Source organism: Oncorhynchus mykiss, chromosome 13 (assembly GCF_013265735.2).
Source record: "Oncorhynchus mykiss isolate Arlee chromosome 13, USDA_OmykA_1.1, whole genome shotgun sequence".
Taxonomy (NCBI): Eukaryota; Metazoa; Chordata; class Actinopteri; order Salmoniformes; family Salmonidae; genus Oncorhynchus; species Oncorhynchus mykiss.
The window spans coordinates 62,261,963-62,392,668 of NC_048577.1; the positions used below are offsets into that span (position 1 = coordinate 62,261,963).

Genomic DNA, 130,706 nt, shown 5'->3' on the forward strand with positions numbered 1-130,706 from the left:
CATCAACTAGTCTCTATCTCTCCACCTCCCACCATCCACAAACGCCACTTAACCCATCAACCAGTCTCTACCTCTCCACCTCCCACCATCCACCACCTCACTTAACCCATCAACTAGTCTCTACCTCTCCACCTCCCACCATCCACCACCCCACATTACCCATCAACTAGTCTCTACCTCTCCACCTCCCACCATCCACCACCCCACATTACCCATCAACTAGTCTCAACCTCTCTACCTCCCACCATCCACCACCCCACTTAACCCATCAACTAGTCTCTACCTCTCCTCCTCCCACCATCCACCACCCCACTTAACCCATCAACTAGTCTCTACCTCTCCACCTCCCACCATCCACAAACCACACATTACCCATCAACTAGTCTCTACCTCTCCACCTCCCACCATCCACCACCCCACTTAACCCATCAACTAGTCTCTACCTCTCCACCTACCACCATCCACCACCCCACTTAACAAATCAACTAGTCTCTACCTCTCCTCCTCCCACCATCCACAAACCACACATTACCCATCAACTAGTCTCTACCTCTCCACCTCCCACCATCCACCACCCCACTTAACAAATCAACTAGTCTCTACCTCTCCTCCTCCCACCATCCACAAACCACACATTACCCATCAACTAGTCTCTACCTCTCCACCTCCCACCATCCACCACCCCACATTACCCATCAACTAGTCTCTACCTCTCCTCCTCCCACCATCCACCACCCCACATTACCCATCAACTAGTCTCTACCTCTCCACCTCCCACCATCCACCACCCCACATTACCCATCAACTAGTCTCAACCTCTCTACCTCCCACCATCCACCACCCCACTTAACCCATCAACTAGTCTCTACCTCTCCTCCTCCCACCATCCACCACCCCACTTAACCCATCAACTAGTCTCTACCTCTCCACCTCCCACCATCCACAAACCACACATTACCCATCAACTAGTCTCTACCTCTCCACCTCCCACCATCCACCACCCCACTTAACCCATCAACTAGTCTCTACCTCTCCACCTACCACCATCCACCACCCCACTTAACAAATCAACTAGTCTCTACCTCTCCTCCTCCCACCATCCACAAACCACACATTACCCATCAACTAGTCTCTACCTCTCCACCTCCCACCATCCACCACCCCACTTAACAAATCAACTAGTCTCTACCTCTCCTCCTCCCACCATCCACAAACCACACATTACCCATCAACTAGTCTCTACCTCTCCACCTCCCACCATCCACCACCCCACATTACCCATCAACTAGTCTCTACCTCTCCTCCTCCCACCATCCACCACCCCACTTAACCCATCAACTAGTCTCTACCTCTCCTCCTCCCACCATCCACAAACCACACATTACCCACCAACTAGTCTCTACCTCTCCTCCTCCCACCATCCACCACCCCACTTAACAAATCAACTAGTCTCTACCTCTCCTCCTCCCACCATCCACAAACCACACATTACCCACCAACTAGGCTCTACCTCTCTTCCTCCCACCATCCACAAACCACTTTACCCACCAACTAGTCTCTACCTCTCCACCTCCCACCATCCACCACCCCACTTAACCCATCAACTAGTCTCTACCTCTCCTCCTCCCACCATCCACAAACCACACATTACCCATCAACTAGTCTCTACCTCTCCACCTCCCACCATCCACCACCCCACTTAACCCATCAACTAGTCTCTACCTGTCCACCTCCCACCATCCACAAACCCCACTTAACAAATCAACTAGTCTCTACCTCTCCACCTCCCACCATCCACCACTCCACTTAACAAATCAACTAGTCTCTACCTCTCCACCTCCCATCATCCACCACCCACATTACCCATCAACTAGTCTCTACCTCTCCACCTCCCACCATCCACCACCCCACATTACCCACCAACTAGTCTCTACCTCTCCACCTCCCACCATCCACAAACCACACTTAACCCATCAACTAGTCTCTACCTCTCCATCATCCACAAACCACACTTAAGCCATCAACTAGTCTCTACCTCTCCACCTCCCACCATCCACCACCCCACTTAACCCATCAACTAGTCTCTACCTCTCCACCTCCCACCATCCACCACCCCACATTACCCATCAACTAGTCTCAACCTCTCTACCTCCCACCATCCACCACCCCACTTAACCCATCAACTAGTCTCTACCTCTCCTCCTCCCACCATCCACAAACCACACATTACCCACCAACTAGTCTCTACCTCTCCACCTCCCACCATCCACCACCCCACTTAACAAATCAACTAGTCTCTACCTCTCCTCCTCCCACCATCCACAAACCACACATTACCCACCAACTAGTCTCTACCTCTCCACCTCCCACCATCCACCACCCCACATTACCCATCAACTAGTCTCTACCTCTCCACCTCCCACCATCCACCACCCCACATTACCCATCAACTAGTCTCTACCTCTCCACCTCCCACCATCCACCACCCCACTTAACCCATCAACTAGTCTCTACCTCTCCACCTCCACCACCCACAAACCACACATTACCCATCAACTAGTCTCTACCTCTCCTCCTCCCACCATCCACCACCCCACATTACCCATCAACTAGTCTCTACCTCTCCACCTCCCACCATCCACCACCCCACATTACCCATCAACTAGTCTCTACCTCTCCTCCTCCCACCATCCACCACCCCACATTACCCATCAACTAGTCTCTACCTCTCCACCTCCCACCATCCACCACCCCACATTACCCATCAACTAGTCTCTACCTCTCCACCTCCCACCATCCACCACCCCACTTAACCCATCAACTAGTCTCTACCTCTCCACCTCCACCACCCACAAACCACACATTACTCATCAACTAGTCTCTACCTCTCCTCCTCCCACCATCCACCACCCCACTTAACCCATCAACTAGTCTCTACCTCTCCTCCTCCCACCATCCACAAACCACACATTACCCACCAACTAGTCTCTACCTCTCCACCTCCCACCATCCACCACCCCACTTAACAAATCAACTAGTCTCTACCTCTCCTCCTCCCACCATCCACAAACCACACATTACCCACCAACTAGTCTCTACCTCTCCTCCTCCCACCATCCACCATCCCACTTTACCCATAGACTAGTCAATACACCTCCATCACCCACCATCCCACTTTACCCATACACTAGTCTATACACCTCCATCACCCACCACCCTATTTTACCCATAGACTAGTCAATACACCTCCATCACCCACCACCCTACTTTACCCATACACTAGTCTATACACCTCCATCACCCACCACCCTACTTTACCCATACACTAGTCTATACACCTCCATCACCCACCACCCTACTTTACCCATACACTAGTCTATACACCTCCATCACCCACCACCCTACTTTACCCATACACTAGTCTATACACTACCATCACCCACCACCCCACTTTACCCATACACTAGTCTATACACCTCCATCACCCACCACCCTACTTTACCCATACACTAGTCTATACACCTCCATCACCCACCACCCTACTTTACCCATACACTAGTCTATACACCTCCATCACCCACCACCCCACTTTACCCATACACTAGTCTATACACCTCATCACCCACCACCCCACTTTACCCATACACTAGTCTATACACCTCCATCACCCACCACCCTACTTTACCCATACACTAGTCTATACACCTCCATCACCCACCACCCTACTTTACCCATACACTAGTCTATACACCTCCATCACCCACCACCCTACTTTACCCATACACTATTCTATACACTAGTCTATACACCTCAATCACCCACCACCCCACTTTACCCATACACTAGTCTATACACCTCCATCACCCACCACCCTACTTTACCCATACACTATTCTATACACTAGTCTATACACCTCCATCACCCACCACCCCACTTTACCCATACACTAGTCTATACACCTCCATCACCCACCACCCTACTTTACCCATAGACTAGTCAATACACCTCCATCACCCACCACCCTACTTTACCCATACACTAGTCTATACACCTCCATCACCCACCACCCTACTTTACCCATACACTAGTCTATACACCTCCATCACCCACCACCCTACTTTACCCATACACTAGTCTATACACCTCCATCACCCACCACCCTACTTTACCCATACACTAGTCTATACACCTCCATCACCCACCACCCCACTTTACCCATACACTAGTCTATACACCTCCATCACCCACCACCCCACTTTACCCATACACTAGTCTATACACCTCCATCACCCACCACCCTACTTTACCCATACACTAGTCTATACACCTCCATCACCCACCACCCTACTTTACCCATACACTAGTCTATACACCTAGTCTGTCCTGTATGGGCTGTATGTCCTGTCTGTCCTGTATGGGCTGTATGTCCTGTATGGGCTGTATGGGCTGTCTGTCCTGTATGGGCTGTATGTCCTGTCTGTCCTGTATGGGCTGTATGTCCTGTATGGGCTGTATGTCCTGTCTGTCCTGTATGTCCTGTATGTCCTGTCTGTCCTGTATGTCCTGTATGTCCTGTATGGGCTGTATGTCCTGTCTGTCCTGTATGGGCTGTATGTCCTGTCTGTCCTGTATGGGCTGTATGTCCTGTCTGTCCTGTATGTCCTGTATGTCCTGTCTGTCCTGTATGGGCTGTATGTCCTGTATGGGCTGTATGTCCTGTCTGTCCTGTATGGGCTGTATGTCCTGTCTGTCCTGTATGGGCTGTATGGGCTGTATGTCCTGTCTGTCCTGTCTGTCCTGTATGTCCTGTCTGTCCTGTATGGGCTGTATGTCCTGTCTGTCCTGTATGGGCTGTCTGTCCTGTCTGTCCTGTATGTCCTGTATGTCCTGTCTGTCCTGTATGGGCTGTATGTCCTGTATGGGCTGTATGGGCTGTCTGTCCTGTATGGGCTGTATGTCCTGTCTGTCCTGCATGGGCTGTCTGTCCTGTATGGGCTGTATGTCCTGTTTGTCCTGTATGGGTTGTATGGGCTGTCTGTCCTGTATGTCCTGTCTGTCCTGTATGGGCTGTCTGTCCTGTTTGTCCTGTATGGGCTGTATGTCCTGTTTGTCCTGTATGGGCTGTATGGGCTGTCTGTCCTGTATGTCCTGTCTGTCCTGTCTGTCCTGTATGGGCTGTCTGTCCTGTCTGTCCTGTATGGGCTGTCTGTCCTGTTTGTCCTGTATGGGCTGTATGGGCTGTCTGTCCTGTATGTCCTGTCTGTCCTGTTTGTCCTGTATGGGCTGTCTGTCCTGTATGTCCTGTCTGTCCTGTATGGGCTGTCTGTCCTGTCTGTCCTGTATGGGCTGTCTGTCCTGTTTGTCCTGTATGGGCTGTATGTCCTGTTTGTCCTGTATGGGCTGTATGGGCTGTCTGTCCTGTATGTCCTGTCTGTCCTGTCTGTCCTGTATGGGCTGTAGTGGCATCATGAGGGTCCTGGAGGAAAAGAAAGCTGAGTAGGACGTGCAGACAGTCTGGGGTTCCCTTTCTGGGCTTTCACTGGGTGGTCCCATAGGGGGCCTGTTGGATTATTCTGGGACCATCTTTTGATTACAATTCAATATGGCCCTCCTGAGAAAAAGCAGTGGAATGTCCTCTTTGTAGCAGAAGAATGAGCTGGAGTGCTGTTTACACAAAAACTGAAGACAAAGTCCTTGTCCTGCTGCTTTCTTTCATTCTTACAAAAGTTTTGGCAATATACTGTATATATGTCAACACTCGGGACAGTCTGGAATGATTTTCCAAGGTTGGTTTGTTTCCTAAGTGTTAATTGTGTTTGATGTACACAATGTCTATATTAGGACAACCTCAGTCTCAGACGTGAATGAAGGAAGCCGTTTAGTAAAGGTGATTGACAGATGAAAGATGACACTGGAGCAGTGGCAGAAGATTAGTTGAAGAGGTCTTAGAGTTGCTATAACACCTGAGCGTAAGGCCGTGGCCACTTTGACATTTTCTGTCGGAGAATTTCGGATGGAGCCAATACCTTCTCAATAGGAGTCACCAGTTGCCAGATGAATGACAATGGAGATGATTTTCTGACTAAAAAACAACACAACCTCCGAAGAAAATAGATGAGCTGATTGAATTATACAGCTACAGCGAGTAAGCATCCTTATAGCTTTAAACACAGAAAGGATCCCCTCTCTCTCCTCTCTATCCTCTCTCCTCTCTCTCCTCTCTATCCTCTCTCCTCTCTCCCCTTTCTCCTCTCTCTCCCCTTTCTCCTCTCTCTCCTCTCTCCTCTATCTCCTCTCTCCTCTCTCTCCTCTCTCCCCTTTCTCCTCTCTCTCCTCTCTCTCCTCTCTATCCTCTCTCCTCTCTCTCCTCTCTATCCTCTATCCTCTCTCTCCTCTCTATCCTCTATCCTCTCTCTCCTCTCTCTCCTCTCTCCTTTCTCCTCTCTCCCCTTTCTCCTCTCTCTCCTCTCTCTCCTCTCTATCCTCTCTCCTCTCTCTCCTCTCTATCCTCTCTCCTCTCTCTCCTCTCTATCCTCTCTCCTCTCTCCCCTTTCTCCTCTCTCTCCCCTTTCTCCTCTCTCTCCTCTCTCCTCTATCTCCTCTCTCCTCTCTCTCCTCTCTCCCCTTTCTCCTCTCTCTCCTCTCTCTCCTCTCTATCCTCTCTCCTCTCTCTCCTCTCTATCCTCTATCCTCTCTCTCCTCTCTATCCTCTATCCTCTCTCTCCTCTCTCTCCTCTCTCCTTTCTCCTCTCTCCCCTTTCTCCTCTCTCTCCTCTCTCTCCTCTCTATCCTCTCTCCTCTCTCTCCTCTCTATCCTCTCTCCTCTCTCTCCTCTCTATCCTCTCTCCTCTCTCCCCTTTCTCCTCTCTCTCCCCTTTCTCCTCTCTCTCCTCTCTCCTCTATCTCCTCTCTCCTCTCTCTCCTCTCTCCCCTTTCTCCTCTCTCTCCTCTCTCTCCTCTCTATCCTCTCTCCTCTCTCTCCTCTCTATCCTCTATCCTCTCTCTCCTCTCTATCCTCTATCCTCTCTCTCCTCTCTATCCTCTATCCTCTCTCCTCTCTCCTCTCTCCTCTTTCTCCTCTCTCCTCTCTTCTCTCTCATCTCTCCCTGAACATTCCATCCTTTCTCTTTTCCCTTTTCTCTCCTCTCCCCCATTTCTCTCTCTCCATTCATCTCCTATCTCCTCTCCTTCCCTATCTCCCATCTTTCTCTGACCTCCCATCAGTCCCCTCTTTTTCCTCCTTCACTGTTTCTCCTCTGTCCCCTCCTCCCCTCCTCTCCTCATTGTCCCTCTCTCACCTCCTTCCCTCTCTTTCCTCCTTCCCCGTCTCCTCTGTAAAAAAAAGGGGGACAGCGGAGAACTTGTCCCCATTCCCATGTGACCTCATCTGCGTTAGACATTGGCCATGGGGTTAACAGGCCTGTGCTTTGATCAGCTCTGCCAGGAAGAGGTCTTAGTTTATCTTGTTTATCTGATGATGGCCTTCTTAATGGGAAGGCATTCATTTTGTCCCGTGGCCTTGGTATGGGCATGAGAGATGGGACACAGAGAGAGAGGGGAACAGAGAGGGGAGGAGGCCCCGGTAATGGTGGCGGAGGTGAAGGGAGGACGATTACAGATGTGGGCCTCGAGGACATCAGAGAACCTCTGTAGTCTTCTCCAGTCTCCCCTTCCCACGTATCTGACCCTCTACAGATGATGGGACACAGAGAGAGAGAGGGGAACAGAGAGGGGAGGAGGCCCCGGTAACGGTGGCGGAGGTGAAGGGAGGACGATTACAGATGTGGGCCTCGAGGACATCAGAGAACCTCTGTAGTCTCCTCCAGCCTCCCCTTCCCACGTATCTGACCCTCTACAGATGGCCTCTCTGACTCCGTAGCATCAAACAAGCAGATATTCTTCTACTTAACATAAAGTTACACTGTTCTTTCCTACACACTTCCAAGCCTCCATCTCTTCTATTTGGTATGTTACGTTATGGCATGCTGTCATGTTATGTTACGTTACGGTATGTTGTCATGTCATATTATGTTATGTTATGTTATGGTATGTTATGTTACATTATGGTATGTTGTCATGTTATGTTACGCTACATTACGTTACATTACTGTCATGTTATGTTACATTACGGAATGTTGTCATGTCATGTTATGTTACGTCATGGCATGTTGCCATGTTATGTTACGACATGTTGTTATGTTGTGTTACGTTACGGTATGTTGTCATGTTATGCTGCGTTACGACATGTTGCCATGTTATGCTGCGTTACGACATGTTGTCATGTTATGCTGCGTTACGACATGTTGCCATGTTATGCTGCATTACGACATGTTGTCATGTTATGCTGCGTTACGATATGTTGTCATGTTATGCTGCGTTACGACATGTTGTCATGTTATGCTGCGTTACGACATGTTGTCATGTTATGCTGCGTTACGACATGTTGTCATGTTATACTGCGTTACATAAGGTGTGTGTGTGTGTGTGTGTGTGTGTGTGTGTGTGTGTGTGTGTGTGTGTGTGTGTGTGGTGGAGGGCAGAGGGAGATGCCATTACATTACGGCATGTTGCCATGTCATGTTATGCTGTGTTACGGCATGTTGCCATGTCATGTTATGCTGTGTTACGGCATGTTGCCATGTCATGTTATGCTGTGTTACGGCATGTTGCCATGTCATGTTATGCTGTGTTACGGCATGTTGCCATGTCATGTTATGCTGTGTTACGGCATGTTGCCATGTCATGTTATGCTGTGTTACGGCATGTTGCCATGTCATGTTAGGTTAGCATTCATTTTTGGAGCTAGGCTGTAGAACAATATATGATGGTATTTTTTATTTTGATATACATGACCGTAAATTTCACTGAATCAGCCAGACGAGAGCCTTTGATAGAAGAAACTGAGACTTCCCCTGGTTCATTGACTTGCTGATGGAGATGTGACTGCGGAAGCATTGAGAGAGGACAGAGAGACAGAGCCAGAGCCCCCACCACCAAAAGCTAAATCAACATCAGTAGTCCCCTGAAGTGAAAGCTTTCCTCTCTTGTTCTACCATTTAGGGAGCCTGAGCCTTCACAGTTCTTGTTTATTTATGCAACATTGTCTGTTGTTACAAGTCTTGACCTTTGCACCTAGTGAGTGGTCTATCTCTCTCTCTCTCTCTCTCTCTCTCTCTCTCTCTCTCTCTCTCTCTCGCTCTGACACACACTCTCATACTCTCTCTCTCTTTCTCCATCTTTCTATTTGAGCCTCATCATTATCCAAATCCTTTCACTGACCCTTGTTGATCTCATGGCTTGTTTGATGTGGTCCTGGCAAGACAGAGATTAAATGAAGTCGAAAGTTTATTGTTAAAAGGAGAGATTTACATGATTAGGCTTCTAGAAATAAACTTTCCATCCCCTCCATTCCCTTACCTAAGGCTACACAGAGGGCTGTGTGTGTGTTTGTGTACGCATGCATACTTTCACTTATTTCTTCAATGAGTATGTGTGTGTGTGTGTGTGTGTGTGTGTGTGTGTGTGTGTGTGTGTGTGTGTGGTGGAGGGCAGAGGGCGATGCCAAACAACATGTTAATAATTTAGGCTGTTAGGTTGTGGTTTCATTTATGAGATTCCTCCAGTTAAAAGCCAGTAGAGTGTAGGTAAACAAGCTCACACATGTGGTTGCAATATTGCAGTTCTCAGGCCCACTAAGAGCCCTCCAAGGCCCCGTACACACTCAGCTTGTACAACTGATGTACAACGCATTTCAAACTATGGTTGTGACACAACTGATAATGTTGTGGTACAATGGAGAGTTTGCACAGCGCTTGTGTAATTATTTATTTGCAGAAAAGCATTCCGTTATATTACAGGTTGTGTTTTACATTAGGTGTAGAACATGAGTGTGTGAGGGACTAGGGGTGCTCCGTGGTCTGTTAGACCCCTGAGTAGCTCCTCCTCCACTCTGTTATGGTGATTCCCACATCATGTTGGCTTTTCATGGTTGTGACGGCTCCTTTTAATGTTGTCAGTTTCAATGACAGCTCTTTGGTCAATTCGCCAACATTATGTTTTCTCTCTCTAGATTTTGCCACATTGTTTGTGGGGAATTACACTGTAAGGTCAGCCTCCGTTTCAGAGGGATGGAAGGTGAAAAAGCAGAAGAATCTGTGCGTTCTGGGAAATACATCATATATCTGGAATAGTAGTTCATAGAATGGGATGTATGGGAAGACAGGTCAGTCCTAGAGATACAGTGAATTTGGAAAGTTTTCAGACCCCTTGACTTGTTCCACATTTTGTTACGTTACAGCCTTATTCTAAAATGGATTAAATAAAACATTCTCCTCTTCAATCTACACACGATAACCCGTAAAGACAAAGCAAAAACAGCTTTTTAGAATTTTTGCAAATGTATAAAAAATAAACAACTGAAATATCACATTTACATAAGTATTCAAATCTTTTACTCTGTACTTTGTTGAAGCGCCTTTGGTAGCGATTACAGCCTTTAATCTTCTTGGGTATGACGTTACAAGCTTGGCACACCTGTATTTGGGGAGTTTCTCCCATTCTTCTCTGCAGATCCTCTCAAGCTCTGTCAGGTGGGATGGGCACAGCTATTTTCAGGTCTCTCCAGAGATGTTCAATTGGGTTCAAAGTCTGGCTCTGGCTTGGCCACTCAAGAACATTCAGAGACTTGTCCTGAAGCCACTTCCGCGTTGTCTTGGCTGTGTGCTTAGGGTTGTTGTCCTGTCGGAAGGTGAACCTTTGCCCCAATCTGAGGTCTGAGCACTTTGGAGTAGGTTTTCATCAAGAATCTCTCTCAAGAATCTCTACTTTGCTCTGTTCATCTTTCCCTCAGTCCTGACTAGTCTCCCAGTCCCTGTAGCTGAAAAACATCCCCATAGCATGATGCTGCCACCACCATGCTTCACTGTAGGGATGGTGCCAGGTTTCCTCCAGACGTGACGCTTGGCATTCAGGCCAATCTTGGTTTCATCAGACCAGAATATCTTATTTCTCACGGTCTGAGAGTCCTTTAGGTGCTTTCCTGAGGAGTGGCTTCTGTCTGGCCACTCTACCATTAAGGCCTAATTTGTGGAGTGCTGGAGTGCTGTCCTTTTGGAATGTTCTCCCATCTCCACAAAGCAATTCTGGATCTCTGTCAGAGTGACCATCGGGTTCTTGGTCACCTCCCTGACCAAGGCCCTTCTCCCCGATTGCCCAGTTTGGCTGGGTGGCCAGCTCCAGGATGAGTCTTGGTGGTTCCAAATTTCTTTCATTTAAGAATGATGGAGCCCACTGTATTCTTGGGGACATTCAATGCTATAGAAATGGTTTGGTACCCTTCCCTAGATCTGTGCCTCCACACAGTCCTGTCTCGGAGCCCTACGGACAATTCCTTCAAACCTCATGGCTTGATTTTTGACCTGACATGCACTTCCAACTGTGGGACCTAATATAGACAGGTGTGTGCCTTTCCAAATCACGTCAAATCAATTGAAATGACCACAGGTGGACTCCAATCAAGTTGTAGAAACACCTCAAGGATGATCAATGGAAACAGGATGCACCTGAGCTCAATTTCCCATAGCAAAGGGTCTGAAAACTTAAGTAAATAAGGTATTTCTGTTTTTTATGCTTTATAAATTCACTTTATCATTATGGGGTATTGAGTGTAGATTGATGAAGAAATGTTTTCATTGAATCTGTTTTAGAATAAGGCTGTAACGTAACAAAATGTTGAAAAGGTCAAGAGGTCTGAATACTCTCCGAATGCACTGTATGTCCTCGAATTGTATTGTCAAGTACCTGGTAATTATTTTATAACTTATTTTATATAAGGTTTTGTCCAATGACAAATACTTTTGTTTTTTGGTTTCAATATCCATCCATGTCCATCGTTGAAGACATTAGTTTTATAATTAGTGCTGTCACTATATATCGTTTTTATTGTGATTAAATGCATTGTCTGAAAGCGTTCATAATACACTGGAAACATCCCACATACATCATCTATACGTCTACAAACAACAATACAATGTCCAAACAAGTTGACATTGAGGTTAAGGAAAGTGTGCTTTATCTATGTACCTGTTTTGCTAACTGTTACTTTGTACAAAATCAAGACGTCAATATTACTGTAATGCTTTTTGTTTAAAAAAATCAGACATCACAGCTCAATTTGAGCAAATTCTGAATTTGCAATTAATTGTCATTAATCACAGCAAATCCTGCGATAAACTCAAGTACCATTTTTTATTGTTTTCTAGCCCTATTTATAATAATAAGTCATTTAGCAGATCCTGGGAATCGAACCCTCTCTCCTTGCATTGCAAACGCCAGCCTCTACCAGCTGAGCTTACGGAGGAGCAGTGCTGACAGTTGTCTCTTATTTCCATCTGTCTGTCTGTCTCCTGAGAGTATGGTGGTTAACATGGGCCGGTCCGCCCTCCAAAACAACACCTCATGTCCTCTCCTCCGTGACAGAGGAAGCGCCTTGTTTTTCAAGCAGTGGTTTTCTTCAGCCACACTGTTTGATGTGGTCACCCCCTTGATCACACAACATGCTCTCCTTCCAGAAACTACACTAACCTTCCCTCTCATTGGCTCTTATAGACGCTTTCTTGTCCTCTCATTGGCTCTTATAGGCGTGTTCCTGTCCTGTCATTGGCTCTTACAGGCGCTTTCCTTTTCTGTCATTGGCCCTTATAGGCGCTTTCCTGTAACCCACGAGCCAGTCAATAGAGGGGGATTAGCCTGAATGACTCCAAGTCAGTATGTCTGATTTGGTCGAACCCACAGTCCATCCACTTAAGACTTCCCAGGGAGACAGTGGTTGCGTCCCAGACAGCACCCTATTCCCTATCGTTTGAGACGCACACAGTGAACACCTCTAATTCAAAATGGGGGACGTGTAGCAGGCTTTCTTTGTAGTCTAATGATCTAACTTCCTCCTCTCTGTCCACATCACTGGGCCTATGGGCACACAGAGTGGCATTAAGCCAAATGCCTTGGAATGAAGCCTGGGATTAAGACGGGTGATTGTTGCGCTTCGTCTGAGGTGGTAAAGTTTTAATTACAAGCTGAAGAGTAGCGTCTCCTCTGTCGCTGTGACTGCATCCCAAATAGCACCTTATTCCCTATATAGTGCATCCCTTTTGATCAGAGCCCCATGGGCCCTGGTAGTGCACTACATAGGGAATTGGCTGCCATTTGGGACACAGATCTGAGTTCAGAACAGGCTGAAGACTTATTGCCAGTGGTGCCTGCCTGTAAAAACAGTGTCGTAGTGGTGGAGGATACCCCAGTCTGTAGAGACAGTGTTATAGTGGTGGAGGATACCCCAGTCTATAGAGACAGTGTCATAGTGGTGGAGGATACCCCAGTCTATAGAGACAGTGTTATAGTGGTGGAGGATACCCCAGTCTGTAGAGACAGTGTTATAGTGGTGGAGGATACCCCAGTCTGTAGAGACAGTGTCATAGTGGTGGAGGATACCCCAGTCTGTAGAGACAGTGTTATAGTGGTGGAGGATACCCCAGTCTATAGAGACAGTGTTATAGTGGTGGAGGATACCCCAGTCTGTAGAGACAGTGTTATAGTGGTGGAGGATACCCCAGTCTATAGAGACAGTGTTATAGTGGTGGAGGATACCCCAGTCTGTAGAGACAGTGTTATAGTGGTGGAGGATACCCCAGTCTGTAGAGACAGTGTTATAGTGGTGGAGGATACCCCAGTCTGTAGAGACAGTGTTATAGTGGTGGAGGATACCCCAGTCTGTAGAGACAGTGTTATAGTGGTGGAGGATACCCCAGTCTGTAGAGACAGTGTTATAGTGGTGGAGGATACCCCAGTCTGTAGAGACAGTGTTATAGTGGTGGAGGATACCCCAGTCTGTAGAGACAGTGTTATAGTGGTGGAGGATACCCCAGTCTGTAGAGATAGTGTTATAGTGGTGGAGGGCACTTTGTGGGTACAAAGCCTTAGAGGATACTTGTTTTCACATCGCATGAGACTACAGGTGTAGAGATGAAAGGCACACACGCACCCACACACACACCCTTTCTCTCTTTCTGTCACACACACAAGCAAAGCAAGTACACACACACACACACACACACACACAAAGGCATGCAAGCACGCATGCACACACACACATACACACGCTCCCACGCTTACACACAGACATACACACACACTGCGTCGACTGGCGTTGCTGTTGGTGGAGCACAGACCTAGAATAGCCAGACTGGCTGTAAACACATCAGCTCTCATTTAGCTTCAAGGATGTCACCTAGATCAAAGTTAGTGTTGTATTCATTCCTGAACCATGACTTGGTTCCACAGCAGAGAGTGAGTGAAACGGTCTGTGTAGCAGTTGCTACTCCCCTGTTGAGATCCCATTGAATGAGGAAACTGTGGTGAACAGTGAAGTCAGGTCTTTCACCATCTCCTATAATGAGCTTTGATGATCACCAACAAAGCAGTCAGAATAATGGCAGTGTACACATAGTAGAATGTGCGTCTGGTCATTGTGTTTATTGTTGTCATTAACCTGAGGATGACCCTTCACCTTTGTGTGTTCAGTAATGATGATGAATGTGTTACTAATGACAGTTAAAGAGCCTGTTACAGGATGTGCTACTGCTAGTATTTCCTCTCTCACTCTCTCTTTCTCTGTTACTCTCTCTCTCTCTCTCTCTCCTCCTATTCATTCCTCCTTCGTTATTTCTCCAGACTCTATTCTCTGAGGTCCTGTTGTGAATATCTCCCCTCTGGGATTTCTTCCAGTTTATTGGTTTTGTTTTGTTTTTCGGCCACTCTGCATTTCCACCCGGCAACCCTTTGATGTTGTTGCCTGGGTGCTGGTGGACAAAAGAGCTTCCATCAGCTGGCCTTAAGGATGGAGAGGGGGGGGGGGGGGGGGGAGAGAGGAAAGGAGAATGGATAAAGAATCAAAGCAATTGGAATGAGGTTTGGGGGCGGAGTACTCCATGTGAAACCGTGAGCCCATGTACCCTCCCTCTCTTAAATACAGGGCCTGGACTTCACGGTTGTCATTGTTTTCCCCCTTGTGTAACATGTCATTGTCATTGGCATGGGGATTTGTGTGTCTTTGTTCAAAGTAGAACTATGTGTTATTATTATTGTGTCTTAGAGTAGTCTATTCTCTCTACACATCAATTTGAAAGAGAGAGAGAGAGAAATAGAGAGAAAGAGAAAGAGAGAAAAAGAGAGAAATAGAGAGAGAAAGAGAGAAAGAGAGAGAGAGAGAGAGACAGAGAGAGAGAGAAAGAAAGAGGTAGAGAGAGAGAAAGAAAGAGAGAGTGAGAGAAAAAAAGAAAGAGAAAGAGAAAGAAAGAGAGAGCGAGAGAGAGAGAGAGCGAGAGAGAGAGAAAGAAAGAGAGAGTGCACCAGCTGGTGGGTCGGGGTTCTCCTGGTCTTCTTGGTTCACACTGTGTTGAACCCTCTTTTATGTGCCCCAGTGGGCAGTGTTGACAGACGACCACTCCCTCCACGGCACCCTGCTCGGTGCTACTGCGGTTAGCCTATGACCTGTCCCTCAACACACGGGGTGCAGCGCGTAACTCTGTGTTCTCCATTCCCCCTTTTGCACATCGAGAGCCACTGATGTCACCGCAGCCACCACAACCCCTCGCGGTGGGCGAGTGATGGTCTGTGCTGAGTGCACTCCCTGGGCCCATCAAATCCCTGCGGGACCACTGTGGTCCAATAGAGGTGGATGGATGAAGCAGTCCTTTGGTGTCGCCGACACGGCCGCCCCCTTTTCACCAAGCCCCTCATTAAAGGTGACAGCATCCACTCAGTCCAGGCTCTATTGTTCTGCTCCTCTAGCTGTAATTAAAGGCATCACCAAGGTGCAGGTAGTAATGTGTCATAGGACCACAAAAGTCTTCGCAAGATAAAAATGACAGTTCACGGTACCCCTATTAGGACAGCCTCATTCACTGTAACAGTTCAAGAGTTACAGCACGACATCCAGGATAAAAAATATAAACGTTTTATAATGGTTCATACTATGTCATTTGTTTCTTTTTAAATATATTATCTGCTTTGACTCCAGGAAGATTAGATGTAAATGTCTTTTAAGGCTACTAAGTGTATTCAGTAATGTCATTTGTTGGAGCTTTTGTTGGATTGATTCTGTTAATGTTCTCTTAAAACTTCACTAGGGTAGGGGGCAGCATTCGGAATTTTGGATGAAAAGCGTGCCCAAATGAAACTACCTGTTACTCAGGCCCAGAAGCTAGGATATGCATATCATTATATAGTATATTTAGATAGAGAACACTCTAAAGTTTCCAAAACTGTTAAAATAATGTCTGTGATTATAACAGAACTGATATGGCAGGCGAACCCCGAGGTAAATCCAACCAGGAAGTACTATTATTTTGAAAGGCTGTTTTTCCATTGAAAGCCTATCGACCATACGAAGACTTCTGTGGCTTCCTCTACATGTGGCCAGTCTTTAGGCATTGTTTCAGGCTTTCACTCTGAAAAATGAGGGAGATACGCCGCTTTCAATGACAGGACAGTGCAAATTTCCAGACATCAGCCTGATCGGGAACGCGCGTTTCTTGTTTCTCCTTTTCTGTTGACGAAGCTTTTGTCCGGTTGAAATATTATAGATTATTTATGACAAAAACAACCGGAGGATTGATTTTAAACATCGTTTGGCCTGTTTCTCCTAACTTTTATTGTACTTTTTAAGAACTTTTCGTCTGGATGGATTACTGGACAAAACGCGTAAACAAAAAGGAGTTTTTTGGTCATAAAGTGGGCCATTATCGAACCAAACAAACATTTATTGTCTAACATGGAGACCTGGGCGTGCCACCAGATGAAGATCATCAACGGTAAGTGATTCATTTTAATGCTATTTCTGACTTTTGTGACACCTCTTCTTGTTTGAAAAATGGCAGTATTGGTTTCTGTGGCTAGGAACTGATCTAACATAATCGCAAAGTGTGCTTTCGCCGTAAATCCTTTTTGAAATCTGACACAGGGGTTGCATTAAGGAGAAGTTTATCTTTATTCGTATGTTTAACACTTGTATCTTTTATCAATGTTTATGATGAGTATTTCTGTAATTTGATGTGGCTCTCTGCACTTTCACCGGATGTTTGTTTGAGACAATGCATTTCTGAACATAACGTGCCAATGTAAACTGAGATATTTGGATATAAATATGAACTTTATTGAATACATATATTGTGTAACATGAAGTCCTATGAGTGCCATCTGATGAAGATCATTAAAGGTTAGTGATTAATTTAATCGCTATTTCTGACTTGTGAGCCCTCTCCCTGGCTGGAAAATGGCTGTATGGTTTACTGTGACTAGGCGCTGACCTAACATAATCCCATGGTGTGCTTTGGCAGTAAAGCCTTTTTGAAATCAGACACTGTGGTTGGATTTACAAGAAGTTTATATTTAAAATGGTGTATAATACTTATGTTTGAGGAATTTAAATTATGGGATTTCTGTTGTTTTGAATATGGCGCCCTGCAATTTCACTGGCTGTGATCGAGGTGGGACTACCGTCCCACTTGTATCAGAGAGGTTAAAGAGGTGGATGTAGTATTGAATGGGTGGATGGTTGTGTAATTTCCAAAACAATATGCGCGTTACAGGAATACACCTGTTGCATTTCTGTTAAAACGTTTTTATTATTGTTTAGTGTTGAGAGGATTTGTCAGTTTAAGGTGGAAAATGTGGGTAATGCTGTAAAACGTAAAAAGCCCAGTTGTCTGCCAGGTTATTTTCCACAGTAATTAGCAGATCAAAGTATAACGTTATGTTACTCTCCTTGTACTCTCCCTCCCTCTCTCCTCTGTTTAGATCCAGTGCCCAGTTCTCTCCTCTGTGTACAGCTCATGCATACATCCTCACTTGTTTTTATTTGCTTGTGTGCAGTCACGAAATACACAAAGGCCAAAGAGCATGGTTTCCACATGCTTGAAGAGGCCCCGCTTTGTAAACCGCCAGCAGACTCTAGGCTGGCGACTGGTTACAATTGGGGAATGGACGTAGCACAGATGAATGCAAACTGAGTAAACATGCAAACCGATCACAGAGTGACTGCAGCGGAGCGCAGCGCCATCACAACATCTGCCTCCGCAGTCACACTGCCGGGTGATTAGGCCATATTTATAGGCAGCGGAGGAAACGGGCACTGAGCTTATCTTATTGCTGAGAGCGAACACACAGCTGGCAAAAGGAGACAATGTGAGATCCTCCGCAAAGACAAGGCGCCAGTATTCCACTGCACGTTTCATTTAGCAGTTGGTAGCCCACAGAATGTTGTCGAAGAGAGGCTCAGTCCTCTGTGAATCTCGCACTTGAGATGTTAACAGCCCAGTTGGTAGCCCACAGAATGTTGTCGAAGAGAGGCTCAGTCCTCTGTGAATCTCGCCCTGGAGATGTTATCAGCCCTGTTGGTAGCCCACAGAATGTTGTCGAAGAGAGGCTCAGTCCTCTGTGAATCTCGCCCTGGAGATGTTATCAGCCCTGTTGGTAGCTCACAGAATGTTGTCGAAGAGAGGCTCAGTCCTCTGTGAATCTCGCCCTGGAGATGTTATCAGCCCTGTTGGTAGCCCACAGAATGTTGTCGAAGAGAGGCTCAGTCCTCTGTGAATCTCGCCCTGGAGATGTTATCAGCCCTGTTGGTAGCCCACAGAATGTTGTCGAAGAGAGGCTCAGTCCTCTGTGAATCTCACCCTGGAGATGTTATCAGCCCTGTTGGTAGCCCACAGAATGTTGTCGAAGAGAGGCTCAGTCCTCTGTGAATCTCGCCCTGGAGATGTTATCAGCCCTGTTGGTAGCCCACAGAATGTCGAAGAGAGGCTCAGTCCTCTGTGAATCTCGCCCTGGAGATGTTATCAGCCATAGAAAGTGCTGAAATTGAAGACATTTAGCTACGATTTCACTCTGGTCTCACTCTCGCTGGACTTCAAACGCTATAGTGAAACAACAAAAGGAAGTCTGCCATTCAAACGTTACCATGTTTGTCCATCTCTATCACTACCACATTGTCTGGGCTTTCCCATCTCAAAACTCATGTCTGTACTCATATAAGATTGAAATAGTTTACTCAGCTGTAGGTGGACAGGTTCTGTTTCCCCTCTCAGTATCAGAGATGCAGCGAAGAAGAAAACTGTTTCCTATGGCTTTATTGCATTATTGGTGAGCATCTGTCCTTCGTCTTGATGTTGTGAATATAGTCCTCTCACCAGGCGAGATGGAGGAAGAAGATAGATCTACTGTCAGCCAACACAACATTTCGTAACCTCAAAAAGCGGTGTACATGTCCTGTTGGCGTCTTCTGCACCTGGGTCAACTGGATCCTACACTGAAGATATTTCGTTCCCAAGCTAGAGGGTGTAAAAACATTTTTTTTTAATGGATCCAATATACTCTCTACACTAGCCAGTTTTAGCTTTAGCCAGCTTTAGCCAGCACCATCTTCAGATTAGCCTTAACATCGCTAGCCCTGCCCCCTGGTAAACAGTGTATGATCACTGGATGATTCGTCTTAAGTCTAATACTGCAGGTAATGGAGTCGCCAATGACTAGGGTTTTCAATTTGTTAGAGCTAATTGTGGGAGGCTTCGGCGTCTCAGACCCCGTAACGGGAGGAGTAGAGACCAGAGAAGGCTCAGCCTCTCACTCCGACTCGCTGCTTAATGGGGAGAACCGGGTTGAAAGTAAGGCGATCGTTCTCCTGTATATTATGAGTACAGCGACTGCAATTAGAAGGCATCATGTTAATGTTACTACTTAGCTTCGGCTGTTGAAGGTCCTGACGAACCAGGTCCAGATAAAGCATCATGTTAATGTTACTACTTAGCTTTGGCTGTTGAAGGTCCTGACGAACCAGGTCCAGATAAAGCGTCCGGAGTGAAAAAGTTTAATGAAAAAAAGTTGAGCGAGGGAAAAACTAAAAATATAAATGGTAAATAAAAAGTAAAAACCATCAATTGTCAGGTAGCAAAGTAAGGTTAGCAACAAAACGCACAGCAGCACCTAAACAAGTCTTTATCCCTGTACATATACAGAGTTAATCATCATCTCTATCAGATATCATCTCTATCCCTGTACATATAAAGAGTTAATCATCATCTCTATCCCTGTATATATAAAGAGTTAATCATCATCTCTATCAGATATCATCTCTATCCCTGTATATATAAAGAGTTAATCATCATCTCTATCCCTGTATATATAAAGAGTTAATCATCATCTCTATCAGATATCATCTCTATCCCTGTATATATAAAGAGTTAATCATCATCTCTATCAGATATCACCTCTATCCCTGTATATATAAAGAGTTAATCATCATCTCTATCAGATATCATCTCTATCCCTGTACATATAAAGAGTTAATCATCATCTCTATCAGTGTATATATAAAGAGTTAATCATCATCTCTATCAGTGTATATATAAAGAGTTAATCATCATCTATATCACTGTATATATAAAGAGTTAATCATCATCTCTATCAGTGTATATATAAAGAGTTAATCATCATCTCTATCACTGTATATATAAAGAGTTAATCATCATCTCTATCAGTGTATATATAAAGAGTTAATCATCATCTCTATCCCTGTATATATAAAGAGTTAATCATCATCTCTATCAGTGTATATATAAAGAGTTAATCATCATCTATATCACTGTATATATAAAGAGTTAATCATCATCTCTATCAGATATCATCTCTATCCCTGTATATATAAAGAGTTAATCATCACCTCTATCAGTGTATATATAAAGAGTTAATCATCATCTATATCACTGTATATATAAAGAGTTAATCATCATCTCTATCAGTGTATATATAAAGAGTTAATTATCATCTCTATCAGTGTATATATAAAGAGTTAATCATCATCTCTATCAGACATCATCTCTATCACTGTATATATAAAGAGTTAATCATCATCTCTATCAGATATCATCTCTATCAGTGTATATATAAAGAGTTAATCATCATCTCTATCAGACATCATCTCTATCCCTGTAGATATAGAGTTAATCATCATCCCTATCAGACATCATCTCTATCACTGTATATATTAAGAGTTAATCATCATCTCTATCACTGTATATATAAAGAGTTAATCATCATCTCTATCAGCTATCATCTCTATCCCTGTATATATTAAGAGTTAATCATCATGCCTATCACTGTATATATTAAAAGTTAATCATCATCCCTATCACTGTATATATTAAGAGTTAATCATCATCCCTATCACTGTATATATAAAGAGTTAATAATCATCTCTATCACTGTAGATATAAAGTGTCTATCATCTCTATTAGATATCATCTCTATCAACTAAAAGTTAATCATCATCTCTATCAGATATCATCTCTATCAACAAAGCGTTAATCATTATCTCTATTAGATATCATCTCTATCAACTAAGAGTTAATCATTGTCTCTATTAGATATCATCTCTATCAACTAAAAGTTAATCATCATCTCTATCAGATATCATCTCTATCAACTAAGAGTTAATCATTATCTCTATTAGATATCATCTCTATCAACTAAGAGTTAATCATTATCTCTATTAGATATCATCTCTATCAACTAAGAGTTAATCATTATCTCTATTAGATATCATCTCTATCAACTAAGAGTTAATCATCATCTCTATGAGATATCATCTCTATCAACTAAGAGTTAATCATTATCTCTATTAGATATCATCTCTATCAACTAAGAGTTCATCATTATCTCTATTAGATATCATCTCTATCAACTAAGAGTTAATCATCATCTCTATCAGATATCATCTCTATCAACTATGTTACATAGTTAAGTGACTACCTTTTTAAGGGTCCGTTTTTATCTCAATATCAAATCGTTTCTGGGTAATAATTAAGTGCCTTACTGTGAATGTGTTCAATGAAAATTGTCAAAAAGAAACAACAATTGATTCTTAGAAAATAGCAATTTCTCAACCAACAATATCACCAGGCAGGCCAAAACTCCATCCCACCAAAACAGATGGCAGTCTAACACTAAAAGGGCATTATCATCACTTTCACAATTTCACAGTATTGTTGTGACCTCATAGTGTGAAAATATATAGAGAACACAGTAAAATCAGGTTCTTGACAGAACAGGGCCTTTAACACTGAAGGATGAAACCTAAATGATGGGCAGTAAAATCAGGTTCTTGACAGAACAGGGCCTTTAACACTGAAGGATGAAACCTAAATGATGGGCAGTAAAATCAGGTTCTTGACAGAACAGGGCCTTTAACACTGAAGGATGATAACCTAAATGATGGGCAGTAAAAATCAACTGATCAACTATATTCACAATATCAGTAGGAAAAAAGTATGAAAATGGATGCCCTCACTACTGTGTGTCGCTCTGGATGAGAACGTCTGCTAAATGACTCAAATGTAAAAACAACTCAACAGTTCTCCAACCAACCACCATCCCTGTCATCCTGCCCAACCATCACAGACATATCATGCCAATGTTGGCATCAAAATGGTGCCGTCTTTGAAAGATGGATGATTCACTGTGTATTTAATGTGGGAGCAACTTGTTGATGCTCTGCTGACGACCAAGGGGCATCACCTCAAACCAAACCATCAAACCACTTTTTCCATCGTCCACCACTAAAAAAGGCTATCGTTACTCACGAATTCCTCTCTGAGACGTCTATGTTTACTTTGACAATTAATCGACAGATGCCCTTAAACAAATCGTTCTTCATTTGAGATATCCACAACTCAGGTCTCCCTCTTGTCTGTGTCTCTCTCTCTCTCTCTCTCTGTGTTCGTCAGAGTTCCATATGCAGGGGTTTGGCATGTTTTGATTTAAAAGACGGTAACATTTCCTCCCTAACCTCTCAGAAGATAAAATAAGTAAGTATCCGTTGTATTCTCTTTACTAGTTGATACATATAATCCCATCACTGTGCAGCATGTCTCTGCTGAGTGCTGTGGCCTTTGGAAGGGCCTTCATCCAGACCAGAAAATAGAAAACAGCAGTGCACTTTAAAACCAAAACACATTTCTGTTGCCTTGCATTATCACTCCTACGATTAAGATAATCGCTACTTGTTTTATTAACAGTTTGTTGGTATACTGTATGAGACGATACCAACCAGTCCATGTACAGACCAGACATATAGTCGGATGGTTTTTGTACCATATGGTTCCGTTGCCCATACCTCTGTTTCTATACAGCACCATGTCCCTCCACATGTTTTTGTTTTCATACTATAAATATTCCCTTTCAACTTTATATTGAAGTCTCATGATCCGGCAGCTATTGTCTCCCCAGCACTCATCCCTCATCCTCCCATCCATCCATCCCTTCATCCATCTACCCACCCCTTCCCTTCCATCCCACCCAGCTTTACACACCACTGGTTAAGATCACTGTGCCAGAGGGTCAGAGCTTTATGAAGACATTGGTGGGCAGGATCAGTACTGGCGGGAGGAGGGCTTGTCTTGTGCCTTGGGGACACCTGGCCTTTTCTCTTGGGTCACTCAGTCATGGCCTGGCCCTGTCCCTCTTGCCAGAATCAGGATGCAGGATATTGGTTGTATCCCATTGATTTCCTGTTCTGAGTCTCCTCAGACCATGGAGTGTAAAATTGTAATATCCACCCAAGCTTTTGGTGTAGCTGGTCATCCAATGGATGAAAGCAGTGTGTCCAGCTTATAGTCACTTCCTGTGGGTGAATTTCAAAAATATTTTATTTGATTCCTCACGTCCTCTCTCGTTGCTTCCTCAAATCCTCAGAGGGAAGCATTGGTGATGTTCTCCTTTGATGTTCTCATCCAATGCTTTCTTCACTTCCCTCTCTCTTTCCTCTCTTTCCTCACTTTCCTCTCTCTTTCCTCACTTCCCTCTCTCTTTCCTCTCTTTCCTCACTTTCCTCTCTCTTTCCTCACTTTCCTCTCTCTTTCCTCACTTCCCTCTCTCTTTCCTCACTCCCCTCTCTCTTTCCTCACTCCCCTCTCTCTTTCCTCACTCCCATTTCTCTTTCCTCACTCCCCTCTCTCTTTCCTCACATCCTTCTCTCTTTCCTCACATCCCTCTCTCTTTCCTCACATCCCCCTCTCTTTCCCCAACTCCCTCTCTCTTTCCTCAACTCCCTCTCTCTTTCCTCAACTCCCTCTCTCTTTCCTCACATCCCTCTCTCTTTCCTCACATCCCTCTCTCTTTCCTCAACTCCCTCTCTCTTTCCTCAACTCCCTCTATCTTTCCTCAACTCCCTCTCTCTTTCCTCAACTCCCTCTCTCTTTCCTCGCTTCCCTCTCTCTTTCCTCGCTTCCCTCTCTCTTTCCTCACTTCCCTCTCTCTTTCCTCAATTCCCTCTCTCTTTCCTCAATTCCCTCTCTCTTTCCTCAATTCCCTCTCTCTTTCCTCACTTCCCTCTCTATTTCCTCACTTCCCTCTCTCTTTCCTCACTTCCCTTTATTTCCTCACTTCCCTCTCTCTTTCCTTACTTCCCTCTCTCTTTCCTTAATTCCCTCTCTCTTTCCTCACATCCCTCTATCTTTCCTTAATTCCCTCTCTCTTTCCTCAACTCCCTCTCTCTTTCCCCATTCCCTCTCTCTTTCCCCATTCCCTCTCTCTTTCCTCGCTTCCCTCTCTCTTTACTCAACTCCCTCTCTCTTTCCTCGCTTCCCTCTCTCTTTCCTCGCTTCCCTCTCTCTTTCCCCATTCCCTCTCTCTTTACTCAATTCCCTCTCTCTTTACTCAATCCCCTCTCTCTTTACTCAATTCCCTCTCTCTTTACTCAATTCCCTCTCTCTTTACTCAATTCCCTCTCTCGTTCCTCAATTCCTTCTCTCTTTCTTCAATGCCCTCTCTCTTTCCTCCTTTCCCTCTCCCTTTCCTCATTTCCCTCTCTCGTTCCTTCCTTCCCTCTCTCTTTCCTCACTCCCCTCTCACTTTCCTCACTCCCCTCTCTCTTTCCTCACTCCCCTCTCTCTTTCCTCACTTCCCTCTCTCTTTCCTCACTTCCCTCTCTCTTTCCTCACATCCCTCTCTCTTTCCTCACATCCCTCTCTCTTTCCTCAACTCCCTCTCTCTTTCCTCAACTCCCTCTATCTTTCCTCAACTCCCTCTCTCTTTCCTCAACTCCCTCTCTCTTTCCTCGCTTCCCTCTCTCTTTCCTCGCTTCCCTCTCTCTTTCCTCACTTCCCTCTCTCTTTCCTCAATTCCCTCTCTCTTTCCTCAATTCCCTCTCTCTTTCCTCAATTCCCTCTCTCTTTCCTCACTTCCCTCTCTATTTCCTCACTTCCCTCTCTCTTTCCTCACTTCCCTTTATTTCCTCACTTCCCTCTCTCTTTCCTTACTTCCCTCTCTCTTTCCTTAATTCCCTCTCTCTTTCCTCACATCCCTCTATCTTTCCTTAATTCCCTCTCTCTTTCCTCAACTCCCTCTCTCTTTCCCCATTCCCTCTCTCTTTCCCCATTCCCTCTCTCTTTCCTCGCTTCCCTCTCTCTTTACTCAACTCCCTCTCTCTTTCCTCGCTTCCCTCTCTCTTTCCTCGCTTCCCTCTCTCTTTCCCCATTCCCTCTCTCTTTACTCAATTCCCTCTCTCTTTACTCAATCCCCTCTCTCTTTACTCAATTCCCTCTCTCTTTACTCAATTCCCTCTCTCTTTACTCAATTCCCTCTCTCGTTCCTCACTTCCCTCTCTCTTTCCTCACTCCCCTCTCTCTTTCCTCACTCCCCTCTCTCTTTCCTCACTCCCATTTCTCTTTCCTCACTCCCCTCTCTCTTTCCTCACATCCTTCTCTCTTTCCTCACATCCCTCTCTCTTTCCTCACATCCCCCTCTCTTTCCCCAACTCCCTCTCTCTTTCCTCAACTCCCTCTCTCTTTCCTCAACTCCCTCTCTCTTTCCTCACATCCCTCTCTCTTTCCTCACATCCCTCTCTCTTTCCTCAACTCCCTCTCTCTTTCCTCAACTCCCTCTATCTTTCCTCAACTCCCTCTCTCTTTCCTCAACTCCCTCTCTCTTTCCTCGCTTCCCTCTCTCTTTCCTCGCTTCCCTCTCTCTTTCCTCACTTCCCTCTCTCTTTCCTCAATTCCCTCTCTCTTTCCTCAATTCCCTCTCTCTTTCCTCAATTCCCTCTCTCTTTCCTCACTTCCCTCTCTATTTCCTCACTTCCCTCTCTCTTTCCTCACTTCCCTTTATTTCCTCACTTCCCTCTCTCTTTCCTTACTTCCCTCTCTCTTTCCTTAATTCCCTCTCTCTTTCCTCACATCCCTCTATCTTTCCTTAATTCCCTCTCTCTTTCCTCAACTCCCTCTCTCTTTCCCCATTCCCTCTCTCTTTCCCCATTCCCTCTCTCTTTCCTCGCTTCCCTCTCTCTTTACTCAACTCCCTCTCTCTTTCCTCGCTTCCCTCTCTCTTTCCTCGCTTCCCTCTCTCTTTCCCCATTCCCTCTCTCTTTACTCAATTCCCTCTCTCTTTACTCAATCCCCTCTCTCTTTACTCAATTCCCTCTCTCTTTACTCAATTCCCTCTCTCTTTACTCAATTCCCTCTCTCGTTCCTCAATTCCTTCTCTCTTTCTTCAATGCCCTCTCTCTTTCCTCCTTTCCCTCTCCCTTTCCTCATTTCCCTCTCTCGTTCCTTCCTTCCCTCTCTCTTTCCTCACTCCCCTCTCACTTTCCTCACTCCCCTCTCTCTTTCCTCACTCCCCTCTCTCTTTCCTCACTTCCCTCTCTCTTTCCTCACTTCCCTCTCTCTTTCCTCACTTCCCTCTCTCTTTCCTCACTTCCCTCTCTCTTTCCTCACTTCCCTCTCTCTCCTCTCGCTTCCCTCTCTCTCCTCTCGCTTCCCTCTCTCTCCTCTCGCTTCCCTCTCTCCCCTCTCGCTTCCCTCTGTCATTTTGAGACGGAGGCAAGGAGAGAGGAAGTAAGAATTCAAGGAAAATACTTTTGAGATTCACCCCCAGTTTATCCTGGTGGAAGTGGCACCAGCGGTCTTCAGAAGTCAGCACAGTGCACATATTGGAACATACATGCTACATCAGACATCACACAAAGATGACATGCTACATGTATGGTGTACATATTAGGACATACGCGTGTTCTTTCATCTGGAGGACCTCAGAACAGGAGTGATGTTGTTCCAACGCTCGTCAATGTCTGGCATGGTGCTCTTTTGGTCACCTCTCTCTGACTGTCTGTCCGACTGTCTCTCTCTCTCTCTCTCTCACACAAAACACTACAGCAAGACATCACTGCTGCAAGCCTGACAGACACACACACACACACACACACCGGCCTAAAAAAATGAGAAAGCGCTTGTTCAGTCAACAGCCCTCCTAGTCTGATACCATAAAATCCTCCATAAATCAAATTCAAAGGAGGCCTTTCTCTCTTCCCTCTCCTGTCTTCTCTCTCTACATCTCATGGTCTTTGTCTCAGTATGTTGTTAGATGTGTTTTCCATCGTAGGGGGGAGCGATTGAAGTGGTCTCAGAACAAGCGGTACTTTTGTTTTATGTACAAAAAGGTAAGAGCACAGGCGGCTCTTTTGAAGGCCTTCGCAAATTTATCGTTGTTTTTCCAGGGGAGACGTTTTTTAAATTACAGCTCGTTGAGATTGGATCTGCTCTGTTGCTGTTCTTGGAGGGGGTTTACATTTTGAGTCTGGACATGAGTGGCTAAGCACTCGGAGAAGGAGAGAGTGTTAGAGCAGGATGGAGTACCGTGCATGCAACCTAATGTAAGGTCAAAACCTCACTTCAACTCTCTCTGTGTCTCTGTCTCTGTCTCTGTCTCTGTCTCTGTCTCTGTCTCTGTCTCTCTCTCTCTCTCTCTCTCTCTCTCTCTCTCTCTCTCTCTCTCTCTCTCTCTCTCTCTCTCTCTCTCTCTCTCTCTCTCTCTCTCTCTCTCTCTCTCTCTCTCTCTCTCTCTCTCTCTCTCTCTCTCTCTCTCTCTCTCTCTCTCTCTCTCTCTCTCTCTCTCTCTCTCTCTCTCTCTCTCTCTCTCTCTCTCTCTCTCTCTCTCTCTCTCTCTCTCTCTCTCTCTCTCTCTCTCTCTCTCTCTCTCTCTCTCTCTCTCAGAGAGAAGTCATTCACGTCAACAGTTCCAGAATAACAGGCCATAGTGTTGCCAGCCAGTCACATTACACTCTGCTGTTTAACCTCTCTGGTACAAGTGGGACGGTAGCGTCCCACCTCGGCAACAGCCAGTGAAATTGCAGGGCGCCAAATTCAAAACAACAGAAATCACATAATTTTAATTCCTCAAACATACAAGTATTTTACACCATTTTAAAGATAAACTTCTTGTAAATCCAGCCACAGTGTCCGAATCCAAAAAAGCTTTATGGCGAAAGCACACCAAACGATTATGTTAGGTCAGCACCTAGTCACAGAAAACCATACAGCCATTTTCCAGGCAAGGAGAGGGCTCACAAAGTCAGAAATCGCGATTAAATTAATCACTAACCTTTGATGATCTTCATCAGATGGCGAAAGTCTGGTGAAAGTGCAGAGAGCCATATCAAATAACAGAAATACTGATCATAAACATTGATAAAAGATACAAGTGTTAAACATACGAATACAGATAAACTTCTTCTTTACTTCTCCAGGGTAGGGGGAATTTTGGAATTATTCTACTAAGGCCCAGAAGATAGGATATGCATATAATTAGTGGATTTGGATAGAAAACACTAAAGTTTCCAAAACTGTTAAAATAATGTCTGTGAGTCTAACAGAATTGATTTGGCAGGCGAAAACCTGAGAAAAATCCATTCAGGAAGTAGGATTTTTTGTTGTTGTTGTAGTTTTCTATTCAATGCCAATACAGTATCCATTGACTTAGGACTCAAATCGCAGTTCCTATGCCTTCCACTAGATTCTTAAGAATGAGGGAATAAGAGCAGTCTGAATGAGTGGACCCTGCCGTGTCACAGAGCTTTTTCATGCGCACGGCCAGAGAGAGTGCCTTTCATGTTTACCTTTTATATTGACAACGTTATTGTCCAGTTGAAATATTATCGATTATTTAGGCTAAAACAACCTGAGGATTGAATATAAACATTGATTGACATGTTTCTATGAACTTTACGGATACAATTTAGATTTTTTTATCTGCCTGTTGTGACTGCGTTTGAGCCTGTGGATTACTGAAGAAAACGCGCAACTAAACGGAGGTTTTCGGATATAAAGAGAGACTTTATCGAACAAAAGGAACATTTATTGAATAAATTAATGTCTTCTGAGTGCAAACATATGAAGATCATCAAAAGTAAGTGACTAATTTTATCTCTATTTCTGACTTGTGTAACTCTTCTACTTGGCTGGTTACTGTTTATAATGATTTGTCTGCTGGGCTATGTTCTAAAATAATTGTACGGTATGCTTTCACCGTAAAGCATTTTTTAAATCTGACACCGTGATTGGTTTCATAAGAAGTTAATCTTTAAACGAATGTAAAATAGTTGTATCTTTTCTGAATTTTTATAATAAGTATTTCTGTCATTGAATTTGACGCTCTGCAATCTCACTGGATGCTGGCCAGGTGCCAAATACCCTAGAGGGGTTAATGCAACCGCTGTGTCAGATTTCAAAAATGCTTTACAGCGAATGCACACTTTGCGATTATGTTAGGTCCGCTCCTAGCCACAAAAACCCATACAGCCATTTTCCAACCAAGGAGAGTGTCACAAAAGTCAGAAATAGCATTAAAATGAATCACTTACCTTCAATGATCTTCATCTGGTGGCACTCCAAGGTCTCCATGTTAGACAACAAATGTTCGTTTTGTTCGATGAAGTTCATCTTTATGTCCAAATACCTCCGTTTTGTTGGTGCGTTTTGTTCAGCAATCCAAAGGCACAATGCGCCCTTTCCAAACCAAGACAAAAAGTTTAAAAAGTACAATAAAAGATAGTAGAAACATGTCCAACGATGTTGTTTTTGTCATAAATAATAAAAAATATTTCAACCGGACAAAAGCTTCGTCAATGGAAAAGGTAAACAAGAAATGCGCGCTTGCGATCACGTGCTTGGTTCATGGATGGAAATGTCCACTGTCCTCTTATTGAAAGCGGTGTGGCTCCCTCATTTTTCAGAGTAAAAGCCTGAAACAATACCTAAAGACTGGTCACATGTTGAGGAAGCCATAGAGCTCGTGAACTGGGTCCTAAGTCTTTGTATGGTGGATAGGCTTTCAATGGAAAAACAGCCTTTCAAAATAATAGTACTTCCTGGTTGGATTTACCTCGGGTTTTCGCCTGCCATATCAGTTCTGTTATAATCACAGACATTATTTTAACCGTTTTGGAAACTTTAGTGTTTTCTATCCAAATCTACTAATTATATGCACATCCTATCTTCTGGGCCTGAGTAGCAGGCAGTTTAATTTAGGCACGCTTTTCATCCAAAATTCCGAATGCCGCCCCCTACCCTAGAGAAATTAAGTCTCAACACTTTAACGCTTAAAAGTTCAAATAAACTCTGGTTTATTTCCACTAAGTGTTTTATGACATCAGCCGGCGTGTACTCACAGTTCCTGGTCCGCCTTATACAGGACAAGGCCAAGCAGCAGCTGTGTACTGTATGCTACAGGCAGTGTCCCTCCCAGGACAGCTCCAGTTGTGATGTCTCTATGATGTGAGAGTGTTGCGCCGTGCTTTCTGAGCCACGTGTGTAATAACCACCCTCTTCTCCTCCAGGTCAACCTGTTTCCAGCAGCTCTGGTTTATTTCCACTCTGATGTCAAGACAGATTGGTAAATCACCTCGCTCTATTCCCTCTTTGATTTATTCGATTTCCTGCCAAGGAGGGAGACCAAAAGAGGCTTGAATTGCCTCTCCCTTCCTCCCTCCCCATGAGAAAGAAAGTTTGCCCTTAAATCGGCTACCCTGCTGCTCTTCCTATTGACCCTAGCTTGGGTTTCACTACTGCTCCTTTCCTCTGTTGCGTTGGCTTGATTTGAACGAGGCAGTATAACAGGTGCACTTTCATGTCTGGTGGTGAATGTTAGAAGCTTGTCCATCTGTCCCATCCTACACAGCTCAATTCAAAGTGTGTTTATTGATGTATTTTATGTTTGAAGAGATACTATAAAATAGTACTTTATGTGTATTTTATGTGTTTCATTTATTTCCCATGCATAAATGAAGGGTTTGGATGACCCTACAGTGGGGCAAAAAAGTATTTAGTCAGCCACCAATTGTGCAAGTTCTCCCACTTAAAAAGATGAGAGAGGCCTGTAATTTTCATCATAGGTACACTTCAACTATGACAGACAAAATGAGAAAATCACATTGTAGGATTTTTAATAAATTTATTTGCAAATTATGGTGGAAAATAAGTATTTGGTCAATAACAAAAGTTTATCTCAATACTTTGTTATATACCCGTTGTTGGCAATGACAGAGGTCAAACGTTTTCTGTAAGTCTTCACAAGGTTTTCACACACTGTTGCTGGTATTTTGGCCCATTCCTCCATGCAGATCTCCTCTAGAGCAGTGATGTTTTGGGGCTGTTGCTGGGCAACACGGACTTTCAACTCCCTCAAAAGATTTTCTATGGGGTTGAGATCTGGAGACTGACTAGGCCACTCCAGGACCTTGAAATGCTTCTTACCACTCCTTCGTTGCCCGGGCGGTGTGTTTGGGATCATTGTCATGCTGAAAGACCCAGCCACGTTTCATCTTCAATGCCCTTGCTGATGGAAGGAGGTTTTCACTCAAAATCTCACGATACATGGCCCCATTCATTCTTTCCTTTACACGGATCAGTCGTCCTGGTCCCTTTGAAGAAAAACAGCCCCAAAGCATGATGTTTCCACCCCATACTTCTCAGTAGGTATGGTGTTCTTTGGATGCAACTCAGCATTCTTTGTCCTCCAAACACGACGAGTTGAGTTTTTGGCTATTTTGGTTTCATCTGCCATATGACATTCTCCCAATCTTCTTCTGGATCATCCAAATGCTCTCTAGCAAACTTCAGACGGGCCTGGACATGTACTGGCTTAAGCAGGGGGACACGTCTGGCACTGCAGGATTTGAGTCCCTGGCGGCGTAGTGTGTTACTGATGGTAGGCTTTGTTACTTTGGTCCCAGCTCTCTGCAGGTCATTCACTAGGTCCCCCCCGTGTGGTTCTGGGATTTTTGCTCATCCTTCTTGTGATCATTTTGACCCCACGGGGTGAGATCTTGCATGGAGCCCCAGATCGAGGGAGATTATCAGTGGTCTTGTATGTCTTCCATTTCCTAATAACTGCTCCCACAGTTGATTTCTTAAAACCAAGCTGCTTACTTATTGCATATTCAGTCTTCCCAGCCTGGTGCAAGTCTACAATTTTGTTTCTGGTGTCCTTTGACAGCTCTTTGCTCTTGGCCATAGTGGAGTTTGGAGTGTGACTGTTTGAAGTTGTGGACAGGTGTCTTTTATACTGATAACAAGTTCAAACAGGTGCCATTAATACAGGTAACGAGTGGAGGACAGAGGAGCCTCTTAAAGAAGAAGTTATAGGTCTGTGAGAGCCAGAAATCTTGCTTGTTTGTAGGTGACCAAATACTTATTTTCCACCATAATTTGCAAATAAATTCATTAAAAATCCTACAATGTGATCTTCTAGATTTTTTTCCCTCCGTTTGTCTGTCATAGTTGAAGTGTACCTATGATGAAAATTACAGGCCTCTCTCATCTTTTTAAGTGGGAGAACTTGCACAATTGGTGGCTGACTAAATACTTTTTTGCCCCACTGTATATCTCCTACATAATATATAAAAACTATATCCCTTTCTATATATTCTATAATCTATATCTCATATAATCTGAATCTTCTATAATCTATATAGTCTATACTTTCAATATTTGATATCTTCTATATATAGTCTTTATATTCTATAATCTACATGTCCTATAATCTACATGTCCTATAATCTCTATCTTCTATAATCTATATATTCTTTAATCTATATATTCTATAATCTATATGTTCTTTAACATATCTTCTATAATCTATATATTCTGTCATCTATATCTCCTATAATATATATATCCTATTATCGATATCTCCTATAATCAATATCTCCTATAATCAGTATCTCATATAATCTATCTCCTATAATCAATATATCCTATAATCTATCTCCTATATTCAATATCTCACTTATTCCATATCTCCTATATTCTATCTCCTATATTCAATATCTCCCATATTCAATGTCTCCTATAATCTATCTCCTATATTCAATATCTCCTGTAATCTATCTCCTATATGCAATATCTCCTATAATCTATCTCCTATATTCAATATCTCCTATAATCTATCTCCTATAATCAACATCTCCTATAATCTATATGTCCTATACATTACACCGAGTGTACAAACATTAGGAACACCTTCCTAATATTGAGTTGCACCCCCTTTCCCCTCAGAATAGCCTCAATTCATTGGGGCATGGACTCTACAAGGTGCCGAAAGCGTTTCACAAGGATGCTGGCCCATGTTGACTCCAATGCTTCCCACAGTTGTGTGAAGTTGGCTGGATGTCCTTTGGGTAGTGGACAATTCTTGATATACACAGGAAACTGTTGAGCGTGAAAAACCTAGCAGCTTTGCAGTTCTTGACCTGTGCGCCTGGCACAATCTTTGGTTTTGCTCATTCACCCTGAGCGGCACACCTACACAATCCATGTCTCAAGGCTTAAACATCCTTCTTTAATCTGTCTCCTCCCCTTCATCTACACTGACTGAAGTGGATTGATATCAATAATGGATCATAGCTTTCACCTGGTCAGTCTATGTCATGGAAAGAGCAGGTGTTCCTAATGTTTTTAGCAGTTATTGTATCTCTCCTATAATCTCTATCTCCTATCTCCCAGTGATATACCATGATTATGCTCCCGAATGGCTCAGCGGCCTAAGGCACTGCATCTCAGTGCAAGATGCATCACTACAGTCCCTGGCTCGCCTATGGAGCAGCAAGGGGAACCGCCTCTCCCTACCTTCAGTCTATGGTCAAACCCTACACCCCAACCTGAGCACTTTGTTCTGCCACCTCTGGCCCTTCCACCCAGTGCTTCATTTGAACAGGATCCGGAACCTCTCCGTTCTGGACTGTTTCGTTCTGGAACCCGTTTGCCAGGATCCGGAACCTCTCAGTTCTGGACTGTTTCGTTCTGGAACCCATTTGCCAGGATCCGGAACCTCTCAGTTCTGGACTGTTTTGTTCTGGAACCCGTTTGCCAGGATCCGGAACCTCTCAGTTCTGGACTGTTTCGTTCTGGAACCCATTTGCCAGGATCCGGAACCTCTCAGTTCTGGACTGTTTTGTTCTGGAACCCGTTTGCCAGGATCCGGAACCTCTCGTGGCATGAACAAAAATTGTCACTGTTTGCAATTTAAAAATGATAATAAAAGCAATTTTCAATGTGAAAATCTGTCTGATATTCTAAGAATTGATAAGTGTTGGGCCGGCCCGGCTCTACGGTTTGCTCAACATTGTAGCCTATATACTATAGACCAATGCGTGGCCATTGCTGTGGTGAGAGAGAGAAGTGTGCCTGTATCTCTCACAGAACTAGAATGAGATTCACCTTCTATGATCCCTCTCCCTCTCCCTGCTCTGATAGACATGAGCCTGTAACTCTAACCTCTCCAGCGTTGCACTTCGTCATTCATTTCCTTAAAGAATCATAGCCACGGGAAAGGTGCCGCAGCACCCCTGATAAATTTAATTACATTTTCCAAAGTTACAGAATTACTGCTGTCTGTTCAGAAATACATGATATCATTCTGAATACACCAGGTGTAGGCCTATAAATTAGTTACAGAGGATAAATAGCTTAATTAAAAAAAAATGAAAAGCCTGGCTGTGGATTGTGTGTAGCCCAATCGAAAGGCAAGCCTACAGTTGTGAACACGCTGAAGATCTGTCGGTGAAGAGCATGCAGCCAAAACAGGCCTTTCGCAATATCTCAAATACAATCAAGGAAAACGCAGTTTGGAAAGAAAATGGATCCTGATGATAAGAGAAGAATAATCTGTCTGTAGGTTACCAAGTTATCAACTTCCAAATAGGCCTAATTGAGAAAACAGCTTTGTTTGACAAAGTAAAACAAGAGAGATAATTGTTTGGCATGAGCACACCGGCCGTCCCCGGTGAGTGAGCAGTTGCATTACTGGGTGAGGAAGTGAAACGGAAAGCTTTTTTAAAACAATCATTTCCTCCACACACCCACGACTAGGCTGTTGGTGGATTCAAGACAAGGTCGTTTTTTATTGATCTCCGATTCTCAGTTTGTCAAAGTAGACTGACTGTCCTTTCGATCATTTGTGAAGTATTAAAAATGATTCTGCTAAAGTCTCCATCTAAAATGATGTAGAATCACATGAAATGCATTTATAAAAGGCAAACATTTTCCTGGACCCTAGACTACAAAAAATTATCCCTATGTGTCCAACTTCTGCAAGTGCCTCTACTGCTCTATGCTACTTAAGCAAAAGCAATGATAATTCATGCTATTAATTATTATAAAGGTTTTTATTTTTTTATTCATGCGTTCTGGTAACTCAGAGCCCCCCAGATCACTCCCCTCTTCTGCTAACTTTTTGTTCAGGCACCTCCCAATTTACAAATCAAGCACTGCTTCCACCCCAATGAGGGGCCAGCTCCCACTCATTCCAGTGAAAGCTATTTTCTGTCCTGGCATCCCAATGGTTGAACAAACATCCTCCTGACAGAGCCCCTGCCCATCTTCCAAATACATCTGAAGATCTCTCTTTAAAGTGCAGCTTGGTTAAACCCCTAGCAACTAGTGGCCATGCAAAAGCTTCATCCGGGTTTGGCCGGGGTAGGCCGTCATTGTAAATACGAATTTGTTCTTAATAACTTCTTATGGCTGGGGGGCAGTATTGAGTAGCTTGGATGAATAAGGTGCCCAGAGTAAACTGCCTGCTCCTCAGTCCCAGTTGCTAATATATGCATATTAGTATATTTGGATAGAAAACACTCTGAAGTTTCTAAAACTGTTTGAATGATGTCTGTGAGTATAACAATAATATTCCAACCGGAGAATTCCTTTGTCTTCAGAAAATCAAAGAGGGAGATACCTCTCATGTGAAATGCGTATGACCAGCTCAAGACTGCTGCCAGACCTCTGACTCAATCACCTCATTCGGCCCCACTTCACAGTAGAAGCATCAAACAAGTTTCTAATGACGGTTGACATCTAGCGGAAGCCTTAAGAAGTTGAAGAAAAAAAAATTCAAGTTACAGTGGGATATTGGTAATCTTCAACTTCCTAAGGCTTCCGAGGTCTGGCAGCAGTCACGAGCTGGTCATGCGCATTTCACATGAGAGGTATCTCCCTCTTTGATTTTCTGAAGACAAAGGAATTCTCCGGTTGGAATATTATTGAAGATTTATGATAAAAAATATCCTAAAGATTGATTCCATACATTGTTGAACAAGTTTAAAACATACAACATACAAGTTTCTACGGTCTGTAACGGAACTTTTTTACATTTCATCTGCAACTAGTGAACGCGCTTCGTGAGTTTTGATTTGTTTACCAAACACGCTAACAAAAGTAGCTATTTGGACATAAATGATGGACATTATGAAATGTAAAAATCAAACATTTATTGTGGAACTGGGATTCCTGGGAGTGCATGCTGATGAAGATCATCAAAGGTAAGTTAATATTTATAATGTTATTTCTGACTTCTGTTGACTCCAACATGGCGGATATATGTATTTGTTCTCTGAGCGCCGTTCTCAGATTATAGCATGGTTTGCTTTTTCCGTAAAGCGTTTTTGAAATCTGACACAGCGGTTGCATTAAGGAGAGGTCTATCTTTAATTCCATGTATAACAATTGAATTTTCATCAACATTTATGATGAGTATTTCTGTAAATTGATGTGGCTCTCTGCAAATTGACCGGATGTTTTTGGAACTTCTGAACATAACTCGCCCAATGTATACTGCAATTTTTTTTAATATAAATATGAATTTTACCGAACAAAACATACATGTATTGTGTAACATGAAGTCCTATGAGTGTCATCTGATGAAGATCATCAAAGGTTAGTGATTCATTCTATCTCTATTTCTGCTTTTGTGACTCCACTCTTTGGCTGGAAAAAGGGCTGTGTGTGTTTTTGTGACTTGGCTCTGAACTAACATAATCGTTTGTGGTGCTTTCGCTGTAAAGCCTATCTGAAATCGGACACCTTTAAAATTGTATAAGATACATGTATGTTTGAGAAATTTTAATTATGAGATTTCTGTTGTTTTGAATTTGGCGCCCTGCACTTTCACTGGCTGTTGTACTATCGATCCCGTTAACGGGATTTCAGCCCTAAGAAGTTTTTAACTGACTTGCCTAGTTAAATAAAGGTTAAATAAAAAGAAATAAATAAATACACATGGTGATACATACAGGTGATGATCGTGCAGTGTGTTCATGCATTAAAGGTAGACTCAGCGATATGACGTAGATGCAGAAAGTAAACAACATAGAGCATCATTTTCTGCAACAACTGAGAGCATAGAAGCGTGAGGCTCAACTTCTCCACTGTTTTGGTGCCCTGGCTACCAAGTTGTGAACAGTGTGAGGCGAACCCGTGCACATGCGCAGATACTGTGTGTGACTGTGCTAGAACGAAGTCTTGCGTCTCGCTCATCTCAATATGTGCAGTGCTGCTTGTGTCAACGTCATTTCGCTGAGACTACCTTTAATGCAAACATCCACAATATTAATTGCTCTCAGGCATCTGCAATGTTTACCCTGAAAACCTGAACCCTGATATAGAGCTGGCATGTTACTCTAGTCAGGCATCCTGGTCTCAGCATTTCGTATCATTATTATTTGTTTACTATGTTACATCTAGTCTATGAGACCAGGCTGAGTCATGGGGGAAACCTTGATTTGAAGAAATATTGTAAAAGCCTGAAAGCACGGCATGACATTTTCCAATAGTGATAGACATCTGTCAGTCAGCTTCAAGCCATGTGTCCTTTTGCCCCTGAAATGAAAAGAGTGAGATATGACTGTTGTTTTGAACCATTCTTCTGGACACTGTAGCTTGTTAGGGTGAAAGTCTGACTCATTAGAAAGTCTGACTTCACTCAGATGCTCATGTCAAATTGTAAAATGTCCAAAATATAAAAAGGAGCCGGGTTGTTTTGCATATCCTTTTCTTCAAAGCACCGTGTCTGTGCTGACATGCAAATCGTCACCCAATGCTGAGACATTAGTTCCTGTCAGGATATGTTGCGTATATGGAAAAGAACCTGACCACATCTACACAATACATCCAGTGATGTCCTAACTTTATTATAAGGCCTATATCTGCATGTCTGATAGTTTGGATGTTCAGGAGGATCCGAAGGTGCAGATAGACAACCAGTCATGAATAATCTGGGAAAACCCAGAACAAACATGTTGCGTAATCTCATCAGACGCTCAATTAGATTCTGTGAGGAGAGGTTGAGAGAAACATACTTATGCAACTAGCAAAGTCTGGAGCCACCTAAACGGAAACTAACAGCCAAAGCTTATCCCCCCACCCCCTTCCAAAAACAACATTCTGCTTGAAATCATTGTTTGAAAGCCCCGCCCCCACTTTAAGAACCATCTTCACCCAATCATGATTGGTTCAAATGAACCAGTGATGGAAAATGTTTCTCAAAATGTGTCCTCCCTACTGACCACTACCCTGGTCCCGGAGTCTCTGACAGGTGGTGCTCTGACTAGGGTTCATATTCACAAGACATCTCAGTGTAGGAGTGCTGATCTAGGATCAGTTTGGCTTTTTATATCATAATGAACAAGATCATAGATGACCAGCAGAAGAGGACTGGCCACCCCTCAGAGCCTGGTTCCTCTCTAGGTTTCTTCCTAGGTTCCTGCCTTTACTAGGGAGTTTTTCCTAGCCACCGTGCTTCCTCATCTGCATTGCTTGCTGTTTGGGGTTTTAGTCTGGGTTTCTGTATAGCACTTTGTGACATCGGCTAATGTAAAAAGGGCATTATAAATACATTTGATTACATTTGATTGATTACATAGACGCTCGTTCTGTTCCTTCTTTGAACACACGACACAGTGGGATTACTGCAGTGCGTTTGTAGAACTCACCACACAGGAAACCCTGAATGACACCACCACAACACTATGGTGTGACCTCTGACCCTTAAACCCCTGCTCTCTGACCTCTCCTGCAATCTCACATCAGCCCTCCTTGTCCACATGAAAGCTGTCCTAATGACTCACCACCAGGGCTAATCTAGAGTTCCGGTGCCCCCCCCCAACTCCCCCTCACCCCCTTCATCCCCCCGTCAGCTCTCCACTTTGAAACCCCCTCACCTCTCCACCCCCCTCATCTCCCCCTCACCTTTAAACTGTAGCTGCACCATCCCACATTATTGAAACCCCATCACCTCTCCACCCCCCTCATCTCCCCCTCACCTTTAAACTGTAGCTGCACCATCCCACATTATTGAAACCCCATCACCTCTCCACCCCCCTCATCTCCCCCTCACCTTTAAACTGTAGCTGCACCATCCCACATTATTGAAACCCCATCACCTCTCCACCCCCCTCATCTCCCCCTCACCTTTAAACTGTAGCTGCACCATCCCACATTATTGAAACCCCATCACCTCTCCACCCCCCTCATCTCCCCCTCACCTTTAAACTGTAGCTGCACCATCCCACATTATTGGGACCCCATCACCTCTCCACCCCCCTCATCTCCCCCTCACCTTTAAACTGTAGCTGCACCATCCCACATTATTGGGACCCCATCACCTCCCCACCCCCCTCATCTCCCCCTCACCTTTAAACTGTAGCTGCACCATCCCACATTATTGGGACCCCATCACCTCTCCACCCCCTCATCTCCCCCTCACCTTTAAACTGTAGCTGCACCATCCCACATTATTGGGACCCCATCACCTCTCCACCCCCCTCATCCCCCCCTCACCTTTAAACTGTAGCTGCACCATCCCACATTATTGGGACCCCATCACCTCTCCACCCCCCTCATCTCCCCCTCACCTTTAAACTGTAGCTGCACCATCCCACATTATTGGGACCCCATCACCTCTCCACCCCCCTCACCTCTCCAACCCTTCACCTCTCCCTCATCTCTCCACTCCCTTAACTCCCCCTGACCTCTCCACCCCCCTCATCTCCCCCTGACCTCTCCACCCCCCTCATCTCCCCCTCACCTTTAAACTGTAGCTGCACCATCCCACATTATTGGGACCCCGTCACCTCTCCACCCCCCTCACCTCTCCAACCCTTCACCTCTCCCTCATCTCTCCACTCCCTTATCTCCCCCTGACCTCTCCACCCCCCTCATCTCCCCCTGACCTCTCCACCCCTTATCTCCCTCAGTTAACCACCACCCTCATCTCTCCACCCCTCCCCCTCATCTCTCCACCTCATCCCCCTGGGGTGGCAGGGTGGCCTAGTGGTTAGAGCGTTGGACTAGTGACCGGAAGGTTGCGAGTTCAAACCCCCGAGCTGACAAGGTACAAATCTGTCGTTCTGCCCCTGAACAGGCAGTTAACCCACTGTTCCTAGGCTGTCATTGAAAATAAGAATTTGTTCTTAACCGACTTGCCTCGTTACTTTAAATAAAGGTAAAATATATATATTTTTAAATTACCTCTCCATCCTCTCGTCTCTCCACCCCCTCCACCTCTCCACATCTCTCCACCTCTCCAACCTCATCACCTCTCCACCCCCCCCATCCCTCCTCACCTCTCCACCCCCTCATCTCTCCACCTCTCCAACCTCTCATCCCTCATCACCTCTCCACCCCCCCCATCCCTCCTCACCTCTCCACCCCCTGGCGCATTACGAATTCTGTGAATATACTTATCTTAGTCCAGCAGATTGGTGATAACTTTGTAAAGTGTATGATACAAAATTAATGAATTCTGTCTGTGGGCTTTTCTTCCTCATGTGAATTGGGCCGGACAACATCTTACGATCTTGAAAAGAAACTGAAGAATGAAAATTCTCAAATGTATTTACCTATTTTTAAGTTGTGTTTAGCCCTAGTCTCTGTTGCCACTGCTAGCCAAAGCCAAATTCCATTATGTCAGTGGAAGCAAGTGTGAGATCTGCTCCCATTCACCAATCTGCTGGACTATTCACAGAATTCACAGAATTCGTAATGCGCCAAACAAGCCTGAGTGAAATGATCTGTCCAACAACACAAGAGGTTCAGAATCAGTTCTTTACAGTCTCCTCCACAGTGGTGGAGAGATGAGGGGGTGGAACAATGGAGAATTGAGCTGCACCATCCCACATTATTGGGACAGTAGATCCCTAATATGTTACCGTAGTAGTAGCCCTTAGACTAGTCCTTCACTCACTGGTCCAGTGAACAGCAGCCACGCGCAGGGGATAACCATGACACCTGTGGATGCCAATCCTCTCCGCAGCCTAGCCAAAGGCCAAACATCACACTGTGTCCGCCCCCCTGGCAGCTAAAGACATTTCGGTCATTACTTGCTCCTTTCGAAATATCATCAAACGTTTCCCCTGCTCATATTCCCAGCCCGCTGTAAGCCTGATAGACAGGTACCCAGAGGGCCCGTGCAGCACTATTTTTATTTCAGGCCCTTTGATCGTTCCTAAAAATAGGTTGATCTGCTGACCTCTGGTCCCGCAGGGCCAATCAGCTCGTTTGGAGTACGACTTGATCTCCCCCCCACACCCCTTTTGACGTCATTTTAGACAAAGCAGCACTTTATTATTAGAGGGAGGCTTCTCGACATTAATTGAATGGTCTGCTGCCATTCAGTTTGTGCACCATGTGTGTTATGTAAGTGGATTTACTCTTGTTATCGTCGACCTGTACCCTGGCCATGCAGGCCACCGTACTGTGTGTGTGTGTGTGTGTGTGTGTGTGTGTGTGTGTGTGTGTGTGTGTGTGTGTGTGTGTGTGTGTGTGTGTGTGTGTGTGTGTGTGTGTGTGTGTGTGTGTGTCAGTTCGCAGTACAGTGTATGTGCAGTGTCTACGATAGAATCCATGGCTCCCGAAATAGCCCCAGTCCTCCACCTAATTGTACATCCCTCCTCCTTCTGCTCCCCTCTTTCCCTCCTCTGCTGCATGCCAAGGTCGCTGACCCCATCATCCACCTCACTGGTTCCGGAAGAGTCCTTTCCGCCCCCTGCGTCGTCCAAAACCCCAGCCAATAGGGAGGGCACAGCAGCAGCCCATCCCGGCCCAGGCCTAACAGCAAAGCGCCAAAACCAGTTAGGAGTGATCCCAGGCCGTCCCAGCCCAAGTAGCTCAAACTGCCAGGTATGTTCTAATCAGAACCACCCAGTGGGCCCAGTGGCTCCCTAACGAGGGCCCTTCAGAGAGGCTCCGTCCGGGGCCCCTGGAACCTCCCACTGTGTTTGTGTCACGGCCGTGGAAACTGCAGGCAGAGCACACCGTCTGGGTATTTACATTCAGTGCACACACGCTAGGGTTAGGGTACACCCTCTCTCCTCAACACTAGGGTAGGGTACACCCTCTCTCCCCTCAACAGTAGGGTAGGGTACACCCTCTCTCCTCAACACTAGAGTTAGGGTACACCCCCTCTCCTCAACACTAGGGTTAGGGTACACCCCCTCTTCCCAACACTAGGGTTAGGGTACACCCTGTCTCCTCAACACTAGGGTTAGGGTACACCCTCTCTCCTCAACACTAGGGTTAGGGTACACCCTGTCTCCTCAACACTAGGGTTAGGGTACACCCTCTCTCCTCAACACTAGGGTTAGGGTACACCCTCTCTCCTCGAGACATACAAGCTAGAGGATGTTAGGGCCATACACAAACATACACACACGTCCATGCGACTGTGTACAGTATGTATGAAGTTTGTTATACAGTGTTGTTCAAGTTTGTGAGTAGCATATGTGTTTGTAAGTCTTCATGATTTGTGATTGACTGTTAGCATGTATTGCTAGTGTTTATGAAAATCCTACACACTATGAAGTGACCTATCAGATAGTGTTAATATTTTGAAATGGAGAAATACTCCATGTTTTATGTGCCTCCTAAACTGTATGTGGTACATCCAGTGGTTCAGCTACAGTACTGTTACAGCAGGCCAAACAGTCTGAGACAGAATCCTGCAGGGTGTATAACTGTAGCTCAAACTTATAGTCTGGGCCTGAGAAGAAAATAGTTGGAGGAGTGAAGACAGAATATTGGGAGGCTGAGTCATCGTGGGCTCAAACAGAACGATGGAAACCGGGGGGTGGGGGGTGGGTAGTACAAGCTGACATGATCCTGACGTACCCTCAAAGGGACAATAAAGTGATGCTGACGTCCAGACTCACTCCACCCTAAAAACTGACATGATCCTGACCTCAAAGGGACAACACAGATTGATGCTGAAGTCCAGACTCACTCCACCCTAAAAAAAGCGACATCAGCCAAGGCCCAACTCCATCACCCACTGTCACCACCACTATTATCACCAACGGCACCTGTCGTTGATAATCATAGATTTGTGCATGCTGGCATAGGGTGTTACCATTATTCTCTCAATGTGTTTTTATTTGCTGTTGTTTACAGAAAATGAGTGTTACTGTGTGTGTGTGTGTGTGTGTGTGTGTGTGTGTGTGTGTGTCAAACCTTGGTTACAGTGAAGATTCTGTTTTGTTTGTTTCCTTTCAGGTAAGACAAGAGAAGACTAGCAGTCCAAGCATTAGAGTATATCACGATGAATATCAACCTTAACTCAGAACCAGAACATACAGCATCACACATCAGAAGAACTTTCCAAGTTTCTCATTACTGACCTCAACCCTTTTAACACAGTCAGAATGACTACCTTAATGATACAACATATTGTAGTGACCTCAACCATTGTAATTTCTGACTCTGTTGAAACAATATGAATGACATCACCCCTACCTAACTGAATGACATCAACAGTACCTTACTGAATGACATCAACCCTACCTAACTGAATGACATCAACAGTACCTTAATGAATGACATCAACAGTACCTTATTAATGAATGACATCAACAGTACCTTCATGAATGACATCAACCCTACCTTACTGAATGACATCAACAGTACCTTAATAAATGACATCAACCCTACCTTACTGAATGACATCAACAGTACCTTAATGAATGACATCAACCCTACCTTACTGAATGACATCAACAGTACCTTAATGAATGACATAAACCCTACCTTACTGAATGACATCAACCCTACCTTAATGAATGACATAAACCCTACCTTACTGAATGACATCAACCCTACCTTACTGAATGACATCAACCCTACCTTACTGAATGACATCAACAGTACCTTACTGAATGACATCAAACCTACCTTGCTGAATGACATCATACCTACCTTAATAAATGACATCAACCCTACCTTGCTGAATGACATCCATCCTACCTTGCTGAATGACATCAACCCTACCTTATTGAACGACATCAACCCTACCTTACTGAATGACATCAACAGTACCTTAATGAATGATATCGAGCCTACCTTACTGAATGACATCAACAGTACCTTAATGAATGACATCAACCCTACCTTACTGAATGACATCAACCCTTCCTTAATGAATGACACTGCTTCTCAGTGCAAGAGGTGTCACTGCAGTACCTGATTTGAATTCAGGCTAAATCACATCCGGCCATGATTGGGAGTCACATAGGGCACAATTGGCCCAGCGTCGCCCGGGTTCGGCCAGGGTAGGCTGTCATTGTAAATAAGAATTTGTTCTTAACTCACTTGCCTAGTTAAATAAAGGTTTAATAAAGGTTTTTCAATAACTTAATAAATGACATCAACCCTACCTTAATGATACAAAGGACAACATATTGTAGCGACCTCAACCCAATGCCTAACAACCTCATCAAAAGGCTCGGATATCTTGGCGTGACAGCTAAGGTGTTGAGTTGACAGTTGCTGAACCTGGGTTTGTATCTTGGTCGGGCTACCCCCACATTCGCAATAATATTTATTTTGTTATTATCATAGATATTGGATTTTGAGTACGTTATTCTGGAAAAAAGCTTATTGAAATTCCTGTCTTTAAAGGCCCCTCTTGGGCCGGAGAAGAGGCCTTCAAACATAGCAGTCTGACGTTATCTCACTTAATATATATACAGTGCCTTGCGAAAGTATTCGGCCCCCTTGAACTTTGCGACCTTTTGCCACATTTCAGGCTTCAAACATAAAGATATAAAACTGTATTTTTTTGTGAAGAATCAACAACAAGTGGGACACAATCATGAAGTGGAACGACATTTATTGGATATTTCAAACTTTTTTAACAAATCAAAAACTGAAAAATTGGGCGTGCAAAATTATTCAGCCCCCTTAAGTTAATACTTTGTAGCGCCACCTTTTGCTGCGATTACAGCTGTAAGTTGCTTGGGGTATGTCTCTATCAGTTATGCACATCGAGAGAATGAAATTTTTTCCCATTCCTCCTTGCAAAACAGCTCGAGCTCAGTGAGGTTGGATGGAGAGCATTTGTGAACAGCAGTTTTCAGTTCTTTCCACAGATTCTTGATTGGATTCAGGTCTGGACTTTGACTTGGCCATTCTAACACCTGGATATGTTTATTTTTGAACCATTCCATTGTAGATTTTGCTTTATGTTTTGGATCATTGTCTTGTTGGAAGACAAATCTCCGTCCCAGTCTCAGGTCTTTTGCAGACTCCATCAGGTTTTCTTCCAGAATGGTCCTGTATTTGGCTCCATCCATCTTCCCATCAATTTTAACCATCTTCCCTGTCCCTGCTGAAGAAAAGCAGGCCCAAACCATGATGCTGCCACCACCATGTTTGACAGTGGGGATGGTGTGTTCAGGGTGTTGCTTTTACGCCAAACATAACATTTGCATTGTTGCCAAAAAGTTCAATTTTGGTTTCATCTGACCAGAGCACCTTCTTCCACATGTTTGGTGTGTCTCCCAGGTGGCTTGTGGCAAACTTTAAACAACACTTTTTATGGATATCTTTAAGAAATGGCGTTCTTCTTGCCACTCTTCCATAAAGGCCAGATTTGTGCAATATACGACTGATTGTTGTCCTATGGACAGAGTCTCCCACCTCAGCTGTAGATCTCTGCAGTTCATCCAGAGTGATCATGGGCCTCTTGGCTGCATCTCTGATCAGTCTTCTCCTTGTATGTGCTGAAAGTTTAGAGGGACGGCCAGGTCTTGGTAGATTTGCAGTGGTCTGATACTCCTTCCATTTCAATATTATCGCTTGCACAGTGCTCCTTGGGATGTTTAAAGATTGGGAAATCTTTTTGTATCCAAATCCGGCTTTAAACCTCTTCACAACAGTATCTCGGACCTGCCTGGTGTGTTCCTTGTTCTTCATGATGCTCTCTGCGCTTTTAACGGACCTCTGAGACTATCACAGTGCAGGTGCATTTATACGGAGACTTGATTACACACAGGTGGATTGTATTTATCATCATTAGTCATTTAGGTCAACATTGGATCATTCAGAGATCCTCACTGAACTTCTGGAGAGAGTTTGCTGCACTGAAAGTAAAGGGGCTGAATAATTTTGCACGCCCAATTTTTCAGTTTTTGCTTTGTTAAAAAAGTTTGAAACATCCAATAAATGTCGTTCCACTTCATGATTGTGTCCCACTTGTTGTTGATTCTTCACAAAAAATACAGTTTTATATCTTTATGTTTGAAGCCTGAAATGTGGCAAAAGGTCGCAAAGTTCAAGGGGGCCGAATACTTTCGCAAGGCACTGTATATATATATATATATATATTGTCTCTGTCTCTCTTTCTCTTTCGCTACTTGTTTCTGTAGAGAACAGAGCTCAAGGAGAGGCCAGGCATGGCTACTGCTGCTTCCATAACGTCAGTACAGATCATGACGACCACCATTACACTAATAGCCACAGCCACGAGCAGGGCTTTTATCCCACGTGTGTCCAAGACCAGTCATCGGGATTGGAGACGGTTCAGTGTGTGTCTCCTGGTAAAAGCCTCCTTGCTCCGGAGCTTCTCCAATGAGTCTGGAATGGGCTGTGTCTCAAATGGCCCCACCTTATTCCCTACGTAGTGCACTACTTTTGACCAGGGTCCAGTAGTGCACTGTGGAGGAAAGGGTGCCATTTGGGATACATACATGGGCTGTCGACACTCCCTAGCCTTTAATGTACGATCTAGAAAACCTTCAACTCATTACTCTCTTCCACGATCCTCCCCAGTCTGGTCCTAACTGCTTTCAGATGTTCAGTAATGCTGCCTTCAGATGTCATTAGTTCCACTAAGATGCAGAAGGAGAAAAGTGGTGGGGTAGCGCCACTACTTCACTACCATTACAGAGATCTTCCAAGAGCACTTCAGTGGAGATTTGCAATAGTACTCCGTTTTGGAGGTTGACTAGAGTTAATGTTTACGCATCTCAAACATCTCTGGACAGTAGGCACAATCATTATATCAAAGGCAACTGTAAAGTTAACTGTCTCTGTGGAATCATGTCTTCTCATATAATACACACATTGTGAATTGACGTTACAGTATCTTTGTGGCAATTGTAATGCAATACTTTGAAATTGTTCAGTTACTTACACATTAGGAAACTAAATCAATAGTTTTACATATGCAGTGCATTGGGAAAGTACTCAGATCCCTTGACTTTTCCCACATTTTGTTACGTTACAGCCTCATTCCGAGTGGCTATAGTGTTACTCCCAGCGTCTGCCGGCGTAACTCCCTCCGTTGTGCCCTCAACCGGCCTTTGCCGGACGTCGGAGCAGACGCTTCTACTAGCCCCGGCCCTGCTAACTTTGAACGCCGTGTCTCCTGCTTGCTAGCGTAACAACGACTACCTAACGGCTTCCCTGTTTCATCTATTGCTGTTCACTGGACCCTATGATCACTTGGCTACATAGCTGATGCCTGCTGGACTGTTCATTAATCACGGTACTCTATTTTGTTTATTTTTTGTTTATCTGTTGGCCCCAGCCTCGAACTCAGGTCCTGTGTGTAGTTAACTGACCCTCTCTGCCCATTGATCGCCATTTTACCTGTTGTTGTTGTCTTAACTGATTAGCTGTTGTTGTCTTACCCATTGTCTTAGCTAGCTCTCCCAATCAACACCTGTGATTGCCTTCTGCCTCGCTTCATGTCTCTCAAATGTCAATATGCCTTGTATACTGTGTTTTAAGATAGTTATCATTGCTTTAGTTTACTGCGGAGCCCCTAGTCCCACTCAACATGCCCCAGATACCTTCTTTGTCCCACCTCCCACACATGCAGTGACCTCACCCAGCATGACTAGTGCATCCAGAGATGCAATCTCTCTTATCGTCACTCAATGCCTGGGCTTACCTCCACTGTACCCACACCCTACCATACCCTTGTCTGTACATTATGCCCTGAATCTATCCTACCACGCCCAGAAATCTACTCCTTTTATTCTCTGTCCCCAATGCACTAGATGACCAGTTTTGATAGCCTTTAGCCGTACCCTCATCCTACTCCTCCTTTGTTCCTCGGATGATGCGGAGGTAAACCCAGACCCTGCGTGTCCCCATGCACTCTCATTTGTTGACTTCTGTAACCTAAAAAACCTTGGCTTCATGCATGTTAACATCAGAAGCCTCCTCCCTAAGTTTGTTTTACTCACTGCTTTAGCACACTCCTCCAACCCCGATGTCCTTTCTGTGTCTGAGTCCTGGTTTAGGAAGGCCACCAAAAATTCTGAGATTTCCATCCCCAACTACAACATTTTCCGTCAAGATAGAACTGCCAAAGGGGGAGGAGTTGCAATATACTGCAGAGATAGCCTGCAAAGTTCTGTGATACTTTCCAGGTCTATGCCCAAACAGTTCGAGCTTCTAATTTAAAAAATGAATCTCTCCTGAAATAAGTCTCTCACTGTTTCCGCCTGTTATAGACCCCCCTCAGCTCCCAGCTGTGCCCTGGACACCATATGTGAATTGATTGCCCCCCATCTATCTTCAGAGTTCGTTCTGTTAGGTGACCTAAACTGGGATATGCTTAATACCCCGGCAGTCCTACAATCTAAGCTAGATGCCCTCAATCTCACACAAATTATCAAGGAACCCACCAGGTACAACCCTAAATCCGTAAACATGGGCACCCTCATAGATATTATCCTGACCAACTTGCCTTCCAAATACACCTTCGCTGTTTTCAATCAGGATCTCAGCGATCACTGCCTCATTGCCTGCATCTGCTATGGGTCCACGGTCAAACGACCACCCCTCATCACTGTCAAACGCTCCCTAAAACACTTCTGCGAGCAGGCCTTTCTAATCGACCTGGCCCGGGTATCCTGGAAGGATATTAACCTCATCCTGTCAGTCGAGGATGCCTGGTTGTTCTTTAAATGTAATTTCCTTACCATCTAAAATAAGCATGCCCCTTTCAAAAAATGTAGAACTAAGAACAGATATAGCCCTTGGTTCACTCCAGACCTGACTTCCCTCTACCAGCAAAAAAACATCCTGTGGCGGACTACACTCGCATCGAATAGTCCCAGCAATGCGCAACTTTTCAGGGAAGTTAGGAACCAATACACACAGTCAGTCAGGAAAGCAAAGGCTAGCTTTTTCAAACAGAAATTTGCAACTTGTAGCTCTACTTCCAAAAAGTTTTGGGACACTGTAAAGTCCATGGAGAATAAGAGCACCTCATCCCAGCTGCCCACTGCACTGAGGCTAGGAAACACTGTTACCACCAATAAATCCACGATAATCGAGAATTTAAATAAGCATTTATTTACGGCTGGCCATGCTTTCCTCCTGGCTAGCCCAGAAAAAGCTAGCCCCTCTTCAAAGGGGGTGACACTCTAGACCCAAACTGTTACAGAACTATATACATCCTGCCCTGCCTTTCTAAGGTCTTCGAAAGCCAAGTTAATAAACAGATCACTGACCATTTCAAATCCCACCATACCTTCTCCACTGTGCAATCCGGTTTCCGAGCTGGTCACGGGTGCACCTCAGCCACGCTCAAGGTACTAAACAATATCATAACCGCCACCGATAAAAAAACAGTACTGTGCAGCCGTCTTCATCAACCTGGCCAAGGCTTTCAACTCTGTAAATCACCGTATTCTTATCGGCAGACTCAACAGCCTTGGTTTCTAAAATGACTGCCTCGCCTGGTTCACCAGCTACTTCTCAGACAGAGTTCAGTGTGTCAAATCGGAGGGCCTGTTGTCCAGACCTCTGGCAGTCTCTATGGGGGTGCCACAGGGTTCAATTCTCGACTCTTTTCTCTGTATATATCAACAATGTCGCTCTTGCTGCGGGTGATTTCCCTGATCCACCTCTACGCTGATGACACCATTCTGTATACATCTGGCCCTTCTTTGGACACTGTTAAAAACTTATTCGGGATAGGGGGCAGTATTCGGAAGTTCGGGTGTCTGAGGTGCCCAAAGTAAACTGCCTGTTACTCAGGCCCAGAAGCTAGGATATGCATTTAATGGTATTGGATAGAAAACACTCTGAAGTTTCTGAAACCGTTAAAATAATGTCTGTGAGTATAACAGAACTGATATGGCCGGTGTAAACCCGAGGAGAATGCATCTGGAATTCTTTTTTTGAGCTGTCTGCCCATTAAAATGCTTGTTTATGGGAAAATCAAACCTCCCAGATTGCAGTTCCTAGGGCTTCCACTAGATGTCAACAGTCTTTAGAAAGACTTTCAGGCTTTTTTTTTTATGAGCTAGAATTTGTAGTTTTTCTAGGTGGCTTTCATTTTGACTGTAGTCTTGTGGCGCGCGTGGATGAGCGCGCGCTCTTCTTTATTTATCTCCGGTAATGTACATACTATTCTCCTTCTTAAATTTGATCGTTTATTTACATATTAGAGTACCTGAGGATTGATTAGAAACGTTGTTTGACTTGTTTGGATGAAGTTTATTGTTAACTTTTGTGATTCCTTTGTATGCATTTTGAACGAGGGGAACAGGTGGATTACTGAATCAAGCGCACCAACTTAACTTACTTTTTGGGATATAAAGATGGACTTTATCGAACAAAACGACCATTTGTTATGTAGCTGGGACCCTTGGGATTGCAAACAGAGGAAGATCTTCAAAGGTAAGTGATTTATTTTATCGCTATTTCTGACTTTCGTGACACCTCTGCTTGTTTGGAAAATGTTTTTAATGCTTTTGTACGCGGGGCTCTGTCCTCATGGTGTGCTTTTGCCGTAAAGCATTTTTGAAATCTGACAAAACGGCTGGATTAACAAGAAGTTAAGCTTTTAAACAATGTGAGACACTGATATTTTCATGAATGTTTAATATTACGATTTTTGTATTTTAAATTTCGTTAGCGCCCCACCTATCCCAAAAAGGTTTTAACCTTTTGTGACTAGGGGGCAGTATTTTCATTTTTGGAAAAATAACGTTCCCATAGTAAACAGGATATTTTGTCAGGACAAGATGCTAGAATATGCATATAATTGACAGCTTAAGATAGAAAACACTCTAAAGTTTCCAAAACTGTAATCCAAACGAGCTTCAATGCCATACAACACTCCTTCCGTGGCCTCCAACTCCTCTTAAATGCTAGTAAAACGCAATGCATGCTTTTCAACAGTTCGCCGCCCGCACCCCCGACTAGCATCACTACTCTGGATGGTTCTGACTTAGAATATGTGGACAACTACAAATACCTAGGTGTCTGGCTAGACTGTATACTCTCCTTCCAGACTCATATTAAACATCTCCAATCCAAAATTAAATCTAGAATCGTCATCCTATTTCACAACAAAGCCTCCTTCACTCACGCCACCAAACATACCCTCGTAAAACTGACTATCCTACTGATCCTCGACTTCGGCGATGTCATTTACAAAATAGCCTCCAACACCCTACTCAGCAAACTGGATGCAGTCTATCACAGCGCCCTCCGTTTTGTCACCAAAACTCCATATACCACCCACCACTGCGACCTGTATGCTTTTGTCGGCTGGCCCTCGCTACATATTCGTCACCAGACCCACTGGCTCCAGGTCATCTATAAGTCTTTGCTAGGTAAATCTCTGCCTTATCTCACCTCACTGGTCATGATAACAACACCCACCCGTAGCACGCACTCCAGCAGGTATATCTCACTGGTCATCCCCAAAGCCAACACCTTCTTTGGCCGCCTTTCCTTCCAGTTCTCTGCTGCCAATGAAGGGAACGAATTGCAAAAATTGCTGAAGCTGAAGACTATTATTATTATTTCCCTCACTAACTTTAAACATCAGCTATCTGAGCAGCTAACCGTTCGCTACAGCTGTACATAGCCCATCTGTAAATAGCCCATCCAATCTACCTACCTCATCCCCATTTTATTTGTATTTACTTACTTTTTGGAAAATACTTCAGTCACGTGCAACGATGGAACTCCAGCAGGGTATTGTATTCTCTTCTCATCTGATGCGTGACTTTTTTTCTTTCGTACTGTCGAGGTTTCCAGAAATCTAGCATGTTGAACGCACAGTCCAAACATGATTGCCCATTGGATTTTGCTTATCCTTAAGTTTAAATATATATTTTTTTGTGATTGAGATATCTACTTTAGATATCTGCTCTTTTGCACACCAGTATTTGTACTTTCACACTCCAGTGTTAATCTGCTCAATTGAAATTACTTCGCTACGATGGCATATTTATTGCCTTACTCCTCAATTGCACACATTATATGGACTTTCTTTTTTTCTATTGTGTTATTGACTGTACGTTTGTTTATCCCATGTGTAACTCTGTGTTGTTGTTTGTGTAGAACTGCTTTGTTTTATCTTGGCCAGGTCACAGTTGTAAATGAGAACTTGTTCTCAACTAGCCTACCTGGTTAAATAAAGGTGTTCTCAACTAGCCTACCTGGTTAAATAAAGGTGTTCTCAACTAGCCTACCTGGTTAAATAAAGGTGTTCTCAACTAGCCTACCTGGTTAAATAAAGGTGTTCTCAACTAGCCTACCTGGTTAAATAAAGGTGTTCTCAACTGGCCTACCTGGTTAAATAAAGGTGAAATAAATAAAAAAATATTCTAAAAGGTTTGCAGAAATTTTTGCAATTAAAGGAATAAGTGGTTTTGGGTGGATTTTTTCCTTTGACTAATCAATCAGGTACAAGGAAGGAGTGAAAACCAACAGACACTGCCTTCCATTGAATTAGTTGGACACCTGCACTTTAGGAGAATTGTCACCTATACCTACCAAAATGTGTGTGGCTGACCCTTTTCATAGTTTAGTTTAGTCTCTGCTGTGTGGTGCACTGCAGACATACACTCAATAAACACATCACTTTTAGGTTGCGAAGTAAAAATGGTTCCATAAATGTGCAGTGCTGGACATGGAATTGTCTAGATCTAATTCACTACCTAAAAGGGGCTGAGTCATGTTATGTTCTGTTAATTACTGATGCCCCCTTTAAGAATGGAGCACCCTTGGTAATGCGCAGTGTTGTTCTGTTATTCTGGTACTAACTTGTTTTAGTAAATGTGACGCTCCAGTTCAAGTCCTGGTATTCAGTCTTTCTTATTATATAAATAAGTAATAAGAGCTAAGACACTACAGGTCAAATGCCAGGTGTTGTATCCCTGAGCACCCAGCAAGGCTAGCTATGACTCAAATCCCCCCACTTTACATCCAGCTGTATATGTTAGCAGCAGTTGTAAGCCCAGTGAGTCATTCATCAGCCCCACAAATAAAGTGTGAGGTGCTGTACAGCTATGCTGACTCACAGTGAAACCATGCTGGCTAGGGCCTGTCCCAAATGGCACCATAGAAAGCTCTCTCAGGTTAGAATAACCCAGTCATCAGGCTCTCTCAGGTTAGAATAACCCAGTCATCAGGCTCTCTCAGGTTAGAATAACCCACAGTCATCAGGCTCTCAGGTTAGAATAACCCACAGTCATCAGGCTCTCTCAGGTTAGAATAACCCAGTCATCAGACTCTCTCAAGGTAAAATAACCCAGCCCCCCACCCCCCACGCCTAATTTATTTACCATCACAATTACACCCTGCTCTTCCCCTGTGGGCCATGTTCCAATTCATTCTGTTTTGCTTCTTCTTTTCAAATGGAAGATCTATGCGTGTGGTCTCTGCAATGGTTTGGCTGACACACACACAGAGAGACAAAAACACACTCATGCACGCACACTCCATTCAACTTTCCCCTGGCCTGTACCTCGAAGTCCCATTCCTCCCCTCCCCTCCTAACTAAACATCGCAGGACAGCAGAAGGGAACTTCAAAGTGTCCGGAGGGGGGTACTCCTTTTTTCCTGCCACTTGTCATCATCCAAGGGCCTGGCTGCTCCCCTTATTACTCTAATTGCTTCCAACTGCTCCAGGAGCCTTTGATGGGGGGGGGGGGGGTGAAGCCAGCCAGAGAGCATGCTGCAACCACCTGTTGTTGCAGAGCCAGACACAGGTGGGCTGTAGTGTGGTGGTGCTGTATAAAAGAGGACTGCAAATATCATACAAATATCATACCCCGCCCCAGAAATGCTAACCTGCCATTATTGTAACGGTGTCATATTATTATTGTTAGCATTTTTTGGGGCGGGGTATGATATTTGTGCAGCTTTCTCACTCATTATTCATGATTAATTCAGGACTATCCGTAATCATGGTATCATCCACATTAATGTGGAAAATACCCTCAAATGAAAGCTGACAGTCTGCACTTTAACCTCATTACTCACGATTCATTCAGGACCATGCATTATCATGGTCGCATCCATAAAAGTGTTAAGAAACATTCTATTCTTATTTACAATTAAAGGGACTCCAAATTGACATAATACATTGTTTACCATTCACTTCTAAATGGGCAAGACAATGAATCTGAAACAACCAAAACTAACAACAAATGCATCCAACAAGTTAGTCACAAGCTTTTGCTCCCCTACAAAAGGGGGACCTATGTACAAAAACCACTGTCATTTCAAAGCGGTTCACCTGACATGAATGAAAATACTCAAATTAAAGAGGCCCGTCTGCACCTTGACCATTAAAGCAGGCCCGTCTGCACCTTGACCATTAAAGAGGCCCGTCTGCACCTTGACCATTAAAGAGGCCCGTCTGCACCTTGACCATTAAAGAGGCCCGTCTGCACCTTGACCATTAAAGAGGCCCGTCTGCACCTTGACCATTAAAGAGGCCCGTCTGCACCCTGACCATTAAAGAGGCCCGTCTGCACCTTGACCATTAAAGAGGCCCGTCTGCACCTTGACCATTAAAGCAGGCCGTCTGCACCTTGACCATTAAAGCAGCCCATCTGCACCTTGACCATTAAAGAGGCCCGTCTGCACCTTGACCATTAAAGAGGCCCATCTGCACCTTGACCATTAAAGAGGCCCGTCTGCACCTTGACCATTAAAGAGGCCCGTCTGCACCGTGACCATTAAAGAGGCCCGTCTGCACCGTGACCATTAAAGAGGCCCGTCTGCACCTTGACCATTAAAGAGGCCCGTCTGCACCTTGACCATTAAAGAGGCCCGTCTGCACCTTGACCATTAAAGAGGCCCGTCTGCACCTTGACCATTAAAGAGGCCCGTCTGCACCGTGACCATTAAAGAGGCCCGTCTGCACCGTGACCATTAAAGAGGCCCGTCTGCACCTTCACCATTGTATAATTTCAAATCCAAAGTGATGTCCCAAACAGGTCACCGTATATGTTTTATTGTCAAACACCAGATCCTCCCCCAATGCTGCTGGAGTACTAGGTGTGAATTCCTATCACACAACTGATTACAATAAAGTGCTTTTAGGTTTACAATACATGTTTCCCCCAAGAAAATAGTTGTCGCAGACTGATGTAATAAATAAAAAAAGCACGCAACAACTTTTATTAGTTAGCAATGGTTTCAAATGATTTCAAACAACAAACGGAGGCAAAACCACAGAGCAAAATGTACAGAGTTCATTAGAGACCGTGTGCAATGTAACTCAAATAAAGGACTAATTACAATATAATATCCTACATGGGCTGAATGTAGGACTGGTGGAAGGGATCCCTCCCTCTCTCCAACCAAGGTGCATGAATTAAGAAGTAGATTCAGAAACTCTTGGAGGACAATAGAAGTAAATAAAGTGCTTCTTTACGTTTACAAACAAAACAGAAGCCTTTTTCTTTACTTCCATTGTCCTCCAAGAGTTGGTAAATCTCTCGAATTCTGAATTGAGGACTGGATGGCTCTCTGGCTCCACCTTCTGGCCTGAAGTCATACTAAAAATCCAACAGCTGGGGAAGAAATGAAATATGTTATGACTGTTGATTCTTATACTGTCATTCCTTGACAATAATAGGAGAGGATATTTCATAGAATTCATGGGTATATTTACACACCAGTTGAGGCAGGATCTTCTCAAAATGTTCTATGTCCATTCTGTCACAGTCCTCTGCCTCAGCCTGTTTTATCGTTCTTTGTGCAGCTTCTGAGAAACAAAGAGTCAGGGTCTGTATTCCTAAAGCAACTCGGAGTAAAGACTGCTGATCTAGGCACTGTTTTGCATTCAGCATTTTAGATCATAATGAATACGATTATATGGATAGGAGGACACATCTGATCCTTGATCAGTATTCCTACTCTAAGATGCTTTACGAATCCTGGCCCTGATATCTTCATCTCCTATTGAAGTTATTTAAACACCATCATCTCAGCCTGTATAAACACCTCCATTGATTTCCATGTACATTACAGCAACAATCAATCGTTTGAACTTACCTTGAACAAACACATGTAGCATCTCTGCCATAAGGAGGACAGCATCGGCACCGACTTGAGAAAAACAAAAAAACAAAGGTCAAATGACTAATGACTAAACTAATGACTAATGACTAAACATGATCAGGTCCAACTCCTTTCCAGGATCGTTACATTAAACAACTCCGCTAGCTAGCAACTCGCCTTTAGTTTTCTCGTCCTTGAAGAAGCTTGACAGGAGTTTGCTTACAGTCTCCTAAAAAGAAAGAAAAAAAACATGATTCTGAATAACAGTATGCACGACAACAGTACGTTAAAGTTACTGTAGTGAACTGCTTCCAAAAACAACTGCCAGTGTTGTCAGAAGTATCCAGTAGGCTGATGATTTAGCGCGCTACCCCGCTGAATTAGCTCCATACAGTCTGCTCAGTCTAATTTGAAAATGAGGCTTGTGATCTTGATTTAGTTACAAAATGAGGCTTGTGATCTTGCTTTAGTCGAAATGATGTGACTCACAAAATACAACAATTAATAGTATTGGCGACTTTCTCTTACCTTTTTGAATGTGATTTCCGCGCTGCTTTCCGCCATTTTCAGTTTATGTCGATCAACGCGCTCTCAGCAGTGATTGGCTGCATCGAGTCCGTGATTATTTACGTAAAACGCATCGCGCAACGCTTCTATTCCAAAGGAAAAATAGTACCAAATAAAATGTGGAAAATAGTAAATGTCTTATGAAAATGTGTGTGCTTGCTAGTTTAAAGTGCATTTACAGTTTTAACAGATGAAACTATCCAAGCAGAAGATAAATCTCCTTCAACCAAACTCAATATCACTTTTGAAATACAATGAATAGCCTATTTTTTATTTATTGTTATAAATAGCCTATTAACTTTTCGACAAGTTAACAAATGACATGTTGGATTAACGTCTCCAACTCAACCAACAATAAAAGTTAAAGAATGCTATTAGTGGCTCAGATGGAACTATCCAAGCAGTAGACACGTCTCCTTTATATGTTGATATGTGGTTGCCTTGCCAACCAAACACAATTCAATAATACTTTTGTAATACAGTAAAGAGCCTAAAGTTAAGGCTATCTTCCAAACTAATGTAACAATAAACCTTAAATGAGTAACACACCCATAGTTATTGTAACTATACATTTCTTCTTATGTAATCGTATAAAGCGTGCCGGTTGAAGATAGCATACATAGGTCGTTGAAGGTTTGTGGAGATCTTCACAAATGTGAAAAAAAATCTGTGGAAATTTCAAACGGCATTGATCACGTGCACTTTTAATGTCATTTCAACTGCAATCCAGGTCATTTGGTTCTGCTAATAAATGAAGCACAGTGATAACACATTAATCTGTTGTATAAATAAACACAATATCATTGTATTCCCATTTGAACTTTGCTGTGGTTTTAAATGGTTGAAAGCACAGTGATAGATATTTGGGTGACAACTAAACCAAAAATCAGACATTGTTTTTCCATTGGAATTTTGTTGTGCTTTTAGATGGTTGAAAGCAGTGATACAACATTGGAAATTCAACCCAGCTGTCTTTTTGAGTGGGTAATCGCATTGATTAACGTCTCAACCCAATACTACCCAATTATCCACATTGAAAATATGTGGTGATATCAGTGGGATACAGAGGTGAGTGTGTTTCAGTGTGTGTGTGTGTCACAGCGGCGGTTTTACCAGGTAGGTGTGACAGGGTTTGAATTTTATGTTTGCCCTTGACACCTCTTCTGACAGGTGAACCTTGTAGTGAAAGATCTTCATATCCACCTTCAGAGACACAGAAAAGTCACAGGGTTAGAGGAGAGAGAAAGAAAAGATGAGAGGGAGAGAAAGAAAAGATGAGAGAGAGAGAGAGAGAGAGAGAGAGAGAGAGAGAAAGAGAAAGAGAGAGAGAAAGAGAGAGAGAGGAGAGAGAGAGAAATAGAGAGAGAGAGAGAAAGAGAGAGAGAGAGAGAGAGAGAGAGATAAAAAGAGGTGAGGGATGGTTGAGTTTCATTTTACTGCCAGTACAATGTCTCTACTCCTGTAAAGTCATAAAATAATCCACAAGACAGCTTTCCCAAGGACAACCAGTCAGATAAACATGCCGTATTAGAGGTAGGGAATTACACTGGCCAAAGAGATCACAGCAATCACAGCCACCAATTATCATACACCATCTAAAATATACACAGGAATCTAATTGTTTCTTGTTGTATTTGTTGCAAATTCATCAACTCAAAGTTCTCTCAAAGTCCAAACAATTTTTTGTATGTAGCCTAGTTTTAATGTAGGCCCATGGAGCACTGTTGGCCGACTGGTAAGATATTATGAGGTTATTATAGCCTAGTGAAAATGGAATTCATTAGCTAATAACCCGCTAATTGTGTTGACTGGTGAATATCCCATGCATGCTGCGCTAAACAACCAGACAAGCAAATTACTGCTATAGTGGAGTTTCAGCACCATGGACAGAGGTCAATCAATTCCCTGCTAATCTGACTACAGTTAGACCTGTGCTCTCTCTTTTATTAGTAAATGTCTATTTCCTATTGTAGAGGAGAGTGGGGTAAGTCGAGCAACGTTTTTTGCATTCAGCATCACCCCATCAAGGGAAACATAGTATTCTTTCTAACAAATATATTTGCATATTTTTCAGGATGATGTGTATCCATGGAAATAATCAGAATTAATGTAAATATTACAGTTTTGAAAACATAGCTTGTTAAAAAAAAGTTATTGTGGTACAAAATACCCCTTACCCAGGGAAAATTGAGCTGCGGGACAGGGTAAATTAAGCTGCTTACTTGGTGGAAATCTGTTTTTAGGACACAATGTAAAAACGGAGAGCTGGAGCTCGTCTGAGCGGTTGGGTTCTGTTTGATGTCATATTGATATGTTAAATAAATGTGTAATTCGTGATTCTGTCAACCCTACACATGAACCTGTTTTTAATTTGTTTTGTTTATTGTATATTAGCTGTGTTCTCCTTCACTTTAACCAGGCTAAAAATAGAGAATCTGAAATTATTAAGGTTTTATACTAATGGTGAAGGAGAAATAAAACATGTAAACTGTTATAGACTTATTTATTTTGCCACTCAACCCAAACTTTAACAACCCGTATGTGTGTTAGGCAGAGCACCCCATGCTCTTGTATAAACCTGGGGTGGTGTAGTGTGGCAGTTTGACTTATGCATTTGGTGTTCTTTCAAATTAGCCAACAGTGGCATTTTCTGATGTTTTCAACGTGATTCTTCTTTGCTTTCACCACAAATGGGAAGAGAACAAAAACATAATGAACATGAACCAGAGAGCGCACATTGCTCCAAAAAATCGGTCTCTGCCCAAGTCCACATAGGTGTGAAGAACTACATGTTAAGCTGTATCGGCCCTTACCCAGAATCACCAACCCACATGTTTAATGATCATGGTCACAGTATGGATAAGGTACACATGGGGCAAAATATATTGATCCTTAGTGGTTTTGGAACACTCAGCATTTCATTAAAACAAACAACTAGCAACATCTGAAAGCTAATATGCCCTTTTAACCAAAGCAGTAGAGTAGAGCTTCATATTTCACTACCTAACCAGTTTGTCCAGAACCCATAGCCTATGAAAACCCAATTAGTACCATGAGCATACCACCGTGCATCCCGCCGCTGGCTTGCCTATGAAGCCAAGCAGGGTCTTTCCTGGCCGGTCCCTGGATGCTGCTGAAAGTGGTGTTGGAGGGCCAGTAGGGGGCACTCTTCCTTCTAGTCTTAAGATCAAAATCCCAATGCCCTAGGGGAAGTGATGGGGACATTTCCCTGCGTAGGAGGCTCTCTTTCGGATGAGACGTTAACGTGTGATCTTACTCTCTGTCACTAAATATCCCATGGCACTTAGCGTAAGAGTAGGAGTGTTAACTCTGGCGTCCTGGCTAAATCCGGGCAGCAGGTAGCCTAGCGGTTAAGAACGTTGGGCCAGTAACTGAAAGGTTGCTGGTTTGAATCCCTGAGGTGATATCTGTTGATGTGCCCTTGAGCAAGGCACTTAACCCTATTTGCGCCTGTTCTGGAGAAGAGCATTTGCTAACATGTACATTTCCATCATGGCACACCTTCCCCTCATTTCTAATTGGCATTTATCACTCCTCACCTCTCCAGCTGTGGTGAGCGTTCTGGCACAAATGATTGTCATCATCTGGAAAGGCACTATATAAATGTTGGGCCCTGTAAAATCTGTATTTTTTTGTTGTTGCCTGATTCCGATTAGTCTTAAACGAAGTGGAGGAAACGGAATTTGGAATTAAGGTTTCCGTTCTCCGTTTTTTCCCTTCATTTTATCAAGAAAAAAAACAACAAGAAAAAAAACATTTTAATAGAAGACAACTAAATTGGACATGGTCCAAGCACACCAAGAGAGTCGTTAAGAGGGCACGACAAAACCTATCCCCCCTCAGGAGACTGAAAATATTTGTCATGGGTCCTCAGATCCTCAAAAGGTTCTACAGCTGTACCATCGAGAGCACTGGTTGCATCACTGGCTGGTATGGCAACTGCTCGGCCTCCATCCACAAGGGTAGTGCGAACGGCCCGGTACATCACTGGGGCCAAGCTTCCTGTCATCCAGGACCTCTTACATAGGTATTCCTCTTGTTCAGATTGGATTGGGCAGTGTGATGGCGAATGCAATTCTCATTGCCCTCTAGAAGTTTGGAGAAAATATGAATCACTGATGCATTGTGTTCATTTCTTATGACATGATAAACTTGGGCAAATGTATTAATTTTCAATAGGCTACATTTTGTTGATACTTACTAAGCTATATACATTTTTGAACATTGTTCAATTCTGTTTTAATGTCTGGATTCCGTCAGCGTTCTGCATATCGCAGATTTACAGGGCCCTATAAATGCAATCAATCAATCAATCAATCATTACTACTATTGCTGTCACTATCATAAATACTTCTAGCAAACACACATTTTCTTTAGGAAATGTCCCTTTCTAGTAATATCTTCGCTTATTCTACTAAAAGTTCATGCAACATTGGCCTTATAATGTTCACAGCATTGAAAACAATTGGCATTTCATTACAAATCAGTAAATCACGGTACATAAGACATCTGAAAACAAATTGTTACAATCAAACCAAATCATAGAAAGAAATTATAATCTACATTTATTTTTCAACAAATAATCCATGTATCCCATCCAAAATTGCTTTTAAAAAAAAAAAACGTAGGTACAGTATCATCCGGCCTCTGATACATTCTCGAAGATGCTCAATTGATGAACAGACCCATGGTCACGTCTGCAGATAGACCCGGCTGGGATGACCTCAACCTTCTGGGTCATCCATCTATATGAAAGATTAGATTTTAGCATGGTAAAAGAGTTGCAAAAACAGTGACTCGTAACTTCTGTTTGACTCTTGCATATGACTTTAGACTTGACTGTGTTTTAATAGTCAAGTATTGAATCAAAGTATATATATTTTTAAACAAATTGACCTTTGACCTAGAAGAGTCTAACCTGCAACGCAATGTTACCCTGCATGGATCAGAACACACATTTGTTTATGAAGAGAGAGACTTGAGATTTGACTCAGACTCGCCCTGTTGAGACTTAAGACTTGACTGGTGCTGAAAGACCTGTGACCCAGACAGTGACATATCGATAAGACTGGCTGCATGTGCTGGATAAAAGCAACCTACACACAACCATGTCAACAGAACACTTTTTGTGAATCCAATCAGTTTTCCACGTTGATTCAACATCATCATATTTACTTTTTTGGTTGATATGACATAGAAACATTGCTGATTCATTCAACAAGTCGTTGCCCAATGCTCTGTTTTGATTTACCTTCAGACTGACAACTCTCTTGGCCTCCACTTCCATGCCTCCTATATAGTGAGGACCCGCCCAGTCTGCCGTATCTGCCTCCTCCTCAGAGGAAAAACTCACGTATCCCAACGCACTGGCACTCTTTGAGTCAGAGTTCTGTGGAGTTTTCTTGATCTGTTTTCAAAGGATGGACCATCACCATTACCAATAAAAACACCAATAATCCAAGAAAATATGTTGTTTTAAAGGGGTCAATCTGTAATAGCTACATCCATTGATTCTTGAGGAATATAACTTATAAAATACCTTGTCAGATTAGTTCAACGGTCTTACTGTCTTGTCCCATTAGAATGCAAAATATAAGCTTGTTTTACTCCACTGACTGCAGTGTAAAAAAGGTGGAGGGGTGGATGCTATGTTGTTTAAAACTACAGATTGCCCCTTTAACCTGTTAGAGCTCTAGGGGCGCTATTTCATTTTTGGATAAAAAACGTTCCCGTTTTAAGCGCGATATTTTGTCACGAAAAGATGCTCGACTATGCATATGCAGTTTTGGAAAGAAAACACTCTGAAGTTTCAGAATCTGCAAAGATTTTGTCTGTAAGTGCCCCAGAACTCATTCTACAGGCAAAACCAAGATGATGCATCACCCAGGAATTAGCAGAATTTCTGAAGCTCTGTTTTCCATTCTCTCCTTATATGGCTGTGATTGCGCAACGAATGAGCCTACACTTTCTGTCATTCGCCCAAGGTCTTAGCAGCATTGTGACGTATTTGTAGGCATATCATTGGAAGATTGACCATAAGAGACTACATTTTCCAAGTGTCCGCCTGGTGTCCTGCGTCGAATTCGGTGCGCAATTGCCAGCTGCTTCTACTTTACCATTTGATTCAGGGGAGAAAGCATGTGTCCAAGAACGATGTATCAATGAAGAGATATGTGAAAAACACCTTGATGATTGATTCTAAACAACGTTTGCCATGTTTTCAGTCGATATTATGGAGTTAATTTGGAAAAAAGTTCGCGTTTTGAGGACTGAATTTGGGGATTTTTTTTGGTAGCCAAATGTGATGTATAAAACGGAGCTATTTCTAATACACAAGGAATCTTTTTGGAAAAACTGAGCATCTGCTATCTAACTGAGAGTATCCTCATTGAAAACATCAGAAGTTCTTCAAAGGTAAATGATTTTATTTGAAGGCTTTTATGTTTTTGTTAATGTTGCGTGCTGGATGCTAACGCTAATGCTAACGCTAAATGCTAACGCGAAATGCTAACGCTAGCTAGCTACTTTTACACAAATGATTGTTTTCCTATGGTTGAGAAGCATATTTTGAAAATCTGAGATGACAGTGTTGTTTACAAAAGGCTAAGCTTGAGAGATGGCATATTTATTTCATTTCATTTGCGATTTTCATAAATAGTTAACGTTGTGTTATGCTAATGAGCTTGCTGATAGATTTACACAATCCTGGATACAGGGGTTTTTTCATAGTTAAACGTGACGCAGAAAACGGAGCAATTTGTCCTAAACAAATAATCTTTCAGGAAAAACTGAACATTTGCTATCTGAGAGTCTCCTCATTGAAAACATCTGAAGTTCTTCAAAGGTAAATGATTTTATTTGAATGCTTTTCTGTTTTTTTGTGTAAATGTTGCCAGCTGAATGCTAATGCTAAATGCTACGTTAGCCATCAATACTGTTACACAAATGCTTGTTTTGCAATGGTTGAGAAGCATATTTTGAAAATCTGAGATGACAGTGTTGTTAACAAAAGGCTAAGCTTGAGAGCTAGCATATTTATTTCATTTCATTTGCGATTTTCATGAATAGTTAACGTTGCGTTATGGTAATGAGCTTGAGTCTGTATTCACGATCCCGGATCTGGGATGGGGAGATCAGAAAGGTTAAAAAGGTATGGTTTAGGCCTTATCCACGTGAGGCTAATATTACAATGATTGATATGACTTAATCAGCCTACCGTGCATGCTGTAATGCTGCCCCACTGTCGGAAGTAAGCTTGTAGGTATCCTTCATTTATGTTAGTGCTGAGATCCTTAATGACAAGCCCGTGATCCTGTCCAACAGATACAAAATAAAGCCATTCATATTTTTATTTTAAAATGTTATCATGGTAAAGTAACTATATTGTGTGTCTGTAATAGGAATACTATGAAAAATACACTACATCCATTCATAGGCTACTAAGAACTACAGATATCGAACCTTAATTTGATAACCCTGTTGTTGCAACAAATCAAAGACTTGATTTGGCATAACTAAAAATGTCCATTAATTATAATCCACATTTCCTGTTGCTGCAGGATTATTTTCCTGCTGTGACAAACTGGTCAAATTAAAATCCTACACCTGTAAGTGTGTTTTAGGATGGTCAGAAAAATAAGTGTTTGTTTACCAGTTTGTACTTTTTGGCCAAAGCGGTCCTGTGTTTTTTAGGGAGAGATATGTACACTCTCCTTTGAGGCTCCATTTTCCCCTTAAATAACTAGAGGGAAACAGAATAAATCAATATTTCATTTCATTTGACCCTGTGAAATGCTGTAGTCTTTGGATATTTGCTTCAGACAAAAACAAAATTGATCACTGTAACTTCTTCTATGCTTTATAAAATATATTAAAAAAATGTATCAGTCATAATTAACTTAACATGAAAATAACCTGTTAGAGCAAGATACAACTAATATTTCCTGAGTAGACTTTATTTTCTGCAATAAAAAGGCCAAAATGTGATCTTTCACTAGTAGTATAATGATATATATTGTCTTACATACCAACAGAGGTCGTAGAGATGTACATCCACCTGTTTGTTTGGTAGCCCTAAGAGCATTGCATAGGAAAACCCATCATAAGATATAAATCAACAGGTGGATTCGGGGTGGGTACAAGGTTTCTCTTCCTGCTTCACAAGAAGATGATGCAATCCTACTCTTGGCTTTCTACAAGTTCCATGTTACTCATCCTGCAGCATAACTCACATATTACTGGATTGAGTTCCACAGAAATTTCTGAGTAAATGGGCATTGTTCACCCCTCCTTCCCTTTGTGATATGTCGCCTCCTAGCAATGAATGTTAAGTAACAATCTAGGCAATGATGCGGGTCATCTCGGGGTCATGATAGGGGCTGCACAAAATGATTGATGTATTCTAATAATTGATAACCCTCCCCCACTACATTTATAGGGTCCTGGACCACAGATTAGCAATATATGCATTATCAGGTTTAACTTCTTATGGCTGGGGCAGTATTGAGTAGCTTGGTTTGATAAGGTGCCCAGAGTAAACGGCCTGCTCCTCAGTCCCAGTTGCTAACATATGCATATTAGTATTAGTGCATTTGGATAGAAAACACTCTGAAGTTTCTAAAACTGTTTGAATGATGTCTGTGAGTATAACAGAACTCATATGGCAGGCAAAAACAATATGGCGGATATATTTTTGGCTTGTTTGGTCTCTGAGCGCCGTACTCAGATTACTGCATGGTATGCTTTTTCCGTAAAGTTTTTTTGAAATCTGACACAGCGGTTGCTGTGGGAAGTTTATGTAAAAAGAAGTTGCTGTGAGAAGTTTATCTACAGTTCTATGTATAATAGTTGTATCTCTTAATGTTTATTATGAGTATTTCTGTAAATTGATGTGGCTCTCTGCAAAATCACTGCATGTTTTGGAACTACTGAACATAACACGCCAATGTAAAATGAGATTTTTGGATATAAATATGCACTGTATCGAACAAAACATACATGTATTGTGTAACATGAAGTCCTATGAGTCATCTGTGAGTCATCTGATGAAGATCATCAAAGGTTAGTGATTAATTTTATTTCTGCTTTTTGTGACTCCTCTCTTTGGCTGGAAAAATGGCTGTGTTTTTCTGTTACTTGGTGGTGACCTATTATAATCGTTTGTGGTGCTTTTGCTGTAAAGCCTTTTTGAAATCAGACACTGTGGCTGGATTAACGAGAATTGTATCTTTAAAATGGTGTAAAATACTTGTATGCTTGAGGAATTTTAATTATGAGATTTTTGTTGTTTTGAATTTGGCGCCCTGCACTTTCACTGGCTGTTGGCGGGGTGGGACGCTACGTCCCACATTTCCCAGAGAGGTTAAACTGATTAATCATGTAACTGTAATTAACTAGGAAGTAGGGGCACCATGGAAAATATTCAGATTACAAAGTTATAATTTTCCAAATATAACTTTCAGATATTTTAATATCTGATCAATCAGTCTTGATTAATGAATCATTATTTACCTCATGTTAGTCTCATTCCAAACGTCGAAAATTGTTGGTTATCTGCACGAACCCAGTCTTCACTATGAGTCTTCCATACATCAATTGTCTTAAAATATTTATTTACTAACTAAGTAATTCACAGAAATGCATAATCAAACAGTAGATCGTTACAAGGAAATGATAGCAGAGTTTCCCTAGTGTGATAAACCGCCATCACAGCTTGGTGGACAAAAAGGGAAGTGCGGGTCAACTGAGATGAGACACTACAAAGTTAAATATTATAACAATTGAAATACTAATCCTTTGCACATGAACTCTCACTCATTCGGGAACAATTGCAATCAATATATAGATTTACGCTCAGTGTGTCGTCTTGATCTCTGTTAAAAAGTTTGTTTCTGTTGGAGAGTATGTCCGCCTTCTCTCTCTCCATCTGTCGTGGTTAGAATGGATAGTTCAGAGTGACATTCATTCAAGTCGTTATAGAATAGATGTTTCGGCGGTTGTCGGTCTTCGTGTTCAATGATACCGAATTCCTAGCTGCAGACTAGTAATTAATATCAAAGACTTGTTCTTATTCTGTCGGTATCGATAGTCTAAGAGTTTAACCACGTGGGATGGTTAAAAGATTCAGCAGTCTGGTCTCAAACCTTGGCCCTCTCGTTATCGAGGTAAGCTGGTCTGCAACCTTTGTCTTCTCGTAATTGAGAGAAATATGATCTGTTGAGAATTCTCAAGGTGGGGGTTTTATTCTGAAGAGCAGAAAAAGGCTGTCTCATGATGCCAGGTCCCAACTGTGTTCATGGGGGCGTGCCTGTGACTTAAGTGAAACTTTACACAGAAATACAATTTTCTCACATTACATCATTACATAGCATCCCACAAATAGTTTAATCTTTCCTCATTCATCCTGTACAGCAATTAGATGCAAGCCTCATAACTGAGGCTATTATATAAACAGCGTTATGGTAATGTGGCCGTATTGTCTCCCATGAGTTTCACAAAATTGTACCAAACGGACCAATTCATAGTCGGATTCTTCACCGATCTTTTATACCTTCTCCAGAACATAAATGTTGTTCGGAACTCAAGTTCTGTGAGGTGGAAGAAATTCCTTTGTTCTCTCTATGAAAACTCTCTCTATGAAAACTCACTCTGTCTCTATACTGTGGCAATGAGGAGGTAATCTCCTCCAGGAATTTACAACCTCTCTCTGACCACAGCAGCCTGGGTGTAGGAGACAGGGGGGTAGGGGGGTGGTGCATAGAAAAGGGCTGGTGCAGAGGGAGGGGTGCTCGCTGTACCCAAAGAGGGCCACGTCATGACAAACTGTAACGCAGTAAAATCGTTGAAATTGTTGCATGTTGCGTTTATATTTTTGTTCAGTATACATTGAAGCTTGAAAGCGGTGACAGACAGCCCAGAGACAATAAATATATTTAAAAATATATATTAACAAAAGGCAAATTAGACAGTTATGGCCCACATTGGAAATACCATACTAGTATAAAACACACCTCGGATGATCTTGAATATTTATCAGTCTCAGTTACTTCACATTCTGATGGTCTAGAATACATATCAGTCTCAGTTACTTTACATTCTGATGGTCTAGAATACATATCAGTCTCAGTTACTTTACATTCTGATAGTCTTGAACACACATCAGTCATAGTTACATTCTACAAGAAATGTCTCAATGTCCTTCACCACACACATCACTCCACTTTGAGTTCACTTTGACTGGTTGATAGCAGACAAATATCCTTGATGTGATGGGAGTCCAAAATGTAACATGCAGCATCCAATGAATACTCTGGAATAATTTAATCTTCCACTAAAACATATTCAACCTGAAATGACATAAGGGAAACCGATGTAATATTTAACAGAAATGACCTGAATCTGTTTAGACTAACACATCAACCTGAATCTGTTTAGACTAACACATCAACCTGAATCTGTTTAGACTAACATATCAACCTGAATCTGTTTAGACTAACATATCAACCTGAATCTGTTTAGACTAACATATCAACCTGAATCTGTTTAGACTAACATATCAACCTGAATCTGTTTAGACTAACACATCAACCTGAATCTGTTTAGACTAACATATCAACCTGAATCTGTTTAGACTAACATATCAACCTGAATCTGTTTAGACTAACATATCAACCTGAATCTGTTTAGACTAACATATCAACCTGAATCTGTTTAGACTAACACATCAACCTGAATCTGTTTAGACTAACACATCAACCTGAATCTGTTTAGACTAACATATCAACCTGAATCTGTTTAGACTAACATATCAACCTGAATCTGTTTAGACTAACACATCAACCTGAATCTGTTTAGACTAACACATCAACCTGAATCTGTTTAGACTAACACATCAACCTGAATCTGTTTAGACTAACATATCAACCTGAATCTGTTTAGACTAACATATCAACCTGAATCTGTTTAGACTAACACATCAACCTGAATCTGTGTTTGCAGGACAAGACAGATCTGTCAGAAGACAACACCATGGTTTTGGTACCGACTAACCACAGCAGCAGCTCTTGGAGGTCATACAACAGGGTCATGTTCATTAGGTACCAAACAGAAGAAAGCACACAAACAGGGAGGGCCTACCTGGACTTCCTTTTCTGTTGCTGAACATTTACATTTTCTGTTGCTGAACATTTTAATTTTCTGTTGCTGAACATTTTAATTTTCTGTTGCTGAACATTTTAATTTTCTGTTGCTGAACATTTTCCTGTTGCGTACGCTAATGAACACGGCACAGTCAGGGTCACTCACCTCACTGCCCTGTGGCTGAGGCCTGGAGGAAGGGGACAGTGGATACTGCCTCTTCTCATGGATGGCCTGCAGACTAGTAATTAAGAACTTCTTGTCCTTCCCCTCCTGGTGATGAAAAAGAACAGATGAGTAACCATCAACACACAGATCTATCTTTGTAAGAATATTCAATGAAACAGAAGTTTTTGGTCTATACATATACACACACACACATTTTCTATTTGCTCCTGTAGCAGACTAATTATTTTCCTTTGGCCGTCTAAAACTTGGGTGTGAATGTAAATGACCATTCTGAAAAAAAAGAGAGGAAACATTAACTGCCAGGTAGGTGAACATAACATACTTAAAACATACACTGTACTGTTAGTGGCTTTGCATAATAGTGTCAGCCAAACGGCACACAACAAGAAATATCCAGAGCAGTCCAAAGAATGTCCTTGTTGGATGCTGACTCACAGAAAGACACCTGCCAACAGGAACAGGAAGAGGGGGTTCTCCACCAAGCAGCTGTGTACCCAGTTGAGCCAGGCCAGCTTGTGGTTGGTACTCTTCAGCTCCTGGGCCCACTGTTTGCCCGAGTGGAACATGAAGGGGAGGTTCCTGAAAGGACCACAGCCAGAGGAGGGCTTAATCCTATGGGGGGGAGACGAAGGGAAGAGTGGAAGAAACATTTGGACCACAACATCCTTTTCATACTGCAGTGTCAACCTGAAGCGTACTGTTCAGGCTGAAATATATTTTCTGTTCATGTTGTCCTTCCCAGCACAATTCCAGAGATGCGTACTTTTCAAGGGATGTTACATAGCAACATAGACTCAAAAGTGAAAAGGTGCATGTACTGTATGCATGCATACTTGCGCCTACATTGGTATAGGTTGATATATTTGTGTGCGTGTGTGTGTGTGTGTGTGTCAGACACCGCTCGTGTGTGTGTTGGACAGACTCACGTCCATATGGTGTAGGTCACAGACACGGTGGCCCCGAGGAAAGAGGGGAAACACAGCAGAGAGATGAAGAGGGTGCTCATCTGACTGGCTCTCCACGGCTTCCTGGATGCCTGGCAGTTCACCAGTAGACTGCTCTGAGGAGGGAGAAAAGCAACAAGTGAGTTCACCAGTAGGCTGCTCTGAGGAGGGAGAAAAGTAACAAGAGAGTTCACCAGTAGGCTGCTCTGAGGAGGGAGAAAAGCAACAAGAGAGTTCACCAGTAGGCTGCTCTGAGGAGGGAGAAAAGTAACAAGAGAGTTCACCAGTAGGCTGCTCTGAGGAGGGAGAAAAGCAACAAGAGAGTTCACAAGTAGGCTGCTCTGAGGAGGGAGAAAAGCAACAAGAGAGTTCACCAGTAGACTGCTCTGAGGAGGGAGAAAAGCAACAAGAGAGTTCACCAGTAGACTGCTCTGAGGATGGCAAACAGCAACAAAAGAAGAAAAACTAATGAGTCTAACACCGCTGGGGTTTCCACTGAGTGCGATAGCTGGCAACAAAATGGCGGATCCTATTCATTTTCAATTGAAGGAAGTGGCTCGGGTCAAAGTGAACAAGGTCAGAGAAGGCAGGCAAACAGAGCATGAGCGGGTGGGAATTAAGTTGGGGACCTTAAGTTTCTGGACGGACCTTTACTTACCTAATCGTTTGTCAACACTTTTTGGGCCTCTGGTTATGACAAGTGCAGAGTTTGGACATGATAGTTTGACCTCTTTTAAGGAGTGTACCACTGTCACTGAAATAGTCACACTGGTTGAGCTCTGAGCTGGGGCCTACCTTCACTGTGTAATGGTTACACTGCTGGAGCTCTGAGCTGGGACCTACCTACCTTTTTCATATGGAACAACAACAACAGCTTGAGGATCTGCACAGCTGGCAGTAAAGGAGTGAAGAGCAAGCCTAGCCTGTGGGAAAAGATGACAGAGAAGGAGACATAAATACCACAGAAACCTCAATGACATTATCATCAAAAGAAAGAGAGACGACCCAGGGCTGACGGCACCTGCAGCATCTAACGAAGCATGACAAAACAATTATGTCACAGAGATACGAGGTGAGACGACTCATGGCATGCGAGCAGGCATTTTACCAGGTGAGGGTTTGCCCATAGATGAGCTCGAGTACGTTACGGGCGATATCAAACACTGGCTTCCTCCTTCTCCTCAGCACTCCTTGAGAAAACCGCCTATGGGGGGAAACAGTGTGGAGTATCAGTACATTTTACAGGAATTCTAAACAACATGTTCAGCAGGTCTGCCATGTACAACTTCTATAAAAAAAAAAGCTTATTTACAAATTTCCATTTCACAAATACACTTTGGCAGTTACAACTTGAACATACTATACAGAATGACTGCTAATATGACAAGAACAGAAATACAATCACATACAAATAGTAGAAAAACCTGTATTGGTTACTGTTTAGCTGTCTGACTAATGAAGGTCATCTAATGAAGGGACTCTTGAAGCATCCTTCAAAAAGACTGTAGAACACAGTCAACATTAAAATAGTAGTGTCAGTACATCTCACAGTGAATGTGAAACAAACAAATGCTCAAGCAGTTCTGGCACTCACAACTTCACTACCGACTTCCTCACAAAATTACCCAGAGAGCATGTCAAGCACAGTGAAAATAGAATACCAGTTACATTGCACATGAATTATCTACACAAACATCTTCAAAATATGCTCAGCTGGTTAGTCACTCAAATATTTCCAGATAGAATCTCCAAAGAGCAAGTAGAGCAAATATGAAAATAGTAGAATACACAGTACCAGTCAAAAGTTGACACACTCGTTCTAAACCTACTCATTCAAGGTTTTTTCTTTATTTTTACTCATTTTCTACATTGCATAATAATAGTGAAGCCATAACTATGAAATAACACATATGGAATCATACAGTAATCAAAAAGTGTTTTAGATTCTTCAAAGCAGCCACCCTTTTTCTTGACAGCTTTGCACACTCTTGGTATTCTCTCAACCAGCTTCACCTGGAATGCTTTTCCAACAGTCCTGAAGGTGTTCCCACATATGCTGAGCACTTGTTGGCTGCTTTTCCTTCACTCCACGGTCCAACTCATCCCAAACCATATCAATTGGGTTGAGGTTGGGTGATTGTGGAGTCCAGATCATCTGATGTAGCACTCCATCACTCTCCTCCTTGGCCAAATAGCCCTTACACAGCCTAGAGGTGTGTTGGGTCATTGTCCCACTAAGCGTAAACCAGATGGGATAGTATATCGCTGCAGAATGCTGTGGTAGCAATGCTGTTTAAGTTTATTTGGGCTGCAATTTCTGAGGCTGGTAACTCTAATGAACGTATCCTCTGCAGCAGAGGTAACTCTGGGTCTTCCATTCCTGTGGCGGTCCTCATGAGAGCCAGTTTCATCATAGTGCTTGATGTTTTTTGCGACTGCACTTGAAGAAACTTTCAAAGTTCTTGAAATGTTCCGGATTGACTGACCTTAATGTCTTAAAAAGTAATGATGGACTGTCGTTTCTCTTTGCTTATTTGAGCTGTTTTTGCAATAATATGGACTTGGTATTTTACCAAATAGGGCTATCTTCTGTATACGTCCCCCTACCTTGTCACAACACAACTGATTGGCTCAAACACACTAAGAAAATAAATTACAGAAATTAACTTTTTAATTGAAATGCATTCCAGATGACTACATATAGAATGCCAAGAGTGTGCAAAGCTGTCATCAAGGCAAAGGGTGGCTACTTTGAAGAATCTCAAATATATTTAGATTTGTTTAACATTTTTTGGGTTACTACATGATTCCATATGTGTTATTGCATTGTTTTGATGTCTTCACTCTTATTCTACAATGTAGAAAATAGTAAAAATAAAGAAAAACGTGTCCAAAGTATTAGGCGTGTCCAAACTTTTGACTGGTACTGTAGGTTAACACATACAAATCTCCACAACATGGGGTTACAGAGGGGAGTGTCAGTACATCTTACAGGAATTATTACCATAAAACACTTCTTACTTCCAAATAAATTCTCCGAAGACTGTGTAGAGAACCGTGAATATGAAATCCACGAGCAGGAAACGATACAGCTCCTGACCAACAAAGCTCTCCCAGCACTGTAGAGACAGACCAAGATACCAAAGTCAAAATATACATTACAACAACTTTGGTGGGAACTCATTAACAGACTAATTGACATCTGAAAATAGTCTATACTATCCCAAATAAGGGAGGGTTTTCCAACAAAATTTTTAAAAAAGTGCTTTGGGGAGGGTTATGCATTTATTTTATATTATTGGGCACAGGGGAGGGTAGTGTGTTTTTTATATATATATTTTGTATTGGGCACAGGGGAGGGTAGTGTGTTTTTTATATATATATTGTATTGGGCACAGGGGAGGGTAGTGTGTTTTTTATATATATTTTGTATTGGGCACAGGGGAGGGTAGTGTGTTTTTTATATATATATATTATATTGGGCACAGGGGAGGGTAGTGTGTTTTTTATATATATATTTTGTATTGGGCACAGGGGAGGGTAGTGTGTTTTATATATATATTTTGTATTGGGCACAGGGGAGGGTAGTGTGTTTTTTATATATATATTGTATTGGGCACAGGGCATGGTAGTGTGTTTTTTATATATATTTTGTATTGGGCACAGGGGAGGGTAGTGTGTTTTTTATATATATTTTGTATTGGGCACAGGGGAGGGTAGTGTGTTTTTTATATATATATTGTATTGGGCACAGGGGAGGGTAGTGTGTTTTTTATATATATATTTTGTATTGGGCACAGGGCATGGTAGTGTGTTTTTTATATATATTTTGTATTGGGCACAGGGGAGGGTAGTGTGTTTTTTATATATATATTGTATTGGGCACAGGGGAGGGTAGTGTGTTTTTTATATATATATTTTGTATTGGGCACAGGGGAGGGTAGTGTGTTTTATATATATATATATTTTGTATTGGGCACAGGGCATGGTAGTGTGTTTTTTATATATATATGTTGTATTGGGCACAGGGCATGGTAGTGTGTTTTTTATATATATATTTTGTATTGGGCACAGGGCATGGTAGTGTGTTTTTTATATATATATGTTGTATTGGGCACAGGGGAGGGTAGTGTGTTTTTTATATATATATGTTGTATTCGGCACAGGGGAGGGTAGTGTGTTTTTTATATATATTTTGTATTGGGCACAGGGGAGGGTAGTGTGTTTTTTATATATATATATATTGTATTGGGCACAGGGGAGGGTAGTGTGTTTTATATATATATATTGTATTGGGCACAGGGGAGGGTAGTGTGTTTTATATATATATGTTTGTATTGGGCACAGGGGAGGGTAGTGTGTTTTTTATATATTTATTTTGTATTGGGCACAGGGGAGGGTAGTGTGTTTTTTATATATATTTTGTATTGGGCACAGGGGAGGGTAGTGTGTTTTTTATATATATATTTTGTATTGGGCACAGGGCATGGTAGTGTGTTTTTTATATATATATTTTGTATTGGGCACAGGGGAGGGTAGTGTGTTTTTTATATATATATTTTGTATTGGGCACAGGGCATGGTAGTGTGTTTTTTATATATATATTTTGTATTGGGCACAGGGCATGGTAGTGTGTTTTTTATATATATATTTTGTATTGGGCACAGGGCATGGTAGTGTGTTTTTTATATATATATTTTGTATTGGGCACAGGGGAGGGTAGTGTGTTTTTTTATATATATTTTGTATTGGGCACAGGGGAGGGTAGTGTGTTTTTTATATATATTTTGTATTGGGCACAGGGGAGGGTAGTGTGTTTTTTATATATATATTGTATTGGGCACAGGGGAGGGTAGTGTGTTTTTTATATATATTTTGTATTGGGCACAGGGGAGGGTAGTGTGTTTTTTATATATATTTTGTATTGGGCACAGGGGAGGGTAGTGTGTTTTTTATATATATATTTTGTATTGGGCACAGGGGAGGGTAGTGTGTTTTTTATATATATTTTGTATTGGGCACAGGGCAGGGTAGTGTGTTTTTTATATATATATATTGTATTGGGCACAGGGGAGGGTAGTGTGTTTTTTATATATATATTTTGTATTGGGCACAGGGGAGGGTAGTGTGTTTTTTATATATATTTTGTATTGGGCACAGGGCATGGTAGTGTGTTTTTTATATATATATTTTGTATTGGGCACAGGGCATGGTAGTGTGTTTTTTATATATATTTTGTATTGGGCACAGGGGAGGGTAGTGTGTTTTTTTATATATATTTTGTATTGGGCACAGGGCATGGTAGTGTGTTTTTTTATATATATTTTGTATTGGGCACAGGGGAGGGTAGTGTGTTTTTTTATATATATATTGTATTGGGCACAGGGGAGGGTAGTGTGTTTTTTATATATATTTTGTATTGGGCACAGGGGAGGGTAGTGTGTTTTTTATATATATTTTGTATTGGGCACAGGGGAGGGTAGTGTGTTTTTTATATATATTTTGTATTGGCACAGGGCATGGTAGTGTGTTTTTTATATATATATTTTGTATTGGGCACAGGGGAGGGTAGTGTGTTTTTTATATATATATATATATTGTATTGGGCACAGGGGAGGGTAGTGTGTTTTTTATATATATATTTTGTATTGGGCACAGGGCATGGTAGTGTGTTTTTTATATATATATATTTTGTATTGGGCACAGGGGAGGGTAGTGTGTTTTTTATATATATATATTGGGCACAGGGGAGGGTAGTGTGTTTTTTATATATATATTTTGTATTGGGCACAGGGCATGGTAGTGTGTTTTTTTATATATATTTTGTATTGGGCACAGGGCATGGTAGTGTGTTTTTTATATATATTTTGTATTGGGCACAGGGGAGGGTAGTGTGTTTTTTATATATATATATATTGGGCACAGGGGAGGGTAGTGTGTTTTTTATATATATATTTTGTATTGGGCACAGGGCATGGTAGTGTGTTTTTTTATATATATTTTGTATTGGGCACAGGGCATGGTAGTGTGTTTTTTATATATATTTTGTATTGGGCACAGGGGAGGGTAGTGTGTTTTTTATATATATATATTGTATTGGGCACAGGGGAGGGTAGTGTGTTTTTTTATATATATATTGTATTGGGCACAGGGGAGGGTAGTGTGTTTTTTATATATATTTTGTATTGGGCACAGGGCATGGTAGTGTGTTTTTTATATATATATTTTGTATTGGGCACAGGGGAGGGTAGTGTGTTTTTTATATATATATTTTGTATTGGGCACAGGGGAGGGTAGTGTGTTTTTTATATATATTTTGTATTGGGCACAGGGGAGGGTAGTGTGTTTTTTATATATATTTTGTATTGGGCACAGGGGAGGGTAGTGTGTTTTTTATATATATATTGTATTGGGCACAGGGGAGGGTAGTGTGTTTTTTATATATATATTGTATTGGGCACAGGGCATGGTAGTGTGTTTTTTATATATATATTTTGTATTGGGCACAGGGGAGGGTAGTGTGTTTTTTTATATATATTTTGTATTGGGCACAGGGCATGGTAGTGTGTTTTTTATATATATATTTTGTATTGGGCACAGGGGAGGGTAGTGTGTTTTTTATATATATATTTTGTATTGGGCACAGGGCATGGTAGTGTGTTTTTTATATATATTTTGTATTGGGCACAGGGCATGGTAGTGTGTTTTTTATATATATTTTGTATTGGGCACAGGGGAGGGTAGTGTGTTTTTTATATATATTTTGTATTGGGCACAGGGGAGGGTAGTGTGTTTTTTATATATATATTTTGTATTGGGCACAGGGCATGGTAGTGTGTTTTTTATATATATTTTGTATTGGGCACAGGGCATGGTAGTGTGTTTTTATATATATATTTTGTATTGGGCACAGGGGAGGGTAGTGTGTTTTTTATATATATTTTGTATTGGGCACAGGGGAGGGTAGTGTGTTTTTTTATATATATTTTGTATTGGGCACAGGGCATGGTAGTGTGTTTTTTATATATATATTTTGTATTGGGCACAGGGGAGGGTAGTGTGTTTTTTATATATATATTTTGTATTGGGCACAGGGGAGGGTAGTGTGTTTTTTATATATATATTATATTGGGCACAGGGGAGGGTAGTGTGTTTTTTTATATATATTTTGTATTGGGCACAGGGGAGGGTAGTGTGTTTTTTATATATATTTTGTATTGGGCACAGGGCATGGTAGTGTGTTTTTTATATATATATATTGTATTGGGCACAGGGGAGGGTAGTGTGTTTTTTATATATATATTTTGTATTGGGCACAGGGGAGGGTAGTGTGTTTTTTATATATATGTTTGTATTGGGCACAGGGGAGGGTAGTGTGTTTTTTATATATATATTTTGTATTGGGCACAGGGGAGGGTAGTGTGTTTTTTTATATATATTTTGTATTGGGCACAGGGGAGGGTAGTGTGTTTTTTATATATATATTTTGTATTGGGCACAGGGGAGGGTAGTGTGTTTTTTTTATATATATTTTGTATTGGGCACAGGGGAGGGTAGTGTGTTTTTTATATATATATTGTATTGGGCACAGGGCATGGTAGTGTGTTTTTTATATATATATATTGTATTGGGCACAGGGGAGGGTAGTGTGTTTTTTATATATATATTTTGTATTGGGCACAGGGGAGGGTAGTGTGTTTTTTATATATATGTTTGTATTGGGCACAGGGGAGGGTAGTGTGTTTTTTATATATATATTTTGTATTGGGCACAGGGGAGGGTAGTGTGTTTTTTATATATATTTTGTATTGGGCACAGGGGAGGGTAGTGTGTTTTTTATATATATTTTGTATTGGGCACAGGGGAGGGTAGTGTGTTTTTTATATATATATTTTGTATTGGGCACAGGGGAGGGTAGTGTGTTTTTTATATATATGTTTGTATTGGGCACAGGGGAGGGTAGTGTGTTTTTTATATATATATTTTGTATTGGGCACAGGGGAGGGTAGTGTGTTTTTTTATATATATTTTGTATTGGGCACAGGGGAGGGTAGTGTGTTTTTTATATATATGTTGTATTGGGCACAGGGGAGGGTAGTGTGTTTTTTTATATATATTTTGTATTGGGCACAGGGGAGGGTAGTGTGTTTTTTATATATATTTTGTATTGGGCACAGGGGAGGGTAGTGTGTTTTTTATATATATGTTGTATTGGGCACAGGGGAGGGTAGTGTGTTTTTTTATATATATTTTGTATTGGGCACAGGGCATGGTAGTGTGTTTTTTATATATATTTTGTATTGGGCACAGGGCATGGTAGTGTGTTTTTTATATATATTTTGTATTGGGCACAGGGGAGGGTAGTGTGTTTTTTATATATATATTTTGTATTGGGCACAGGTCATGGTAGTGTGTTTTTTATATATATTTTGTATTGGGCACAGGGGAGGGTAGTGTGTTTTTTATATATATTTTGTATTGGGCACAGGGGAGGGTAGTGTGTTTTTTATATATATTTTGTATTCGGCACAGGGGAGGGTAGTGTGTTTTTTTATATATATATTGTATTGGGCACAGGGGAGGGTAGTGTGTTTTTTATATATATTTTGTATTGGGCACAGGGGAGGGTAGTGTGTTTTTTATATATATATTTTGTATTGGGCACAGGTCATGGTAGTGTGTTTTTTATATATATATTGTATTGGGCACAGGGGAGGGTAGTGTGTTTTTTAAATATATTTTATATTGGGCACAGGGGAGGGTAGTGTGTTTTTTATATATATATTTTGTATTGGGCACAGGGGAGGGTAGTGTGTTTTTTATATATATATTGTATTGGGCACAGGGGAGGGTAGTGTGTTTTATATATATATTTTGTATTGGGCACAGGGGAGGGTAGTGTGTTTTTTATATATATTTTGTATTGGGCACAGGGGAGGGTAGTGTGTTTTTTATATATATTTTGTATTCGGCACAGGGGAGGGTAGTGTGTTTTTTATATATATTTTGTATTGGGCACAGGGGAGGGTAGTGTGTTTTTTATATATATTTTGTATTCGGCACAGGGGAGGGTAGTGTGTTTTTTATATATATTTTGTATTGGGCACAGGGGAGGGTAGTGTGTTTTTTATATATATATTGTATTGGGCACAGGGGAGGGTAGTGTGTTTTTTATATATATTTTGTATTGGGCACAGGGGAGGGTAGTGTGTTTTTTATATATATATTTTGTATTGGGCACAGGGGAGGGTAGTGTGTTTTTTATATATATTTTGTATTCGGCACAGGGGAGGGTAGTGTGTTTTTTATATATATTTTGTATTGGGCACAGGGGAGGGTAGTGTGTTTTTTATATATATTTTGTATTGGGCACAGGGGAGGGTAGTGTGACCTTACCCCCCTCCAAAGGTGCGGACTCCGGCCGCAAAACCTGAACCTATAGGGGAGGTCCCGCAGAGAGGGTGCCCAGTCCGGGGCCCGCAGCGAGGGTCCCCAGTCCGGGGCCAGCAACGAGGGTCCCCAGTCCGGGGCCCGCAGAGAGGGTCTCCAGTCCGGGGCCCGCAGAGAGGGTCCTCACACCAGAGGCGCCACCAAAGCGGGGTGAGCCAGAGGTGGAGCGGGGTCTACGTCCTGCACCAGAGCCGCCACCGCGGATAGATGCCCACCCAGACCCTCCCCTATAGGTTCAGGTTTTGCGGCCGGAGTCCGCACCTTTGGAGGGGGGTAAGGTCACGCCCTGACCTTGAGAGCCTTTTTTATGTCTCTTTTTGGTTTGGTCAGGGTGTGATTTGGGTGGGCATTCTATGTCCTTTACTTCTATGATTTGTGTTTCTATGTGTTGGCCGGGTATGGTTCTCAATCAGGGACAGCTGTCTAACGTTGTCTCTGATTGAGTATCATACTTAGGTAGCCCTTTTCCCTCCTTTTAGTGTGGGTAGTTGACTTTGTTAGTGGCACTATAGCCCTCTTAAGCTTCACGGTCGTTTTGTATTGTTTGTTTTGTTGGCGACATTAGAAATAAAGTAATGTACACTCACCACGCTGCGCTTTGGTCCACTTATTCGTTCCAGGAAGACGGCCGTGACAATAGGCGTACGGAGGCCCATTATCAGCAGCTATCACTCCTGTGTTCCAATGGCACGTTGCGTTAGCTAATCCAAGTTTATCATTTTAAAAGGCTAATTGATCATTAGAAAACCCTTTTGCAATTATGTTAGCACAGCTGAAAACTGTTGATCTGATTAAAAGAAGCAGTAAAACGGGCCTTCTTTAGACTAGTTGAGTATTTGGAACATCAGCATTTGTGGGTTCGATTACAGGCTCAAAATGGCCAGAAACAAATAACTTTCTTCTGAAACTCGTCAGTCTATTCTTGTTCTGAGAAATTAAGGCTATTCCATGTGAGATATTGCCAAGAAACTGGAGATCTCGTACAACGCTGTGTACTACTCCCTTCACAGAACAGTGCAAACTGGCACTAACCAGAATAGAAAGAGTGGGAGGCCCCGGTGTACAACTGAGCAAGAGGACAAGTACATTAGTGCCTAGTTTGAGAAACAGATACCTCACAAGTCCTCAACTGGCAGCTTCATTAAATAGTACCAGCAAAACACCCGTCTCAACGTCAACAGTGAAGAGACAACTCCGGGATGCTGGCATTCTAGGCAGTGTTGCAAAGAAAAAGCCATATCTCAGACTGGCCAATAAAAAGAAAAGATTAAGATGGGCAAAAGGACACAGACACTGGACAGAGGAACTCTGCCTAGAAGGCCAGCATCCCGGAGTCGCCTCTTCACTGTTGACGTTGAGACTGGTGTTTTGCGGGCACTATTCAATGAAGCTGCCAGTTGAGGACTTGTGACAAATAAAAAAAATCTAGAAATCCAAACAGTGCAGCAGCCATTTGACAAATGGAAAGAGACATCTGTTACAAAACACCAAAATGACAGTTTAATGACAGTCGGAGATTGTCAACACAAGCCTTCAATACTGGGTAGGCCTACAAGGTAGGGAGGGATGCATTTCCAGTTGTCAGTCTATTTGTTGTGGTGCTGAAAACGCAAATGATGATATTGAGGTGCTTGGAATTGGTATGCTTTGTTTATTGGTTGTGTGGCGCATTGGGACAGAAACCTGTTGGTGGAAAATGTGTCACATATTTGACATAGTTATACATATGGCATTAACATTTTAAATCTGATTTCCCTGTAGCTGACCATTGTCTGCATCCGGCTCTGATTGTAGAGTAATGAAACAGGCAGGGAGAGTGAGCTCCTCGGTGGTGGTCGGCCAACCCTCAACCTGCACGGCATCAATTGTGCCACAAGAGCATGCTGAAGTGGCAAAGTTGATACCCATGTTTATAAACACAGTGTTGCTACAGTTGTTATTTGTGGTCGTAAACATTATTTTGAGTTCATTCTATGAGGGGGGAGGGTGTGCAATTTATTTTACAGTGAAAAGGAGGGGTCATGTGTAAATAGTTAAGCTGAGAAGGGAGGTACATTTTTTGTATGACACCTTGAGTTGGACCAGCCTCCCTAGTAAATATAGAACTTTCCCCTACTACTACTTTGGGCCATAAATTCTTAGCTACTAATGTTTCAATGAAAGGGGACCTTAATTTGAAGGTGACATCTTGTTTTATGACAGACAGCATGGTGACAAGTATCAGGTGTCTTACCTGCAGACCATGTTGCTCTGGTTCAGCTGCAATTTTCCCCAGCCAATGGTAGCACAGTACGCCAAGAATGCTCACCTTCAGCAGTAGGTTCCTGTATAAAAACAGGATGTACAGTATCAAGTGTCTCAGAGTAAGAGTGCTGATTTAAGGTCAGTTTAGCCCAGCCATACTGAAATGGAGGACCGTGGTCCGGACCCAGAACGGGGTCAATACACACAGCGGGTCCTGACTTTTTTTGGGGTGAACTTAGTCAGGCTTTCAACTTGCTGCTGTTGATTTATAATAGAATGCACAAGGTGCAATTTGGAAATGTCTAAGTGCATGGACAGTTTTCTTCTTATGTCATTCACTGACAGACCTACAGCTATTTACAACTGACAAAATGTTCAGTTGTTAAACTACTAGCCCATGTAAGCTACACACAGTGCATTCAGAAAGTATTCAGACCCCTTGACTTTTTACACATTTTGTTACGGCTATATAGATTAAATGAAATAATCTTGTCAATTTACACAATACCCCATAATTTACACAATACCCCATAATTTACACAATACCCCATAATTTACACAATACCCCATCATTTACACAATACCCCATAATGACAAAGTGAAAACAAGTTTTTACGTAAATTATTGGAATTCGAAATTGAGCTCAGGTGCTTCCTGTGTTAAAGAGTCTATATAAGGTCCCACAGTTGGCAGTGCATGTCAGAGCAAAAACCAAGCCATGAGGTTAAAGGAATTGTCTGTAGAGCTCCGAGACAGGATTGTGTCGAGGAACAGATCTGTGGAAGGGTACCAAAAAATGTCTGCAGCATTGAAGGTCCGCAAGAACACAGTGGCCTCCATCATTCTTAAAAGGAAGAAGTTTGGAGTTCTTCTGTGGAGATGGGAAAACCTTCCAGAAGGACAACCATCGCTCCAGCACTCCACCAATCCGGCCTTTATGGTAGAGAGGCCAGACGGAAGCCATTCCTCTGTAAAAAGGCACATGACAGTCCGCTTGGAGTCTGCCAAAAGGCTCTCAGACCATGAGAAACAACATTCTCTGGTCTGATGAAACCAAGAGTGAACTCTTTGGCCTGAATGAGAAGTTTCATGTCGGGAGGAAACCAGGCACCATCCCTACGGTGAAGTATGGTGGTGGCAGCATCATGCTATGGGGATGTTTTTCAGCGGCAGGAACTAATCAGGATCAAGGGAAAGATGAACGGTGCAAAGAACAGAGAGATCCTTGATGAAAACCTCCTCCAGACCACTCAGGACTTCAGACTGGGGTGAAGGTTCACTTTCCAACAGGACAACAACCCTAAGCACACAGCCAAGACAATGTAAGAGTGGATTCAGGACATCTTGAACCTGATCGAACATCTCTGGAGAGACCTGAAAATAACTGTGTAGCAACGCTTCACATCCAACCTGACAGAGCTTGAGAGGATCTGCAGAGAAGAAAGGGAGAAACTCCCCAAATACAGGTGTGCCAAGCTTGTAGCGTCATACCCAAGAAGAATCAAAGCTGTGATTACTGCCAAAGCTGCTTCAACAAAGTACCGAGTAAAGGGTCTGAATACTTATGGAAATCTGATATTTCAGTTTACATTTTTTATACATTTCAAACAAATTCTAGAAACCTGTTTTTGCTTTGTCATTATGGGGTATTGTGTGTAGATTGAGGAGGGAAAAACAATTGAATCAATTTTAGAATAAGGCTGTAACGTAACAAATGTGTAAAAGGTTAAGGGGTCTGAATACTTTCCGAATGCACTGTAGGTAAGTTAGGTAGCCTATCTAAATCTTGCAGTTATCGTGGCTGGATTACATGCCCAGGGCCCCCCATTGATTTTGTTGAGTCACTCAGGTATCATATGAACACACATTAGACATGTAGAATTGCAGGAAATTGGCTTTACAAACAGCAACATTTTCTCTCTGCCAACAAGAGAGGTGTGAACAGTTTGGGGTCGCACTGTGAGGGGGTTTGTTACTATGGCAACAACTGACAATATCCATCCACTGGTTTAGCCTTTCAGATCACAAATAATAAGATTATATTTACAGGGAGGAGCTGAACCTAGATCAGCACTTCTACTTTGAGAAGCTTGATACATGGCTCCAGATATTGTTAGAGGAAGGAACATTTGGTGAGTTTGTTAGGGTACACATTTTAAAAACGTTTTGCAACGTACAGCAAATATGAGCATTTCTTATTGGACAAGACCAAGTAGTCCCTCTGTTTCAGTTCATATCCTTCCGTTTGATGCCTAATGAACATGACCCTGCTGTACTACTTTGGCCATTGGATGGAGAGCTTTATTACACACAACACAGACACACACCCCCCCCCCTCCTATTGGGCCTCTGTTAACCACTTTGATAGGAGCATCTAAAAATGTTTACTCTGAGGTTATGGTATCTGTAGTATAGTATACTTTTGTGAAGGGCTCCATCCCTTTGTTGGTCCACTGACAACACCCTCCCATTTGTACTTCTTGTTTACACATGGAGGGAGCATACTAGCTCACTAACTGTTGTCCAAACCAGTTGTTAGACCTCTTTGCCTAAGCTGTTGATGGTTTCTTTGTTGCTATCCCTAGTTTTGCTTAGCCCTGTTTATTTGCCAATATCCAACATGTATTTGATCAATTTCACCTACTGTGGTTGAAAAAAAAAAACTTTCCCAGTTTTCCAATAGATTTTTACGTCTTCGTCTTTTGTATTTCATCACTATGGACCATAGTAACCCACACCTTGAGTATCACCCTGTATGGTCCACCACGGTCTCTTATTAGCACCATAAGCTGAAGCGGGTCCTCCCGAATTGTCTTCCCCATGCCCTATATGAAACTTGTCCATTCCCTTTGTGATTATTTTAAAGGCCGAAATGTCAATATTTTAAACTTGCCTAATAAAACTAATAATTTTGAGTGGTGAGCCAGCGCTGCGCCTTTTCCTGTCCAATGGTGTTTACTCATTTTTAGGTTGCACCTTGACTCACGTTGGTTGAGCACCCTCTACTCCTTTCCAAATTGTATCTTTTTTTTTTATATGGTGAAAAGTAAACAAGACTCAATGGTTGTGTCTGTGTGAAACATCTTGTGATTGTGTTATGGGCTCGTGTACAGGGGGCGGGCAGGGTAGCCTAGTGGTTAGAGCGTTGGACTAGTAACCGGAAAGTTGCAAGTTCAAATCCCAGAGCTGACAAATCTGTTGTTCTGCCCCTGAACAGGTAGTTCCTAGTTCCTAGGCCATCATTGAAAATAAGAATTTGTTCTTAACTGACTTGCCTAGTTAAAAAAAACAAACAGGCGAGTTAACTTGACCACCGAAATAACCCCCCACTTAACTCAAGACGAAACTTCACAAGACATTCAGAATACGTTCCACTGTGCACCACGTGCAGGCACACTTGTTGGATTGGCTTTCTGTCCACGTAGGAGCCAACAAAATGTTCCCTGTGCTACTTGATTACTGGGGAAAGATGCATGCATTTGAATGTTTGTTACATGCTTTGAATTAAAAAGGGACATTTTTCTGTAGTCTAATGTCAAGATTTGTCCACATTCCATGTATAGAGCTACACAATACCCCATAATTTTGTTTTAAAATGTAACCTTTATTTAACTAGGTAAGTCAGTTAAGAACAAATTCTTATTTTCAATGACGGCCTACACCGGCCAAACCCGGACGACGCTGGGCCAATTGTGTGCCGCCCTATGGGACTCCCAATCATACCCGGTTGTGATACAGCCTGGAATCGAACCAGGGTGTCTGTAGTGACGCCTCAAGCACTGAGATGCCGTGCCTTAGACCGCTCTGCCACTCGGGAGCCTGTTAATGTTACAATCCAAAATGAAATATAGGCTAAGCAACATGTAATTTACATATTTCCATTCATATTGGATTGTGACATTATCTTTGGTAAGATAATTCACCAACTTAATTTGTTGGACAACCAGGGTTGTCATTTTCACCAAAATTAGCTGTTTTTCCAGAAATCCCAGTTGGAAGATTCCCAGAATCAGGAAGGAAAAAGCAGGAAATCCAGAATCAGGAGGGAATAAGCAGGAAATCCAGAATCAGGAGGGAATAAGCAGGAAATCCAGAATCAGGAGGGAATAAGCAGGAAATCCAGAATCAGGAGAGAATAAGCAGGAAATCCAGAATCCTTCAATCAGGATTTCTGGGAAAAATATTGGAACTCTGGAACTTACCACAATGCTAATGTACTAATGTGTGCCAAACACTGAACATCTCTGAACGCAGTTCTAGTCGTATTTACCTGAAGATGGAAACATAGAGACGTACAATGGGCGAGTTGAAGTTCTCCATCCAAGACACGAGGTTGAAGAGACCAGGGAGGAGGAGGTTCCCACAGGACACAACCCCAGGCAGAGCCAGCAGACGAGCCTCATGCACCACACTGACCTCCCCCTCTGCATGCTCAAGTCTCCTCTGGTCACATTGAAGGAAAAACATTAAACAAAGGACTTTGTTGTCAAAAAGAGAGAGTGTAACAAAATAGCAGGAGTGTTGCATAGGCCTACATTAGAGACCAGGGGTGTTGCATAGGTCTACAGGAGTGTTGCATAGGCCTACAGGAGTGTTGCATAGGCCTACAGTAGAGACCAGGAGTGTTGCATAGGCCTACAGTAGACACCAGGGGTGTTGCATAGGCCTACAGTAGACACCAGGGGTGTTGCATAGGCCTACAGTAGACACCAGGAGTGTTGCATAGGCCTACAGTAGAGATCAGGGGTGTTGCATAGGCCTACAGTAGAGACCAGGGATATTGCATAGGCCTACAGTAGAGACCAGGAGTGTTGCATAGGCCTATAGTAGAGACCAGGAGTGTTGCATAGGCCTACAGGAGTGTTGCATAGGTCTACAGTAGAGACCAGGGGTGTTGCATAGGCCTACAGTAGAGACCAGGAGTGTTGCATAGGCCTACAGTAGAGATCAGGGGTGTTGCATAGGTCTACAGTAGAGACCAGGGGTGTTGCATAGGCCTACAGTAGAGACCAGGAGTGTTGCATAGGCCTACAGTACAGGATTATTAGAGACCAGGAGTATTGCATAAGCCTACAGTAGAGACCAGGGGTGTTGCATAGGGCTATAGTAGAGACCAGGGGTGTTGCATAGGCCTACAGTAGAGACCAGGGGTGTTGCATAGGCCTACAGTAGAGACCAGGGGTGTTGCATAGGGCTATAGTAGAGACCAGGGGTGTTGCATAGGCCTACAGTAGAGACCAGGGGTGTTGCATAGGCCTACAGTAGAGACCAGGGGTGTTGCATAGGCCTACAGTAGAGACCAGGGGTGCTGGAGGCGTTTTCCGTTGGGCACAATGTTCAGAATTTTGTTGCTATGAATATTAGTTGGGTGGGCAGTGGTCGCAGATCAGTCTTCTCAACTCCTATGGTCATTGTCAAACGTACAACCGTAGGAGTTGGCTATACAGAACAAACAGATCTGTGACCTGGCTATAGAAACACTGCAGTGCAGACAGACATTAAGGTAAGAACAAGCAAGGCTCTACATCGCTGACTATAGTCTGGTCCTCCCAGATCTGTTTGTGTTATTTGGCATGACAAAGTCCATAGGAGTGGGCTATACACCACAGATCTGGGACCAGGCTTCTGACCTACTCCAACATTGAGAACGTTGCATTCCCTTTCGAGTAGGCCCCCGAGACATCTCCCCATCTTGTTTTGCAGGCAACAACATGTCTTAAGCTGCTTTCTGATTTCACAATGTGATTTCCTCTGTCGACTCACCAAAGTATAATTCTGCAACAAACAAAAAACGTTCCTGTCTGATTCTCAGAGAAACTCTGAAAAAACCTTATCCCCAAAAACTGTGGCAATACTTGAAAGTAAAGTGGCGATAGTCCTCTTCCAATGTCCACCCACTAACTTACTTACTTAGAAGGAAGTTATGTATTGCCAATATCCACCCACTAACTTACTTACTTAGAAGGAAGTTATGTATTGCCAATATCCACCCACTAATGTTCTACTTAAAAAGGAAGTTATGTACAGTGTTGGGCAGTGTATTCTATGTGGTACGTTAGTATGAAAATGGGAAGGTAGCTAATGGGCTGGTGTGCCAGCAGCAGTGGGTTAGTGACAGAGTAAGCTCTCTCTCCTTCCTTGGTAAAGGCTCATCTATCTACCTTTGAGAGAGCAGCCACAAGAAACTCTGGCAGTAATACCCCTATTGTGCAAACCTGAACCGTACTGTGCTGGTCCGTATAGCCCATTTTCTTTCCACATTGTCCTCTCCAGCACAGTTCCAGCAGCTATAGAGGATGCCTAACCAGGCCAGTGCAGTACAGCTCATGCTTGGCTCAGCAGTATGAAAAAGGTGCAACAGTTTAGCTGGGGTTGGATTTGCATAGCGTTCTATGGTGTGATAGGAGCCCCCCCACACACACTAACCAGGTGCATGTACTTGGCAAAGCAGTGGATGCCGAGTGCACAGAAGAAGGTGCTCCCCAGAGAAATGCTCCATGCTAGCAGGTGCACCGCCATCCCAGACAGCCTGCCCTTCTCCTCCTCTCCGCCTTTCACCTCCGACAACAGCTCCTGGAAAGAATGAAGAGACAGTTTATTTATTTATTCAACAAGGACAGTACACAATAACCAACAATACAGCTCATTTTCATCAGTAGCCAAACAGTGTTTGTGAATGTAGAGTCAGTGAAACTACAACACTGAAAAATAACTTCCCCAGTCAGTATTTTAATCTGCGTCATAATGTAGTTCCTTGTAGCTAACTTAGTCTTATTTGTACATCTTAAAATGGTTGCATATTCTTGTTCATTTTCTGTTGACACTGGGCAAGAATGTAGCTTTCTATAGGCATGCTACACCACAAACACCTAGACCCACATCCTGTGTGTGTTTCAATACCAGCTAGAACAGTTGTCCTTTAAATACTGTAGATATGCAGATCTATCCGAGGCAAATTGACGGACTGGGAGTGGCCTTCAGCCTCTGACTGGCTGACTGACTGGGAGTGGGCTTCAGCCTCTGACTGGGAGGGGCCTTCAGCCTCTGACTGACTGACTGGGAGTGGCCTTCAGCCTCTGACTGACTGACTGACTGGGAGTGGCCTTCAGCCTCTGACTGACTGACTGACTGACTGGGAGTGGCCTTCAGCCTCTGACTGACTGACTGACTGACTGGGAGTGGCCTTCAGCCTCTGACTGACTGACTGACTGACTGACTGGGAGTGGCCTTCAGCCTCTGACTGACTGACTGACTGACTGGGAGTGGCCTTCAGCCTCTGACTGACTGACTGGGAGTGGCCTTCAGCCTCTGACTGACTAACTGAGAGTGGCCTTCAGCCTCTGACTGACTGACTGGGAGTGGCCTTCAGCCTCTGACTGACTGACTGACTGGGAGTGGCCTTCAGCCTCTGACTGACTGACTGACTGGGAGTGGCCTTCAGCCTCTGACTGACTGACTGACTGGGAGTGGCCTTCAGCCTCTGACTGACTGACTGACTGGGAGTGGCCTTCAGCCTCTGACTGACTGACTGACTGGGAGTGGCCTTCAGCCTCTGACTGACTGACTGACTGGGAGTGGCCTTCAGCCTCTGACTGACTGACTGACTGGGAGTAGCCTTCAGCCTCTGACTGACTGACTGGGAGTGGGCTTCAGCCTCTGACTGACTGACTGGGAGTGGGCTTCAGCCTCTGACTGACTCACTGGGAGTGGGCTTCAGCCTCTGACTGACTCACTGGGAGTGGGCTTCAGCCTCTGACTGACTCACTGGGAGTGGGCTTCAGCCTCTGACTGACTCACTGGGAGTGGGCTTCAGCCTCTGACTGACTGACTGGGAGTGGGCTTCAGCCTCTGACTGACTCACTGGGAGTGGGCTTCAGCCTCTGACTGACTCACTGGGAGTGGGCTTCAGCCTCTGACTGACTCACTGGGAGTGGGCTTCAGCCTCTGACTGACTCACTGGGAGTGGGCTTCAGCCTCTGACTGACTCACTGGGAGTGGGCTTCAGCCTCTGACTGACTCACTGGGAGTGGGCTTCAGCCTCTGACTGACAGACTGGGAGTGGGCTTCAGCCTCTGACTGACAGACTGGGAGTGGGCTTCAGCCTCTGACTGACAGACTGGGAGTGGGCTTCAGCCTCTGACTGACAGACTGGGAGTGGGCTTCAGCCTCTGACTTAGCATAGAATATGAGCTTGATCAGGCCTCTATCCTATCTGTTCTATTTTGTTTGTTATAGTCTACGCAGGATTTTGCTCCTGCCCATCACTAACATGCCTGATTCAAACATGCCTGATTCAAATGATCAGCAAATAATCATGGCTCATCACACCTAAAACAAATGATCATGGCTCATCACACCTAAAACAAATGATCATGACTCATCACACCTAAAACAAATGATCATGGCTCATCACACCTAAAACAAATGATCATGACTCATCACACCTAAAACAAATGATCATGGCTCATCACACCTAAAACAAATGATCATGGCTCATCACACCTAAAACAAATGACCATGGCTCATCACACCTAAAACAAATGATCATGGCTCATCAAACCTAAAACAAATGATCATGGCTCATCACACCTAAAACAAATGATCATGACTCATCACACCTAAAACAAATGATCATGGCTCATCACACCTAAAACAAATGATCATGGCTCATCACACCTAAAACAAATAATCATGGCTCATCACACCTAAAACAAATGATCATGACTCATCACACCTAAAACAAATGATCATGACTCATCACACCTAAAACAAATGATCATGACTCATCACACCTAAAACAAATGATCATGGCTCATCACACCTAAAACAAATGATCATGACTCATCACACCTAAAACAAATGATCATGGCTCATCACACCTAAAACAAATGATCATGACTCATCACACCTAAAACAAATGATCATGACTCATCACACCTAAAACAAATGATCATGGCTCATCACACCTAAAACAAATGATCATGACTCATCACACCTAAAACAAATGATCATGGCTCATCACACCTAAAACAAATGATCATGGCTCATCACACCTAAAACAAATGATCATGACTCATCACACCTAAAACAAATGATCATGGCTCATCACACCTAAAACAAATGATCATGACTCATCACACCTAAAACAAATGATCATGACTCATCACACCTAAAACAAATGATCATGACTCATCACACCTAAAACAAATGATCATGACTCATCACACCTAAAACAAATGATCATGACTCATCACACCTAAAACAAATGATCATGACTCATCACACCTAAAACAAATAATCATGGCTCATCACACCTAAAACAAATGATCATGACTCATCACACCTAAAACAAATGATCATGGCTCATCACACCTAAAACAAATGATCATGGCTCATCACACCTAAAACAAATGATAATGGCTCATCACACCTAAAACAAATGGTCAGTGAATCATGGACCACATTTGGCTGAATACGGTGTATTAGTGATGGACACCTGTTGATGTTAGTTCTACAGCACTAGAGTTGGAAACCCCTGGGTCTTGTTCATTAGGCACAAAATTGAATAAACAGACTGAAACAGGGAGGGACTACCTGGATTTGTCCAATAAGAAATGCTTATTGGAGTTTTTGGGCTGGAATTGTATTTTTATTTTTTCATTGTGAGCCCTAATGAACATGATCCTGTCCCGTACCTTGAGCTGGGTGGTGATGTTCTCCGACTGCAGCCTGACAGACATCTTCTTGCTGACTTTGAAATCCCAGGAGCAGAAGACCTTTATGGCCATGTTTCCCTGAGACTTGAACACACGGAAACTCCTCTCAAAGGACTTGGACATGCTAAGACAAGTACAATGAAAACATTTTATTAATCACATGAAAGACCAACAAGGAGAAAAAGGTCAAAGATCTGTCTTGCCAACTCTTATGGGCATTTTCACACCAACACGGACCATAGCAGTTGGCTGTAGAGCACAAGCAGATCTTGGACCAGGCTAACAAAGAGATTCCAAATGAATAGATCAGGGTCATATTCACGTTATGATCAATGGTTGCGTTTACACAGGTGGCCGAATTCTGATATTTTGCTGGTAATTGGTCTTTTGACCAATCAGATCAGATCTTTCGCCAATAATTGGGCAAAATATCAGAATTGGACTGCCTGTGTGAACGCAGCTTAAAAATGAAAATCTGATCCTATATCAGCACTTCAAAAGGTTTGAGAGACCTGTAAACAAGGACGATGCCGGTGATAAAGAATGTTATGCCGATGGTGAAGCAGTAGGCTAAGGGAATGTTGTAGGCCATCATGTGAGGGTCACTGGTGGTGCCGCAGCCAGTCCCGGCGGTGGCTTTATCAGGTCTACAACTGGTGTTGATGGTGGAGTTGGTGTAGTAGCCATAAAACATTAGAGAGTTCGAGAGATAACCCTGAGAAGGAAGAGAGGTGATGTGGTTTCAGAAACAGACTGACAACACTGATGTAGTGTTTTGATATAGAAGTGCTCTTGCAGGTGCTTTACATTTGTATGGGTGGGCATTGCATTGTGACTTAGCTAGGTATGTCAGCAGCAGTTGTTTTATTGGCGTAGGCTGGATTTACACTCCACTAGGTGTACTCTGTAGAGGCTCAACAACCACGTCGTGCTTTCACCGCACACAGCAGAGATTTTGGTACATGCCAGAAATTGTAACTTAACCAATCGATGACATTTCGCTGGACGATCGGTGGAGTTTAAACTTTAGAGTGAATCACATTAAGGTCAAAACCTTGTGGATGAACATAATCAACCAATCAATCATAAACCTCATCTTACCGTGCCGGTGAACAGCTCCAGGCCTGTGACTCTGTGGGAGCTGGGGGTGTGAAGGGGCGGGTGGATGGCCTGGGGGAGGACCAGGAACAGGCCGTTGATGAGGAAGAGAAAGACGTTGAAGAGCAGAAGAGTCCTGATGAAGAGAAAGTAGGAGAGCACACCAGTGCCAAAGCGGCCACCCAGCCTCTTCAAAGCCACCTGCCACAACTGCAGGGAACTGAGGATGAAGAGACATCCGAACCAGATGTGATACAAAGCCTGTGGACACAGAACGCAGAGTAACTTTCATGCCTAACATCTCTGTGCAGAGATTAACGTCAGGATTGGAGCACTTTCCTCAGATTTTACATCTGAATGATAGTCGTGAAATTGCCAACAGCATGTTTTATGCTAGTGATAGCTTGGTTATACTCACTCGCTTAAGGAGGCTACAGCAGGGAACCTGGCTGCTCAAGAGGGACTGTCCAACTTTGTCACTGAATACAAGTTTCCTAAGGAGAGATGTTGACTGTAAAAGGGGTCTTTGAAGATTCAGCAATGATGAGAGAAGGGTTTAAGTAGCTTTCGTGTAATTTGTTTATTGTCAAATTTTACATTGGCATCATGTAAAGCAAATGGTGTCCTGGAACAATTAAGATAATCAATTACAAACAATGAAGAGAATATGGCACACACCTCAGTTTAGTCTTCTCAGCCAGACTAAGGGGCGTGGCACGCAGCATACGCACACGGTCACCGGCCGACAGACTCTGAAGATTGTTGACCAGCTCCTGTCTCTTGGTCTCTGTAATCCACACAAAGTTAAAAGGATACCATAAAACTTCAATTTAATAGCCCAGGCATTTATTTGCTTCAATCACTGAACACAACCACAAATATAAGAGACATGCTTGTATTTGCCTGGCTATTAAGAGAGCATGCAACTGGCATGCTGACTGCAGAAATGTCCAACAGAGCGGTTGCCAGATAATTTAATGTTAATTTCTCTACCATAAGCCACCTCCAACATTGTTTTAGAGAATTTGTCAGTAGGTCCAACCGGCCTCAACCACAGATCACATGTAACCACAAAAGCCCAGGACCTCCACATCCGGCTTCTTTTTTTTTAAGGTATAGGTGACCAACAAATCTGTAACTAACAAAAAAATGTGTTTGATACCATTCCACTTATTCCGCTCCGCCAATACCACAAGCCCGTCCTTCCCAATTAAGGTGCCACAAACCTACCGTGGTTCCCAGTCATGAAATCCATAGATTAGGGCCGAATTAAATGCATTTCAATTGACTGATTTCTTTATATGAACTGTTACTCAGTGAAATCTTTGAAATTGCTGCATGTTGATTTATATTTTTGTTCAGTATAACATTTTCTAACCAAACCTTGATATCTTTAGCTTCTACCAGCGGAGTCATTCTTGTTGGTACAGCCCATCTCAGCAGAGCACACAAAACAGACACCGACTCCCAGCGGAGGGACAGAATGTTCACTCTGTTCAAAGGTTGATCTAAAAGATCTAAAACTGTCTGGTTTCAAATGCCATACACATTGTCCTGTGTCTGTAGTGAGGGTGGTAGAAGGCCCCTCAAAGCTGGTGAAAGACTATTGCCTTCAGGGGTGGATGGTGAAGTGGGTTTGGGGATTCACCTTCCTCACAGACATCCTCAGAGTCTGCCTCGATCCCATAGCCACGGATACTAGGTCTGGAGGAGAGGGAAACGTCTTGGGTCTGGCGGTGGTACCTGCGCAGCTGAGTAGAACGGATGTTGCACTGGGAGATGATTTCAAGACGACTCTGCTGCCCTGAGTGAGGAGAGACCATTTCCTGAGGTTTAAAAGGAGGAAGATTATATTTACTACCTGGGTGTATTCACTAGGAACCAAACGGAAACAAATGGCCGAAACATTTGTCTAACCTGAACTTGTCCAATAAGTATTCTGTTGCACAGCATACATGGTTCGCTACGGTGTGCACTAATGAATACACCCCAGCAGTTTATTCAAACGTCAACCACTTGTGAGGTCAGTGGCTTTTGAGTAGGCCATATTCTCCTCCAGTAATTTTCTGAAACTTCTGACACAGTAAGACAAGAGACAGGAAACTCATCTAATGACTTATTCAGGTTCTTAGACCCCACATTTTGACCATCCACATAGGTGTAGATTTCCGAACCATTGTACATATTTAAAATGTGTGTGGTGCGTTTACACTTATCCAGAGCGACTTACAGTAGTGAGTGAATACGTTTTCATACTGATTCCCGGTAGGAATCGAACACACAACCCTGTGTGCTATGCTCTACCAACTGAGCCACATGGGTAACAGGGCAGAGACAAGAGGAACTGCAACATTTTTGTATGCTCTCAAAATATCACCCATAGTCTCTTTATGAGTCACACAAAAGCCTTTGGCCTGGGTCTTGTTCATTAGAGCACAACGTGGCAAAACCGTTTGCAACGTCAAACGAAAACAAGCATTTATTTGGACAAATTCAGGAAGTACCTCACGGTTTCAAGCCGTTTTCTTCCCTTCTGTGTCTATTAAACACAACCTTGAGGTTTCCCCTTAACAAATCGGCTTGTGACTGAAAGGATGGTCTCACCGATGCTGCGACTGGGCATGGAGGACAGGACCCTCAGGGTGGCGGTAGACCAGCTCTTCCGGGCCAGAAGGTTGGTCTGTATGGATTCCTCACTCCTCTCATCTGCCCGCTCTCTGACATCACTCATCTGGCTGGCCAGCCTATCTGTGGGGAACATATGATTGAATATGATTAATCAGATGATAAAATATATTCAGTAAGACACACTGTACTGGCCTTGGTCGTGTTCATTAGGACATGCAATGGAAAATTATTTTAAAAAATGTTTCAACTGCAAACATTTCTTATTGAACAAGTCCAAGTAGCCTCTCCTTGTTTCATTCAGTTTTGTTACATTTGGTGCCTAATGAACACGACCCTGGTGGTAGTCTGCTTGTGCTTTATCCAACTCCTCTGTGTATTATGTTCTTTGTCATACATGTAGGCATGGCAATGATAAAGACAAGTTGGCTACAGCACAGTATGGGACCAGGCTAACACTGTTATGGACGTAGTGGTTATCAGAGGGAGTTAGAAGATATCAGTCCTCACCTCAATGAACATATCAGTTCACTGGAAAACATTCACTAGTAACAAACTGGCTACGTCCTAAAAGGCAACCGATTGCCCACATAGTGCACTACTTTTGACCAGGGCCCATAGGGAATAGGGTGCCACTTGGGATACAACCACATATAGAAGTACCTCTGCCTTCCGTTGTAAGGACCTCCATTTCCAGGGTTTCAGGACTGCCACTCTCCAGACCTGCTCCCGTCATAGAGTCCTGGGCCGTATCATCACCCCTAAGACTCCTGGTGAACGTTGAGCAATGGAATAGAAGAGGTTTATTTATACCAGACAGAGGGCTATGGTACACGTGCATGCATCAACAGACGGCTGTACAGATTAATGGACAGATACTTGTAAATGCGTAAACAAATGCACACACACACAGCAGTGTTATTCTAGTGGTTAGAGCGTTGGGCCAGTAACCGGAAGGTTGCTGGATCGAATCCCCGAGCTGACAAGGTAAAAATCTGTCATTCTGCCCCTGAGCAAGACAGTTAACCCACTATTCCCCCGCACCTCTCTGATTCAGAGGGGTTGGGGTAAATGCGAAAGACACATTTAAGTTGGACAACTGACTAGGTATCCACCTTTCCCTTATTCTTGGTTTTATCTACATATAAAAACACATTCAATATGAATTATGCAACGATTGAGGAAAAAATAGCCAGTGCTTGTAGATGTTATGATTTCCTATTCTCAGGACAATGATTAATAGAACAAAAGGCTCCAATGTTGCCAAGGCAACTGGGGTCACTGGAACATATCCAAAAGAGAGAAACACACCAGAGGACAAATAACTGCTTCTAAATGCTAGTAAAACTAAGCACGTGCTCTTCAACCGATCGCTGCCCGAACCCGCCCGCCTGACTAGCATCACTACTCTGGACGGTTCTGACTTAGAATATGTGGACAACTACAAATACCTAGGAGTCTGGTTAGACTGTAAACTGTCCTTCCACTCACATTAAACATCTCCAATCCAAAATTAAATCTAGAATCTGCTTCCTATTTCGCAAACAAACGCCTCCTTCACTCATTCTGCCAAACATACCCTCGTAAAACTGACTATACTACAGATCCTTGACTTCGACGATGTCATTTACAAAATAGCACCCAACACTCTACTCAGTAAATTGGATGGAGCCTATCATAGTGCCAACCGTTTTGTCACCAAAGCCCCATATACTACCCACCACTGCGACCTGTACACTCTCGTTGGCTGGCCCTCACTACATATCCGCCGCCAAACCCACTGGCTCCAGGTCATCTACAAGGCTCTGCTAGGTAAAGCCCCGCCTTATCTCAGCTCACTGATCACCATAGCAACACCAAACTGTAGCACGCACTCCAGCAGGTATATCTCACTGGTCATCCCCAAAGTCAACACTTACTTTGGCCGCCTTTCCTTCCAGTTCTCTGCTACCAATGACTGGAACAAATTGCAAAAATCTCTGAAACTGGAGTCTTATATCTCCCTCTCGAACTTTAAGAATCAGCTGTCAGAGCAGCTTACCGATCACTGTACCTGTACACAGCCAATCTGTCAATAGCACACACAACTACCTCATCCCCATATTATTACTTACCCCCTTTTGCACTTACCCTCTTGCACCCCAGCATCTCTACTTGCACATCATCATCTTTACATCTATCACTCCAGTATTAATGCTAAATTGTGATTATTTTGCCTCTATGGCCTATTTATTGCCTACCTCCCTTCTACATTTGCACGCACTGCACATAGATTCTTCTATTATTCTTTTCTATTGTGTTATTGACTGTACGATTGTTTATGTGTAAGTCTGTGTTGTTTTTGTCGCACTGCTTTGCTTTATCTTGGCCAGGTCGCAGTTGTAAAAGATAACTTGTTTTCAACTGGCCTACCTGGGTTAAATAAAAGGTGAAATAAAAATAAAATAAATAAATCGAAAATCATTTCTGTAAAAAAAAATTCTGTGTACACTTGAACTACTAAAACCACGTATAACGTATGTAGAACAGATAATGGAGCTATATATTTTAAATAAGATTGTCTTTGAGAACTAACATTCACTAAACAAACACTAGACAGTCTGGGAGAAACTAAAATTCCTAAATGTCACTGCAATAAAGAAGCACTTTTTTATCAACTTCCACTGTACTCCAAAAGCTCTTTGCTTCAGTTTGCTCCTCAAATCAACCTTGGTTAGAGAGCGGCAGTGTTCCCTTCCCTTACAACCATACAGTAGTTGGACAGCGTTAAAGGAACTTTTGAATGGGATGTTTAGACCTTGACTAATCTCACGTGAACAGACTGCATAAACAGAAATGGTACCATCATCCAGTATCTGACCAAATTACGCAATAATGTTGTTCCGGGTTAACTGAGATTAAACCTTGACCTATTCCAAACTAATGATGTCCTATGCACCAACTATGTACAACCAGACAGAGAGAGTGTTTGTGAAACTAGAACTAACAACGAGGAACAACAATGCACACACAATAATGCAGTATCTCCTGCAGAATATGCAACTGTGGACAGACATGGGCTACAAAACACAGCTCTACTTAAACATCCTGCCATTAACAGAGAGATGAGAGTAAAGAGCAACTTACTCCAATTCAAGCTCCATTATAGGTCTCAGATTGAAGTCCACACTGTATGCCATCCTCCTGGTCTTCACTCTGCGTGGCCACACCTGTCTGTCTGTATCATGGACTTACCCTTTTCCAATCAGACAGAACCATAGGGGAGCACACCAAGAAGAAAGGATTGGTGGAACAGAGGTACTGTTGCATTATATACTGTAGTTAGTGCATCGTCCCAGTCTTGTCTTCCAGTTGCCAGGAGAGGGAACTATTAGGAGCTCTTAGTGGGTGGGTTTAGGAGTTAGGACTTTGTCTGACCAACTTACACTCTCAACTCATTATCTACCAAACCCAAAATATGAAGAAAAAAAAAAGACTGACGGAAGGGTTGTTTCACAATCAAAAGAAGACTATAGAGGAAGTGGTCCCTCCCACAGACCACTAGTGTACTCCTTCCTCCATCCTCCATCCTCCCAAAGAGCCTTATCACAGGCAATGTGCCATGTTCACATGTTATCAGGAACTTCTTCAACAGGAATTGAGAGGAACTTGTGGAGGTTAAAGAAAATAAAAACAATCAAGGACTAACCATCCATTATATCAACATTATTGTTGTAAGAATACATTGTTTACATTTAATTCATTTACAAACAGAGTAAAACAAGCTTTCGGGTTCTGACGGGGTAGTACAGTGGAGCTCAGCCCATGAGGCATTTAAGTTCTATTCTGCAAAAATGTATGTAGAAATTGCTTACTGCCCCTTTAAGCTCCCTCTTGGATCTAGTTGAGTTCATTTTACTAAAGAAAAACAACAACACAGTATGTATATTTCTAATAACTAGTTTCTGGAATGCCTTTGGATTTTATATAAAGCTATCCAACAAAATGTATTAAATAAATTCATCCAGAGTTTCTAAGTGATTGACAGCAGTGGAGGCTGGTAGGAGGAGCTATAAGATGACAGCTCATTGTAATGGCTGGAATGGAATCATTGAAACAGTATGAAACATATGGAAACCTCATGTTTGAGTCCGTTCCAATAACTCCATTCCAGCCATTACACAGAGCCCGTCCTCCTATAACTGTTCCCAACAGCCTCCACTAATTAACAGCTGTGAATTGATTCAATGTGTTAGTTCCATATCCACAGGTTTCCAGATGGAAACACAATAGAAACAACACCAGTCAATACACTAAACTTCTGAATCATTATTCATAGGCAGTAGCCTATGACTTAGCAAAACTACATATGTATTGTAACTGCAAAAAGTAACTTCAAATTGAATAGGTTGATGCATAAGACTTGCATTATCAATGTATGTTCTACCCCTCACCATTTCTGAAGACATTTTTTCAAGACTGCCATGCACAGACCCAAATCACCAATCAACTTTCAGTTCGAGCGGCTTTCTCTGGCGCAGACTCAACCAATGAAATACATTCTCCTCATTAGAGGTGTGTTCATTATGCGAAAAGTTTCGAAAACGTCAATAAAATATTTCCAAATGAATGTCAAGTTTATTCTAGATAGTTTGAATACATTTTGTAAGTCAATGTAACATTCTAATTGCAATCCTGCATTACAGTGGTGCACAACTAAAATGCATTGGCACATCACTAAAGAATGAAATGAAGTGAATATATAATTCAGAATAAACTGTCTGTCTCTCACAGCAGGAATCCCTTGTGTGTGCTTCTGCTGTCCTCTAGTGGTAAACCTACATTATGAATGGAGTTTAGTGGGATATGATAGCAGTTGTTTGAGACGATATTAGTTAGAGAATCTAAAATATTGAAGTGAATAACAGTGATATGCAGACCTCACAACAACACCAATACATGTTTTCTATTTGGTGGTCAATGTGCAATGTTTTCATGTCCAAAGCACATTACACAGCCTGTGTCCCAATCAAAAGGCAGCATCCTTGCTGATTGGGAGGCCAGTCGAGGCTGCTGGGGGAAGAACGGACCATGATAATGGCTGGAACGGAGCAAATGGAATGGCATCAAACACATGGAAACCATGGAAACCATGTGTTGGATGTATTTGATACCGTTCCACCAATTCTGCTCCAGCCATTACCATGAGCCTGTCCTCCACAATTAAGGTGCCACCAACCGCCTGTGGATGCCACCATCATAGCCTATGGAAGGTGGTTGTTCCTAGGGATATCATTGCAAATACTGCCTTGATGATGAGCTATAGCCTTGACAATAACGATGAATTATATATTATACACTATAGCCAGAATTATATTTTATCTTGCTCTCTTCCACACCATAATGTCAGCCACTAGGCTACATAAGCCTATCTATTATTCTCAAAGCTTGTGAAAATGAAGTTGATAACAAGTTAATAAAGATACAAGCCATTGTGTACACAATGGGGTGTGTGTAAGGGGACACAGACACATAGAGAGAGGATAGATGCTTATTTATTTTGTACAAACCCTTTGAAAATGTGTGATAATGTGACAATACTGAACACTATGGTCAAAAGGTCACTGTGAGAGTAGCAGTACCCCCATTTATTTGAAGCAATTATTAGTCCTATGAAGAAAAAAAATCATAGAGATGACGTGGTCATTGTCCGGGGCGGTTCTTTAACTTTTCAGGAAATGAGAGTGAAAACAAAACCACAGATCTGCAACTTCACAAATGAGACCTGCGCATAGTCATTTTCTAGCTGAAGTTAGGACATATTAATCGGCATAAAAATATATATATATAAAATGGAATCTGGTGCCTATGGGGCCTCGCTGGCCGGAGGTGACTTCGATTTTATGAGCTTTATTAAACAACCTCAAACCATAGTCCGCATCTTGAGCTGGGTGAGTGATTTACTCTAGGTTGACAGCCAGCTAAGCGTGTTATCTAAGGAAACTTTTGAAGTAGCTAACGTTAGCTAGCTAGCAACCATAGCGAGATGTCTGTTTAACTACAGTGCACATCACAGTTGTATTTTCTTTTTATGGAGAAGCTTTGCGCATCAAGGCAAGAAGACAACATGAAAGAGTTGTTGACCTGTTTTCTAGTTTGTGATGTGGAAAAGTTGCGAATGACACTTGGCTAATGCTAGCTAACAGGCTATCCAGCTGTGTTCTAGTAGGGAACTTTTACTCGTGACCAGTTTAGCTGTGTCAAACAAACTAAGCGTTTTGCCAACTGTTGATGATGATAGTTGTAAGCCTGCCAACTGCCAGCTTTTGAGCTACAGATGTTAGTAGCTTGCTGTTGTAACTTTAGCTCGCTGGCATGACGAGGAAGAGGTTTGTTTAGCTACTATCTGATCAACTGTCAGTCTGACAGATCCACCACACGGTCATCCCATCAATTTCCGTACCCCTGTAAAAGTTCTGCAAGGATAGCTATGATGACAATTTGTTTGCATGCAACTATCTATATTATTATAAGATGGACAATATGTTTCATTTAATGGGGAAAAACATGTTCATTGATGTTGCATTACACTTCAATGTCAAGAAGAGATCTTGGATGCACTGAGCTAGCTAACCAAAAGCCCCATTGGATACCAATCGGAAATCATCATGGGATACAGGTCATGGGGCCCCAGTTTGGTTGTTTTCACTTAAAAACCCCAATGGGGTGACCGAGGGGCAAGCTCAACGCAACTTGCAACTGCTCAGTTCACTTGCCCCAGGCAACCCAAAAAATTGACCCAGAAAAAATATACATTTATTTTTTGTGTCTCTGTTTCACAATTTTCCTTCAATTCGCAAGTGGCTGATGTGTCTCACCGGAGAAAGCATCCGATCGAGTGAAACAGGCTACACATACAGGAGACAGAGGAGCACTATCTATCTGATGCTGTCTGGTCAAAAGGAGCATGACATTGTTGCCGCCTGTAGCATTGAATGCAAGGGAAGCCAGCAAGCATTTGGCTTCCCTTGATACAAATAAAATAATAGCCAATCAGCGTTGCGCTAAACTGACTGAGCCCACACATTTCACCCACACACTGCTATAGCTGTCCAAAGGGTTTCAATGGGAATTCCAATAGAATGCACATTTTGTGGTTGATAGAGTAGCCGACTACAGGTCGGCTTCATAAGGCTGTCCACATCCACTACAGGTCGGCTTCATAAGGCTGTCCACATCCACTACAGGTCGGCTTCATAAGGCTGTCCACATCCACTACAGGTCGGCTTCATAAGGCTGTCCACATCCACTACAGGTCGGCTTCATAAGGCTGTCCACATCCACTACAGGTCGGCTTCATAAGGCTGTCCACATCCACTACAGGTCGGCTTCATAAGGCTGTCCACATCCACTACAGGTCGGCTTCATAAGGCTGTCCACATCCACTACAGGTCGGCTTCATAAGGCTGTCCACATCCACTACAGGTTGGCTTCATAAGCCTGTCCACATCCACTACAGGTCGGCTTCATAAGGCTGTCCACATCCACTACAGGTCGGCTTCATAAGCCTGTCCACATCCACTACAGGTGGGCTTCCTAAGCCTGTCCACATCCACTACAGGTGGGCTTCCTAAGGCTGTCCACATCCACTACGGGTCGGCTTCATAAGGCTGTCCACATCCACTACGGGTCGGCTTCATAAGGCTGTCCACATCCACTACGGCTCGGCTTCATAAGGCTGTCCACATCCACTACAGGTCGGCTTCATAAGGCTGTCCACATCCACTACAGGTCGGCTTCATAAGGCTGTCCACATCCACTACAGGTCGGCTTCATAAGGCTGTCCACATCCACTACAGGTCGGCTTCATAAGGCTGTCCACATCCACTACAGGTTGGCTTCATAAGCCTGTCCACATCCACTACAGGTCGGCTTCATAAGGCTGTCCACATCCACTACAGGTCGGCTTCATAAGCCTGTCCACATCCACTACAGGTGGGCTTCCTAAGCCTGTCCACATCCACTACAGGTGGGCTTCCTAAGGCTGTCCACATCCACTACGGGTCGGCTTCATAAGGCTGTCCACATCCACTACGGGTCGGCTTCATAAGGCTGTCCACATCCACTACGGCTCGGCTTCATAAGGCTGTCCACATCCACTACGGGTCGGCTTCATAAGGCTGCCCACATCCACTACGGGCCGGCTTCATAAGGCTGCCCACATCCACTACGGGCCGGCTTCATAAGGCTGCCCACATCCACTACGGGCCGGCTTCATAAGGCTGTCCACATCCACTACGGGTCGGCTTCATAAGGCTGTCCACATCCACTACAGGTCGGCTTCATAAGGCTGTCCACATCCACTACAGGTCGGCTTCATAAGGCTGTCCACATCCACTACAGGTCGGCTTCATAAGGCTGTCCACATCCACTACAGGTCGGCTTCATAAGGCTGTCCACATCCACTACAGGTCGGCTTCATAAGGCTGTCCACATCCACTACAGGTCGGCTTCATAAGCCTGTCCACATCCACTACAGGTCGGCTTCATAAGCCTGTCCACATCCACTACAGGTCGGCTTCATAAGGCTGTCCACATCCACTACAGGTCGGCTTCATAAGCCTGTCCACATCCACTACGGGTCGGCTTCATAAGGCTGCCCACATCCACTACGGGTCGGCTTCATAAGGCTGCCCACATCCACTACGGGTCGGCTTCATAAGGCTGTCCACATCCACTACGGGTCGGCTTCATAAGGCTGTCCACATCCACTACGGGTCGGCTTCATAAGGCTGTCCACATCCACTACGGGTCGGCTTCATAAGGCTGTCCACATCCACTACGGGTCGGCTTCATAAGGCTGTCCACATCCACTACGGGTCGGCTTCATAAGGCTGTCCACATCCACTACGGGTCGGCTTCATAAGGCTGCCCACATCCACTACAGGTCGGCTTCATAAGGCTACCCACATCCACTACAGGTCGGCTTCATAAGGCTGCCCACATCCACTACAGGCCGGCTTCATAAGGCTGTCCACATCCACTACGGGTCGGCTTCATAAGGCTGTCCACATCCACTACGGGTCAACCCCTGAAATCATACCAAACATACATGGCTTGAAAGTTAAGCATTTCACTGTACTTGTGCATGTGACAATAGAACTTGAACCCACTCCCCTTGAAGTTATCCTCTACCGTTACGCCTCCCTCCAGACATATTACCTTTCATGTTTTTTTTCCCAGGACGTACTGTATGTCCTCATGTGATTGGTTACAGGTTGTCTAACACTGTGCTACACCTGTCTTATATAATAACAGGCCTATGTGATAATATGATAACAGTCTTATATGATAACAGGCCTATGTGATATGATAACAGGCCTATGTGATAATATGATAACAGTCTTCTATGATAACAGGCCTATGTGATAATATGATAACAGGCCTATGTGATAATATGATAACAGGCCTATGTGATAATATGATAACAGGCCTATGTGATAATATGATAACAGGCCTATGTGACGGACCCCAAGGTGTTCTAACTGACATGTTGTTGTCTCTTCAGATCTTTTCCATAGTGGTGTTTGCCACCATCACTGGAGAAGGCTATGTCAACCCTTCACTCCTGCCTGACACCAAATGCATGTTCAACAGGAATGACAGCGCATGCGGCTTCGGAGTGGGTATCGGAATTTTGGCCTTTCTCGCCTGCGTCGTCTTCATCATACTGGACGCCTACTTTCCTCAGATCAGCAACGCCAAAGAGAGGAAGAACATTGTCACTGTTGACTTGGTCTTCTCTGGTTAGGGGAAAACATTTGTTTGTGATACTCCAATTCTAAATCTGTAAGGCTGTAGTTTGGCACCCAGAACTGACACTTATGGACAGATTTTTCAATGATAATCTTGGCAACACTTCATATGAATAGCTTCCTTACAATGCATTACAAGCAGGTTTATAATGCCTTATGCCATGCACAATTCACTATACTTAACAAGTTAGGTACTAAAGGTGCACTGCTTATAAACATCTATAACTACACTGATAGTGTAGTTGCTCATATGGCGTTATGAATGCACTTATAATGCATTAGGAAGAGGGAATTCGTAGGAAATGTTACCATAAACTATACTTTCCCTCCTCTGTCAGGAGTGTGGACGTTGTTCTGGTTCATCTGCTTCTGTGTCCTGGCCAATCAGTGGTCTCACACCACCGAAGTAGCAGGCATCCCTGTCGACGCCGCCCGAGCCGTAGTGGCCTTCTCCTTCTTCTCCATTGTCACTTGGGTGAGTCAGTCTCTCTCTCTCTCTCTCTCTCTCTCTCTCTCTCTCTCTCTCTGTCTCTCTGTCTCTCTCGTCTCTCTTGTCTCTCAAATGTCATGTTACTATTTGAAACTGCTAGCTGGTCTGAGCGGTCGACAGTGAATGCCCTAACCCGCTAGTAATTAATGCTGATTGTTAGCGTTCTGACTTGCTACAGGCTGTCAGGCAAGAACAAGGCAGATGTTTCCTTTTCCAGAGCATTTATATCTCTTGGTCACCACCACACACACACATAGAAGTCATCTTTGTGGTTCTATAAGGAAAGGAGAATACATGTACATATTAACAGTGATAATGCAGCTATATAATATGACATGTATATAGATTAAATAGTGTAGCATAGCATTTCAGACCCATATTCACATAACTACAGATGGGGAGAGGCTAATCACTGATGAGGCTGCCAGTCAGGATTCATGGCTCTGTCTCTTGTCAAGCTAGAGGTGCAAGCGCCAGCGCACCAGGCATTCTAGAATCTTCTACTTATCTTACACATAACACTCTCTGGCAGTAATTGTAACATGCACATAATGCTCTACATCTGCATTGCTTGCTGTTTTAGGCTGGGTTTCTGTATACGTGCCTGTGACACGTGTTATGGGATTTTTCAAAACGTATTTACCAATATTTCCTCTCACAGGCTCTATTGACTACATTTGCTTATACAAGATATCGCCGAGGAGTGAGTGACCTTGACCAGGGCTACACAGACCCAGCCAAAGACTACAGCACTCCTTACCCATCCACCTCCGCCTATCCCCCGTACCCCACCAGTGGGCCAGAGGGCTACCAGCAGTCCCCTTTCACCCCCCAAAACCAAGAGCATCCAGCACCATACCAGCCCCCGTCTTACTGAGGGACTGGCCCATTGACCAGATTTTTTTTTTTTTGGGGGGGGGGGGGGGGTTTAAGTTGCCATTGGTGCCTGTAGCCTGGTCCCAGATCTGTTTGTGCTGTCTTGCCAACTCCTACGGTCATGCCAAACACAAAAAGATCTGGGACCAGGCTATGTTGCCTCAGCTATGTGGACTGATCTCAGCACTCCACTGGTCCTCTCCTTTCACCTAACTGTTTAAGTCTTAGCTGGTGTTGCGCTTACATAATGAAGGGTGTGTTGACATGATTTCAGTTGGTATTCATATTGTAGTTTAGGTTGTGAATGGATATTTTACTGCATTTTTATACATACAACTAGAGTGCCTGAGCTGAGCTTCAGGTAGAATCTAAGGAAAACTGTTACTAGGGTAAAACCTAGAATGCCATGGAAAAATATGAGATTCAGAGTGCCATCACCACTTGAGGTAACTGCCATATGTTCTTTCTGTTGTTCTCTGCACTGTTTGTCTTGTAACATATGTAATGCAGTCATGTGGACACTGAAGTTCAGATCAAACCACTAAAACATATGTCGCTGTCGCTGGGAACATTGCTTTGTATTGCAATTAATGAGGCTATGCTATGCTATGCTATGCTATGCTATGCTATGCTATGCTATGCTATGCTATGCTATGCTATGGACACACTGTATTTTTCTATGCTGCCTAATCCAGTTATATGGTATAGTGCATATACAAATACCTTCTGATCATTTCAATGTATTTCAATGTTCTAGCCAGCCCAGGATATCAGAACTTATTGCCATATATCTAGAAATCAAATGTATTGCTAAATTATTGACAAACGTTTTTGTTTTTCTCTGCAAACCCATACTTTTATTTGTCCCAATAATGGGTGCACTGTCTGAAAAATGCTACCTTTAACGACTACTGTATATCAGTGCTTTTAAAAACCACCACTGAACTCACTCAGAGCCTATTTCCTGTACCCAGTTTAAACCTACTTCTGGACTGAAACTCACGCTGAATGGAAAAGCTCCATTGCAAGTAGATTTTCATCCAGGAATAGGTTTATTAATCTTGGTCTGGGAAACCAGACGTACATTTTTTGGGGGGTAAATTGGATAACGCGTTATCTTTCTGTCATGTGAATGTCATTTGTAGTACATGCTCCCAAGTCATGTTAACCCTTTCATTTGATCTTTATTGTAGTTTCAAACGAGTCTGTAATATATTTGGTAAACGAGAGTGTGTGTTTAGTATCAGGAACGCCCTCTCCTCAACTTGTTTGTCTCCTACCTTCATCTATTCCGAATGTGCCTGGGAACGGTTTTATTCAGTTCTGGTGTGTTCTTGTCCACGACACACACCTTTTCAGACAAACTCATATCAGAATTCTCATAGATGAGTTTAACAAAATACCATCTAGTAGGGAATATATACAGTATATTGAATTGTAATGGTATTGAAAGAAATTGAGTAGGCTGCCAGTACGTTGCAATAAACTCTAGTGAACTATTAACATAATATATTTATAAAATAATACTTATGGGAGCAGTCAGCATACTACATTAGGACACACAACTGCAATGTGTTTTGACTACTAGTCTTCCTCGGGCAGCATTGTGATATTAGATTGAAAATTGTTATGTAAATGACCTATGCCCTTTAATCCTCCTGGGCATGACAATGACTTCCATACAGTACCAGAGTAAGAACCTTCCATCAAAAACGACATATGGTCCTGCCTTTGTTCTTGGTATATCTATGGTACAAGCTCATTTATTTACATTCTCTCTGATGAAGTGATCTCACCAATTATTATGCCCTCTGTCTTGGGTTTCAAGATAGCACTGAGCTTTGCAGTCTGTTGCACAAAGTGCCTTATAAAAGCCTACTACACCACCAACCGAACCTTTGCCAAATAAAGGCTTTTCCTGTTTGGAGACTGGCCCATTTTTTATTTTTTTTAAAGAAGGGTGTATTCCAAAGGCAAATATTTGAGCAGCCGCTAAGGAGGGAGAGTAAAGGAGCCGGTGAAAAGTAGATAAGGTTTACAACTATAACTAGTAAGGCTATTTGTGCTCTCTCTGGGTGGGCCCTGTGTGTCACCTCTAGTTATGTTTCACATTGGACGCGGAGTTTACTGAAAACCGACATTGTGCAACATAAACATCCCATGACTCTTGTCAATTTTTCAATATATGCCAATGCCAGGAACCTTTCACTACTAGAATAGTGTGTGGTATTTGAAGTCTAGCACCGTCACTGCTATCACGGACATGAGCTTGTTCGACATTGCATGCGATTGAGTTACCGACTGACTACAAGAAATCTTGCATCTTGCATAAATAAATAACTACTGATCAGTCAGTCACACTTTACCCTGATACATTGCCTTTTGTTATCCTCTCGAACACGGCAAATTATTTCAGATGTGCTGTTGTACCTGCATTGCAATGAAAGTCACATATTAGATGTGTTTCAACGTTGCAAACAACAAACAGTTTGCGCAAACAGCGCATAGTAATCCAGAATACTTTTCAATCCGTTGGCTAGGTAGATTTCGTTGCCTGGGCGGGACTTATTTTATACTGTCACTGAACACGGAAGTAGCCCATGGTTTCCCCAATGATGCAAACGATGGAGACTAAACACTGTATCCTAGATTTAAACGAAGCGGTGTTGTCGCCAATCAAACCATTATCGGACTGTTATTTGGCGGCATATCACTTGTAGTGAGTATCGTTCTAACATTATTTGTAACAGTTGCGCATCCATGAAGCTTCGTGTCGCCTTTATTTAATATTATCCGACAATTCTAGAGCATATCCTAGTTAAACGGGAGCACTCATATGTTGTCACATGTACTTCCCCTTTTCATGTTCGAATTAGGCCTACTCACTAATTTGTCAATAGTGTGATGATGGGGGCTCGAGTTGGCATGTTTTAAAATGCCTTATATATACATAAAGATATGTGGACACCTTCAAATTAGTGGATTCGGCTATTTCAGCCACACCCGCTGCTGACAGGTGTATATAACATTGGCAGTTGATTGGCCTTACTGAAGAGCTCAGTGACTTTCAATTTGCTCCGTCATAGGATGCAACCTTTACAACAAGTCAGTTGTCAAATTTCTGCCCTGTCAGAGCTGCCCCTGTCATACCCCTTACAACTGTAAGTGCTGTTACTGTGAAGTGGAAACATATAAGAGTACGGCGCAGCTGAAAGTGGTATTTTTAAGCACATAGCGTGTAAAAATAGTCTGTCCTGGTTACAAAACTCCACACCAAGTTCCAAACTGCCTATGGAAGCAATGTCAGCACAATAACTGTTAGTCAGGAGCTTCATGGAATGGGATTCCATGGCCGAGCAGACGCACACAAGCCTAAGATCACCATGTGCAATGCCAAGTGTCAGCTGGAGTGGTGTAAAGCTCACCGCCATTGGACGCTTCACCATCTGGCAGTCCGAAGGACAAATATGGGTCAGGAGAACACTAACTCAACCCCATTGAACACCTTTGGGATGAATTGGAACTCTGACTGCGAGCCAGGCCTAAGTGCCCGACCTCACTAATGCTCTTGTGGGTGAATGGAAGCAAGTCCCCACAGCAATGTTCCAACATCTAGTGGAAAGCCTTCCCAGAAGAGTGGAGGCTGTTATAACAGCAATGTTCCAACATCTAGTGGAAACCCTTCCCAGAAGAGTGGAGGCTGTTATAACAGCAATGTTCCAACATCTAGTGGAAACCCTTCCCAGAAGAGTGGAGGCTGTTATAGCAGCAAAGGGGGGACATACAGGCGCAATGTCAGTGGAAGTCTGCCAGTCTAACACTGCTGTAAAACCCATTATAAACCAACCACATGATCACACAGCACTGTAGGTAGAAGCAGTATCTAGTCTTGTCATTTATAACTGCGGGGAATGTAAAAGACAAGGTCACACATCAGTAGGAAGATAGGCCTACTTTGAATAGTGACTGCTTGTATGTGAATATTGTCATTCAACACCATTTATCTACAGCAGAACATATTCAAAACCATTAAAATGCATAAACTATTGCAATCAAAAACAACTTGATACAACTAGGCCTAGAGACCTATTATAGTGACCTTAACCTGTCACCTAGTAGTCTCTAAACAGCTGGGATGCCTCCCACAATGTTGCTACCCGAGGTTAATCACCTAGCAACATTGTCAAGAGGTCTCGGATCTCTTGGCCTAACAGCTAAATGATTGAGTAGCTGGACCCGAGTTCGAGTCCCGGTCAGGGCTACCCCTGAATTTGCAGGTACCATCACATGGTATGCTCAGTTGAAAGACAGAAAACAGTTAGTCTATGCTCATTCTGCAACCCCTGCCCAACAGCAGTCACTGTGAACCATTTATTGTCTTGACACATGTGTCCTTTAATGACATATAACCTTTGTAGTGCCAAAGTCCATTATATGGGGCGGCAGGGTAGCCTAGTGGTCAGAGCGTTGGAGCCTAGTGGTTAGAGCGTTGGACTAGTAACCGGAAGGTTGCAAGTTCATATCCCCGAGCTGACAAGGTAGAAATCTGTCGTTCTGTCCCTGACCAGGCTGTTCCTAGGCTGTCATTGAAAATAATAATTTGTTCTTAACTGACTTGCCTAGTTAAATAAAGGTAAAATAAATATATGGCTGTTGAAGACCGTTTCTGCAGATGTTGCCTTTCTTTGAACATTTGCTAAGAGACAGTGGTTTACAATTAAAACCCATATCTGTGTGTAACTAACTTTCTCCTTTGCTTTATCCTGACATGGATGAAATTCTCAAAATCATATTTATTTAAAGTAACTGTCCACTGAAAATCACTTTTAAAAGTTCATATTACCTCATAACTAAATAATGTTGTTGACTCATCCTATACTCGTATTTGTGGCCAAAGCATAAATTGGAGAAGAAAAAAAAAATATATATATATATATATATATACCCACCTCAAACAGATTGTTATATTGTTTCATATATGCTGGCTATATCCTCATAGAGGATAATGTAGCTGGCCAATCAGCTGTGAATATTTTTAATGACCAGCATACGCCCACACCATTCTGTTGTTGAGGTACGCCCACACCATTCTGTTGTTGAGGTACGCCCACACCATTCTGTTGTTGAGGTACGCCCACACCATTCTGTTGTTGAGGTACGCCCACACCATTCTGTTGTTGAGGTACGCCCACACCATTCTGTTGTTGAGGTACGCCCACACCATTCTGTTGTTGAGGTACGCCCACACCATTCTGTTGTTGAGGTACGCCCACACCATTCTGTTGTTGAGGTACGCCCACACCATTCTGTTGTTGAGGTACGCCCACACCATTCTGTTGTTGAGGTACGCCCACACCATTCAAAAACAGAAAAGCTGCTTTTTAACATACTATTTTTTTTAAATACTCATTTTGTAATTAATTATGAGTCAAATTTAATCTAGACACAATGGGCAATTACTTTAAAGTGCATTAGTGTGCAGGGAAACATATCATAAAGCTTTAAAATGACACAAAGACCATTCAAATGGATGATCAGAGTGGGTGGATAACAACGTAGACCTATTATAACGATATAAAACATGTTATAGTCCATGCAGTCCACGAGGCCAGACTACAGGCTACAGAACATACAGTATGGAATGAGGCCAGACTACAGGCTACAGAACATACAGTATGGAACGAGGCCAGACTACAGGCTACAGAACATACCGTATGGAACGAGGCCAGACTACAGGCTACAGACCATACAGTATGGAACGAGGCCAGACTACAGGCTACAGAACATACAGTATGGGACGAGGCCAGACTACAGAACATATAGTATGGAACGAGGCCAGACTATAGAACATACAGTATGGAACGAGGCCAGACTACAGGCTATAGAACATACAGTATGGAACGAGGCCAGACAACAGAACATACAGTAGGGAACGAGGCCAGACTACAGGCTACAGAACATACAGTATGGGACGAGGCCAGACTACAGGCTACAGAACATACAGTATGTAACAAGGCCAGACTACAGGCTACAGAACATACAGTATGGAACGAGGCCAGACTACAGGCTACAGAACATACAGTATGGAACGAGGCCAGACTACAGGCTACAGAACATACAGTATGGAACGAGGCCAAACTACAGAACATACAGAATGGAACGAGGCCAGACTACAGGCTACAGAACATACAGTATGGGACGAGGCCAGACTACAGGCTACAGAACATACAGTATGGAACGAGGCCAGACTAGAGGAACAATATGTTGACTGTACCTAGGCTTGCAGTCTATACATGCACAAAGGTCAAGCAAGACAAGAGTGGTGAAGAGTAGTTGTCAATTACCTTGCTAGGTTTTCCCCTTTGGACTTGCGGTGGTTAATCAATACTAATCCCCCAAGTCTAGTTAAAGTTCACCACCGTTGTTGTTACCCTTAGTCACGGTTGCACAGCCAATCCCTTTCAGCTGATAACTAAGGAGTTCACTGCTCAGCATACAATTAACTCTAAGGCAACGGAAGAGTGTAGCTGGACCATTGGTGCGGTTGTGGAATTGAGATGACAGTCGGCCAGCATTCAGGAAGGAGAAGGAGGAGAAGAAAGGGTAACTCCATACTACCAGAGCTCTTGTTTGTTTCAGTGACAGCAGATCCTGCATGGACTCTGTGGTTTGAGGAGTTTGTTGTGAGGTACTATATGGAGAAGAGGTAACTAGGTCCCAGATCAGTTTGTGCGTGCTTGCTTATACCTCACCTACTCCTATGTATGGCATGACAATGACCATAGGATTTGCTCTAGAGCCCGAACAGATCTGGAACCTGGCTAGAGGAGAGACATGTTGGAGATATGTACTATAGTGTGTGATGTCTGTAGTGTCTAGTTGTGATTCCATCCATCACAGATACTTTACCCTGTAATTGATGCCGTGTGTTTGAGGACCTACATGCTCACACCTCAGGCACTTCTTAGTGTGGGTGCACAAACAACAATCTGTTTTCTGGTGATTTAGTTTCAACCAGCTGATGTGTGCGTGCCTGTGTGTTAGACTAGCATGCCGGAGAGGGAAGTCTGCCACAGAGCAGAGAGTCTCAGGGTGTCATAATGGACTTCTGTTTGGCTGGGGGCCCTGGCCACAGTCCTGGTATAAAAGAGCCTTTGAGCAGAAGAGGGGCTGCTGCTGCTGGCTTTAGAGACATTATACCCTGGTCACAGGATGTGTCGCTCCTGGAACCGACTCAAAGTGAGGTCACAAAGATTTTCTTGAGGGTGTACATGTTGGTGTATTTCTGAGAGCACATTTCAAATGGATGCTTCATTCGATTTCGATACTGCCTTTCACCCCGATTCACATTTGAGATTTTCTCAGTTAACATTTAGGCTATGCCACATGCATTTCTTTCTCCTCCGTAATGAATCTAGATCTGAGTACCTCCATGACGATATCAAGAATAGAAAAAAATTCTAACAGTTCTGATTGGTCTAATTAATTCTACACTCAACCAATGAGTTGAGCCAGAGTCAGAATACTTGAAATTTCGTAATTGGTTTTGCTTCCCTGATTGGTTAGAGATGATCCAATCACTGATTACTATGTTTTGTACAATACCCATCATTTTGACATTACCACAAATGACTTTAACGATGGCGGTCTCAGACTGAAGTATGTATCAAACATAGAGAAGCTGAAGAATTCAGTTTGAATCATCAGCCAACATTTAGGCTACATTGAGTGTATAATTAATTTTTTCAGATGTATGGAGACAGTTCTATCAAAAAAGCCACCGATAATGCTGTGGCAAATGGTTTCTTATTTAGATGTACCAAAACGTAGGCAGGATTGCATTTCCTCATTCTGTCGCCTGTTGGCTTTCTCTCTCACGAGTGATGTTGATTGAGTATCTGATAAGCAGAACACATGAACACATGAGATTTGCTACTGAGATTAGGTCCCTCTGGGATAATGAATCCAAATCAAATTTTATTGGTCACATACACGTGTTTAGCAGATGTTATTGCAGGTGTAGCGAAATGCTTGTGTTAATAAAGACTACTCTACCTGTTCACCACTTGTTAGCTTAGCCAAATCCTAAAACTAGGCTAGTTTTTAAACACCCTCATCTGACTGAGAGTTTTGAGTGCCAAGGTTTTGGGGGTGGTTTCCGGGTGTCTACTTGCTACCTTTCCTGCTTTACCTGTTCACAACGACATATTGTCCCATTTTATGTCACTGAATGGGCCACACCCAGGCTCCACGTCAACACACTGCCTGCACACCTGTGGCCAGCTTCTATTGGTCTCACCTGTAGCTACCGCTTCTTCCTCCTTCACAGCAGAACTGAGCTGTGGGATGCTCATTGGTTGTACATAGACATTCTCTTCAGGATCTGCAAGCTAGTGTTCTTTCAGTGGTCTGCTATATGGACAGACGTCAGCCTTAAAGAAGAACGTCCTTGTGAGCAGAGATTCTATCATTATTTTCAGTTTTTTACAGGCAACCTGGATCTGAATGAAGCTGGTGTGTATTGTATACTGTTGTCTGGTGTGAAATCTCACATTATTTATTTGAATGTTTATGTACTGATTTGGTGTTTCACTGATGGCATGTTAAATCAAAACACCTAATCCATGTGACCTCTTCAAGGAGTTCTTCAGCGGTTGTGGGGTTGTTATAGTGCCGTCAGATTCTAAAGCTGCTATATTTCTAGATACACATGATGATTGAGAGTCGTGAGACTTGTGAAATATTCTGCAAGACTGATTGTCTATAGGATCGAGGCCAAAGTCACAACAACAATACATGGTTATCTAACTACTGTTGAGAGTGAGTGCGTTGAGTGAGTGAGTGGGTGAAAAGGAGGCGAGGAGAGGAATCAAGGAAATACAATTGAGATTCTACCTGTGTACTGTAGCTGAGGAGGGCAGCCTTTCCCTCAAATCAGACCTCTGACCCCTCCTTTCTCCTCTCCTTAACCGTTTCAGATCCCTCCCCCATGCCTGTTTCTCCAGGCTACACCCAACTGGAGCAGAATGATCCGTCTATGAACCCCCTGCGCATCTCAGTCGGAGGACTTCCCATGTTGGCCTCCATGACCAACACCCCAGACCCCCGATTCCGCCTCAATTTGAGGGCCATCGTAGCCCTGGTCCTGGCCATTGCCCTGGTCCTCCTCTACATGCACCTGAACCCGGGCTCCTACTCCGAGGTCCCCAGCTCCCGTAACTGGAAGTCTGGCCACACGGGGATGGCGGTGGACGAGGTGGCCGACCGCTACAATGACACTTACCCGCTCAGCACCCCCGAGCGTATACCGCAGGGCACGCGCTACCGCATCGGGGTCATTGCCGACCTGGACACGGACTCGCGCAGCGACAAGAAGCTGACGTGGTTCAGCTACATGCGCCGGGGCCACCTGCTGGTGTCGGAGAGTGGCACCAAGGTGGCCGTGGAATGGGACGCGGAGAGGGTCCTGCTGGAGAGCCACCTGGCGGAGAAGGGCCGGGGCATGGAGCTGTCAGAGCTGGTGGTGTTCAACGGGAAGCTGTACAGCGTGGATGACCGAACGGGCGTGGTCTACCACATCGACGGCAGCAAGGCTGTGCCCTGGGTCATCCTGCCTGACGGGGACGGCTCCGTCTCCAAAGGTCAGTGAGGTAGATGAGCCAAATTCAAGTGCAGAATCGATTCCTAGGCACTCCTGTAGATCTGAAAGGGTTGAATAAGTATGAATTCTATGGTAATTGCTTCATCTTGCCTTCTAATAGGGTAGATTGAATTTTCACCATATTGCTGACACCTATTTAATCCCTCTCAGTGAATATGGAGTAGGGGTTAGGGGTGGATTTGGGATTGTGTGAGTGTCTCACTGTGTAGACCAGGCAGGCAGATTTGGAACTTAATCTGTTTATTTACTCTAAGGGGTCTGTTGAAGAACCTCATCTGGGGTAGACCACAACCATGGAAATGGAATTTGTTGGATCTCATTCTCATTTGTAAACACTTGAGTGTACAAAACATTAAGAACACCTTCCTAATATTGAATTGCACCCTATTTTGCCCTCAGAACAGCCTTAATTCGTCGGGGCATAGACTCTACAAGTTGTTGAAAGTGTTCCACGGGGATGCTGGCCCATGTTGACTCCAATGCTTCCCACTGTTGTGTCAAGTTGGCTGGATGTCCCTTGGGTGGTGGACCATTCTTTATACACACTGGAAACTGTTGATCATGAAAAATGTCTTGTCCATTCAGCCCCTGAATGGCACACATACACAGTCCATGTCTCAAGGCTGAAAAATCCTTCTTTAACCTGTCTCCTCCCCTTCAGCTACACTGATGTGAAGTGGATTTAACACAGGACATCAATAAGGGATCATAGCTTTCACCTGGTCAGTCTATCTCATGGAACAAGCAGGTGTTCCTAATGTTTTGTTCACTCAGTGTATGTGTCCTTTATTTGCCAAGTGGGAGAGTATATTTCTCTTAAATACTTTTTTACTCTTTGGTGCATTCAAAAGGTCTGTACAGTAGTTCAGTGAATCATCAAATCTTGATGTGTGTCCCAATGACCCTCTTTCCCTCTTTCAGGGTTCAAAGCGGAGTGGCTAGCAGTAAAGGACGAGCACTTGTACGTGGGTGGCCTGGGGAAAGAGTGGACAACCACCACGGGGGAGGTGGTCAACAACAACCCTGAGTGGGTAAAGGTGGTGGGTCATCGGGGGGACGTGCAGCACCAGAACTGGGTCCCCAAGTACAACCTCCTGAGGTCCGCAGCTGGGATCGAACCTCCAGGTGAGAGCTGCAGGGTTGAAAATGCTAACCATGCTAACGCTAACTGCAAAGGCTATGCTGACTGTGTTAGCCTAGCATATACAGTTAGAGTTACCCCTGCAAACTATTAGCATTCTCTATGATATTCAGATTCTCATGACATTCTCTCCCCAGGTTACCTGATCCACGAGTCGGCCGCGTGGAGTGACAGCCTGCAGCGCTGGTTCTTCCTCCCACGCCGCGCTAGCAAAGAGCGCTACGACGAGACGGCCGACGAGCGCCGTGCTGCCAACCTCGTCCTCAGCTGCTCGCCGGACTTCAAGGACGTCACCGTGAACCGGGTGGGCCCGCATAACCCCACACACGGCTTCTCCTCTTTCAAGTTTGTCCCCAACACGAACGATCAGATCATCGTGGCTCTCAAGTCGGAGGAGGACGCTGGGAAAATCGCCTCGTACATAATGGCATTCACACTGGACGGCCAGATCCTGTTACCTGAAACCAAGATAGGAGACGTGAAGTATGAGGGTCTGGAGTTCATTTAGGAAACAAGGACATATAGTAGCTATGTGGAACATAGTTGTTGACATTCCATGCACTCAAAAGTTAACTTGCTGCTTGTTAATTGACTGTGAAGACGACACGCAGCCCAATCGATCAATCACGGATCAGAAGCCATTTTGGTGTGACCTGAGGTAAGCATCAAACGGAAGAAAACAGACTGAAACAGGGAGGGGCTACCTGTCATTTTTTCATTTTATGTTGCAAAACATTTAAAATAATAATTTAGTTGCATTCCCTAATGAACTCAACTCAAGGTTTCAAGACATTCTGTTCAGTAAATGGGAGCCGAGAGTAGCCTAGGCTACCTGAACAAAGTCCTCTAGTTGAGGATGTCCTCTTGATGGCCATCCTCTACCTAGGCCAACGGCTGTCTTGTAAAGTAATGTAGACTTTGTCAGAATGAATGTACAAATTATCAGTTCATCTTAAACTGTGATTTAACTCATAAAATGCAGATACTGTACATCCAGGAACTAATGGATTTGTTGTATTTTCCCCCCAATGTATATCACAGTTTCGTCTTAGTTTTTACTACATAAAATCATATACTTCAGGACACTATACCCTACGTCAGGGATCATCAACTAGTTCAGCGGTGGGGTGATTTTGTTCTGGAGCGGATGGTCGGTGGACCAGAACATAATTACAAATCATTTGTAGACCGGAAATTGACCACATGAAGCCCAAACAGATATATTTGACTAAAACGTGATCATTTCAAACCGTGCTTACATTTGTATATGATCACGTGTCTCTCTATTGTGCGGGGGAATACCTGGGAACAGATTTCCACAATGAAAATCACTTGGAGATGATTTGCTGGTGTTTTTAGTCTTTTATGTCCAACAATGAAAATACAAAAAATGAAAACCTGCTTTATGTGGCTCCATTGACCTTTTATGAAAATATGTTTTTTAAAGGAATATAGAACAAAAGCAGAATCTCACATCATCCTGTTTTGTTTTACTGCTGTTTGTTGAGTAAAATCTATCTCGATACACCCTGAGTCTTTTATTGGGGGAGGTTGGAAAACATACAAAATCAAGAGACGTTAACCTCAAAGAAGATTACTAGTTGTCTGCATTATGTAATTATCACAATTTAGGTTGGGTACTATGAATATACCTTGTTATTAATTAGCACGTGTGTGTTATTATCATGTCATATGGATGTGCACTTACAAAGCATTTGTCATTTGTTCAATGCTATTTATTCTGAAAATTGATTGTACATAATACAAATGTATTAAATCATTTTACATTTAGGTTAGGGTTAGGATTTAGGGTTAGGATTTAGGGTTAGGATTTAGGGTCAGGATTTAGGGTTAGGATTTAGTTTTTTCTTGTCCAAGGTTGATGAGATTAGGCTTGACCTAATCCTTGATCTCTCTTGGTTTAGTCAGTCTTATCTATTGGGGATCAAACTAAAACAATATCTACAAGCTGTGCAACCAGACCCTCTGTGAGGTCACACTAAATCTAGAGAATCCAGTTGCATGCGTGCAGTTTTGATGACGTTAGTAAATACTTTCACCCCTGTGGCTGTAGCCTAGTTAAATAAAGGTTCAATAAAAATCCAATATATATCTAAGCAGTGTCATTTTACAAGGGTTTTAAAAGAACCACGACGCGCACAGCAAGACACCAAGATATTTAACAATCTGAATGTCAAATGTCTCTGAAAACCCTAGATGAACTATTGTCCTTAGTGCTGAATATAATGTTTGCTTTTATATTGGATTATATTGGATATACTTGATTGTCTGTTGTACACAAATTGACTTTATGTACAGATAATGGATTTTGTTGAAAATCAACTAAATGTGCTATGGTTTCTTATCAATACACTGTCTGGAGTGGGAAAAGCACGTTCACTAGATACAGTGATCCAACATGGTCATTTTTCTGTAGATTACAATTTTGCTACATTTTTACAAATAAAACACATTTGAGTTGTAATTAATTTATTGCATCAGCTAAACCTATTCATGGTGGTTGTTATTGTTGTGGAAGATGGTATAATATTGTAATGACCTGACTAGATCATAAAGGAACAATTGTCCAGACAGAGGATTGAGTTTACGAATTGACGGTTTAAAACCAACTTTACACAGGCTAGTGTTTGGCTGTAGCCCACGCCAAATGAATGAAAGATAACCCACAAGCCAACTGTGACCTCTTGTGAAGCCCAGACATAAGAGAGAGAACAAAGGCTAAACTTGGTCTTAACTTCCAATGCTCCATCCCCCTGCCCAACCCCCCCCCCCTCCACGCCACTCCGCCAACCACCAGGATGCCCGGTATCAGAACATTCCAGGCATTCCCGTGATTGGCAGATAGCAGGTTGATTGGCATGTTGGACCCCGCAAACACTGGGTACTGGTAAGTACATCACAACCACCTACTAGCCTAACACATAACACACTGTATGTGCGGGTCGCTACAATATATAGACATTAAAGCTTTAGGCCAATGGTTTTGCTCCTGGATGTGGGGAGATGGGCCTATATAGAAGACCCCTTTTGGCTCAAGAGCACCCCTAGAGGCAAAAGTTAATATGGTTAATACCATGAGGCAAAAACACATGGGCTAGACTGTGAGAACCCTCACTCTTTTGCTTGTCTGTTTGTCAGTTTCCCAAGCTGGTTGGTGAAAATGCTGAGGCCTTGAATCACTCCTCTGTGGCTGCTGTTGCTTCTCCATGTCCCTGGACTCTGCAACATGGAATCTATTCAGTGAGTTCCCTGTAGCCTGGATTGTACTGTCTAGTCAACTCCTATGGTTATTGTCATGCCACATGCCATGGCCATACAACACAAACAGATCTGGGACCAGGATAAGTTCAGTTGGCCAACGACACAATGAAATCTGATATTTCCATTTCTCTATTCATCACACATAAGTCATGTTAATTTGTGAATTACGTTGTTAGTAGGACAATGACATGATTTCTATTTTTTGGAGTAGACTTCCCTATGATCAGGCATCAGCCAATCATGTGGTGTACTCCTCAAGCTCAAGTTCCACTCCAGCCCCAGACTATGTCAACTCATTCACAACACCAAACCACAATAGTGTGATTTACCAGACGAAGGAAACCAACCCCACCAGTTGGTCAGCAAGATTCTTTAAGAACCAACGAGAATGTTCCAGGTGTATTTCCTTCCCCACTGCCAGTCTCTCTCTCCAAAGCAGCCTCAGACAAAACCAGACCAACAGTGTTTACTTCCGCAACCGACTGCTCCTAACATGTGAGGGCAGGTATGTCTTTCACGTCCAGGACTTCAAGAACGACATGGCCCAGATCCCTACTAACAGCAGTCTGGCCCTGTCCTACCCCTGTCCTGAAGGCCAGTATGACCTTCGCTTTGTGGTGAGACCAGAATACATCTGATAGCACTGCCTGGCACAGATGCAACAATGCTCCTAACACACATCCACAAATCTAATAATTCTGCCCTGCTGCCAATCGGTTTTTAATAAGAGTTTGAAATGACAGTACTGTAGTTTTGGAAATACAATATCTGATTGATTTGGTTACATACGCTGAAAGCATATCCAAATGTATCACTGTTCGTAGATTAAAATTATGCAAAACGCTATATTAACATGAAATGTGTGCATGCACTTGAATAAAATGCATTTGAACATACAGGGATGAGGATTATGCTTTTTTCATGTCTATTATTCCTCCACTAGATGGGGTCGTTCCTTCAATCATATTCAGTTGGAAATACTCAGTATGGAGGCTGAAAGAGGAATTGGGTTAAAAAGTATGAGTTCCTCTTTGACCAAACTACTCTCTGACACTATCTGAGACCTTCAGTTTCTAGGAGCACATAATTATCACAGTACTGGACGCCTGGATACTCTAAAGGATTAGAACCATACAATTACTGGAACAGACGTTTACATTTAAGTCAACGACCCATGATGGGTGGCCCGGCGGCCATTTTAAGTGTACCAGTCAAATTGCTGTGGTCTGAGGGGATTTATCCTATTTAGTAATTACATGTATTTTATTGTAACCTTGTCCACTCCAGCAGCTGTGATTCGTCCAGACTGACTGTGATCGCTGTCAATATGACGTCAGTCATAGATGCTGTTCAGTGCTCCAGCAGGGTTGGTTAGCTCAGCATCACAGAGCAACTCTGATGTATATTTAACTGTCGTGGGAACAAAGTAGCACATCTGTTTATTACAGAACCAATGAATAAGGGTGGAGGCTTGACCACTTGACCACTTGACAGCATTGGCATTATGTGGCATTATGTGGCATTATGTGGCATTATGTGGCATTATGTGTGATCTGTGGAAAGAGAGAGACAGTAGCTCTGCTTTACAATATTTTTATAATGGGGAATTTGTTTTTGCTTTTATAGACATTCATAAAAACACTTTTGGCTCTTTGTATACTTGGTAGTCATGAAGTCAAAAACGGACCCAAGAGACGGACACGTAATGGCATGTGTGCATGTAAACAACTATCTTCACATTTTCGGGTAAGTGACCATATTCTTAGGGCAACAGAAAAATACTGCTGACCAGGGCAAAGTGAAAGTGCTTTTCAGACCTTAAAGAATCTCTGAGTGGGGTATGACATAATGATTGATCAGCATTTTTGCCCCAGGTGATTTAAAAAAAAACTAAAACAACAAAACGGTAAGGAATTCCAGTAGGCGTAGCCTAAAACTGATCTTCTGGTTCATCCCTATTCGGGGCTCCCGAGTGGTGCAGCGGTCTAAGGCACTGCATCTCAGTGCTAGAGGTGTCTCTACAGACCCTGGCTCAATTCCAGGCTGTATCACAACCGGCCGTGAATGGGAGTTCCATAGGGCAGCGCACAATTGGCCCAGTGTCGTCCGGGTTAGGGTTTGGCAGGGGTAGGCCATCATTGTAAATAATAATTTGTTCTTAACTGACTTGCCTAGTTAAATAAAGGTTAAATAAAAATAAAACATCTTTAAAAAGTTGAGCCTGGTCGGTGGTTGTTGCAATAGGCAGGGGATTTTAAAAAGTTGAGCCTGGTCTGTGGTTGTTGCAATAGGCAGGGGATTTTAAAAAGTTGAGCCTGGTCTGTGGTTGTTGCAATAGGTAGGGGATTTTAAAAAGTTGAGCCTGGTCTGTGGTTGTTGCAATAGGCAGGGGATTTTTTTTTAAAACTGAAAACAACCAAATTGCTAAGAATTCCAGTAGGGGTCCGCAAAATATGTAGGTTTTTTAACCTGCTATACTGGAAGTGTAACTTTTAGTCAGGGCGAGCAGAGCTGAGCCACTTTATCCTATTGCTCTGGCTGAGATACACTATATAGGGGTAACTTGCTTAGCCATGCTAGCTTCGCCCTTATGTGGGTGCTAACAAGCATGCTGAGTAGTGATTACGTAACAGCAGCCTTTGTCAACCAATCCAGCAGGGGTTGGAAACTCTGGTGAGCTTCGATTGGCTAATCACATGTCATATAACCGAAGATTTGCATAAAGTTCAGCTGTGCCCAACTTTAGCCCAGCTATGTTCAGCTCCCGCAGCCATGCTTGCATTGCCCATTGGTCCCCTCGCGGCTCTAGCTTTTTGGAGGCCCCAAGCGAGATTTGGTTGGGGGCCCCCCATCTCGCAGCAAAACAATTTAGTGGCCCCCCTCTTGACGGTGGAGAGAAACATTTTACTTTTCAAGTAATTTTTTTGCAGTTCTACACGTTTTGTCATGAGAAAACGTTGCAATTATATTACAAATGTAATTGCAATTCCACTAATTTTGCCATGGGGCAGTTTTTTTTCAGTTTTACAGCAAATCAATGGCAATTCAATTTGCCATTGAGTAGAGATCATTTTTGTTGCACTTATTTTGCCATGACTTATGCCATGTTAATGATATTGGAGTGAGAATGACAAACACAATCAATGCACACACACACATACTTCATTTTCTATCCTAGTGGGGACCTCAAATGTATTTCCATTCAAAATCCAATTTTCCCTAACCCTAACCCTGACTCTACACCAAGTCCTTGCACCTAACCCTAACCCTTACTCTACACCAAGTCCTTACACCTAACCCTAACCCTTACTCTACACCAAGTCCTTGCACCTAACCCTAAACCTAACCCTGACTCCAACCCTAAGGGTGATATCTACAACCTAACCCTGACTCCAACCCTAAGGGTGATATCTACAACCTAACCCTGACTCCAACCCTAAGGGTGATATCTACAACCTAACCCTGACTCCAACCCTAAGGGTGATATCTACAACCTAACCCTGACTCCAACCCTAAGGGTGATATCTACAACCTAACCCTGACTCCAACCCTAAGGGTGATATCTACAACCTAACCCTGACTCCAACCCTAAGGGTGATATCTACAACATAACCCTGACTCCAACCCTAAGGGTGATATCTACAACCTAACCCTGACTCCAACCCTAAGGGTGATATCTACAACCTAACCCTGACTCCAACCCTAAGGGTGATATCTACAACCTAACCCTGACTCCAACCCCAAGGGTGATATCTACAACCTAACCCTGACTCCAACCCTAAGGGTGATATCTACAACCTAACCCTGACTCCAACCCTAAGGGTGATATCTACAACCTAACCCTGACTCCAACCCTAAGGGTGATATCTACAACCTAACCCTGACTCCAACCATAAGGGTGATATCTACAACCTAACCCTGACTCCAACCCTAAGGGTGATATCTACAACCTAACCCTGACTCCAACCCTAAGGGTAATATCTACAACCTAACCCTGACTCCAACCCTAAGGGTGATATCTACAACCTAACCCTGACTCCAACCCTAAGGGTGATATCTACAACCTAACCCTGACTCCAACCCTAAGGGTGATATCTACAACCTAACCCTGACTCCAACCCTAAGGGTGATATCTACAACCTAACCCTGACTCCAACCCTAAGGGTGATATATACAACCTAACCCTGACTCCAACCCTAAGGGTGATATCTACAACCTAACCCTGACTCCAACCCTAAGGGTAATATCTACAACCTAACCCTGACTCCAACCCTAAGGGTAATATCTACAACCTAACCCTGACTCCAACCCTAAGGGTAATATCTACAACCTAACCCTGACTCCAACCCTAAGGGTGATATCTACAACCTAACCCTGACTCCAACCCTAAGGGTGATATCTACAACCTAACCCTGACTCCAACCCTAAGGGTGATATCTACAACCTAACCCTGACTCCAACCCTAAGGGTGATATCTACAACCTAACCCTGACTCCAACCCTAAGGGTGATATCTACAACCTAACCCTGACTCCAACCCCAAGGGTGATATCTACAACCTAACCCTGACTCCAACCCTAAGGGTGATATCTACAACCTAACCCTGACTCCAACCCTAAGGGTGATATCTACAATCTAACCCTGACTCCAACCCCAAGGGTGATATCTACAACCTAACCCTGACTCCAACCCTAAGGGTGATATCTACAACCTAACCCTGACTCCAACCCTAAGGGTGATATCTACAACCTAACCCTGACTCCAACCCCAAGGGTGATATCTACAACCTAACCCTGACTCCAACCCTAAGGGTGATATCTACAACCTAACCCTGACTCCAACCCTAAGGGTGATATCTACAACCTAACCCTGACTCCAACCCTAAGGGTGATATCTACAACCTAACCCTGACTCCAACCATAAGGGTGATATCTACAACCTAACCCTGACTCCAACCCTAAGGGTGATATCTACAACCTAACCCTGACTCCAACCCTAAGGGTGATATCTACAACCTAACCCTGACTCCAACCCTAAGGGTGATATCTACAACCTAACCCTGACTCCAACCCTAAGGGTGATATCTACAACCTAACCCTGACTCCAACCCTAAGGGTGATATCTACAACCTAACCCTGACTCCAACCCTAAGGGTGATATCTACAACCTAACCCTTACTCCAACCCTAAGGGTGATATCTACAACCTAACCCTGACTCCAACCCTAAGGGTGATATCTACAACCTAACCCTGACTCCAACCCTAAGGGTGATATCTACAACCTAACCCTGACTCCAACCCTAAGGGTGATATCTACAACCTAACCCTGACTCCAACCCTAAGGGTGATATCTACAACCTAACCCTGACTCCAACCCTAAGGGTAATATCTACAACCTAACCCTGACTCCAACCCTAAGGGTGATATCTACAACCTAACCCTGACTCCAACCCTAAGGGTGATATCTACAACCTAACCCTGACTCCAACCCTAAGGGTGATATCTACAACCTAACCCTGACTCCAACCCTAAGGGTGATATCTACAACCTAACCCTGACTCCAACCCTAAGGGTGATATCTACAACCTAACCCTGACTCCAACCCTAAGGGTGATATCTACAACCTAACCCTGACTCCAACCCTAAGGGTGATATCTACAACCTAACCCTGACTCCAACCCTAAGGGTGATATCTACAACCTAACCCTGACTCCAACCCTAAGGGTGATATCTACAACCTAACCCTGACTCCAACCCTAAGGGTGATATCTACAACCTAACCCTGACTCCAACCCTAAGGGTGATATCTACAACCTAACCCTGACTCCAACCCTAAGGGTGATATCTACAACCTAACCCTGACTCCAACCCTAAGGGTGATATCTACAACCTAACCCTGACTCCAACCCCAAGGGTGATATCTACAACCTAACCCTGACTCCAACCCTAAGGGTAATATCTACAACCTAACCCTGACTCCAACCCTAAGGGTAATATCTACAACCTAACCCTGACTCCAACCCTAAGGGTGATATCTACAACCTAACCCTGACTCCAACCCTAAGGGTGATATCTACAACCTAACCCTGACTCCAACCCTAAGGGTGATATCTACAACCTAACCCTGACTCCAACCCTAAGGGTGATATCTACAACCTAACCCTGACTCCAACCCTAAGGGTGATATCTACAACCTAACCCTGACTCCAACCCCAAGGGTGATATCTACAACCTAACCCTGACTCCAACCCTAAGGGTGATATCTACAACCTAACCCTGACTCCAACCCTAAGGGTGATATCTACAACCTAACCCTGACTCCAACCCTAAGGGTAATATCTACAACCTAACCCTGACTCCAACCCTAAGGGTGATATCTACAACCTAACCCTGACTCCAACCCTAAGGGTGATATCTACAACCTAACCCTGACTCCAACCCTAAGGGTGATATCTACAACCTAACCCTGACTCCAACCCTAAGGGTGATATCTACAACCTAACCCTGACTCCAACCCTAAGGGTGATATCTACAACCTAACCCTGACTCCAACCCTAAGGGTGATATCTACAACCTAACCCTGACTCCAACCCTAAGGGTGATATCTACAACCTAACCCTGACTCCAACCCTAAGGGTGATATCTACAACCTAACCCTGACTCCAACCCTAAGGGTGATATCTACAACCTAACCCTGACTCCAACCCTAAGGGTGATATCTACAACCTAACCCTGACTCCAACCCTAAGGGTGATATCTACAACATAACCCTGACTCCAACCCTAAGGGTGATATCTACAACCTAACCCTGACTCCAACCCTAAGGGTGATATCTACAACCTAACCCTGACTCCAACCCTAAGGGTGATATCTACAACCTAACCCTGACTCCAACCCCAAGGGTGATATCTACAACCTAACCCTGACTCCAACCCTAAGGGTGATATCTACAACCTAACCCTGACTCCAACCCTAAGGGTGATATCTACAACCTAACCCTGACTCCAACCCTAAGGGTGATATCTACAACCTAACCCTGACTCCAACCATAAGGGTGATATCTACAACCTAACCCTGACTCCAACCCTAAGGGTGATATCTACAACCTAACCCTGACTCCAACCCTAAGGGTAATATCTACAACCTAACCCTGACTCCAACCCTAAGGGTGATATCTACAACCTAACCCTGACTCCAACCCTAAGGGTGATATCTACAACCTAACCCTGACTCCAACCCTAAGGGTGATATCTACAACCTAACCCTGACTCCAACCCTAAGGGTGATATCTACAACCTAACCCTGACTCCAACCCTAAGGGTGATATATACAACCTAACCCTGACTCCAACCCTAAGGGTGATATCTACAACCTAACCCTGACTCCAACCCTAAGGGTAATATCTACAACCTAACCCTGACTCCAACCCTAAGGGTAATATCTACAACCTAACCCTGACTCCAACCCTAAGGGTAATATCTACAACCTAACCCTGACTCCAACCCTAAGGGTGATATCTACAACCTAACCCTGACTCCAACCCTAAGGGTGATATCTACAACCTAACCCTGACTCCAACCCTAAGGGTGATATCTACAACCTAACCCTGACTCCAACCCTAAGGGTGATATCTACAACCTAACCCTGACTCCAACCCTAAGGGTGATATCTACAACCTAACCCTGACTCCAACCCCAAGGGTGATATCTACAACCTAACCCTGACTCCAACCCTAAGGGTGATATCTACAACCTAACCCTGACTCCAACCCTAAGGGTGATATCTACAATCTAACCCTGACTCCAACCCCAAGGGTGATATCTACAACCTAACCCTGACTCCAACCCTAAGGGTGATATCTACAACCTAACCCTGACTCCAACCCTAAGGGTGATATCTACAACCTAACCCTGACTCCAACCCTAAGGGTGATATCTACAACCTAACCCTGACTCCAACCCTAAGGGTGATATCTACAACCTAACCCTGACTCCAACCCTAAGGGTGATATCTACAACCTAACCCTGACTCCAACCCTAAGGGTGATATCTACAACCTAACCCTGACTCCAACCATAAGGGTGATATCTACAACCTAACCCTGACTCCAACCCTAAGGGTGATATCTACAACCTAACCCTGACTCCAACCCTAAGGGTGATATCTACAACCTAACCCTGACTCCAACCCTAAGGGTGATATCTACAACCTAACCCTGACTCCAACCCTAAGGGTGATATCTACAACCTAACCCTGACTCCAACCCTAAGGGTGATATCTACAACCTAACCCTGACTCCAACCCTAAGGGTGATATCTACAACCTAACCCTGACTCCAACCCTAAGGGTGATATCTACAACCTAACCCTGACTCCAACCCTAAGGGTGATATCTACAACCTAACCCTGACTCCAACCCTAAGGGTGATATCTACAACCTAACCCTGACTCCAACCCTAAGGGTAATATCTACAACCTAACCCTGACTCCAACCCTAAGGGTGATATCTACAACCTAACCCTGACTCCAACCCTAAGGGTGATATCTACAACCTAACCCTGACTCCAACCCTAAGGGTGATATCTACAACCTAACCCTGACTCCAACCCTAAGGGTGATATCTACAACCTAACCCTGACTCCAACCCTAAGGGTGATATCTACAACCTAACCCTGACTCCAACCCTAAGGGTGATATCTACAACCTAACCCTGACTCCAACCCTAAGGGTGATATCTACAACCTAACCCTGACTCCAACCCTAAGGGTGATATCTACAACCTAACCCTGACTCCAACCCTAAGGGTGATATCTACAACCTAACCCTGACTCCAACCCTAAGGGTGATATCTACAACCTAACCCTGACTCCAACCCTAAGGGTGATATCTACAACCTAACCCTGACTCCAACCCCAAGGGTGATATCTACAACCTAACCCTGACTCCAACCCTAAGGGTGATATCTACAACCTAACCCTGACTCCAACCCTAAGGGTGATATCTACAACCTAACCCTGACTCCAACCCTAAGGGTAATATCTACAACCTAACCCTGACTCCAACCCTAAGGGTGATATCTACAACCTAACCCTGACTCCAACCCTAAGGGTGATATCTACAACCTAACCCTGACTCCAACCCTAAGGGTGATATCTACAACCTAACCCTGACTCCAACCCTAAGGGTGATATCTACAACCTAACCCTGACTCCAACCCTAAGGGTGATATCTACAACCTAACCCTGACTCCAACCCTAAGGGTGATATCTACAACCTAACCCTGACTCCAACCCTAAGGGTGATATCTACAACCTAACCCTGACTCCAACCCTAAGGGTGATATCTACAACCTAACCCTGACTCCAACCCTAAGGGTGATATCTACAACCTAACCCTGACTCCAACCCTAAGGGTGATATCTACAACCTAACCCTGACTCCAACCCTAAGGGTGATATCTACAACCTAACCCTGACTCCAACCCTAAGGGTGATATCTACAACCTAACCCTGACTCCAACCCTAAGGGTGATATCTACAACCTAACCCTGACTCCAACCCTAAGGGTGATATCTACAACTTAACCCTGACTCCAACCCCAAGGGTGATATCTACAACCTAACCCTGACTCCAACCCTAAGGGTGATATCTACAACCTAACCCTGACTCCAACCCCAAGGGTGATATCTACAACCTAACCCTGACTCCAACCCTAAGGGTGAT

The 130,706-nt window shown here is 43.2% G+C and overlaps 5 protein-coding genes across 13 annotated transcripts; 2 read left to right on the top strand and 3 right to left on the bottom strand.

The window, feature by feature from the left end:
- Nucleotides 1-55,688: 55,688 nt before the first annotated feature.
- On the bottom strand, nt 55,689-57,405 carry LOC110487063 (centromere protein X). Of its 2 annotated transcripts, XR_005035630.1 has the most exons (6): nt 57,285-57,405; nt 56,934-56,985; nt 56,751-56,804; nt 56,372-56,460; nt 56,195-56,266; nt 55,689-56,093 (listed from the first exon to the last, which is right to left on the bottom strand). XR_005035630.1 is itself a non-coding variant. In XM_021558970.2 (5 exons), the coding sequence occupies exons 1-5, from the start codon at nt 57,318-57,320 to the stop codon at nt 56,252-56,254; spliced, it is 246 nt and encodes an 81-aa protein (XP_021414645.2). In that variant the 5' UTR covers nt 57,321-57,398; the 3' UTR covers nt 55,689-56,251. The 2 variants fall into 2 exon arrangements, 1 of the variants encoding a protein (XP_021414645.2); XM_021558970.2 differs by having other exon boundaries at nt 55,689-56,266; nt 57,285-57,398.
- Nucleotides 57,406-62,068: 4,663 nt separating this feature from the next.
- On the bottom strand, nt 62,069-65,070 carry LOC110487061 (heterogeneous nuclear ribonucleoproteins A2/B1). Its single transcript, XM_036942628.1, has 4 exons — nt 64,996-65,070; nt 64,561-64,656; nt 62,596-62,751; nt 62,069-62,089 (listed from the first exon to the last, which is right to left on the bottom strand). The coding sequence occupies exons 1-4, from the start codon at nt 65,068-65,070 to the stop codon at nt 62,069-62,071; spliced, it is 348 nt and encodes a 115-aa protein (XP_036798523.1).
- Nucleotides 65,071-68,270: 3,200 nt separating this feature from the next.
- LOC110485307 (transmembrane channel-like protein 6) lies at nt 68,271-99,625 on the bottom strand. Of its 2 annotated transcripts, XM_036941822.1 has the most exons (21): nt 99,600-99,625; nt 98,872-98,980; nt 96,409-96,515; nt 95,725-95,868; nt 94,769-94,924; nt 93,799-93,907; nt 93,539-93,614; nt 93,124-93,381; nt 92,535-92,737; nt 92,002-92,146; nt 88,733-88,879; nt 86,577-86,749; nt 82,296-82,386; nt 73,634-73,731; nt 71,721-71,816; nt 71,460-71,535; nt 70,595-70,728; nt 70,104-70,280; nt 69,860-69,938; nt 69,648-69,752; nt 68,271-68,689 (listed from the first exon to the last, which is right to left on the bottom strand). In XM_036941822.1, the coding sequence occupies exons 2-21, from the start codon at nt 98,922-98,924 to the stop codon at nt 68,663-68,665; spliced, it is 2,454 nt and encodes an 817-aa protein (XP_036797717.1). In that variant the 5' UTR covers nt 98,925-98,980; nt 99,600-99,625; the 3' UTR covers nt 68,271-68,662. The 2 variants fall into 2 exon arrangements, with proteins under 2 accessions (XP_036797717.1, XP_036797719.1); XM_036941824.1 differs by lacking the exons at nt 96,409-96,515; nt 98,872-98,980; nt 99,600-99,625 and having other exon boundaries at nt 94,769-94,946; nt 95,725-95,840.
- A 1,748-nt stretch (nt 99,626-101,373) lies between these two features.
- LOC118938343 (synaptogyrin-2-like) lies at nt 101,374-109,270 on the top strand. Of its 2 annotated transcripts, none has more exons than XM_036941827.1 (5): nt 101,374-101,675; nt 105,293-105,530; nt 105,878-106,014; nt 106,691-106,926; nt 107,056-109,270. In XM_036941827.1, the coding sequence occupies exons 1-4, from the start codon at nt 101,577-101,579 to the stop codon at nt 106,904-106,906; spliced, it is 690 nt and encodes a 229-aa protein (XP_036797722.1). In that variant the 5' UTR covers nt 101,374-101,576; the 3' UTR covers nt 106,907-106,926; nt 107,056-109,270. The 2 variants fall into 2 exon arrangements, with proteins under 2 accessions (XP_036797722.1, XP_036797723.1); XM_036941828.1 differs by having other exon boundaries at nt 107,070-109,270.
- A 204-nt stretch (nt 109,271-109,474) lies between these two features.
- Nucleotides 109,475-119,813, top strand: LOC110487067 (soluble calcium-activated nucleotidase 1). 6 transcript variants are annotated; one of them, XM_036941825.1, is made up of 4 exons: nt 109,475-109,624; nt 115,884-116,546; nt 117,488-117,691; nt 117,845-119,813. In XM_036941825.1, exons 2-4 carry the CDS (start codon nt 115,895-115,897, stop codon nt 118,213-118,215), a joined length of 1,227 nt encoding a protein of 408 aa, XP_036797720.1. In that variant the 5' UTR covers nt 109,475-109,624; nt 115,884-115,894; the 3' UTR covers nt 118,216-119,813. The 6 variants fall into 6 exon arrangements, with proteins under 6 accessions (XP_036797720.1, XP_021414655.2, XP_021414659.2 ...); XM_021558980.2 differs by lacking the exon at nt 109,475-109,624 and adding an exon at nt 113,356-113,508; XM_021558984.2 differs by lacking the exon at nt 109,475-109,624 and adding an exon at nt 113,476-113,611.
- Nucleotides 119,814-130,706: the final 10,893 nt, after the last annotated feature.

What these genes read in the sequence shown, in the direction of transcription:
- LOC110487063 (XM_021558970.2), bottom strand. Translation starts at nt 57,320, where the DNA reads ATGGCGGAAAGCAGCGCGGAAATCACATTCAAAAAG. An exon ending in CGGAAATCACATTCAAAAAG is followed by an intron (nt 56,986 to 57,284) that starts GTAAGAGAAAGT and finishes CTTTCTTTTTAG; the next exon opens with GAGACTGTAAGCAAACTCCT. An exon ending in CAAGGACGAGAAAACTAAAG is followed by an intron (nt 56,805 to 56,933) that starts GCGAGTTGCTAG and finishes GTTTTTCTCAAG; the next exon opens with TCGGTGCCGATGCTGTCCTC.
- LOC110487061 (XM_036942628.1), bottom strand. Translation starts at nt 65,070, where the DNA reads ATGGAGCCTCAAAGGAGAGTGTACATATCTCTCCCTAAAAAACACAGG. An exon ending in TGGCCAAAAAGTACAAACTG is followed by an intron (nt 64,657 to 64,995) that starts GTAAACAAACAC and finishes TCTGTTGGACAG; the next exon opens with GATCACGGGCTTGTCATTAA. An exon ending in AGAGAGTTGTCAGTCTGAAG is followed by an intron (nt 62,090 to 62,595) that starts GTAAATCAAAAC and finishes TCTTTCATATAG; the next exon opens with ATGGATGACCCAGAAGGTTG.
- LOC110485307 (XM_036941822.1), bottom strand. Translation starts at nt 98,924, where the DNA reads ATGGCATACAGTGTGGACTTCAATCTGAGACCTATAATGGAGCTTGAA. An exon ending in ATAATGGAGCTTGAATTGGA is followed by an intron (nt 96,516 to 98,871) that starts GTAAGTTGCTCT and finishes AACGTTCACCAG; the next exon opens with GAGTCTTAGGGGTGATGATA. An exon ending in TGAGGATGTCTGTGAGGAAG is followed by an intron (nt 93,908 to 94,768) that starts GTGAATCCCCAA and finishes TGTGGATTACAG; the next exon opens with AGACCAAGAGACAGGAGCTG.
- LOC118938343 (XM_036941827.1), top strand. Translation starts at nt 101,577, where the DNA reads ATGGAATCTGGTGCCTATGGGGCCTCGCTGGCCGGAGGTGACTTCGAT. An exon ending in TGTTGACTTGGTCTTCTCTG is followed by an intron (nt 105,531 to 105,877) that starts GTTAGGGGAAAA and finishes CTCCTCTGTCAG; the next exon opens with GAGTGTGGACGTTGTTCTGG. An exon ending in TCTTCTCCATTGTCACTTGG is followed by an intron (nt 106,015 to 106,690) that starts GTGAGTCAGTCT and finishes TTCCTCTCACAG; the next exon opens with GCTCTATTGACTACATTTGC.
- LOC110487067 (XM_021558980.2), top strand. Translation starts at nt 113,463, where the DNA reads ATGACAGTCGGCCAGCATTCAGGAAGGAGAAGGAGGAGAAGAAAGG. An exon ending in GGACGGCTCCGTCTCCAAAG is followed by an intron (nt 116,547 to 117,487) that starts GTCAGTGAGGTA and finishes TCCCTCTTTCAG; the next exon opens with GGTTCAAAGCGGAGTGGCTA. An exon ending in AGCTGGGATCGAACCTCCAG is followed by an intron (nt 117,692 to 117,844) that starts GTGAGAGCTGCA and finishes TTCTCTCCCCAG; the next exon opens with GTTACCTGATCCACGAGTCG.